This window comes from Rhinoderma darwinii, chromosome 6 (genome assembly GCF_050947455.1).
Source record: "Rhinoderma darwinii isolate aRhiDar2 chromosome 6, aRhiDar2.hap1, whole genome shotgun sequence".
Taxonomy (NCBI): domain Eukaryota; kingdom Metazoa; phylum Chordata; class Amphibia; order Anura; family Rhinodermatidae; genus Rhinoderma; species Rhinoderma darwinii.
Window position 1 is genome coordinate 59,965,888 of NC_134692.1, and position 121,896 is coordinate 60,087,783.

General features: G+C 42.8%; 3 protein-coding genes, 2 long non-coding RNA genes and 2 other non-coding genes across 8 annotated transcripts; 4 read left to right on the forward strand and 3 right to left on the reverse strand.

Annotated features, from left to right (window-relative positions):
- Positions 1-9,464: 9,464 nt before the first annotated feature.
- On the reverse strand, positions 9,465-47,992 carry INO80D (INO80 complex subunit D). The gene is made up of 11 exons (XM_075829843.1): positions 47,451-47,992; positions 36,923-37,010; positions 36,550-36,796; positions 29,983-30,725; positions 26,377-26,485; positions 24,247-24,471; positions 22,370-22,479; positions 16,600-16,733; positions 14,314-14,531; positions 12,175-12,332; positions 9,465-11,474 (listed from the first exon to the last, which is right to left on the reverse strand). The coding sequence occupies exons 3-11, from the start codon at positions 36,765-36,767 to the stop codon at positions 10,309-10,311; spliced, it is 3,081 nt and encodes a 1,026-aa protein (XP_075685958.1). The 5' UTR covers positions 36,768-36,796; positions 36,923-37,010; positions 47,451-47,992; the 3' UTR covers positions 9,465-10,308.
- LOC142655546 (uncharacterized) lies at positions 47,667-64,844 on the forward strand. Its single transcript, XR_012849512.1, has 3 exons — positions 47,667-47,968; positions 48,471-48,602; positions 64,620-64,844. It is a non-coding gene; the product is annotated as an uncharacterized LOC142655546 (long non-coding RNA).
- NDUFS1 (NADH:ubiquinone oxidoreductase core subunit S1) lies at positions 60,785-92,058 on the reverse strand. 2 transcript variants are annotated; one of them, XM_075829845.1, is made up of 19 exons: positions 91,938-92,058; positions 88,763-88,821; positions 87,297-87,388; positions 84,658-84,765; positions 81,935-82,011; positions 81,309-81,390; positions 79,617-79,747; positions 78,864-79,049; positions 78,541-78,675; positions 78,313-78,427; positions 77,565-77,710; positions 75,680-75,808; positions 74,865-74,994; positions 73,100-73,260; positions 72,591-72,745; positions 64,573-64,748; positions 63,702-63,836; positions 63,546-63,618; positions 60,785-61,092 (listed from the first exon to the last, which is right to left on the reverse strand). In XM_075829845.1, exons 2-19 carry the CDS (start codon positions 88,815-88,817, stop codon positions 61,001-61,003), a joined length of 2,178 nt encoding a protein of 725 aa, XP_075685960.1. In that variant the 5' UTR covers positions 88,818-88,821; positions 91,938-92,058; the 3' UTR covers positions 60,785-61,000. The 2 variants fall into 2 exon arrangements, with proteins under 2 accessions (XP_075685960.1, XP_075685959.1); XM_075829844.1 differs by having other exon boundaries at positions 91,925-92,057.
- Positions 92,059-92,324: 266 nt separating this feature from the next.
- On the forward strand, positions 92,325-107,495 carry EEF1B2 (eukaryotic translation elongation factor 1 beta 2). The gene is made up of 6 exons (XM_075829846.1): positions 92,325-92,461; positions 95,102-95,224; positions 102,951-103,086; positions 106,418-106,484; positions 106,972-107,097; positions 107,292-107,495. The coding sequence occupies exons 1-6, from the start codon at positions 92,382-92,384 to the stop codon at positions 107,444-107,446; spliced, it is 687 nt and encodes a 228-aa protein (XP_075685961.1). The 5' UTR covers positions 92,325-92,381; the 3' UTR covers positions 107,447-107,495.
- On the forward strand, positions 95,358-95,432 carry LOC142656755 (small nucleolar RNA SNORD51). Its single transcript, XR_012849736.1, has one exon. It is a non-coding gene; the product is annotated as a small nucleolar RNA SNORD51 (small nucleolar RNA).
- On the forward strand, positions 106,272-106,348 carry LOC142656756 (small nucleolar RNA SNORD51). The gene has a single exon (XR_012849737.1). It is a non-coding gene; the product is annotated as a small nucleolar RNA SNORD51 (small nucleolar RNA).
- A 4,446-nt stretch (positions 107,496-111,941) lies between the features above and the next one.
- On the reverse strand, positions 111,942-121,687 carry LOC142656322 (uncharacterized). Its single transcript, XR_012849655.1, has 3 exons — positions 121,580-121,687; positions 112,464-112,686; positions 111,942-112,079 (listed from the first exon to the last, which is right to left on the reverse strand). It is a non-coding gene; the product is annotated as an uncharacterized LOC142656322 (long non-coding RNA).
- Between the last annotated feature and the right edge of the window lie 209 nt (positions 121,688-121,896).

A 121,896-nucleotide genomic window follows, 5' to 3' on the forward strand; every position in this document is an offset into this window, starting at 1 on the left:
GATAGGCCACTTATGTGGTGACAGAGTCTCTTTAAACCAAATGTATGTTAAATAAAAAACAACTCAAAAGAGGAATTAACTTCACAGCAAGATTTATTAATACATCCAAAAAGAAAGAAAAGAATCATTTGTCACACTATATACAGATAATACACATATTACATTGGGGATTGTATCTTTTTACCCATTTTCCTTTTTTTCTTACACAAGAAAATATACATAAAAATGTAAACTTCTGTATACAAAAATCCTCAAACAACTAAACAAAGACCATATAACAAAAGATTTTTTTCAGCTATTTTTTGGATTTACATGGCGAGATGGTACATTCACTGCCAGAATAGTCGTGAAATGATCAGTAACTTGCATTACAAAGCGCATTATAGGAAGAAGATTTTACACTTCCTTTATAAACAGCGTTGTGCGGGCAGCTGCGGAAATGAAACAGGACACATTTTACATTAACCCCATTCATTGTTGGCATGGAAACAAGCCATTCTACCGTAAAAAAGTGGTAAAAACAAAAGCAGCTTTATTATTTCAATTGTTTAACTTTTTACTTAATGCAGTTTATTTAAAAAGGTGCTTAAAAAGGAGGAGACTCCAACATAGGCCTCGTATGTTTCAGGACACAGAGTGCAGCAATTTTGTATGGCACAAGCAGGTCAATACAGGAGTTGCGCGGCATGGAGGGGTGCTGGTTTACACAAGCACGTCAATAAAAGGGAGTCTATGTATGCAGTGGGTCCACAGCCCTATGTTATGGTCTTGGGGCACCCCTATAACTTTACTTTTTGTCCCACATATTTATCTTCACAACATTGAATCGCCATGACAGAATAAAGTACAAAAATATGCTGGACACTAGTAGTGAATGGGTTAAGTTTAACCATCTGTATAAATGAGTTTTGTTAGGGAAAGAAAAAAGGTTTCAGCATACAAGCCTAAAATACACCAACCGGGGTGCAGAATGGTGTGGAATTGGCTACATCTGGAAATTGAATGGTTAACACATTAACTGTAGCAGACAAGTATGACGTAAAACAAATTCATTGTTGTGTCCTCGCTACCGTGCAGTTATTTCACAGAATAATGAAGTCATAGAAACCCATCAGTGCCACAAGTAGGTGCGTGTCGATTTCAGTGGGTTGCAATAAATAGAAATTTTCCTTTTTTATTTGCATAATATAGAAAAAAAAAATTTCATTTTTTTTTTTTTTTTTTAAAAACGGCGTTATTCACCTTAAGTCAACTCCATCCAGGAACTGAAAATACCATTTTGGATGAAGTGTTGGACAATCCTCATACGTCCCAAATAACAGGGATATAGGGGCAGAGAATGGCACGTTGCTTGCTGCCTTCACATGAACTCTCCAACAGGGATGATGTCGAGGATATTCTTGGGGGGCAGGGGATTAGCCGACACGCCAACCAATATGGTTTTGGATACATATTGACTTAAACGGCTTGAGAGAGAAGCGCTTAACTCTGTTAAATTAAATTAGTTGTTGCTCCTCAACATGGGTCATTTAGAAGAAGCAGCTTTAGGCATCGTGCACATGGCAGGGAGCCCGTACAGTCACATGGAGCCCGAAGAGCTTCGTAATAAAAAGCTGTGGGCACTCCTCGCAGTGCTGTATGGCAGACGGTTACGGGGTTATCCTAGAAGTAATCTGATGGAGAACGTCACAATTTTTTTCTGTTGAATGTGGAATCGGACTGGAAAACGCCATAAGGAGTAGTAATACGACCATGTGCATGACACCTAAATTCAACTGTGCAAAAATGGCGCTGTAACCTATAGCAACCATTCCGTTCTATATTTTCAGTTAAGGATAAAGGCGGTTTAAAATGTAAGCCGCTACAGATTAAAGGCACTTTTTTCTGCAGTCACCTATGCACCAGTTTTAATAAAATGTCCCCTCTCTTTAGATTAGGAACTGCTAAAGAGAACCTGTTCACAGAATACTGCCGTGACAATGTGGGGTATTTCAGGATTTGGCACATCTATTTAAACGGTGCTCTGGAAACCGCCTTTAAAAAGTACTGGTCTGAAGTCACGCATACATTAACACATTCACTATTAAACAGACGCACGAAAACATTAAATCTACAGTCTCCAATACTTGTCCGATCAAAACATTTCACATACACAAATTTTAAAGAATCTGATTTTATAACGAAGTTTGGGTAAGAAAACTTTTCATTTATAGGTTAATTTTTTTTTGTTCTAATATTACTTTTCATAGATCTCAATTTCCCCTGGAATACAACACATTCGCACACACGTTTATAAATTGCATCCTTCTTTATATAAGCCGAGCAAAACCCCTACAGATGTGCTAAAAACGGATACAAGCCACATAATTAGCCATTTCATCCGACTGTATAGCCATACGTGGTGATCGGTACCGATTTCCAAAGCAGATCTGCAAGGTAGCAAGGAACGCATTTACACCTTCGACACGGTATACCGCCATTCCAGTGTAAAATTCTCTCATCTCTGAAATGTAAAATAAAAAGCTTGTATATAGATATTTTTAATATAGCTATCAAATACACATATGCAACATAATTCAGTACACTCAATACAGCTTTAGTATAAAATGTATAATTTACGAGGCAATGTTAGCATAAATTAATATAACTTTTTTCTCTTAAAATCTAATTTAGGTCATCAGAAAGCTCAAGACAGGGGACATACGGGGATATCCTTAAATTAAACATTAAAGCGGAGAGGGGAAAAAATATATATAGGAAGCTTTGTTTACATATAGGTTAACCTGAAAAAGAGCATGGGTAAAAAACACAGGCACGCCATAGACACTCATACGTTTCTGAATAAAAAAGGACTTTGAAAGATTTTGTGAACATTGTAACTGCCCTTTTTTCCACCAAGGGAATCCCTGAGACATACTAAATTCTACGGCAGCTACTGGGGCACAACAGTTGGACCTTTAACACACGGGGAAGATGCAGACCATCAGAAAATGGAGAACTCAACATCTTGGCCATAGACAGACAATAGGTTGCTAAAAATCAGAAAGAGGAAAAAATGACCCAGTGGTTCCCAAATGACCTTGGAAACAAAAAGAAGTCCTTGCAGAAGACTGTAAATGAGCTCCATGGTTAGACAAAGTAAAGTAGTGCTCCAGTCTAATGCCATATTAGTGCTGCAATCCTACCATCTAAATACTTTATGGACTACTTTACCTAACGTTGCCTCCGCAAATAGAGCCAAGATCACTGATCACTGCCAATTCTACCAACGGAGCCTTGTAGCTTAGACTAAATTTCATAAAAGATGAACAGGTCTGAATGGTCTCCTATAGCCGGCTTCAATCCTGGATATTTATTGAAATAAATAAGCATTGTTTTCCATAAGTGCATCAAATTTGATCGTTGTATTGTTTTCTTTACCAGAGTAAATAGGTCTAAAAAAAATAATTAAAATTAGATATTAAAATCAAGACTATGGTGTGTCTTTACTGACTCCAATATAAAAACAAAGTTGTTACACTGACGGCAACTCTTTTCATTTGATGTATGTCTGTCTATATGGAACATCGTATCACAGAAAAGAATTAAATATGTGCACGTGAAAGGAATAAAGGGGTAAAAAAAACAAAGAAAACAAAGGCCGCGTTGATTGATAAGGCAGTGTTTTTAGGTTTTGCATCAGTATTAGTAAGCCAAAACCAGGAGTGGGTCCAGAACATGGAAGACGTTCAAATCTTTCCATTAAACTTTTCCATTGAGGTTCCACTTCTGGTTTTGGCTTTACAAATACTGATGCAAAATCCTGCTGTCTAAATAAGGCCTAACAGGTGTTCCATATGTAGCAATAGTACAATTACGGTACCCAGTCTTACGTTGTAGTTACAACTAGGACTAATTTCCAAATACAACTATACTAACATTAAAGGGGTTGTCCATGACCGGACAACTGATTACCTATCCACAGGATAAATCAGTATATGATTGGTGGGGGTCAGACACCCGGACCCCGCACCGATTAGCTACTCCGGCTGCCTCTGGGCATCGGACGTCCATGCTGGAAGCAGGTGGCTCCGGTCACGGAATAGCAGCGGAGCTGCAGCTCTGCTCCAATTCAAGTAAATAGGAGCAGCGCTACAGTTCTGTAGAACGGCCGCTATGCAGTGATCCGAGCCATCTGCTTCCGTCTCCAACCACTGCATACTCTTCAAGACATCCGTAGTCCGGAGGCAGCCGATCGGTGCAGGGACGTGAGTTGGACCCCCACCGAACATCTACGGATTACCTATCTTGTGGACAGGTCATCAGTTGTCCAGTTTTGGACAACTCCTTTAAAGTAAAAGTTTCTTCTCTTTTGCCTTCGAGTGCTCCATCGTTGAACATCTGAATATTTTTCTAAAGTCTTACATTTAGGAAAGACTATAGTAAATTGTGAGCTTTTATAGTACAGGGTATTCTGAACGCGATCACCAAATTATTGAACAGCACCTTGACTACTCCAGAGATAATTGGTTCACAGAAGGAAGAAGGTTATGCCACTGCCGAAGATTTTTTTTTTTATAACTCAGCAATTGCCTTATGTTAATGTTTGGGGCCCTTCACGTTAAGGTTTCTCGAATACTCCTTATAACCTACATAATGGATTACGCTTTATAGGGTAAGTACACCTTTGCAACCAATTTTGTTGCTTCAAAGCATCTAGCATGAAAATTAAGAAAAAAATAAAAATATGGTAACTATGCAGACCTTTGTCTCCATGGTTACAGACTACATACAAACCTTGTGTAGTCATGTGTTACTCAACTCCCTGTGCTGCCTCTCCTGCTGACTGTAGGTTAACAAGAAGCAAAATTCAGATAGTTAGCAGGATTAGACCACACAAGGTTTGTGGTTTCATTTATTGTAAAAATAGTTTAAAAGATGGATATACCCGTTAAACTGGCAGCGAAGCCATCACTATATACTTTAGAGTAGCTCTGGTCTTAAAGGGGTGGTCAGGTTTTTGTTTACACTTAATAGAATAGGAAATCATACAGTTTTCTAATAAACAGCACATGTATTAGAAATTTGACTCACATACCTTCTATTAGCGCAGCGGTCTCAGTCTAAAAATATATATTTAAAAAATTATATACACACACACACGGTATAGCCCACAGAAATGCATTTATTGGACTAAACATGGCATCAGTCATGTAACATCACCCACACATCATGTGATACCCGGCATTCAGTTAAAAAACTGTCCAGGTATCGAACATGTGAAGTGTTTACGGGCGAGTATAAAGTATTTCTTCCTACAGCAGCATCTCGTCATGTCTATCAGTGTCTGTGTAGGAGCAGCACTTATATTCTTTTCCCTTTCTCTTATGCTTTTTTTTTTATTTTTAGTTAACTTTATTTAACATTACCTAGAGACAGGCAGCCATTTTATACAAGTAAAGACGCGCAGAGTGAAGTACTTGTTCATCATTATTATACCATTAGTCCTAATCAATTAGCTCACGGATGTGTCCTCTATATTGCCCCAACACATGTAGGTCACTCAACCATGTATGTATGTATGTATGACATGACTGACTCGTGTTTAGTCTTAGGGTATGTTCACACGCTTAGCAAAAACCGCCTGAAAATACAGAGCGGTTTTGAAGGCAAAACATCACCTCATTTTCAGAAGTTTTTTTAAGCAACTGGCATTTTTTTAGCTGCGTTTTTTACGGCCGTATTTGGAGCTGTTTTTCTATAGAGTCAATGAAAAACGGCTCCAAAAATGTCTGAAGTGTCTGAACGCCTTTTTTCCCCATTAAGGCTATGTTCACACGGAGTATTTTGCAGAGTTTTTTGACGCGGAAACCGCGTCGCAAAGCTTGGCAAAAACGGCCCGAAAATGCCTCCCATTGATTTCAATGGGAGGTGTCAGCGTCTTTTTCCCGCGTGCAGTAAAACTGCCTCGCGAGAAAAAGAAGCGACATGCCCCATCTTCGGGCGCTTCCGCCTCTGACCTCCCATTGCCTTCAATGGGAGGCAGAGAAAGCGTATTTCGCGGGCAAAAAACTCTGCGAAAATCAGCGTGCAGGGAGAGGAAAATCTGACTCAAACTTCCAAACGGAATTTTGAGGCAGATATTCCTCCTGCAAAATACTCCGTGTAAACATAGCCTAACAATCACTGGGAAGATGTTCGGAGGCGTTCTGCTTCCGAATTTTGGGCCTGAAAAACGGCCGAAAATAAGCAGGGTGAACATACCCTTAGGGTCCTTTTCACCGGCCAATATGGGCCGTAACAAAGAGCGCCGATCAACTAGACAGCTTGTTGAACGGCAATCGTTTGCTCCTTTCACAAGAAGCAATGATCAGTGATATATGGGGACGAGTGATCGTTACTCCGATCACTCGTCCCCCATACATTTGTATTAGGTCAGCTGCACATCCCCGTTTACACACGGGGGGGGGGGGGATGTTCTGCGGACAACGATAATACTTTCTGTTGCATAAACTATATGATCAGTCGAAGAAGCGTTTGCTCGTTCATGGGCCGATCGTTGGGCAATGATCGGGAACGAGCGTTTATATGAACGCTTATTTGCCCGTGTAAAAGGGATGAATTACACAGGACTGTGGGCTATACTATTCTACTATAAAAGAGGGGGGCCTACTACACGGTTACAAGAAAGGTTTGTGAGCAGAATTTCTAATACATGTATTCAAAAAGCTGTGTGATTTCCTATTCTATAAATACATTTTCAAAAAAGTGGACAAAAAAAAAAAAACACTTTAAAAAAAAAGGACAAGTGAACATTTTGGAGGATATTTGGCCTGAAATATTCAGTCTATATAAATTAACTATGCAACAGTTAATAAATTCATTCCTATATGTTCTGCTTAGGAAATACACAAGTCATCTCGGACAGGAACAGTAAAAGATGAAGCCAACTGAATGTATTGAACTTTTTTTTTTTTATTAAATGAAGTAAATCTTAGCATTTCTACCCCACTCTTCTTCATTGATAGTGGCTTAGTTCTAGGTACATAGGGGGGGGGGGGCTTATTAAATGCTCTGCGACAGTTTACTGCATTAGGCCTTATTCACACGGACGTGTCAGATTTGCGCGCGCAAAAAACGCTGCGTTTTGCGCGCGCAAAAGTTCCGTGTGGCATCAGCATTTTGTGTGTGACTGCGTGATTTTCGCGCAGCCGGCATCATGATGACACTCTGTTTTTATGTTTACAAACAGAAAAGCACGAGGTGCTTTTCTATTTTCATTCATTCTTTTTACTACTGTTGCGCTTATCACACGCGGTACCCGGAAGTGCTTCCGTGTATCGAGCGCGATTTGCACGGGCAAGTATAGGACATGTCGTGAGTTTTACGCAGCGCACATACGCTGCCTGAAAATCACTGACGGTCTGAACAGCCCCATTCACTTACATAGGTCAGTGCGACACGCGTGAAAATCACGCACGTAGCACGGACGTATAACACGTTCATGTGAATAAGGCCTAAAAGTCACAATTTGCACACAAAAAAAAAGTCACTGCAGTTTTAAAAAAATATATAGATAAATAAAATCAATCAATCAGTGGGTGGGGCTTAGTGGGGGGGGGGTGAAGCATAGATTTGACTGTCTAGCGCACATATGGCACCCAGCGTGTTTTAGATTAAGACTGGCGTATGAAATGTATAATTGCAGCTTAACTAAACAATAAAAGGAGACACCCAATAGAGCGCCTACTTATTGGGTTAGAGTTATTCCTAACAGCCCTGGTATTCAGTGTTCACATGTGCATTGGAGGCTCAGTTTAGAGGCCTTTGTCGCAGATTCCATAAAAAATCCCAGACAAAATAGTGCGGCATGCAGCGCTGTTTTGTCCGACAAAATGCCGGAAACCCAATGGAGTCCTCTAAAGTCAATGGATTCTGTCGGGCACCGTTGGTGTCAGTCACATGACTTCGGCCATATTTGTTCTGTTCACATGACGGAACAAAACAATGGAAATGACCAACACGGATGTGAACAGAGCCCAAGGATTCTCAATCAATAAAACGGACTCCCTCAAGCATCAATTTCTTGCAAGAGGCACAAGACTTACTTCATCAAATCATTGTAAGCAGTGCCAAGTGGTACATCAACAAGGAGAGGCTGCACTAGGACTCCAACAAAAAATGGATACGGATGTCGGATGTGTACTTCTAACAATAAATGCAGAAATCCATTTTTGTTGTGTAGTCATTACAAGTAACTAAGACACTTTGAAAGAAATTGCACATAATCCCATAAGCCATAGTATACAACACCCCAAAGTTGCTGATGGATATAGTCTAGTATACGTGGGGTCCCTAAAAATTATTTAACCAAAAATGGACAGAATACTGTGAATTCAGTTTTGTCCCTCCAGGAGCAAATTTAACTTCCAATAAAACAATCCAAAAAGTTGGGAGCAAGTTGCACATTTCAGGTACCTATTTCACCCAGAAAGCAGGAATTTCTCCAACCCTAGCGTGAAATTAGAGTTCACCCTCAGAGGTTTATTTTTTTTAATCAGAGAATAGTTTTGTCATAGGGACATTGGGGAGATCAAAACTACGAAGTGATACTTTCGTCACAAGTCATTTGGAATCAAGGCTATAAGCAAATCAGCACTGCAATCCACTTAACACAACTGCGGGACACTGGTAGGGCCATGTTCACACGTGGCAGATATCGTCCAGAAATGCACGCCATACACCTGAACAAGGCTGTTTCTGTAGCACGTTCATGGATTTCTGCAAAACCCCTTCAGATAAATGGAACAGGACAAAGGTCTACAACGATTCGGTCACATGTGAAGTCACAGTTTCTACCAAATGGAAGGGCAACAGTGCTAACCGGACTATCACACACTGACAACCAGAGCAGCTACTGGAGACCGGGCTACACTGAATCCTACACTACAGTCTACAAGTAATAGATACTTGTAGTTCTCCCCATCATTTTGTGCAGGATTTCACATCGGGTCACTCATTCCGCTATGCACACAAATATTTTACTACTCTAATTTTATGGACTCCATCTAAACGGAAATACGATAGCTGGCGCTATTATTTTACTGAGCGATAGTTGGAGGACTCTGTAAAATGTGATTAGCAAAAAAAAAAAAAAAGGCGTTGCAGTGTAAACTATGTTTTGTTAAAGGATTCCTGCAAGCAAAATAAATTTTACCCCCCAAAAAATGGAAAATCTTGATTGGTCCAGAAATGACATATTTTTAAGATTGAAAGGGAACACTGGCTCTTAAATAAGAAATCGATTTAAAAGGTATCCAATATACAGACACAAAGCAACCACCAACGTCTGCAACCTACGGGAGAATAGGCTTAATCACATCTACCATTGGACAATCAATACATTCAACCATAGACACTATTAATCTGCGATTGTACCACCCTCCTCCCCCCCCCCCCCCCCCATGCAGGAATTCCACCTAAAAAAGCAGAATTCAAAAGCCAAGTTTAATCATTTTAGTTAGTTTTCCCATCAACGGAATCCGTAGCATCCTCATCTCATTTACTACAAAATTATACGAGGGCTGATGTGCAAAATTCTTAAAGCAGCACACGCGCCAAATATCATCACGTGGTGGAACGAAAACTAAAATCTTTCCAGGTTTCAGTTTATACCAAACAGTTCATAACGGAACCAAACAGTACATAATATGCAGCTCTTGTCAACCAGATCGATCGTTCATACAATATACTTTTATTCCACATCACGGTCCACACAACGTGTAAGGCCAACAGAGAACATGGAATGGAGCTACCGGAAGCAAATTTCATGCGGATGCAACCCAGGTCTGCAAGACGTCTCCAGACTTTAATAAAAACGTACAAATACACACACTCAAAACACAAAGGAACCAAGATCAGAATAGCTTAATTTGTCATGAAAAGAGCATTGGGTTCATACTGCATTAAATAAGAGTGTCATACCGATTCTTCTTAGTGGCTTAGCCAAGTGGCCTACAACCCTCCCCATCTGCCCATTACTTCAAAAGGGACTAGGAGTATCAGGTAGTAAAAGAATAAGGAATTTAACCTGGTATCAGAACTTAATGTAGGAACCCAATATCACTCCTCAGGGAATAAAAACAGTAAAGCAGACAAACAAGAATAGGAGCACCGGTGCTATTAAAGCACAAAGAGGACTTTGTGGCGAGCGAGCAAAATCCTTCTTCAAAATGAGAAAGGAACATCCCAGGGAAAATGTGGTAAGAGCAAGAAGCAGAAAGCGGCAGTCACTTCCCATCCAGCCGGTCCATGAAACACGAAAAGATCTCAATTCGGATTCGTAAAAGAGGTGGAGTTGTTGGTATTAGTAGCCGTGGCTCCTGTTACAGTAAATCCTGCAGGGGGAGCAATTGAGCTATGGCTGGGTTGCAGGTCTTTGGGGATGCCACTATGAGAAGATAACTGATGACCAAACGCTGCTATGAACTGAGGGAGCTGCTGTTTGGGTGATGTGGAATCCATGAGTTCCGTGGGAGGGGGGCTTAGGCCGCTGAAACTTGTCTGCGGTAACCCCGGAAGCATGTTGGAGCTATTAGGGGTCACAGTGGAGAAAGTAGGTTGTGTAACCTCTGAATGAGAGGCAGCTTGAGGGGTGGACAAAGACGTCGAGAGTAGGTGCCCATCAGAACTGATGAAGGTGCTAAATGTTGATGGATCACTAAGGTTCACAGGAAGGTTTCCCCAGTGTGTTCGGGGATTGACCACCCCACTTAGAGGTACATCCAGCTGGGTGGTGAGCAAGTGCTGAGTAATAATGGGCACGTCTGAGGAAAAAGTTACTGTTAAACCATCACCAGAGAAGGAGGTGGCATGTGGGGATGTCATTTGGTCGCTATACGGTGATGGCACATGCTCACTATCATAATGGCTTCCATGGGGGGATGAATGTGAATGGTCACTGCTATATTGCTGTTGTGAGGCGATTAGATCTTCTCCTTTGCTCAATATCTCTCCTGGGAGAGGCCTCTGGGATGCATGGCTGCTTTCTTGTAGTCCATGGTATGAACCCGTGAAATGCCTCTCTTCAAGAGAGCTGTGGCTTATTAGAGTGGTAGAAGTAAGGCCAACATTGGCAGAGGATGAATACTGCCTCTGAACATGCCTACTCAGAGGTGCAGAAGAGCTAGATAAGGTAGCACGACCCAGGAGATTGTCATCCAATTCCAGACTGGTAAAGTTTTCATGGACCATTCGCCCATTCAGTAGCTCTCCAAGATCGGTGTGATCTTCTCTGCCCAACTGCTGGATTTCCGAACTTCCAACACCTGAAGAGAACGACGTTAAGCCGCGTTCTGAGAGGTCATGACTATTAACACTATCAGCTTGGGCCAGCACCGCAATGGAACTTAAACATTCCAGAGATGTAACAGCTTGGAGAGCCCTCTCCAGTTCCTCTGCCTCTTCAGTAGTAGGTAGAAGTTCTCCATTCTTACCTTTAAAAAGAAAAAAATTTAAATAAATAAATAATAATGCCACATCATGCAAAGGTTACCTTTAAAACGATTTCTGCTTCCCCCTTTAAATGTATAGTGTACTTTAACACAATTACTATGCGAATGACAAAATGTTAGACCACCATAAACTTCCAAAAAATATCAAGATCTCGCATGTCTACATAAATAGGAGTGCAAGCACTATTATTATGATGTGAGATCCCTATATTTTTTAAAACGATGGCACTTAATAGAAAAGCATAACAAAAAGGAATAAATAAAAAAAATAAAACTATTGAAAACTTGTAAAAAAGACAAATTCCATCCGGCTGGGATTGGTCTCTTTTTTTTTTCCCCCTCATAATTCTGCAAGTTAAGGGGGAGTTAACATGGAGTTTGACGCAGAAACCACGCAGCAAAAATGGGAGGCGGAGGAGTTTTTTTTTCCCGCGAGCGGAAACACCGGCTCACGGGAAAAACGGACATGCCCTATATTCGGGCGTTTATGCCTCTGACCTCCCATTGACATCAATGGGAGGCAGAGAAAGCGTATTTGGCGAAAAACACAGCGAAAATCGGCGTGCAGGCAGAGGAAAATATGCCTCAAAATCCCAAACTGAATTTTGAGGCAGATTTTCCGCCTTAAAAAAAAACAAAAACTGTGTGAACCCAGCCTAAGAGTGACAAAACGTCACAATACCTTCAAAAAAATCAAAGTCTTGCAGGTCATCAGGCAAACGTGGGAGAACATCCGAGAAGTCTTCCTGATTCAGCTCCAAATCATGGGGAATGTCTGTAATCTCACTAGTGATGTCATCAGGCAGCTCTTCTGTGCTCAGGTCTGGTGTGGATGGACTCCTGTATACAAGCAAAAGTACAGATGGTTTACAACAGATGGTTTCAAATGTAGTATTGAAAATGTAAAAGAACACTGCTTTTTAACCAAACTTCATATTTTAAAATCTACTTTTGAGTGACAACACGAAATTAACAATTCTGCTGGTTGCTTCCAGAAATCTCTATGCCGTTTATGTCCAATTTCATAGACAGAAGCGCAACAATTAATCATGGGACCTCAAAGAAATTTTTTTAAATAGGGCCCGACACCACTATAACCACTTTCAGAATAGATGGCGTTCAGAGCATGAAAACCTTACTTTGCTCCCCAATATGTAATGTCTCTTCCTAATTCTTAGGCAAAATGCACACAGTAATGTCATAATGCACATAGTGACATAGTCAAACAGGAATAATTCACTCAGTAAAACTGCAGCTCATATCATGCAATTACGTCACAGTACAGGCATAATGCCCAAAGTGATTTCACAGAAGACAGAAAAGGCAAATAATTACATCACAGCATAGAAATAATGCAAGAGATGATCTAGAAAGGTCTAGATTAGCATTGCCTAAAATTAACTGGCGGTAGTTTATCCACTTCTATTATGGCAGTAAATATGTATGGCTTATCAGCGGTCAGCAAACAGATCTTCGGTCTATGGCCAGCTTGACTAGAACAGCCAACTGCACTATCTGGTAAGGCCCTATTCACATGGAGTTTTTTGCAGGCCGAAAACTCTGCCTGGAAAAATCAGCTCCGGTTTTTTTGAAGTGGTATTCCACCACACGTTTTTTGCCGCGTTTTGAGATTATTTTTTTGTAGCCATCTCTTCAACAGAAAGATGGAATAACCGCAAGCGTTTTTTGACAAAAAACGCGTCTCCCATTGATTTCAATGGGGTTTTCGAGGCGGAAAACGCCTCAAGATAGGGCGTGTCGCTTTTTTCCCACAAGCGTTTTACCGCGAGCAAAAAAACAAATGCCTCCACCTCCCATTGAAATCAATTTCATCCATTTTTAGCCGCGGTTTCCGAGGCAAAAAACTCTGCCTCAAAATTCTGTTTGGAATTTTTAGTCAGATTTTGATTTGCCTGCACGCCGTTTGCCGCGTTTTTCGCTCACAGCCATTGAGCGCCACGGGCAAAAAAGCAGCGAAATACGCTTTCTCTGCCTCCCATTGATGTCAACGGGAGGTCAGAGACGTAAACGCCCGAATATAGGGCATGTCGCTTTTTTCCCACGAGCGTTTTTTCCCCCCACTCGTGGGGAAAAAAAAAAAAACGCCTCCGCCTCCCATTGAAATAAATGGGAGGAATATTCTGATGTTTTTTGGCGCATTTTCCGATGCGGTTTCCGTGTAAAAAAAAACAACTCGTGTGAACTGGGCCTAAGAGAGGTAAAACAAAAGTATTTGCCAGTAGATTCAACAGGTTATGTAAATTTAAACCATGAAATGTAAATACATTGTGCAAAAGTGAGGTTTACATTAAGGCCTCATGCACACTTCCATCGGCCGTTATACGGCCGCTAATGACTGTTCCGTGAAACACGGACGGCTTCCGTGTGCAGCCCGTTGTTTCACAGACCAAATCAATGAAAAGGCCGACTGCTCCGTCAAAAATGGATAGGAGTAGGACCGGTCCTATTTTTGACTGAACGGTCTGGTCTCTAGGGGAGAGGCTATACTCAACCACTTCCTGGAAACTGTACCTAGGACATTTCTCTGTCACTTTTGCAGCAGCCATAAAGCACGCACCCTGATGTACTGTCTATACATAGAATACAGGAAGGGAGTGTGTATCGCCAATATAACCACCCACAGGGCCAGTTTATAACCATACAAAAAAGCAGCCGGATAATCGAATGCTGTATGCTAAAACAAGGTAGTCAGAATTTAACATGTGTTGTCACTTCCAGTTGGCTCAGGTTACTGCCAATGGAGACATTAGAAGGAAAAGGAGTATATGTAAAGCTTTGCTTCTAAAATCCAAACACGGACCTTATACTAGTGACCTCCACTGGCAGTGAGAGGCTGCTGGGCATACAGAGATTGCCTTGGGGCACTGCAGGTGGAATGGGTTTTTGAGGCCTTCTGGGGCCCCGTCTTCTCTTTTTCTTATGTTTTTTGGTAAGAGCAGGAGGCTTGGTCTTTTTCCTGGGCTTCCTCTGTTGCTGGTGCTGAACTTTGCGTGAATTGTCCCCTCGCAGAAAATTATCCTGATAATGCCACAGAAAAAATAAATAAAAAAATGTTCAGAACGTCAGAATGTTACAAAGAAATGCTCTATATTACCTAATCCATTCTTCATACCTACATAGACATTAGGTGAAATTAAATAGATCTTACCTAAACTTTACTAGGAGGTGTAACACTAAGGCTCTGTTCACACAGTTTTTTGCAGGCAGAAAAAAAATCTGCCTCCGAATTCATTCAGGAATTTGGAGGCAGATTTTAACCTGCCTGCGCTTTTTTGCCACGGTTTTCACCCGCGGCCACTGAAGAGAACGCAAGGACCGCGGGCAAAAAATGCAGTGAAAAACGCTCTGAAACTAGCGCCACAGGTTTTTTCTACCTCCTATTGATTTCAATAGGTCAGTGGCAGAACCGTGGCAAGACAGGACATGCCGCTTTTTTTCCTGTAAGCGGCTAAGACTCCGTGTGAACCGGACCTAAGCGTAAAGAAGTGCTGACTCATCCGTTTCTGCAGGTTCCATGCACTGTGATACATAGTAGCTGCAGAAGTGAAAGTTAATTTTTTTGTAATTTTTTTTTTTTTTAATAAAAGTCGATTACAAAACAAATGACAATCTAGCGCTGCCTTTACTTGGCATACAGTTCGTTCAAGAACCCTAAAATTGCTGCCCTTTGCTAGAAGGCATCAAGTTAAAAGGCACACTAAACCTAGAAATGAATGATAAAACGTAAAACAGAGCTAAAACATGCCCACACACTGTTGGTCCGTCTGTGGGATTTTCTGCATATTCCTGAAACAGTAGAAATCCTGCAGAGACAGGTCAATTTTCCGCTAATTGGTTCCATTTCTGACTGGAAGGGGGCAGGGGTTCGAAAATAGAGGTGTGGCTTACTGCAGACAGGGGAAAGGAGGAAGGCTCCTGCTGCAGCCAGTTCTCTTAGGGTATGTGCACACGATGAGAGGCTTTTACGTCTGAAAAGACAGACAGTTTTCAGGAGAAAGCAGCTGCGTCGTTTCAGACGTAAATGCTGCTCCTCGTATTATGCGAGGCGTCTTTGACGTTTGTAATCTTGAGCTGCTCTTCATTGACTTCAATGAAGAACGGCTCAAATTACGTTGCAAAGAAGTGTCCTGCACTTCTTTGCCGAGGCAGTCACTTTACACGTCGTCGTTTGACAGCTGTCAAACGACGACGCGTAAATGACCGGTGGTTGGCACAGTACGTCAGCAAACCCATTCAAATGAATGGGCAGATGTTTGCCGACGTATTGTAGCCCTATTTTCAGACGTAAAACGAGGCATAATACGCCTCGTTTACGTCTGAAAATAGGTCGTGTGAACCCAGCCTTACAGCCAGAGGATTGTAAACGAGCAAGGGGTGTTGACTGATCTCTTGTAACCCATATAAAAGAATATATATATATATATATATATATATATATATATATATATATATTAGTACGAATTGCAATATGAGGCAAGAGAGAATCAAAAGGAAAACAAGAAATCATATACAATAGACCACAAGTGAATCTCATGGAGAGGATTGGGAGCCACAGCCAAATATATAATGTATCTTTAAGGCTGGATTCACACGAGCATGTTACGTCCGTAATGGACGGAACGTATTTCGGCCGCAAGTCCCAGACCGACACACTGCAGGGAGCCGGGCTCCTAGCATCATAGTTATGTACGACGCTAGGAGTCCTTGCCTCTCCGTGGAACTACTGTCCCATACTGAAAACATGATTACAGTACGGGACAGTTGTCCCGCAGCGAGGCAGGGACTCCTAGCGTCGTACATAACTATGATGCTAGGAGCCCGGCTCCCTGCAGTGTGTCGGTCCGGGACTTGCGGCCGAAATATGTTCCGTCCATTACGGACGTAATGTGCTCGTGTGAATCCAGCCTAAGAAGTGCCATATATTCCTCAAAACATCTTTATAGCAACTGACAGCTGTAAAAAGGCACATTGATGAATCCAGAAGCCTGACAGACTAATCTTAAGAGATTTCTTTACTACCCCTCTTCCAAGAAATGTAAAAATGGCTCGGTTGGTACTAATAGAGGGGCACCTTGTCTCTACTTACCATTTTCTTGGCATGTTCTTCGCATAGAGGCGTTTGATGAGTAACGTCAAAAACCGGTATAGAGCACTGTTGCCCATCTGCAAATTTTGCTGTGCAGCTGGTGAAAAGCTGCTGAGAAGTGTTTGACAAAACATCTATCCTTTCATTAAGGAAAAGTTGTCAATTAAACAGTAATCAAAGCATAAAGATTATCAGAAAATATTAAATACATGTGATAAACATTCCACTTGGAAGCCAGATTTAAAATGGGAAGTATCGGGGTGGTAGTAGTATGTCTAGGCAGGACTAGGACCCAAACAGGGAATGCACTAAAATAAAAAGCCTAGTCTAGCCACAATGCCAGTTAGGAATACAAATGCATTGATATAAAGGGAAACTCAAGATAAAAACAGGACTTCTCCATTTTGATAGATTATTCGTACATCTTTAACCCCTTCCCAATATCCGCCGTATATATACACGGCGCTGTCGGGCAGGGCTTCCCGCGAAGCGCAGTACCATTACATTGCGGTGATCGCTCCTGAGTCCACACCATCACCGCCGGGTGCCAGCTGTATGTTACAGCTGGCACCCTGATGTAACGGCCAGGACCAGAGCTAGCCTCCGATCCGGCCGATTAACCCCCTCAGATGCTGCGTTCAATAAAGATTGCAGCATGTGAGGGTTTTTTAGCCACCGGCACCCCAGCAACGTGGTCTGCTAGCAACGGAAGCCTCTCATGCCCCGCTCGGAGGCGGGGCCTAAAATGCTTCCGATACCATCGAAAAGATGACGCCGGCTCAGAAGCTGAGCCGGCGTCATTAGCAGTAGGTGTCCATTGTATGTTACAGCGGACACCCCGCTGTAACAGCAGGAACCGGAGCTAGCTCTGATTCCTGCCATTAACCCCTTAGATACAGCGATCGAAAACGATCGCTGCATCTTAGTGGTTTGTAGCAAAATCGGCAGCCCTGCCATGCGATGGCAAGGCTGCCGACTTCTACTATGGCAACAGGAGGCCTAGCAATGGCCTCCTGTCTGCCATTACAGAAGCAGGATTAGGCCCAGCACAGAGGTTGAGCCTGATCGGCTTGCTCTCAGTGAACAACTGACAGTTCTAATACATCGCACTACATAGGTAGTGGAACGTATTAGAACAGCAAACAGTTGGACATTCAAGTCCCCTAGTGGGACTAAAAAAATTAAAAATAAAAAATAAAAAGTTTAAATAAAAGTTGGAAAAAATAAAATAAAACCACAATCGCCCTTTTTCCCTTATCAAGTCATTTGATTAAAAACAATTCATAAAATTAAAACCATACATATTTGGTAATTGCCACGTTCGTAATAACCTGAACTATAAAAATATTATGTTATTTGTCCCGCGCAGTGAACGCCGTAAAAAACTAAAATACTGCCAGAATTGTTGTTTTTTTGGTCACTTTGTCTTCCAAAAATGTAAATAAAAAGTAATCAAAAAGCCGCATGTATCCAAAAATGGTACCTATAAAAACCATAGCTTGTCTCGCAAAAAACAAGCCCTAATACAGCTCAGTCGACAAAAAAAATGAAAACAGTTATGGCTCTTACAACATGGCGACAGAAAAAAATACATTCTATTTTACAAAAGTAATTTTATTGTGCAAGTTGTAAAACATTAAAAAAAAAGTGCTATAAATTAGGTATCGCCAGAATCGTACTGACCCGCTGAATAAAGTTAACATGTCATTTATAACACATGGTGAAGGCTATGTAAAAAAACAAAACTATCAGAAATGCTGTTTTTTTGTCACCTTGTCTCCCAAAAAAAAACACAAAACATAAAAAGTTATAAAAAATTCACATGTACCTCAAAATGGTACCAATAATAACTACAGCATATCCCGCAAAAAAAACAGCCCTCATACCAGTCAGGAAAGAAAATATGCAGTTGTGCAGGTCCGAGGGGAGCATTTCTTCTGTTTCGAGTGACAACACTTCCCAACAAAATTCCCCAAACTGCAAAAGGTGCGGATTGTGGACCAAAAGGAGGATAAGAAAGGACAATCATCAGTGCGACACTTGCCTGTGGAGAAAGGATTGCTTCAGTGTAACACACATCTATAGATTTTACCCGATTATTATACCACCTGCCTATGCCCCTGATGTACTCTGCCCAGCTTACATATGCCCCACATTATAAACTAAAATACCAGTAAAACTCCAAACAAAACTACTAACAAGCAAAATCCATGCTTCAAAAGCCAAATGGCGTTCCCTCCCATCTGAACCCTAGTGTGGCCAAACAGCAATTTACTTCCAGATATATGGCATTGCCATACCCAGGAGAACACTTAATTTTTGGGGTGTGTGTCTTCAGTGGCACAAGCTGGGCACGACATATTTGCCACTGAAATGGCATATCTAAGGAAAAATTGCGGTTTTTACTTGGACCATCCGCAGTGCAATCATTTATTGAAAAGACCTGTGGGGTGAAAATGATCACTACACCCCTTAATAAATGCCTTGAGGGGTGTAGTTTCCAAAATGGTGTCAATTCTCAGGGGTTTCTTTTATTATTTCACATCAGGGCCCTGCAATTGTGAACTAATACTTTGTAAGTCGCCAAATTAGGCCTCAATTTCGCATGCCACTCTTTCACTCCTGAGCCCTGTTGATCGTCCAGGCACAAGATTAGGGCCACAAGTAGGGTGTTTCTAAAACCGGGAAACACATAATAATTAAAGAGTGGTCTTCTCATGGTGGCACAAGCTGGAAACCACATATTGGCATATCTATGGAAAAATTCCCATTTTCACTCGGCAACATCCAGTGCACACTAATTTCTGGAAAACACCTACGGGGTTAACATGCTCACTACACCCCCTAGATGAATTCCTCAAGGTGTGCAGTTTCCAAAATAGAGCCACTTCTGGAGTTTCCACTGTTTTGGTCCCGCAGGAGCTTTGCAAAAGCGACATGGTGCCAAGAAACCAATACATCAAAATCTGCGCTCCAAAAGCCAAATAGCGCGCCTTCCCTTCTAAGCTCCGCTGTCTGCTTAAACAGCAGTTTATGACAATATATGAGGTATTTCCGTACTCTGGAGAAGTTGCTTTACAAATGTTGGGGTTCTTTTTTTCCTTTATTTATTGAGAAAATGAAAAAATTGAGCTAAAGATACATTTTATTGAATAAAATGTATTTTTTTTTATATTTTCACTGCCCAATTCTAATAAAAACCATGAAACACCTGTGGGGTCAAAATGCTCACTAGACCCCTAGATTAATTCCTCAGGGGGTGTAGTTTCCTAAATAGAGTCACTTTTGGGTAGTTTCCATTGTACTGGTACCTCAGGGGCTTTGCAAATGCGACAAGGTGCAGAGAAACCAACCCAGCAAGATCTGCGCTCCAAAAGCCAAATTGCGCTCCTTCCCTTCTAAGCCTTGCCGTGTGCCCCAACAGCACATTATGACCACATTTGGGGTATATACACATGCTCTGGAGAAGTTGCTTTACAAATGTTGGGGGGCTTTTTCTTCTTTATTCCTTGTGGAAATTCTTTTTATTTTTTTTTAGCTAAAAACGACATCTTAATGGAAAAAAATGTCATAAAAAAAAAAAAAATTTTTTTAAAATGTTCACATCCAAATTATAAGAAAATCTATGAAACACCTGTGGGTTCAAAATGTTCACTACATCCCTAGATTAAATCCTTGTGGGGTATAGTTTCCAAAATAGGATCTTTTTTGGAGAGTTTCTTTTGTTTTGACATCACAAGACCTCTTCAAACCGGACATGGTGCCGAAGATATAATCTAATAAAAAGAAGGCTTCAAAATCCACTGCTTCTGAGGCCTATGATTCAGTCCATTAGCACACTAGGCCAACATGTGGGATATTTCTAAAAACTGCAGAACCTGGGAAATATTAAGTTGTGTTTCTATTGTAAAACCTCGTGGGTTACAGAGGAAAAATAAATAAATAAAATAAAAATATATATGAGATTTGTAAATTTCACTTCTACTTGCTTCAATTCTTGTGAAACGCCTAAAAGGTTAAGAAACTTTCTAAATGCTGTTTTGAATACTTTGAGGGGGTGTCGTTTTTAAAATGGGATGATTTATGGGTGATTTCGAATATATAAGGCCCTCAAAACCCCTTCAGAACTGAACTGGTCCATGAAAATATAGCCTTTTGAAATTTTCCTGAAAATGTGAGAAATTGCTGCTAAAGTTTTAAGACTTGTAACGTCCTAGAAAAACAAAAAGGACATTCAAAAACTATGCAAACAAAGTAGACCTGTGTCAAATGTTAAAGGAACAGTGTCACCAAAATTTTTTTTTTAATATCAGTTTTATGTTAGGGTTTTATTAAAAACGTTTGTATTTATTTGTGTGTTTGTGTGTTACTTTTTTCTATTTTTACACTTTTTCTTCCCTATGGGGGCTGCCATTTTTTTTTCCATTTCTGTATGTGTCGATTAACGACACATACAGACATGGAATACGGCAGCTCCAGTCCCATAGGGACTGCGAACGGGGCCCGTTCCATCCACTTTGGTGTACGCCGTGTGTGTGGGAACGGTGCATGCGCCGCTCCCACACAGTCCGATTTGAAATGCGCGCCGTCCGGCGCCATTTTCCTGTGGACCGGAAGTCGCGGCCGGGCAGTAAGATTACTACTTCCAGTCGCAGCTTCCGGACTTGTGCACATGGAGCAGCGGCAGCAGACGGAGCGGACGGACCAGAGGGAGCGGCGGCGACTGGAGCAGGTAAGTGATTTCTATGTATGTGCGTGTTTCAGTGTGTTTTACTAGTGTATGTAAACCTTCTACACTGTGTGTTAGCTCAAAAAATGGCGACACACAGTGTAGGAGGTTAGACCGTTCAAACCCCTCGTTTCTCCCGGCACTAGCCAGGATAAAGGAGGGGGGGATTCTGAGAGCTCACTAGAGCGAGGGATTTTTACCCAATTTTGCAGCATAAAGCAATGTGGTTGCTTTACCACATGCAATGCTGCAATTTTGGGAGAAGAAGGAGAAGAAGAAGAAGGAGAAGAAGAAGGAGAAGAAGGAGAAGAAGAAGGAGAAGAAGGAGAAGGAGAAGAAGGAGGAGAAGAAGAAGGAGAAGAAGGAGAAGAAGGAGAAGAAGAAATAATTATTTGACCTTAGTTTGCGCTGTTCATTTGTGAAATGGGGCCACAGCACGAGATCTCGAAAAAAAATAAAAAATTTCCATTGACCCTTGTTTTAGTTACTTCTTGCCATAGGCAGTCTGCTTGACTATGGCTACAGATCAGTCACAACCAGAGCAGCTACTCCCAGTCTAGGACAGGTATTGATTGGTCAGTGTTTCTTATGTATATTATTTAGGTTTGCTCCATCTTAAATAACTGTGGGTACTGCTATTCTTGTCCGAAGAAACAGCACCTGATTTTCAGATGTTTTTTGAGCAACTCACGTTTTTCGCGGCGTTTTTCGGGCCGTTTTCAGAGCTGTTTTCAATAGAGTCTATGAGAAAACGGCTCCAAAAACGTCCCAAGAAGTGTCCTGCACTTCTTTTGACGAGGCTGTAATTTTACGCGTCGTCTTTTGACAGCCGTCAAACGACGACGCGTAAATTACAGGTCGTCGGCACAGTACGTCGGCAAACCCATTCAAATGAATGGGCAGATGTTTGCCGACGTATTGGAGCCGTATTTTCAGGCGTAAATCGAGGCATAATACGCCTCGTTTACGCCTGAAAATAGGTCGTGTGAACCCAGCCTAAGCCCGAAGAGCCAATGTAACATCTGCTGTGGCAAAGGATACGCTGAAAACAATGTCTTGTGTACGGGAGGGATCGGTTTGTGCAAGACACACTCCTCACGGTCGCACTGCAAAGCGCAGCTTCCGTTCCTCTGAGCTCTGGTTGAATAGTTCTGCAAGCAAAAAAAAAATATGTTCATTTCACATCTAGAAGCACTTGCAAAAAAACAAAAAGCAATTAAAATAAAACCTCACCAGTAAATAGAGGTGAACTCCCATCAAATTGTTAATTATACTCAGCGGTTTTCGTAGCTTTATCTGCCTCTGGGAAAGCTGAGTGACAACTAATAAGACTAGATTACAACTTCAACAGGACTTGTCACACATCCAGAGTTGTGAATAGCCAACCTGTTTGGCACTCTTAGGGCCTGTTCACATCAGCGCTGCTTTCCGTTGAGGGGTTCTGGCTGAGCTTTCCCTCAATGGAAAGGCAAACGGAAACCTGAGCTTCCGTTTGCATCATCATTGATCTCAATGGTGACAGATACTTTGCTAATGGTTTCCGTTTGTAACCGTTGTGAAAGGGTTCCGTTTTTATTTTACGGAAATCAATAGCGCAGTCGACGGAAAGACAACACTGATGTAAAGAGGCCCTTAAATACAAATAAAAAGTTTTATTTCTTCTATATGGCTTATTTATTTATTTTTTATTAATTATTTTTTTAACCTGTTAACGACTCATGACGAAAATGAACGTCATGGACCGGGGGTGATGTTTGGCGCAGGCTCACACGCTGAGCCCGCTCCATACACCGCAGCTGTCAACTGTGTATTACAGCTGACACGCTGCTCTAACGGCCCGTGAATAGCGATCACGGTGTTCCTAGCCGTTTAACTAGTTAAAATGCCGCGGCCAATAGCGACCGCGGCATTTAAACCGTTAGGAGGGGCGGCCCCCTCAGATAGCCCAACGGCGCCAAAAGCGTGATGGGGGGGGGGCACCGATGGTGGTTATGGCAGCCCGGAGGCCTAATAAAGGCCCCAGGTCTGCCTTCTGTCTACCTCTGCTAAGCCATGCCTCCGGCACGGCTTAGCAGAGCCATGTGAAAATGACAATATACTGCCATACATTAGGGCTGCAGTGTACTGTACCAGCGATCTAACGATCGCTGGTTCAAGTCCCCTATGGGGACTAATAAAATGTGAAAAAATAATAATAATATTTAAATTCGAAAAAAACTCCCCCCAAGTGCAATGTAAACAATAGAAATAAAAACAAACAAAATTGGTATTGCTGGGTCCGTAAAAGTCCGAACTATTACAATATACCATTACTTGTGGCACGGTGAATGGCGTAAAAAAATAATCAATTAATTTTTTATATATATATATAATAAATATAAATAATAAATATATAAAATCTGATGTACTAAAAGAAATGCTACCGTTAAAAACTACAGCTCGTCCCGCACAAAAAATAAGCCCCCACACCGGTCAATAGACGGAAAAAAAAAAAAAAAGTTATGGCTCTCAGAATGTGGTGAAACAGAACAATTTAAAAAAATAAAATTGGTATCACCATAATCGTATTGAGACGCAGAATAAATTTAAGTTGTCGTTTTTACCGCACGGTGAAAGTCGTAAAAACAAAACCCAAAAAGCCATGGAGGAATTATTTTTTTTCCAATTATACCCAAAGAATTTTTTTTCCGTTTCCCAGTACATCATATGTCACTTTAAATAGTGCCGATATAAACTACAGCCCCTCCCACAAAAAAACAAAACAAAAACAAACACCTCGCACCCCTCTATTGACGAAAAAATACAAGCATTATGGCTCTTGTAAGGCGGGGAGTGAAAAACCTAAAACATAAAAACGAAAAATGGCTGGGTCGTTAAAGGGTTAAAAGGACACTACCTTGTACTTTGTGACTCCTTACCTGGACCTCATGCGTGTAGCTTTGCGCCATTCTTGAATTAGTTTCCCTGCTGACTCCGGTTCTCTGAGGGCTGCTTTCTGCAAAGCTTTTCGGAATGTGTGGCGGTATTTCCGTTGACAGGATTCTGCTCGCTCCAGGCGGCAGAGGTGCTTGTATTTTTGTTGAAAATAAGTGCAAAGTTGTGCAACCCTGGAGCTCCTGCTGTGCGCGACCTCAGCGTCATACCTGAAATGGGAAGGCAAATATTATGCAGTGCTCTACATTCACAGTAGCGGAGATTTTAACACAATCACACCGTAGGTCTAGCACCTAACTAAATGTCAGCAAACTACCTTGTTTCTTTTTTTATTTTATTTTTTTTGGGGGGGGGGGGGGGGGGGGGGTTCTTTGTGTTTTTTATAACCGAAAAGTAAAGCAAATAAAACACGCAATTTAAAAAAAACAAAAAAAAAAAACCCACAAGAATAGACTGCAATGGGACAAGTTGATCGCCAGCGGTTTCTGAAGCCAGATCTGTGGCAATCAGCTGGTATCGGCTATTAAAATGATTGGCCAATAATGTAATACTTGGATGAGCTGGGGGCCCCAGAATGAGAGAAGCTTTTCATGAATGACACTCTCCACTTTGGATAATAGAAGTGAATCCCTAGTGGGGAATATACAGTAGAAAAGGTTTGCTTGATTTTTTTTGAAGGAAGTTTGTTTTTTCTTCTGCAGTGCTAGTAGTCCCCGATATTCATGAGCTGAACCTTCCACTGATGATTGACAACTTTCTCCTACGCACAGTATACTGTAAGAGGAGAAAGTTGTCAATCAGTGGCGGGAGAAGGGTACTGCAGCCCATGAATACAAGTCACACATCACTCGGTTCACTCTGAAGGAGTTAGGGCATGCCCCCACGTGGCGGATTTCCTCCGCAACTGTCCGCATCAATGCTGCACCTAATCCGGGTTGCGGATTACGGCTGCGGATCTGCCCAAAATGTGCAGTAAATTGATGCGGACTAGCTGCTGCGGACTGCGGTAAAAGTGCTTCCCTTCTCTCGATCAGTGCAGGATAGAGAGAAGGGACAGCACTTTCCCTAGTGAAAGTAAACGAATTTCATACCTACCGGCCGTTGTCTTGGTGACGCGTCCCTCTTTCGGCATCCAGCCCGACCTCCCTGGATGAAGCGGCAGTCCATGTGACCGCTGCAGCCTGTGATTGGCTGCAGCCGTCACTTAGACTGAAACGTCATCCTGGGAAGCCGGACTGGAGACAGAAGCAGGGAGTTCTCGGTAAGTATGAACTTATATTTTTTTTACAGGTTGCTGTATATTGGGATCGGTAGTCACTGTCCCGGGTGCAGAAACAGTTACTGCCGATCGCTTAACTCTTTCAGCACCCTGGACAGTGACTATTTACAGACGTCTCCTAGCAACGCTCCCGTAATTCCGGGAGCCCCATTGACTTCCTCAGTCTGGCTGTAGACCTAGAAATACATAGGTCCAGCCAGAATGAAGAAATGTCATGTCAAAAAAGCAAGACGCATCCGCAGCACACATAACATGTGAATGACAGCTGCGGACTTCATTGCGGAATTTAGAATCTCCATTGAAGTCAATGGAGAAATTCCGCCATGAGGCCGCAACCAGTCCGCCACTGCTCCGCAACAGACAGAGCATGCTGCGGACACCAAATTCCGCTCCGCAGCCTATGCTCCGCAGCGGAATTTTATGCATCGTCTAAACTAACACTTCTAAATTTAAGTGGAAGTCAATGGAGAAACGGCTCCGCTGCGGATTAACGCTGCGGAGTGTCCGCAGCGGAATTCAAGTGAAATTCCGCCACGTGTGAACCCAGCCTTACTGTGATTTTATAGAAACTACCAATTATTGCAGAGTGACCCAACGCAGGAATTAGGGTCTCTGTCACTTAATGCTGCTCTCAGATAGTGCAGTATAAAGCTGGTGAGATTGCCTTTAAATACACAACAATTGCTCTTCAACCCGAACCTAGCCCGACAAGGTCATTGCTGGTTTTGTGGCTGGTAACAAGGCCTGGCTAAGATTTGCCCCTGTCTGATCTATGTGAAGATGCTTTCAACCCTATAAACCTTCAGAATGTAACACATACAAAGACAATACTTACTTTTTGCAGTCATGTTGGACACTCTCGTGAAATGACCATGCAACTTGGTAAGGAGATGCTCGATCAGAGTCATCTTGTTCCTCTCCACTGTCTTCTGACCAGTCAAGACCTTTGGAGAAAAAGAATCAGAACCCATAGGAAATTGGCTGCAGAAACTCACAGGATCGCTCAAATTGACCACCAACATAGAAACCGTTCGAAGAAAAAAACGTCACTGGCTCATATCAATCAGATCACGGCTTTCATCTTCAAACCTTCTCTGGAAAAATAAAAGCTGAAATCTGGTTACTATGAGCAACTTCTAGGAGATTCAACGTGTCTATTTCTTTATTGTTTGACGGCCGCCAGCCCAATAGATAAAAGTCATACTGGTTCCGCTAGTGGTCCACAGCAGGATGGGTTGTGGAATAGAAAGCTCCCACAATGTGCAGCCCAATTACATCCTCCAGCATTTTTATTTTTGTAGGTAAATATACTCAAGTTATAACTGAAATCATGTAGACTCGCATACAAACAATAGTTATCACTCTGAGCTTATAATTATAGACTACCACACTGTCCTGACAATAAAGCCCAGTTCACACAGTTGTTTTTACGCCGATTTTGATGCAAAACCACATTGGAATGAGCAGCAAAAAGCGTCCAAATCCACTTCCCATTTATTTCAAATGGGAGGCCGCAGGAGTTCTCTTTCCATGGCGGTTTCTAGCCGCCGGCAGTAGAAAAAAAAAAAAAAAAACCCGATAAAATAAAAAAGCGGCATGCTCGTTCGAGCATGCCGCAGTTCCGCCTCTGACCTTCCATCGAAATCAATGGAAGGCAGAGAAAGTTTTTTTTTTGCAGCAAAAATATGCAGGCAGGTCAAAATTTGACTGCCTGCCAAAAAAAACTGTGTAATCGAGGCCTAACAGTTTAGTGTTTAAACCTGACAGGACACAAAGCAGCAGTGTAATTATGAAAGCAGCCACAAGATGTCACTAGCTTCTGGCAAAGTAAAAAAAAAAAAAAAACTAACTAGCACATTTATCTAATAAAGTTTCAACTAGTTAAAGGGGTTTTCCAGTCAAAATAAATTGATGTGATGTTCTATGTTTAGGATCCAATCGGTGGGGGTACGACACCTGGCAACTGCGCCCATCAGCTATTTTGAAGGGGCTGCGGCACTCCGAGCACGGCTTCCACTGCATTACGGTCACAGTATTACAGCCTTCTCTTATTCACTTGAATGGCAGAAGGCTGTAATACGGTGAACCACCGCTAAAAGTGTGTCAGCGATACAGTACGAGCAGATAAGGAATGAAGGGGAAGCAGTGCTCATGCCAACAACGTGGCCCCTTAAAAAATAGCTGATCTGTTGGGGTGCCGGGAGTGGGACCCCCACCGATCAGATATTGATGGCCTACCCTGAAGATAAGCCATCAACTGTATCAGAGCCGCATGAATATATAGAAAAATTGCCAGAGAAAATAGAAACCCGTTTTTTCCAAACTATATGCCCCAGAACCCCTGAGGACCCTGCATCTGCAGCGAAACATGTCGGGGGGGCTATACTAATCCTATTTTAGAGCAATGTTAACAGCTGACCATTAACTATTGACCATAGTTCATAGCTTTACGTAGTGATATCTGATCTATACTATTGACTACGGCTAGCATTTTTACTCAGTGCTTATGATTTGCATTGGGTTATGCTTATCTCTTGTATTTCATAGGAACTTTGACACTATTACTGGTCGGCACACATGGTAGTTTTAAATTCTATGTTGTTTGTCCCTACTCTTTTACAATTTAACTATTCTACTAGGTAGAAAGTAGTTGGTTTCTATTGCTTCTGCCAATTTTTCTATATATTCAAACTTTTTTAACCGCCAACTACTAGGGCCTTTTTCTAGTTTTTTCGTAGAGCCGCATGAATGACACAGGGATTACAGATTTTATAGTTTAGGGCGGTGAACAAAAAATAAATTGTAATACACTGCTAAGTGTTTTGTTTCCGTTCCCTGCCGTCGATATCCATTAGTGCCATGGGTTGAGTAGGCTGAAGAGATGTTGCTCCCATAATCACCTATCATGTGACCGGTGTGGTCCAATCATTGTAGGATAGAGGGACATTGTCTATAGTGGTCTTAGATGATGCTATGTTATACCACTATGGATGCAATGTCTCACAGCAGCCTGGTTACGGTGTTCATATAGGTCACTAGTTGTGCCACCCTTACAGTCCTTTTAAAAAAAGCCCAAGAAAAAAAAAAAAAAGCCATACCTAGAGCATGCTGTGCGATTCCACAAACCAAAACATTGTGTATATAGGCCCTCTCGCATTTTACTATAGACTTCAGAGTAACACTGGGCTGCAGCATTTTTGGTAGAGAAAAAAAAAAAAAGGGGCCAAAGAAAAAAAGGCTGCCAAAAAGTCAACAAAAATGCTAGTAAATGCTGTGTGTAAATTCAGGCTTACCTCGGTTTGATAATGGGTTACGTTTAGCGCACCTCCTCTAGTTGCATCCTATACCAGTTGGGAAAGGTAATCTTGATCTACTAACAAATACCGGTTTGCTTTCTTGGCCCAAAGCGTGAAGACTTAGGGTATGTTCACACAGCTTATTTACTGACGTAATTCGGGCGTTTTCCGCCTCGATTTCCGTCCGAAAATTCGGCTCGATAGCGTCGGCAAACATCTGCCCATTCATTTGAATGGATCTTACGATGTTCTGTTCCGACGTTCATTTTTTTTACGCCCCGCTGTCAAAAGGCGGAGCATAAATAGACGCCCGCGTCAAAGTGCCTGACACTTCTTCAGACGTTAAATGGAGCAGTTTTCCATTGACTATGGAAAAACAGCTCCATTTACGTCCGTAATTGACGCAGCGAAAAAGCGCCTCAACATGCCATGACGGCTGAAATTACGGAGCGGTTTTCTCCTGAAAACAGCCCCGTAATTTCAGCCGTAACGGACGCTGACGTGTGAACATACCCTTAGAACCGAACGAACAGTAAAGGAATGCCAGGAACAATGGAGCAACCATCATAATTTTTACAAACTAATATCTGGACCAGGATGGCAGTCCGAGGTCTTTTATTTTGAATGATGGTTGTTGTGTACCACTCTGGTCCACAAGTCATTTGCCACATTCGCAGCATTCTGATAATTGCTCCTTAGTTCCTGAGTGTGTAACAATTTGTGCAGTTGTCTTTGCTCCTCCGATGGTTAGCAATAGGATACCCCAAAACCCCACTGTAAAGACCGTGGTCGTTTGGCACGCGAGACAAACTGTTTGCGATGGATACGTGCCAACATCAGATAAGGGCAAAGCAGCTTGGCAGCAGTCATGCCATTTCACACCTGGGGCTGCATTAATTGGATTTCTTGGAAAATAATTTTAGAAATAAACTAAAACAGTCTCCTCCTTCTACCTTTCTGACCTGCACCATCTTGCCTACCATTTTCAAAGTGTCAAGTCTCTCTCGCATTCACTGTAATATCTGCATTCAATTTTATTCTTATTGTTTATCATTTACAGATAAACCCATTTTATTCAAGTCTACGGATATTCTTTAATAGCAATTTACATAGCGATTAACTATGTATCGGTTTTATGGACTTACCCAAATGTGGAAATAAATCCGAATCTAGTTGGCGTTTTTGTGTGCACAGTTTCATTAGTCTCTGCAGCTGGCTAACACAAGAGGAGTAAGTTGGTAAGGCGGAGGCTGTCACCTGAATCCTGTCTGAACGTGGTGGATCTGCAGAGGATGATGGGGCAGGAAGAGGTCTCTTATTAGACAGACTCTTTATTTGTGCTAGTGTGTGAGCTATGGGCGACGCTCCCTGTACTGGTAAGCTGGTATTCTGAGGTTGAGGCGACGTACAAGCCAGGCTCTGTGCCAGCCCAATGGATTTCAGTGATGTCGGTGTTGGTGGCACCAGCATCTGCTGCTTCTGAAGAGACAGAGGTTGCAGCTGAGAAGGTGCAGGTTGAGGGCTAAAGTGCTCTTGATGAATTTTTAAAATCTCGGTCTCTTTTTGTCGCTGTCGATTCTGGGCCAACTTGCTCTGTAGTTTCTTCTTTATGGATGCGCCTTTCCTTAGCTCCTCTTCCTCCTCTTCAAGCATAAAGGAGTCATCCAAATCGGTTTCCAGGTAGTGGAGAGGAAGCCTGGCACCAGGAGGGGAAAGCGTCATACCATCTAGTCCATTGGGCATCTTCAAGGCCAAGGTGGGCACTGTTAAACTAAAGGCCACGGTTTCCATTTGATGTCTAGCCTTTACTTCCTCCAGTGCATCATTCTTTTTCTTCCTTTCCTTTTTGGGGATAAAGCCCAGTACCTGCAGATGACTGTTGCAGTACCTTGTAAAAAGGAAAAAAACATTGATCACTAACAGAGTCAGCATCCTGAGACTTCAAACTAAAGCTTAAAGGCTATAGACACCTTTAAATAACTTTTTTTTACATTGCATTTATTTGAAATGGGTTACAAAACACTTTTGGCATTTGCTTTTATAAAAATGTTTGCAGCTTGCATGTATTCCCATACATTGCAAGCTGCTTGATGCCGTTGACAGCTTATTCCGTCACACGAGCTCGCTATAGGCTCACTCCCAAGCCCCTCCTCCTGAACACTCATCTAATTTGAATTCTGATCAAATCAAGATAACCAACTATAAATTGATCAGAATGGAGTACATGGAAAACTATTCTTTAAAAAACTAAAATAAAATAAAGTGCCCGTAGCCTTAGATTAAGTTAATAAGTTATATTTTAGATTAATTCAACATTATCTATTTGGTAGCTGGGAACTAGGGTGTTTAACGTGCATCGGCACAATAGTTCTTCCATAGCCTTAGATAGCACAATTGTGTGGGCCAACCTGACAATCAGACCTTACACAGAACATCTTGATTGCTTCTGCCACATGAAAGTGATCAACATTGCAGACAACCTGCTGCCATTTTGGGAAATAGAAGCTCATGGCACAAAAAAAAAATAAGGGAAAATTTTCACTCCCCCTTCAGGGATCCCTAATATTTTATTTCAGTTGCTTAGTACCAGGATGAGAAAATCTGACCTAACCTGAATGAAGTTACCTAAACCCCTTGGCGACACGTCACGTACTATTACATTGCTGTCGCCAAAATCTTAAGGCAAAGCAACGTAATAGTACGCGATGATGGTGCGGGCTCAGAAGCGGAGCCCGCACCATCGCCAGTGGGCGTCGGCTATATATTGCAGCTGACACCCTGCTGCATGACCAGGACTGGAGCTAGTCTCCGATCCGGCCGATTAACCCCTAAAATGCAGCGCTCAAAAGCGAGCGCTGCATCTATAGGGTTTTACCAGCAGATCGGAACCCAGCGATGTAAATCGCGAGGTTCCGACAACTGCTCCGGCAGCCCGGAGGCCTAACAATAGCCTCTTGTCTGCCAAGTACGGAAGCCTGTTAGGTCCCGCTCGGAGGCGGGGTCTAAACGGTTTCCGTCTCCATAAACAAGAAGGCGTAGGCTCAGAAGCTGAGCCTGCGACATCAGCCGTCGGTGTCAGCTGAATGTTACAGCTGACACCGTGCTGTAATGGAACGAGCTCCGATCCCTGCCATTAACCCAATAGATGCCGCGATCAAACGCAATCGCGACATTTTAGCGTTTTTTAACCGATCAGCATTGCTGCGATCCGCAGCATTGCTGATCTTTGCTAGGGCACCCGGAGGCCTAAGACCTTAGTCACACGACAGGGTTTCCCGGCCGTGTGACGGCCGTTCATAAAACGCCCAGCACACGGCCGCAGTAGGAACAATAGACCCCTAATGGAGCTATTCACGCGACCGATTTTTTGACGGCCCGGGAAACCTGGCCGTCAAAAAATGGGACATGCCATATTTTCGGTCGTTCTCCCGGCCCCCATAGAAGTCGATGGGGCCGGGTAATACACGGCCATCACTGGAATGTGTTCCGAGTGACGGCCGTGTCTTCCGTCGCTCGCTCACTCTCCTTCTCACAGTGCAAAGTGCATGTGAGGAGGGTATTTGTTTGCTCCCTGTAGGAGCGGAATGCCCGGCCACAGCTTCGGCAATGCTGTGGTCGGGGATTGGGGATTCCGCTTCAGAAAAACAGCAACACGGCACGGAACGGATGCAAAAACAGGCGGGAAAAACGGGTCAAAAATAGCAGTCCGACACTCGGACCCTGTCGTGTGAATAAGGCCTAACAATGGCCTCCTGGTCTGCCACGTATGGAAGCCAGTTAGGCCCTGCCCAGAGGCGGGGCCTAATAGGTTCACGGTCAGTGAATAACTGACAGCTGTAATGCATTGCACTACATGGGTAGTGCAATGTATTAGAGTAAAGATCACAAGTGTAGGCCTTCAAGTCCCCTAGTGGAAAGGAAAAAAAAAAAAAGTTTATAAAAATGTTGAATAAAAGTGTAAAAATAAAAATAAAAAAAGTTAAAAAAAACCAAACGCTGCCTTTTTTCCTATAAGAAGTCTATTATAGGAAAAAAATTAAAACGTTAAAAACAAAAGTACACATATTTGGTATCACCGCGTCTGTAACGACCCAAACTGTAAAACTATGTTATTTTTCCCACACGGAATCGCTATTTTTTAGTCACCACCCCTCACAAAACACAGAATAAAAAGTGATCAAAAAGTCGCATTTACCCCAAAACAGTACCAATAAAAACTACAACCCTTCCCGCAAAAAACAAGCCCTTACACAGCTTTTTTTATAAAAATAAAAAGTTATGGCTTTCAGAATATGGCGAGACAAAAATTTATATTTAAAAAAAGTGATTTTATTGTGCACTCTGAAGAACATAACCTATATACATATGGTATCGCCGTAATCTTATCAACCTGCAGAATAAAGCAAAATGTAATTTATAGCCCACGGAGAACACTGTAAATAAAAAAGAATTTTAAAAAACATTGTGAGAATGGCTTGTTTTTGGTCACCTTGCTTGCAAAAAAAAAATAAAATGTTTTTAAAAAAAATAAACTCAAAATGGTAACAATGAAAACTACAGATTGTCCCGCAACAAATAAGCCCTCACACAGCTCCGAAAGAGAAAAAAATAAAAAAGTTCTGGCTCTGCATATGGCGATGCAAAACGTGCAGTGTTCCAAAAGCGGATAAGATTGGGCACCATTTATCAGTGCGGCACTGGCCATATGCCTACGAATTATTATTTATTTACCCGATTATTGTACCCTCTTATTATGCCCTGAAGTACTCTGCAGCTTACATATGCCCCCACATTATAAACTGAAATACCAGCAAAACTCAAACAGAAAAATTACCAAGCAAAATCTGCGCTCTAAAAGCCAAATGGCGCTCCCTTTCTTCTGAACCCTGCAGCGTGCCCAAACAGCAGTTTACGTCCACATATACGGCATCACCATACTTAGGAGAACCCGCTTAACATTTTATGAGGTATTTGTCTTCAGTGGCACAAACTGGGCACAACATATTGTGCACTAAAATGGCATATCAGGGGAAAATTTTAATTTTTACTTTGCAACAAGATAGGGGTCACTACTTGGGGGGTATGTTTTACTATTTGACTTTAGAACCCTGAAAGTGTGAGCCAATACTGTGAAAATCAGCAAAATAGGCCTCAAATGCATATGGTGCTCTTCACTTCTGAGCCGTCATACGTCCAGGCAAATGATAAATGCATCGAGGGGGTGTAGTTTTGAAAATGGGGTTACTTCTTGGGGGCTTCCACTATATCCTGGTACCTCAGGGTTTTGCAAATGCGACATGGCACCCAAATATCAGATCAGCAAAATCTGCATGCCAAATAGCGCTCCTGTCTTGCTGACCACTGCAGTGTGTCCAAACAGCAGTTTATGACCACACGTGGGGTATTGCCGTACTCGGGAGAAATTGCTTTACAAGTGTTGGGGTGCTTTTTCTCCTTTATCCCTTGCGGAAATGAAAAAATGCAACATTTCAATGTAAAAAAAAATTTTTTAATATGCATTTTCACGGCCTAATTCCACTAAGTTCAGCAAAAAACCAGTGGGGTCAAAAATGCTCACTATACCCCTCGATAAATTCCTTGCGGGCTTTAGTTTCCAAAGTGGTAATTTTTGGGGGGTTTCCACGGTTTTGGTCCTTCAGGGGCTTTGCAAATGCGACAGGACACCCAAAAAGTATTCCAGCAAAACTTGAGCTTCAAAAGCCAAATTGCGCTTCTTCCCTTCTGAGTCCTGCTGTGGGTCCAAAAAGCGGTTTATTACCACATATGGGGTATTGCCTTTATCAGGAGAAATTAGTTTTCAAATGTAGGGGTGCATTTTCTCCTTTATTCCTTGCAAAAATTAAACATTTCCAAGTTTAATCCCAAAAAACAGAATTTAGTGTAAGGCTGGGTTCACACACCCTATTTACGGACGTAATTCGGGCGTTTTAACCTCGAATTACGTCCGAAAATACGGCACCAAAGCGTCGGCAAACATCTGCCCATTCATTTCCACTGATTTGCTCCCACAGAGGCTTTGCAAATGTGACATGGCGCCGCAAACCATTCCAGCAAAATTTGAGCTCCAAAAGCCAAATAATGCTCCTTCCCTTCTGAGCCCTGCCGTGGGTACGAACAGCAATTTATGTCCACAAATGGGGTATTGCCGTGTTCAGGAGAAATTGCTTTACAAATATTGGGGTGCTTTTTCTACTTTATCCCTTGTAAACATGAAAAAAAAAATAATCGAAGCCAACACTACATGTTTCAAACCGGACATGGCGCCTAAAATATTTTCTAGTAGAAAGGGGGCGGAAAATTCACTAGGTCTTTTGTTTCGGAAGCCTGTGTTTCAGTCCAGTAGCACACTAGGGCCACATGTGGGATATTTCTAAAAACTGCAGAATCCGGAAAATAAATATTGAGTTGCGTTTCTCTGGTAAAACCATATTACAAATTAATTTCGGCAAAAATATGAAATTTGTAAATTTCACCTCCGCATTGTCTTAAGGCGTTTCACAGCAATTAAAGCACTTTCTTAAGGGTGCAGTTTTTAAAATGTGGTGATTTGAGGACTTTCTAATATATATGGCCCTCAAAGCCACTTCAGAACTGAACTGGACCCTGAAAAATCTCCTTTTGAAATTTTCTTGAAGACATGAGAAATTGCTGCTAAAGTTCTAAGCCTTGTAACGTCCTAGAAAAATAAAAGAACGTTGAAAAAATTATGTAAACATAAAGTAGACATATGAGAAATGTTCGCTAGTAACTATTTTGTGTGGTATTACTACCGGTCTTACAAGCAGACAAATTTAAATTTAGAAAATGCAAATTTTCCCTAAATTTTGGTGTTCATAAGGTATTATAACCAAACGTCTTAGGCTGGGTTCACACGACCTATTTTCAGGTGTAAACGAGGCGTATTATGCCTCGATTTACGCCTGAAAATACAGCTCCAATACGTCGGCAAACATCTGCCCATTCATTTGAATGGGTTTGCCGACGTACTGTGCCGTCGACCTGTCATTTACGCGTCGTCGTTTGACAGCTGTCAAACGACGACGCGTAAAATGACTGCCTCGTCAAAGAAGTGCAGGACACTTCATGGACGTAATTTGAGCCGTTTTTCGTTGAAGTCAATGAAGAACAGCTCTAAATTACGGCCGTTAATGACGCCTCGCAAAATGCGAGGAGGAGCAATTACGTCTGAAATTACAGAGCGGTTTTCTCCTGAAAACAGCTCCGTAATTTCAGACGTAAATGCAGTTTACGTGTGCACATACCCTTATACTGGTTACTTATATTTTGGAGAATACAGAAACCCAAAGTCTTACAACAACTAAAGGAATGTTTAATTTTAGTACCCATGTGTTCAGAGTGAAAGGGGTGATCTGGGAAAATGTATCAAACCCTGCCGATGAGCACAATGAATCCACCTGGATAGAACTCCGCTGAATCTGTGTAAACAATGAGTTGCATGGCCCCTTCTTATCAAATATTTATGGCCTTTCCGGAGGATAGGCTATCAATGTACAGTCGCTTCTAATCTACACTTCAATTAGTATCCATAATAAATCCATCTTTACTCTAACATTATAAAATTGTGACGTTACTATCAATTATTGAAGTTTACACAACTTCGCAGATATAAAGCATAGTGGACCGTTACAGACAAGCCACATTGTAGTGGCAACGGAGGTTGACCCACTTACCTACGGTCCTCGGATTTCGGGATGGGATTAGTGCAGCGTTGGCTGTTGTACTTGGCCACATATTCACATTGCTTGAAGGGGGCTGTCTTGTCCTCTAAAACGTGTCGAATACAGAAGGCGTAGCCGTTGAGTCTCCTCTGCTTGCAGAGTTTGGGACTGTAGGAGCATAGGGGCTTATTATCAACCTCAGAGAAGTGTATGTGTTTGCCTTCATACATCACGTGACTCTGTTCCTTGTGAACATCAGCTGGAAAAACAACGAGAACAACGATTGGAGTCAACAGTTGCTTCATTGTGCGAAGTGGGATGTCCTGAGGGGGTTATCCTCATGCACCATGTGATACTGTAGCCCTTAACAAAAATGACATCTTACCTGATCTTAAGCTTTATGCATTTTATCTGCTTATTAGGTGATGTGCTCCGCAAGGAGACTTCTACAACAGCGAGCGTCAAAAGGCCCCCTAGAACGACAAAGAGGAAAAAGGATATAAATCGCATAGATCACACTTCTTTATATTACAACAAAAGTAGTTTTACAATATTCTCATGAATTCTTATCCCACAACAACCATAAAGCAAAGAAATACAGGTTATTAAACCAAATTACTGAATGACAATGTCGTCAAATATTAAACAACCTAGAAAACGAGACGCTTATCAGGATTTCGGGTGTCTTTATCTTCTACTACTATGAGGCTCTATGTGTGAACATTTTGGTAAAAAAAACAAAAAAAAAAAAAAAAAAACAGGTTATGCAACTTATTGCATTCAGAAAACGTTGGTGTAAACAGGACCTGAAACAGGCCTTTCTAAGCTCAGTTTCTGTTCATCCCACAGGCTTCCTCACACGGACATGCTGGCTGTGGAAATTAAGCTATAAGTGGATACAATATGACTGACAGAGGTCAATTTGTTAAATAGCCAATAAATACCAGTGTCGGGCATAGCCGCCTGCAGGTAAAGGCATACCCAGGACAGCAGGCATGGATCAGCTGTTGAGGGCTCATGGTTGAACGTGTATGAGCAGTCCCTCACCACGCATGAATAAGGGATTGTCCCCATGTAACGGAATTGCTGCAGAATATTTCTGCAGCAATCCCGTTGAAAGTATCAGACATTCCACTGCGGAAAAAAACGCACCATTTCCTGTGTTTTTTACTGCAGAAAATGGTGCGTATTTTGCGGCGTTTTTCACAATGCTGGGAGATGGTGACATCTCCTATGAAAAATGCAGCAATTCAGTCCCCTTTCCGCAGCAGGACTTAATGCTGCGGTACGAAAAATACGCACCGCAGGTCAATTTCTGGTCGGAAGTTTTACACAGCGTGGATGAGATTTATTAAATCTCACCCACTTTGCCGCTACTCTATTCTGCTGCGTATTTTCTGTCCGCAATCCAATAAAATACGGAAAATACGCAGCAATTACGCTACGTGTGGACAAGCCCTTACACATGGAAAGATTCAAGAACAAGTTACCGTACTACAGTAACAATCAATAGTTCATTTTCCATCCTACGAACGAGGTTGTCAGAGGTAGGTCTTTTTCTCTTATAAAAAGGTGCCAAGAAACAAAAAAAAAATTTTTATTTTGATAACTTACCTTAAAACACGCTCAAAATGAATAAATCAAAACTAGATTAGAGAATGGTCCTCTGAACTAGTGTTAAAACTGTTCCAAGGAGTTGAAATAAGAAGGCTACTTTCGAATGTAAAATGTCAAAAAGTCCAAATCGCGTAAAACTAAACAAAAACACTATACTCACCTTCACTAGCGCTCCCTAGGCAATTCTCTATTGGTCCACGCTGGTCTCTATACACCTGGTCTCCAACGATAGAGTGCCATGTCGACACTAGACCGCTGCAGCCAATCACAGGTGACACGTCATAGCAAGAGGCCGGGTGTACAGAGAGCGGCGAAGATTAAGTGTTGTTGTGGAAGCCCAAAGGAAAAGGAGCATAGTATTTTGGGTTGTTTTGTTTTTTTAGACACTCGCCACAATGAAATCTTTATGATTTGGTGTGGATTTTGCCTTTATTATTTTAAAGAGGCTCTGTCACCAGATTTTGCAACCCCTATCTGCTATTGCAGCAGATCGGCGCTGCAATGTAGATTACAGTAATGTTTTTATTTTTAAAAAACGAGCATTTTTGGCCAAGTTATGACCATTTTTGTAGTTATGCAAATGAGGCTTGCAAAAGTCCAAGTGGGTGTGTTTAAAAGTAAAAGTCCAAGTGGGCGTGTATTAGGTGCGTACATCGGGGCGTTTTTAATACTTTCACTAGCTGGGCGCTCTGAAGAGAAGTAACATCCTCTTCTCTTCAGAACGCCCAGCTTCTGACAGTGCAGATCTGTGACGTCACTCACAGGTCCTGCATCGTGACGGCCACATCGGCACCAGAGGCTACAGTTGATTCCGCAGCAGCATCAGCGTTTGCAGGTAAGTCGATCTTACCTGCAAACGCTGATGCTGCTGCAGAATCAACTGTAGCCTCTGGTGCCGACACGATGCAGGACCTGTGAGTGACGTCACAGATCTGCACTGTCAGAAGCTGGGCGTTCTGAAGAGAAGTGGATGATACTTCTCTTCAGAGCGCCCAGCTAGTGAAAGTATTAAAAACGCCCCGATGTACGCACCTAATACACGCCCACTTGGACTTTTACTTTTAAACACACCCACTTGGACTTTTGCAAGCCTCATTTGCATAACTACAAAAATGGTCATAACTTGGCCAAAAATGCTCGTTTTTTAAAAATAAAAACGTTACTGTAATCTACATTGCAGCGCCGATCTGCTGCAATAGCAGATAGGGGTTGCAAAATCTGGTGACAGAGCCTCTTTAATACAAAACCAGGAATAGAAACTAAACAGAAGATAAAGAAGATAAAGAAAGGACTTCTAGGTCTGCCCTGCTGGACCCAATTCTGGTTTTCGGCTTAAAAAATAAAATGAAAAAATGCAATCTGATCACTGAGGGAACAAAGAACAAGGGTGCGTGACACGCAGAAGATTTTGATGCTGCGACTGAAAATCAGTCCCATTCATCTGAACGTGGTGATTTCTGTAGAAGGTGCCTGGATTTCTGCAAGTTCCCTTCAGATGAATAGAACCGATTTTAAGTTGTAATATTTCTGCAACAATATCTGCCGCTTGCGACTGCACCCTCTTAGGAAACCATGATACCACAAGCATAAACCGTGATTGAAGTCACTAAAGAAAAGCCGTGGCAAAAGGTGACGGAGATTTTTATTCATGTAACACCTGAGCACTGGAGTTTTGGACTATTCTTTCCACAGCAAAGATAAGACATAAAACGCTGATCATAAAAGTCCAGCTAATCGAAAGACCAAAAAAAATCATAATAAACAATAATATGAAAAATGTATCATACTTCATCACTATAAGGGTATGTTCACATGCAGTGGTTTCAGACGTAATTCGGGCTCCATTACGCCTACACACATTTGCCCATTGGTTGCAATGGGTTTTACGGTGTTCTGTTCCCAGGAGGTGTAGTTTTACGCGTCGCTGTGAAAATACGGCACGTAAAAAGACGCCTGCGAAGAAGAAGTGCAGGACACTTCTTGGAACTTTTTGGAGCAGTTTTCCATTGACTCCATTGAAAAACAGCTCCAATAACGGCCGTAAAATACGCGAGTTACAAAAACGTCTGAAAATCAGGAGCTGTTTTCGCTTGACGTTTTTAGTCTAGCGTGTGAACATACCCTTACACAAAAAAAAGGAATTAATGGGGACTTTCAGCGTGTATACACCACGTCACAAGTGACGTGTCGTATACCCGGCAAAGAATTCAAGATCAACAAAGCGGCAGAGCCAGTGCAGAGAGTGGCGTCACCAGTCAAGTACCCACGGCAGCATCTGGAAACGGGGCCACTTTGGAAAATGTAAGTATATTACAAATGTATTTACATTTATAAATTACATTAATTAAAGGGGTTTTTGAAAATATGATGGTAACGCGGACAACACCTTTAAACCCGCAACAAAGCAGTGTGTGTTGCGATATTTGCGGCAGAATCACAGCGATGCGCCGCAAATATCGCAAGTACGAAAAAAATAAAATAAAGATATCATAGTTTCCTCCAGTCCGGCCTCCCTGGATGATGTTGCAGGCCATGTGACCGCTGCAGGCAATTACAGGCTGCAGTGTCAAATGGCCTGCAACGTCATCCCAGGAGGCCGGACTGTGAGCAGAGAAGAGGGAGGGGGCAAGTATGTAAGTTTCTTTTTTGGGGGGGGGGGGGGGTTTCGGCACCTCTTTGCAGCGGAAATTCCATTTTCCAGACGCCATTCCCTGCGGTGTTCAGGGCTGATACACTGCGTTAAGCTGCGCAGTGTATCAGCACTGAATACTTTGTGTGTGGTCCTACCCTTTAGGGCTTGTTTACACGAGCGTGTTATTCGTCCGTGCGACGCGCGTGATTTTCACGCGTGTCATATGGACCTATAATAGTCTATGGGGCCGTGCAGACAGTCCGTGAATTTTGTGCAACGTGAGTCTGCTGCAAAAAACTCACGACAGGTCCTATATTTGTGCGCTGTTTGCGCATCACGCACCCATTGAAGTCAATGGGTGCGTGAAAACTACGCATGTCACACGGAAGCACTTCCGTGCGAACAGCGTGATTCGCGCAACAGCAGTGAAAAGGATGAATGAAAACAAACACCACGTGCTTTTCTGTTTACAAAACATCCAAACGGATTGTTATAATGATGGCGGCTGCGAGAAAAGCATGCAGCCGCGCATCATATGGTGATGACACACAGAGCTGCTAAGTGCCTTTTGCACACGCAAAACGGCACGTTTTTTGCGTGCGCAAAAAACGCACACGCTCGTGTAAATAAGGCCTTAAACTGATTTTCAGACGCAAAAATTTCTGCAACAAAACCTGTTGCACATGATTTCACCCTTAGGCCAAACGCACACGATGCGTATTACGTACAGAGTTGCCGCACATTCTTCTGGGGCAAATCCGCAGCATAATACAGGACCAGCAAAGTAAATGAGATTTCAAGAAAACTCATTACACATTGCAGAATTGTCCTGCGGTGCGTAATTTAGAAACCGCAGTATGTTCATTTATCTTGCGTTTCAGCCTCAGAATAAATGCTAATAGATGACAAGTTTATGAAAAACGCACCAAAATCCGCACCTATTTCCGCATCAAAACGTAAAAACCACATCTAAAAACACATTTAGGCTACATGCACACGTTGCGTATTTTGTTGAGGAAAATACGCCGCAAAAACCGCAAGAAATTTGCAGCAAAAAAATGCACCCGAAGGTGCGCTTTTCGGACCGGTTTTTACGTTTTGCTGCATAAATCGCTGCATTTTTATTCTGTGGGTTTTGCTGCGTATTCCTGCATAACTAGGGAGATAGAATTCGCAAGCGGAATTGTGGGATAAATTGACATGCCGTGCTTTCGAAAATACGCACCGCGGGTCAATTTACATCCCGAAAAATACCATAGCGTGGACGTGAGATTCCCTCATCGCAAATACGTGCGGGAGAACCACACGTAAAAAGCATTGTGTGCATTGACCCTAAGTGTTGCTTTTTCCCCAGTTTTCATGCAGATTTTCTGAACCAAATTACGCACCGTGTGCATTTAGCGTACTCTGCATTGGGTGAAATCTGTCAATTAGCAGCAGGTGGGCAAAGGGACTGGCAGCTCATGAATAAGTGTGACTTCTCCGGCAGCGCTGGCCACATACTGCCAAGGCGTAAAGTGAAAGTTCTCCAAAACTACTTTCCATTAGCACATAAGTGACAGACCACTGAGATTAGAATATCTGTCAGTGAGTGTAGAATAACCTAGACGACAGGATAGGGGATAAATGTATGATTGCTGGGGGCCCACATCTGGGACCCCCAACGATCACTAGAATGGGGGCCCCGACCTATGTTCCTCCTCACTGCACGATTGCAGGCAGGAGAATTTGAATGGAACGGTGGTCGTACACATGCGCTGCCGCTCAATTCAATGTCTATAGGGCCTACTGAGACAACCGCATACAGCGCTCAGCGGTTTCCATCATAGACAGACAATGGTGGGTCCCCCAGCGATCATATATTGATCACCTATCCTTTGGACAGCTGATAAATGTGCTTAGTGGGGAAAACTCTTTAATAGGCTGATCAAAAAACGTCCCCCTACTGTGACCCCTAACATTGTGCTCAATATGCTTTTATGTATTTTGCAACAGATCCTTAGGCTACATGCACACGTTGCATATTTTACTGCGGAAAATACGCACCAAAACCAGCAACACGCAGGAAATTTGCAGGTAAAAAACGCACATAATCGTGCGTTTTCCTGCGATTTTGCACAGCACTAGGCAGATACAATTCGCAAGTGGAAACGCAAGATAAATAGATATGCTGCGGATTCTAAAACACGCTCCGCGGGTCAATTTCCGTCCCGCAAAATACTGCAGCATGTATATGAGATTTCCTGGAATCTGATTGACTATGCTGGTACTGTATTACGGTGCGGATTTGCCACACACAAACGTGTGCATTGAGCCTTAGGGTAAGGTCCCACGTAGCGGCGTCCACAACCCCACTCACTGGCGGGGGCCAATAACCACACAACCTTGTCGGATATTACCGGCAAAATCGTGTGGCCATTCGCCATCACATGTGAGTTCAGACACCGCTACATAGGACTGTACCCGAATCGATATTGACCTTATGCCATTTACTCACAGACTACACAATTTTGTCCATCAGGGTCAGCAAAAACCTGATTGAACCATGACACGAGTGTGTACAGAACCTTGAAGACATTACCATTTACTTGTATACAGGCAACGTAGATCTCATTGCAGCCTACTCTTTTAGTAATGCAGGTTTACACTGTAGCAAACCTATACGACTAGAATAAGACAAACGCTGGCCAAACCTGCTGATTTGTAACGTGTATGGGGGACTTCATACTATGTCACGATACCAAAATTGATTTTGATACGGATACTTCGTGTAGTATTGCGATACTCTATACCCAAACGATACTTTGCCAACAATAATGAAAAACGTTCTTCCATGTCTGAGGCACACCGTGTTATGAATTTTGAACCTCCATGTGCCTCACATTAATAGTAATTAACCCCATCATGTTCCACATAGTCATATTGGACAACATTGGGTTAATGTGTAAGGTACATGATGGGGTTAATTACTATTAATGTGAGGCACATGGAGGTTCAAAATTCATAACACCTCGTGCCTCAAAATTAATACGTGAAAGAAAGCAGTTTTTATTTTTTAACAGCGTAAACATCATAAATGACGCTTTCAATTTGTCATTACGGTCGCAACGATACCGAATGTGTATATTTTATGTATTGAGACTTATTTTAACGTATTTATTGTAAAAAATGTGTGTATTCTTTTTAATTAACATTACTTTAATGTACTGGCATATATCTATATACTGATAGGTATGTCCTAACAGCTGCCTGTGTACTAAGTATTCCCTAACAGGAAATCCGGTCAGACAGCCCTGTGGTCCTTGAGCGTACCCTCGGCTGTCTGCCCATATAGGGTATGTCCATTGATCGCGTCACAGGTATTGCCTGTGATGCATCCAAAGGGCATCCCCTCTTCTCATTTTCCCCTTGAATGCTGCAGTCAGCTTTGATCGCAGCATTCAAGGGAATAGCGGCGGAGATGAGAGGTTTCTCTTATGTCCGCCATTAGAATGGTGCTGCGGCTGTGTAATACAGCCATTGCCCGCTCCTAAGAAGTATGCGCGGTCAGCATAAGGTGATGGGGCCGGAAGCTGCACTAATGAGCAGCGGCACAGGCACTGAAGACAGAACATGGGGGTGGTTTGTAGTGCGCCCGCCATGTTCTGTCTTCAGTGCTGGCAATTAGTGCAGCGCCGGCCGCATCACATCATGCTGACCGCGCGCACACTTGTCAGGAATCACACAGCCGCAGCCACGCTGTAACTACATTCATGTGTTACTATACTGAGCTGTGCGGCCGCACAGCTTAGTATCGAAATACATGAAATAACGGTATTGAACCGTTTGAGGGTGCACGGTATCGAAACAGTATTGAAGTTTCGATGCATCATGAATCCCTAATCAGAATACAAGAGCGGTTAATAGCAGCATCAATGCAGCATCAATGCAGGGTAACCATTTATACAATGATGGGAAGCAAAATAAAAAACAACCACCAACAAATGGCTATGATCACATCAGCAATCATGGCTTCCATTTATAAAGGAAACCATGACGCTGTGACAGACCTGCTTTCCAAATTATCCAAGTCGACCCTGTTGACTCATAATGGGGTCCGTCATCGTTACAGTATTTTTTGACAGCAAGAAAAGCGCTGCAGACAGGTTCTGTCACAGACACCGGATAATTAAAAGAAACCTCTGAGCGCAGGTGTGAACAGTGCCTTAGTTCTCGAGTCATCCTCTTCTGTCAAGCCATTACAAATTCTACTTGGCCAAATCTTAGGCCCCATGCACATGACCGTAGTTTTCATCCGTAATTACAGACCCATTCATTTCTATAGGCCACGGACACCTTTCCATATATTTACAGATGTGTGTCCGGGCAGTAGAAATGAGACACAAAATATAGAACAGGTCCTATACTTATCCGCAATTGCAGAACAAACTCACCCATAGAAGTCTATGGGCTCTTCCGAAAACGCTACAGATGTGCATCCGTTTTTGCGAATCTATAAAAACAGACAATAAAAACCCTTACGGTCGTATGCATAAGGCCTTATTCAGGTTTCTGTAAAACTCAAATGACGAGCAGTGTAGCCATCATTATAGCCTATTCAGGGGTTATCACCCAGCTTTCCCAGACGGTCACTGCATAAAGAGGCATCAAACAATGCTCTGAAAAGGCTACATGATCATGCAGCTTGTCACCCAGCTTTCCCGAACAGCTTCATGGCATGAGTTTTCATGGCTGAACAGCTGCATGCCAGCCTTACATCACCAAGAACAATGCCAAGCGTCAGATGGAGTGGTGTAAAGCCGCTGCCACTGAACTCTGGAGCGATGGAAACGTGTTCTGTGGAGTGACTAATCACTTCTCTATCTGGCGGTCTGATGGATGGGTCTGGGTTTGGTGAATGCCAGGAGACCGTTACCCGCCTGACTGCATTGTGCCAACTGTAATGTTTGGTGGAGGAGGGAAAATAATATGGGTTGTTTTTCAGAGATTGGTCTAGTCCACTTAGTTCCAGCGAAGGGAGGTCTTAAAGAGGTTTTCCCATCTTGGACCCAATAGGTGGTCGGGAGCTACGGAAACAGTGTGGTTCGCCGCGGTTTCCAAAACCCCCATTCACTTCAATGGGAGTTATAGAAACAGCGTAGCTCAGCTGTTTTCGCAACTGCCAACCACCTAAATCAGGACGTGGCCGGGAAGCAGCAGGAGATGGGCAAGGTGGGATGGGGTTTAGGGGGCCCAGTTCGAGGGATAGGTGGGACCCACATCTATCAGACATATATGGCCTATCCTTTCGATAGGTAATAAACGTTCAAGATGGGAAAACCCCTTTAATGTTTGAGCATACCAAGACATTTTGGGCAATTATATTTTTCCAACTTTGTGGGAACAGTTTGGCTCTTTTATGTTCCAGCATGACTGTGCCCCAGTGCACAAAGCAAGGTCCATAAAGACATGGTTGGGGGAGTTTGGTGTGGAAGAACTTGACTGGCCCGCACAGACCCTCGACCTCATCAAACACCTTTGGGATGAATTATAACAGATTGTGAGCCAGACCCTCTCGTCCAGCATCAGTGTCTGACCTCACAAATGCATCTACTAGATGAATAGGCAAAAAAAATCCCACAGACACTCCAAAACCTTGTAGAAATCCTTCCCAGAAGAGTGGAAGCGGGTTAGCTGCAAAGGGGAGACCAACTCTATATTACAGGCTATATAAACCTTTGAAAGTGATTTTTTTTTTTTTTATATATAGTTTATTTTGTTTGGTCTAACGTTATAATTAGTCCTTATTATAAATTCAGTTTACTTTTTTTAGATACAGCTGCTCTGTATTCTCTACAGAGCAGCTATACATAGCGCTAAATCCTGGATCCGTCAGGTCCGCAGGACTGACGGGTTCAGGTAATAGCGAACGATACAGCTGCTCTGTATAGAAAATACAGAGCAGCTGTAAAATGTCCAAAGGTGTGCATAGACTTTAACGCCTATGGATTTAGAATGGGATGTCACAAAAGCTCCTGTAGGAGTAATACATAGGTGTCCTAATGTCTGTGTCCATACTAATACATATACATATATATCACACACACAACACTCACCTGTGCTAATAAACTCTGTACAGCAGGGAACAAGAGGTACTAGTGAGTGACCCGTGTATATTATATAGCACATTACATGTATACCGGACCGTCACACACACCTCATATTATAACACAGCTCGAACCTGCCGAGTGCCGACACCTGAGGCCCGGGGCTCAGTTCTCACGGATCCCGCGCTGCCCGACAGTGCAGTGTGGCCATTAGAACCGACAGCAGGGACCGCAGATTATATATGAGCTAGAGTACAGGCTGCTGCCGGGGACCGGAGACGATGTGTCCCGTCCTCCCGGGGAGGCCTCGTCCGCTGGGCCCGGAACCGGCTATTCTATCATATATAATATACCGGCAATTATCGGACCGCTGCCCGCTACAAGATCACTAACTCCTAGCAAAAACTAAGCGGAGCAATGTGGAAAAACTAGGTAAAATTCCGTATCCACGGCCTAGTGAGGCCTTCAGGATCCCCGGCCTCTCGTACAATCTGTGCCCGCCACTAGTGCGCAGCCAGCCGGCACAATGGCCTCACTGCAGGCCGAGGATCGGATGTGGCCCTGAGTTCTCCACTTACCTTTTCAGGCTGCTTTTTTTTTTCTCTCCTCCTTGCTCCCCCCTTTTCTGTTTGGCTGTCAGATCCCAGGACCTCCCCAGACGGCTGCGATCAGGACCGGGGGCGCTGTGTCTCTTTCTGGATTTCCTCCTTCCAGCCAGGACCCCCTGTAATAACTGTACGATCCGAATTAATTTCTACGGGGGGAAGGAAGGAGGGGGGGGGGGGTGGAGGTCATACAAAAAAATCTAGTAGTAACAGAGCAGGGGGGTCGGTGCCTGGGAAGGGAATCCCTGAATATATTCTCCAGCAGGGAAGGCTGGGCTGCTCCTACTGCAGCTGCTTCATGAGCCTCCTACAGCACTACTACCGGCGCACAGAGGACATGACACCGGGGCTGCTGCTCCCTGCCCTCCAACGACAACTGCTCAACCATCTTGGAGATCTTGTACTTCTAACCCTATATATAATGATGAGGACGATGAAAGGGGCACTGAGGACATCTGTCACCACATGTCACCCCTGCTCTGCCACAACAGGTAACTTCAAACACACATCTGCAGCTCACCCCCTGGATTATGTACCAGTCACCCCCTTCTATCATCACCATCATCATCATCATCATCACCACAGGACTCCGGACACCTGTAAATATTCCCACAAGTATCTCCCTCTTCTGGAGGTCCTTCCCTTTCATGAATAAATTCCCTATATCTCTTGTCTGTCTGCTCCACGTATATTCTACGTTCCTCACTTACTGTGAATGTTATTTATATGTTTGGATGATTTTTGTGGTAAATTTGATGTGAAGACTGTAAACCAGTACAGACATATATGAATTACTGGATTTTTGTTGTTGTTTTTGCAATGAACCTCAAGTTATAACTAAAAATAATGTCATATGTGAGCGACGAGACATTCTGAACAGTCAGTGGTCGTCCTATTCCAGGACCATATATCTCAATGAAGGCTTCAGCAGATCATCGCAGACAAGGCGCTTCTCCGTCTTCTAATCCAGATTCCTTTGTCACTTTCACACAGATGACCGTAAACAGACAAAAAGTATAATGGAAACATCAGCGCCTCTTCCATCTTCTGGACCCACTCCTGGTTTTTGGCTTACAAATACTGATGCAAAATACTGACACGTGAAAGAGGCCTCTGCAAAGAGAGGTGAAGTAGAAGTCCGTCCTTTATACGTTTCCCTTTTTTTTTTTCTCAGACTTTGGCTAAAATAATTCAACTGCATGTGTAAATTCAGCCTTAATCCAGTGTATTTTTGTTAGAAAAGAAAAACATCCTTGAGGTGTCCTTGTTTGTCGCTTCTATTTATCCATTTCCGCTTAGGAAGACTGAGTGACCACTAATATGGTCACCGTTCCAGCTCCCACCAGAGTTGTCACCCAGTTTTTCTGGAGCTACAAATGATAAATCTGCTTAATTCTGCAGTCCTATGTCCCTTGCCACCACGTCACTTCATAAGTGCAGATTTGTGGTTAGGGGTCTGAGATAAGTTTGGTGACAACCCTTCCGGAGCCGGAACGGTTGACATTAGTTGTTGGAATCCAGAGACAGAAGAAACGGATATTGTAATAAAACATGCCTGCATAGAATTTGTAATAACTTTATAAGCTACTCCGATTCACATGAACGTTCACATTTGAGGCTCAGTTAGGGGCCTCCGTCGCAGATCTGGCAGGGTTTGCCAGTTTACCAGAGACAATAGCGCAGCATGCTGTACTATTGTGTCCAGTAGAATCACGGACACAATAGTGTCGTCCCCAACGGAACCCTTTAAAGTCAATGGGTTCCGTTGGCAACCGGCGGTATCTGTCGGACGGAGCAGAACAACGGAACACGCCAACGTTGGTGTCAACCCAGCCTTATATGTGTTTCTAGATTTTAACCCTTTCAGGACCGAGCTCATTTTGGCCTTCAGGACCAGCCCCATTTTTTCAAATTTGACATGTGTCAATTTATGTGGTAATAACTCTGGAATGCTTTTGCCTATCCAAGCGATTCTGAGATTGTTTTCTCGTGACATATTGTACTTTATGTTAGTGGAAAAATTTGGTCAATAAATTCATCGCTTCTTTGTGAAAAACACCAAAATGTAGAGAGACTTTGCAAAAATTATGTTTTTTCTCATTTTAAATGTATCACTACTACACAAAATAGTTACTATTTCACATATTCCATATGTCTACTTTATATTTGCATCGTTTTTTGAACATTATTTTATTTTTCTAGGACGTTACAAGGCTTAGAACTTTAGCAGCAATTTCTCACATTTTCAAGAAAATTTCAAAAGCATATATTTTACAGGGACCAGTTCAGTTCTGAAGCGGCTTTGAGGGCCTTATGTACTAGAAAGTCCCCATAAATCACCCCATATTAAAAACTGCACCCCTCAAAGTATTCAAAACAGCATTCAGAAAGTTTCTTAACCCTTTAGGCGCTTCACAGGAATTAAAGCAATGTAGAGGGGAAATTGACAACTTTTTTATTTTTTTGCTGAAATTCATTTGTAATACATTTTCTTCTGTAACACAGAAGCTTTTACTAGAGAAATGCAACTCAATAATTATTGCCCAGATTCTGCAGTTTTTAGGAATATCCCACATGTGGCCCTAGTGTGGTAATGGACCGAAACACCGGCCTCAGAAGCAAAGGAGCACCTAGTGGATTTTGGGGCCTCCTTTTTTTAGAACATATTTTAGGCACCATGTCGGGTTTGAAGAGGTCTTGTAGTGCCAAAACAGTGGAAATCCCCCAAAAGTGACACGGTTTTGGAAACTACACACCTCAAGGAATTTATCTAGGGGCATAGTTTGCATCTTGACCCCACAGGTCTTTTGCTATATTTAATGGAGTTTGTCTGTGAAAGTGAAAATCGACTTTTTTTCTGAAAAAATATAAAAATAAATATTTGCAAGGAATAAAGAATAAAAAGCACCCCAAAACGTGTAAAGCTACTTCTCCCAATTACGCCAATACCCCATATGAGGTACTAAACTGCTGTTTGGATCCACAGCAGAGCTCAGAAGGGAAGGAGCGCCATTTGGATTTTGAAGCGCAGATTTTGCTTGATTGGTTTTCAGTGCCATGTCGCGTTTGCAACGCCCTGGAGGGAGCAAAACAGTGGAAACCCCCCAAAAGTGACCCCATTTTGAAGACTACACCCCGCAAGGAATTTTTGGAGGGGTATAGTTAGCATTTTGACCCCACAGTTTTTTTGCTGAATTTAGTGGAATTAGAAAATCGACTTTTTTCAGAAAAAAAATAGAAATCTTTAATTTTTACAATGAATAAAGGAGAAAAATCACCCCAAAATTTGTAAAGCAATCTGTCCTGATTACAGCAATACGCCATATGTGGTAATAAACTGCTGTTTGGACCCACGGCAAGACTCAGAAGTAAGAACAATATTTCGATTTTGGAGCTCAAATTTAGCTGGAATGGTTTTCGGGTGTCATGTCGCATTTGCAAAGCCCCTGAGGTATCAAAACAGTGGAAACCTCCCAAAAGTCCCTTTAGGGGACTGGAACGAGCGATCATTAGGTCGCTGGTACAATACACTGCAATATTAATGTATTGCAGTATAATATCATTTTTACAGTCCCCTGTAACAGCGCGATCGCCGTTCCTGTCCGTTAGTCCCGGGTGTCAGCTGTAATACACAGCTGACACCTGCAGAATATGGAGAGGGCGCAGCACATGAGCCTGCTCCATATATAACCTCACGCACCACCACATGCTATTAAGTCGTGGTGTGCGAAGGCGTTAATGCGCAGCGGATGGTGCAAATTGAAAATTCAATTTTTCCACTGATATGCCATTATAATGCACAATATATTGTGCCCAGTTTGTGCCACTGAAGACAAATACCTCATACAATGTTGAGCGGGTTCTCCCGGATATAAAATATCATATATGTGGACGCAAGCTGGTGTTTGGGCACACTGTGGGGCTCAGAAGGGAGGGAGAGCCATTTGGCTTTTGGAGCGCAGACTTTGCTTGGTAACTGTTCTGTTTGGGGTTTTGCTGGTATTTCAGTTTATGATGTGGGGGTATGTGTAAACTGGGCAGAGTACATCAGGGCATAATAAGAGGGTATAATAATGGGGTAAATAAATAATAATCCACAGATATGTGGCCGATGTCGCACTGATAAATGGTGCCCGATCTTATCCGCTTTTGGACACTGCACAATTTCTGTCGTTATATTCTGGGAGCCAGACGTTTTTGGTTTTTTTCTCCACCGGAGCTGTGTGATGGCTTATTTGTTGCGGAACAATCTGTAGTTTTCATTGGTACCATTTTAGGGTACATGTGATTTTTTTTTTTTATCACTCTTTATTAGATTTTTTTGGCAAGCAAAGTAACAAAGAAACAAATTCTGACAATGTTTTTTTTTTTTTTAGTGTTCACCGTGCGCTATAAATGACATTTTACTTTATTCTGCGGGTCGATACGATTACGGCGATACCATATGTATATAGTTTTTTTTATGTTTTGTGGCGTTTGCGCAATAAAATCCCTTTTCAATAAAAATATTTATTTTTTGTGTCAACATATTCTGTGAGCCATAACTTAACATAACATAAGCTGTGTAAGGCCTCATGCACACGACCGTAAAAACTCCCGTTATTACGGGTCGTAATTACGACCCGTAATAACGGGCTCATAGACTTCTATTGGCCACGGGTACCTTCCCGTTTTCTTACGGGAAGGTGCCCGTGCCGTTGAAAAAGATAGAACATGTCCTATTTCAGGCTGTAATAACGGCACGGGCAGCCCATAGAAGTCTATGGAGCTCCCGTAATGACTGGAGGCTACATGTGTGCACCCGTCATTACGGCAGCGTTGCTAGGCGACGTCAGTAAATAGTCACTGTCCAGGGTGCTGAAAGAGTTAACTGATCGGCAGTAACTGTTTCAGCACCCTGGACAGTGAATTCCGATCAGAATATAGAGCAACCTGTAAAAAAAAGACGTTCATACTTACCGAGAACTTCCTGCTTCCTCCAGTCCGGTCTCCCAGCCGTTGCCTTGGTGACGCGTCCTTCTCGACATCCCTGGATGACGTTTCAGCCCATTTGACTGCTGCAGCCAATCACAGGCGAATCACATTCTGCAGCGGTCACATGGACTGCCGCGTCATCCAGGGATGTCGGGCTGGATGTCAAGAGAGGGACACGTCACCAAGGCAACGGTCGGGTAAGTATGAATTTCTTTTACTTTTACCTCGGAAAGGGCTGCCCCTTCTCTCCTGCACTGAGAGAGAAGGGGCTGCCGATTAGTGCAGTGCAATTTTGCATCGAAAACGTGCCCGTAAATACGGGTGGAATACTGGTGATTCCGGAACAGTGTCCGTAAATACTGGTGCAAAACGGGTCGAATACGTGTGACACCGGACCCGTATTTACGCCAGTATTTACGGGTGGGAAAAAAATACGGTCGTGTGCATGAGGCCTAAGGGCTTGTTTTTTCCGGGACGGGTTGTAGTTTTTATTGGTAATATTATGGGGTACATGCGACTTTTTGATCACCTTTTTATTCTATATTTTGGGAGGGTTGATGACCAAAAAATAGTGATTCTGACATTGTTTTTTAATAATTTTTTTTGCGGTGTTCACCGTGCGGGAAAAATAATATTATAGTTTTATAGTTTGGGTCGTTATGACCGCGGTGATACCAAATAAAAGACTTATAGAAAAAAGGATTTTTTGTAACTTATAAAACACTTATATACACTTTTATAAAACATTTTTATAACTTTTTTTTTTTTTTTAACTTTTTACTTGAAGACCTGCAGCACTGATAGCTGCTATAATACATTACACTACCTAGGTAGTGTAACGTATTATAAACGGTCAGTGTGACGCTGGGAGTCACACTGACAGGAAGCTTATGAGGATCGGCCTCCGGCTGGTTCTCATAGGCTGCCGTGTATGGCAGACCCGGGGGCTGTTGTATGGCCTCCGGTTTTGCCTTATAACCGACTGCAGCACCCGCAATCGGTCCCCGGGAAAGTTTGTTGTAGCAACAAACTTTCCAGTTCGTTGCTACAACAAACTTTCCCTGCGATCACATGACAGTGACCTGAACCAATTAGGTCCCGATCATGTCTCCGGGACCAGAGGCAGGGGATAACAGCGCGATCCAGGTGTCAGCGCTACCCTGAGACACCCGGATCGCGCTTTTAACACCTACCGTGAATTCACGTTGGCGCTGCACAGAGCCCAGCAAGCACCGACGTGAATTTACTGTGGGCGGTCGGGAAGCGGTTAAGTAAGGGTATATTCACTCGTGGCAAATTTGTTTCAGAAACATCTTTGTCTCATTCATTTGAATGGGGGTGGCAGAAATCCATGCACATTTAGGGTATGTTCACATGGCTTATTTTCGGCCGAAAAATCGTCAGCAGTATGCCTCCAAACATCTGCCCATTGATTGTAATGGGAAAACGGCGTTCTGTTGGGCCGTTTTGAAAAACGGCTGAGAAAAATAAGTGCATGTCACTTCTTGAGCCATTTTCATTGACTATTGAAAAACAGGTCCAAAAACGCAACTTTGATTAAAAAACTTCTGAAGATCAGGAGCGGTTTTCCCTTGAAAACTGCTCCGTATTTTGAGACATTTTTTTATTTTGTGCACATGCCCTGTTCACACGGAGTATTTTGACAAGCTTTTTGGCGCGGAAACTGCTCCGCAAAACTCGTCAACAACCGGCCGAAAATGCCTCCCATTGATTTCAATGGGAGGCGGGGGCGGTTTTCTCCCGCGAGCGGGAAAACCGCCTCGCAGGAGAAAAAAGGGACATGCCCTATCTTCGTGCGGTTATGCCTCTGACCTCCCATTGACATCAATGGGAGGCAGAGAAAGCGTATTTCGCAGTTTTTTGTCCATAGCACTCAAAGGGCGCAAGCGAAAAACGCAGTGAAAATCGCAGCAAACGCCGTGCAGGAAGGTCGAAATCTGCCTCAAAATCCCAAACGAAATTTTGAGGCAGAATTTTCCTCTTGCAAAAAAACTCAGTGTGAACACAGCCTATGGCCGGATTCACACGAGCGTGTGCATTTTGCATGCGCAAAAACTGCAGCGTTTTGCGCACGCAAAAGGTCCATAACAGCTCCGTGTGTCATCCCCGTATGATGCGTGGCTGCCTGATTTTCGCGCAGCCGCCATCATTATGACACTGTATGTTTGTAAACAGAAAAGCACGTCAGCATAATACAGTAGCAGCAGAGTGGATGAGATTTGTACAAATCCCATCCACGCTGCATGGAAAAAGTTCAGAAATTCACCTGCAGTGCAGTTTTTTTATCTGCATGTCAATTTCTGTTGGTGGAATCGTTGGTTTTCCCCATTGGTAAAGCCTGCAACAAATATCAGATGTTGCGTTTTTTGCAGTGAAAAGCTGCGACTCCATCACAAAGATCGCAACTTAGAAAAAAGAAAATCTCATACTTTGGCCTTATTCACACGAACGTGTGCATATTGTGCACGCAAAAAAAGTGCCTGTTTGCGCGCGTAGCAGTTCCGTGTGGCATCAGTGAATGGTGCGTGCCTGTGTAATTTTCACGCATATGCCATGCTTATGACACTCTGTTTTTATGTCTACAAACATAAAAGCAGGAGGTGCTTTTATTTTTTCATTCATTTATTTTACAACTGTAGCGCGAATCATGCGCAGCACACGGAAGTGCTTCCGTGTGCGATTTTCGCACACCCATTGACTTCAATGGATGCGTGCTGCATGAAAAACGGCCAAGTATAGGACACACGCTGCGTGAAAATCACGGACAGTCTGAACGTCCCCATTGCCTAACATAGGTCCGTGTGACGCGCGTATCACAGACGTAAAATACGTTCGTGTGAATAAGGCCTTACCTTGATCTCTCTGCTCGTGTCCAGGCCAGCCTCCAGGGATGACGTTTCATCCCATGTGACTGCTGCAGCCATTTACCAGAGCTGCAGTATGTCAAAGGAATGCGTCGCCATGGCTGCGGGCACGGGCTTTTTTTTTTTTTTTACCTGACATTCCGGACAGAAAACTGCACCACAATTTGGTGTGGTTTACGGCCGCAATTCTTTGCGGCGTCCAGGGCGGGTATGCGGTGTGCATTTACGTAGCGTATCTGCCCTGTGTGAACATAGTCTAATAGTTGAACAATCCTCCAAACTCCTGATCTGAGGGCAAGATAGAAGCAGGATGCAAAACCGTGTCCCCTCCTGGCCAAAAGGCATCGCCAGACCACTGAGACTGCTTGACATGAGAGGTGTGGGGACGCTGCAATGGTGATACAGCTCATGCTTCCGGTCACAATTAAAGCGTACCTTCAATTACATTAAAAAATAAACTATTATAGTGCAGGATTTTGCAAAATAATTTTTCTTATCTAAGGATACGTTCACACGGCCTATGGTCAAGCTGAAAAACAAGAAAAAACATTCCCTATATCCAAGCGTTTTGAGGTGTTTTTTTTAAGTCAATGGGAAATATCAGTTTGTAAAATGCTTCAAGAAGTGACATCACTTTTTTTATTTTTATTTTTTACACAGAGCGTTTTTTAAATTCAGCAATGTAAAAATACGTCTCATATGAACTACTGTGTATTTCCCATTGAAATCACTGGGAAGCGGTTTGCAGGCATATATAAAGTATTTTGGCGCGCAATAGGAGCGTTTTGAGCTCCGAGATACGCCTGAAAATAAGCAGTGTGAACATGGCCTAACTTGTTAAGCAGATTCTGCTTTTAATTAGAAGCATGGAACAGCCGCGGTCCGTGCTACTAATAAGGGCTTATTCAGACGAACGGGCTATACGTCCGTGCAATGCGTGTGATTTTCACGCGCGTCGCACGGACCTATATTAGTCTATGGGGCCGTGCAGACAGTTGCGTGAATTTTATGCAGCGTGAGTCCGCTGCGAAAAAGTCAAGACATGTCCGTTCTTTGGGCTTATCGCGCATCACGCACCCATTGAAGTTAATGGGTGCGTGAAAATCATGCGCACCACACGGAAGCACTTCCGTGGGACGAGCGTGATTCGCGCAATAGCTGTCAAACTATGAATGTAAACAGAAAAGCACCACGTGCTTTCTGTTTACAAACATCCAAACGGAGTGTCAATGATGGAGTCTCAATGACGCATCATACGCGGCTGACACACAGAGCTGTTAAGTGCCTTTTGCGTGCGCAAAACGCACACGCTCGTGTAAACCCGGCCTAACTTGCTGTCTCCTAGACTCCCGTCTCCAGTACGAGGGCCAGGACTGTTACATTACATCCTACGGTGCTGGCTCCTTTTACTGGAGATAGGAGCCAAAGCAAGACGCTCTGTCTCCTACTGCACAGTTATGTGCCACGCTCCGAGCTGCAATTTAGAAGCCGAATCTGCTTAACACGTTAAGATTATAAAAGTGCCGTATCTCCTACATAATGTGATCGGTGCTGTAATTGAGAGAACAGCAGTGGTTTTTATTTTGAAAAACGATCATTTTTTAGCAAATTATGAGCAATTTTAGATTCATGCTAATTAGTTTCTTAATAGACAACTGGACGTTTTTTACCTTTTGACCAAGAGGGGGTTGTAAAGAGAAGTGTATGACGCTGACCAATCAGCTTCATACACTTCTCTTCATTCCAGCCCAGCTCGTTTCACTGCACAGCGTGATCTCGCGAGATCACGCTGTGATGGGACTTCCTCCCACAGGCCTTTCATCGGAGCGATGGAAGAGTCAACAGACATTGCCTCCAGCCGTGCCAGGACATTTATCCGAATCTGCAGCGGCTGGAGGCGATGTCTATTCAGTCTTCCATGGCTCCGATGAAGAACCTGTGGGAGGAAGTCCCGTCACAGTGTGATACACTTCTCTTTACAACACCAACTTCGTAAAAAGTTAAAAAACGCCCAGTTGGTCATTAAGAACTAATTAGCATAAATCTAAAATTGTTCATAACTTGCTCAAAAATGATAATTTTTCAAAATAAAAACCACTGTTATCTACATTACAGCGCCGATCAGATCATGTAGGATTTAGGGCACTTATAATGTGGTGACAGAGCCTCTTTAAAGAGACTCTGTCACCACATTATATATTTTACAGGATGTGATCGGCGCTGTAATGTAGATTACAGCAGTGTTTTTTATTTCTAAATATGACCTATATTTGCTTTATGCTAATGAGTTTCTCAATGGACAACTGGGTGTGTTTTACTATATGGCCAAGTGGGCGTTCTGGAGGGAAGTGTATGACGCTGACCAATCAGCGTCATACACTTCTCTCCATTCATTTACACAGCACATAGCGATATAGCTATATCGCTATGTGCAGCCACAAACACACTAAGGGCCTGTTCACATCACCGTTCGCTTTCCGTTCCAGGGTTCCGTTGGAGGTTTCCGTCGGGTGAACCCCGCAACGGAAAGTGAAACCACAGCTTCCATTTCAGTCACCATTGATATCAATGGTGACAGAAACATCGCTAATGGTTTCCGTTCGTCATCGTTCCGGCAGGTTTCCGTTTTAACGACGGAATCAATAACGGAGTCGACTGTGCTATTGATTCCGTCGGAAAACCGGAAACCTGCCGGAACGGTGACGAACGGAAACCATTAGCGATGTTTCCGTCACCATTGAGATCAATGGTGACTGAAATGGAAGCTGTGCTTTCACTTTCCGTTGCGGGGTTCACCCGACGGTAACCTCCGACGGAACCCCGGAACGGAAAGCGAACGGTGATGTGAATAGGCCCTAACACGTTACTGCAGTGTCAGGACAATGATTATACATTCCCTCCAGCCAGGACGTGATGTGTATTCAGAATCCTGACACTTCTGTAGCGTCTGTGTGAGACTACAGCCCAGTACAGCGAGATCTCGCTGTAAATGACAGTTTACAGCGTAATCTCGCGAGACTACGCCTGCTATGCTGTAAATCACAGAGAAGTGCAGAGAAGTGGTCCGGATTCTGAATACACATCACGTCCTGGCTGGAGGTAATGTATATTCATTATCAGGACACTGTAGTAATGTTAGTGTTTGTGTATGTGGCTGCACATAGCGATATAGCTAGATCGCTATGTGCAGAGTAAATGAATGGAGAGAAGAAATGTATGACGCCGATTGGTCACTGATTGGTCAGCGTCATACACTCCTCTGTACAACGCACACTTGGTCATATAGTAAAACACGCCCAGATGTCCATTGAGAAACTCATTAGCATAAATCTAATATAGGTCATAACTCCGTCAAAAATTATCGTTTTTCTAAATAAAAAACACTGCTGTAATCTACATTACAGCGCCGATCACATCATGCACAAGATAGGCCACTTATACTGTGGTGACAGAGCCTCTTTAAGAAAACATCCGTCTTCTTGCGATTATCCCATCCTTACCTTTTCTCAGAGAAAGTGCAAAGTTTAAATCCCAATTCCACTAATAGACAAATCAAGGGTAGGAGCAGCACTGTGATTCCTTGCCTGTTAAGGCTGGTGCTCAGCTTTCAAACAGGGAGTGACCTCTCCCTGCACAAACATGTATCCAAAAAGAGAGATAGAAGCAGCACTCAAAAAAACTCTGGTTTATTCATCCAGCATCCACTGCAACGTTTCACCTTCTCTATGAAGGTGAAACGTTGCAGTGGATGCTGGATGAATAAACCAGAGTTTTTTTTGAGTGCTGCTTCTATCTCTCTTTTTTGGATCCCAATTCCACTAATGGTGTAGTGCAAGAAAAAGATATCTTGCCAACCATAAATGAAGAAAAGAGCTTCATAAAAGTATTAACCATCGTCATGCTAATTATAGACAAAGCAGTTGTGTACTGAACAGTCTTCTTCTGACTTCTCCAAACATGCAGATCAGGTGAATGGAAACACGGTTTTGATTTATTTATTTATTTGGCAAGCAGCTGCCAAACATACAGTGCCGCTTATCTTCCAGCAAGACAAAAGACTGGCGGGGTGAAAGTCCAACATTGGGGAACAGTCAGGGCTGTCCTTCTACATATTCAATGCATTTTACTAGGTGCACGCGAACATCGTGTATAATTAGGATTTAGCCTTGCACAACCCCAAATACTAATCTACAGCATGGAAAAAAAGAGGATAGTAGGGTTGTAGTCAAACGCGGCAGATTTGTTGCCCAAATTTCTGTGACGGAAAGTCAGTTCCATTCATCTGAATGGAACTTGCAGAAATCCATGCGCTTGTTGCAGAAACAATGGAACTGATTTTCAGTCTCTGCAACAAAATCTGCCGCGTGGAACTGCACCCCAAGGCCCTTGTTCACACCGTGCAGACTTGCTGCAGATTTAACATGTATTTTCTTAAGCTAAAACCAGAATTGGATCCAGAATTGGATCCTTTATGGACTTCCTTTATAGATTTCTTCTGTTTAAGTTCCGTTCCTGGTTTTGGCTTAAAAACATAAATGCAAAATGTGCATCTAATCTGCACGGTGAGAACAAGGCCTAAGGCCGGGTTCCCACGTAGTGTAAACGCTGTGTAATTTCCGCAACAGAATTCTGTGCAGAAATTCCACAGCATCTACAGTAGCAGCAAAGTGGATGAGATTAGATCTCACGCCCTCGGTGCGGAAAAGAAACGCAGCGTCAACTTTAATAAATTGACCTGGGGTGCAGAATTTAATTCCGCAGCATGTCAATTAATGCTGCGTTTTCTGTTGCAGGTTTTCTCCATTGCATTCAATGGGGATGCAAAACCCGCAACGGAAAGTCATGTGTTGCGACTTTTGCGGCATAATCGCAAAAATCGCATATCAGGAGAAAAAAAAAAAAAAGCACTTACCCAGAACTCTCTCCTACTTCCTGCAGTCTGGCCTCCTGGGATGACATTTCATCCCATGTGACCGCTGCAGCGACACATGGCCTGCAATGTCATCTTAGGAGGGCGGTCTACGCGCAGAAGAGAATTTTTTTTTTTTTTTTAATGAACTTTTTTCCGCAGATATACTGCGGGTTCCAGGTCGGATACACTGCATGATTTTTTTATACAGCGTGTCTGACCCGGCCTAAGGATAAGTTTACACACAGCGTAAACACTGCAGAATTTCCGTCCAGATTTCCTGTGAGCAGTTTCGTAAGATAGATTGACATGCTGCGGATTGTAAATCCATACAGTAAGTCAATTTCTGCATGTCTTTTGTGGCTGCTTTTCTGCAGCGTGTGAATGAGATTTGTTTGAATCTCTTCCACTTGGCTGCTACTGTAAAGGCTGCGAAATTTCCATACAGAAAATCCAGAGGGAAATTCACGCTACATGGAAACTTACCCAACATCAGCAATGCTGATGGCTGGAGAACAGAAGTTAAACACACCAGCAAACCTAATAAACCATTTAATAAGATTACAAGTAGTTTGTACACACGATTTTAGATGGCGTGCCGTAATATAGACGTTGCTTCAAAACAAGCACAGATGCAAAGCCAAAATCCTAAATTGCTCGGACATTGGTCCTACAAAGAGCAAGTAGATGGCTTCATTTCCTGATAAATCAGTAGTGAGCGGAACGCAGGTCTTAGTGTTTTGCTGGAAAACCGTTTAGCAGATAGATGGTTCTTCTATCGCTTGTGCTCCTTCAGTCACAGCTTTTACACACTTGGCCATAGTCTGTGATGCACGGGTTATTGGATCTGCAGAACGAGAAGAATAGCAAACAATGAAGATTAAACAAAAGCTGAACAGGACTGCAAAGAACGGACATCCCTCCCAAATAACTAGAATCAGCAGCTCTTCAGGGCCAGGCACCGTTTACCTCCATTTAGCATATATTCACTTATTGCCTTTTTTTTTTCTTATTCAATGTAATTTTTGCTGCTTTTTCAATGATCAAAAAAATAATTTTCAGTATTGTAAGGGATTTGGTTTGTAAAGATTGTATAATAATTTATACTTCTTTGCGTAATCATGTAGTGCAACTCCAAAATACTTTATATTTGTGTTCACCATCATCTGCCATTGGATCAAGGTTAGAACTACAGAAATAGTTAGTTAATGGGGGCATTTTAAGGGGGGGCGGCGTTTACCATGTTCTTGTTTTTAATTATATGGGGTTTTTATTATTATAATAATAAAGTGCCCTTTAAAAGAACAGAAAATACCTTTTTTAAGGGGTTTTCCCATGAGAAACATTTATGACATATCCACAGGATATGTCATAAATGTCAGATAGATGCGGGTCCCACCTCTGGGACCCGCACCTACCTCCAGAACGGGGCCCCCTAAACCCCGTTCTGCCGCTGTGTTGCGGCTGAACCAGGTGTATTCCAACCATGAAAAAGGTTATAGGGTTGGGAGTTCCGAAAACAGCGTAGCTTTGCTGAACTACGCTGTTTCTGTAAGTCCCCTAAAACTAAATGGTAGTTAAGGAAAAAGCATAGCTCGCATGTTGCGCTGCTTCCGTAACTGCCATTCACTACTATGGAGTTCCAGAAACAGTGCAGCTCAGCGAGCTATGCTGTTTTTGGAACTCCCGACCATATAACCAGGAAGTAGCCGGTGGGCGGGGGCAGAAAAAGGCAGAACAGCGTTTAGGGGGAGACGTTCTAGAGATAGGTGCGTATCCCAGAGGTGGGACCCCCATCTCTCATCGGAATACCCCTTTTACTGCATAGTGTTCCACTAGGACTGCCATAGTAACCCCAGTTACAAAGAATATCTGCCCTGGCATAGGGACAATTCTCACGGTTTAGCTTGCGCTGGGTCTAGTAATCAAACATAAAAGGTATTGTTCAGGTTTTTTTATGCATTTTATTTAAGCCAAGACCAGGCGTGAATTAAAAGAGTAGAATTAAAAATTGTCCTTTATATTTTCTCTCCCTTTGTGATCCACATCTGGGTTTGGCTTAGAATTATTTATTTTTTTATCAAAACCTGTGTGAATACACCCTAAGAGAACAGAGAAAGCAGCACTTCCACTTAGGGTTGTCACGATACCAGAATTTGGACTTCGATACGGATACTTTGTCTAGTATTGCGATCCTCTATACCAAAACAATACTTTGCTAACAATATAAAAAAAAAAAAAAAAAGTTCTTCCATTTTTTTGATGTGAGGCACATTGTATTATGAATTTTGAACCTCCATGTGCCTCACATTAATAGCAATTGACCCCATCATGATAGTCATAATGGACAACATTGAGTTAATGTGTGAGGTACATGATGGGGTTAATTACTATTAGCGTGTGCCTCACATTAATAAGTGAAAGAAAGCGGATTTTTTTTTTACAGCGTACACACCATAAATGACGCTATAAACTTGTTGTGCAGGTTATTACAGTAGGAACGATACATAAAATATACACATATTCGGTGAGTATTCTATTTTTAACCTTTAATGTACTGCCATATATTTATATGCCAGTACATTAGCCTGTGTACTGATCATACACAGTTGTTAGGACATACCAAAGTATGCCCTAACAGAAAATATGGGCAGACAGATCTAGGGTTCCTTGAATGGATCTTGGGCTGCCTGTCCATATATGGTATGTCCCTTGATCGCACCACAGGAATTCCCTGTGACGTGATCAAAGGGGCATCCCCCCTTCTCATTTTCCCCTTGAATGTTGCGGTCAGCTCTGATCGTGGCATTCAAGGGAATAGCAGCGGCGATCATGGTTTTCTCTGATCTCCACCGTTCGTGCGGGGCTGCGGCTGTGTATTACAGCCATTGCCCTGCTCCTGATAGCGCATGCGCGCACACACTAGTTGTGCCCACGTGGTCAGCATGATGTGATACTGCACGAATGAGCGCCCGCCATGAGCTCTGTCTTCAGCGCCGATGCCACCGCTCATTAGTGCAGAACCCGGCCAAATCATATCATGCTACTGACTAAATTCATGCGTTACAATACTAAGCTGTGCGGCCGCACAGCTTAGTATCAAAATACATGAATTAATGATATTGAACCGTTTGAGGGTGCACAGCATCGAAACAGTATCGGTATTTCAATGCATCGTGCAACCCTAGTATAACTATGTGTTTACTTACCGGTTACACTAGCTTATTTAGTTAGAACTAGATTTGCACCCCACAGGACAGTCAAGTTTTAACCATACAAACCTCTTAATGTATTTCTTACCGGTCATATAGAAATCTTTAATTGACAGCTGAGGAGCAACCAATGGTTCAGAAAGGAGCGGATGGTTAGCAAGCTGAAAGAGCAAAAATCACATTACTAGAGCGATCGGGAGCATTCCTAGAAATCTTTACAGCTAGTGGTTTATTCTGCAAGTACCTGTGAGAGCTCCGCTGCCTGTTTGAAATAATTTGCTTCTTCCACATCATCATATCGCACCAAGTTTGGAGACACTTCATGTAGCCTATTCCTTACAGCATCGTGGTTGTCATATGGGAGTGTTACACCTGCTAACTGTTAGAAGGGGAAATAAGGGACACTTGGTTTCTAGGTTTTTTCATATAAGAAAATGTAAAAAATGCATGTACAAAACGACGCATGAAAAAGTGCCATAATAAACAAAAACAAAAAAACACGTGCTAGTTGCAGAAAAAGAAAGTGTGTGTAAAGGAGGCTTTAATAATCCTTAGCAAGATAAAGCAGTACAATTAGAAAGCTAAACATTTGACCAATAAAAAAACACACAAATATTAAAGGCTACACGGCAAGTTTGGCCACAACACAGGTGCACGACCAAAGATCCGCGTGTCGCGCTGCCTTCACTGCAGGTAATGAAAGTCAATGTGGTCACTTTGCAACCCTCAAGTTGCCGCAACCCCACAGTTGCAAGAAATCCAAACCCACTAAATTTCTTGCGACGGTTGTGGCAACTCGCTGGTCACAAAATGACAATTTGCACTTAAGATTACTGCGATGTACGCAGTGCGACACAAATCTTTGGACATGCAACGTGTGTCATGGCCAAAGTCGTCGTGTAGCCCTAGCCTAAATGGAGTCAAAGAAAACAACAATGTATGTCCAAGACAAAACAGAACGTTGAATAGTTTATAATAATGTGGGCACGGGCACAATGCAGGATTCTCCCTATATTTGGCCTGCGTTCAGGAATTGTCTGATAAAACATTGGAAAGGCATTTTTACACTGAATACGCGCTTGTCTGAAAGTGAAACCTTGATATAATTAGAATACCTCTGACAAGGCACGAATGATTTTCCAGTCTTCTCTTGCCATTCCAGGTGGACTCACTGCAAGAAACGTGCTCTGTGCTCGGCCTTCTGTGTTGACGTAGGTTGCAGACTTCTCTGTATAAGCAGCACCTGGAAATATCACATCAGCCATACAAGCTCCTACATCTCCATGATGACCTGAATAAAACACAATATAATGTAAAATTACTAAAACCAACCAGTGCAAAACAGGTCATATGTAAGAGTGGAATATTAAAGGCTATGTACACCTTGGCATTACTTTTTTTTTTTCCATTGCATTTTAAGTATTTTGCTAAATAAAATACATTTGTAATTGGTTTTAATTAAAAATTCCCTACCATTCTTCTGTGCTAGTGGTCTAATACTGCATATGGCAAGGTCCTCTTTTTTTTCTTGCTCTAGATCAGTCAGTCGGCTTCTTGACGGCTCCCTTAGAAACCCCTCCTCTTCTCGTGTGAACGAGCATTCTCTCTTCAATCCGCACATGCAGAAGTCCCTCTAGCGGTTGGGACCACTGCGCATGCCCATGAGTTTACGTCAATATTTATACGTACTAAGCACAACTTTCTTCTGCTTCCTGAAGACTAATGTGCATGCCCAACGTTCCTTCCCTGTTGCAGATAGCTGGGCATGCGTAGTAGAACCCGTCCCTAATTTCAACCTCTCTTGATCTGCTGCGCCCGGCAAGTGCTCTTTACTTCTAGCACTGGCCAGACACAGTGCAAGTCTTCCCTGCCCCATCCACTGTCTTTTTCTGTAGGCAGTCCTCTTTCCCTCCTCACCCTGGCCCGTATTTGCCAATAGGCTCGGGGAACCCAGCTTGCTCCTGACGTCACTGTCCATATATGGACAGTGATGTCAGAACTTTCCCTGGACCGGAGTCCCGTGGCAGAGCCTCTATTAGCGCACTGCCCCGGGATTCCTACTCTAGGGTATGCCCCTGACATCACTGTCCTTATATGAACAGTGACATTAGGGGCTACTCCCGGAGAGGAATCCCCGGCCAGAGCGTCGACGGCGCTCTGGCTGGAGATTCCACTCCTACATAGGGATGTTACGATACCAGAATTTGGACTTCGATAGCGATACTTTGTGTAGTATTGCGATTTCGATATTAAAACGATACTTTGCCAACAGTAATAAACATTTTTAAAAACAGTTCTTCCATTTTCTGATGTGAGGCACGTGGTGTGATGATGAATTTAACCTCCATGTGCCTCACATTAATAGTAATTAACCCCATTATGTTTCTCAGTCATAATGGGTTAATGTGTAAGGTACATGATGGGGTTAATTACTATTAATGTGAAGCACATGGAGGTTAAATTCATCGCACCTCGTGCCTCACATTAAGTGAAATGTTTTTTTGATTTTTTTTACAGTGTACACACCATAAATGACGCAAAAAAATTGTTGTGCAGGTTATTACGGCCGCGCAAATACAGAAAATATGTATATTTTATGTATTGAGACTTATTTTAATGTTTCGCTGGTTAGTGTCATTAGGGATATATACTTGGAAGTAACGATGCCTCTATATTTTATTGTAAGATGCACCCTGCCTCTGTTAGATACACAGTGCAGGCTGCCGTAATGTCATTGCTTAATTCAAGTGCAGATGCAGTAACATTGCCACTATAAACTCTGTGACTAGCTGGAAACACAAGGCTTATGTATAACTAAGCTCATTGTTTGCTTCAACCGGTTATTACTGCTGATTTGTTGATGCTTGGTGTTTTCGATTTTTCTTTTTTTAGATTTATAAATATTTATTTTGATATTTTATAGTTTTTGTTCCTCCAAATAATGCAGCAGTAATCCGGATGTGAGCTTAAATACCCCCTGGGGTTATCAGCGGTTTAGCCCGAGTACAATAATACTGAGATGTAGCAGACAGAGAACTTGTTCTAACGGCATCTACCAGGCTAAATTATCATACCAACGGGGTGATAACCCCAGGGGGTATTTAAACTCACATCCGGATTACTGCTGCATTATTTGGAGGAACAAAAACTATAAAATATCAAAATAAATATTTATAAATATAAAAAAAGAAAAATCAGCAGTAATAACCGGTTGAAGCAAACAATGAGCTTAGTTATACATAAGCCTTGTGTTTCCAGCTAGTCACAGAGTTTATAGTGGCAATGTTACTGCATCTGCACTTGAATTAAGCAATGACATTACGGCAGCCTGCACTGTGTATCTAACAGAGGCAGGGTGCATCTTACAATAAAATATAGAGGCATCGTTACTTCCAAGTATATATCCCTAATGACACAAACCAGCGAAATCTAATACTAGGGAAAACAAATTAGATATCTCAATACTCAGTGAACAATTATTTTAATGTTTATTGTAAAAATAAAAAAAAACGTGTATGTGTTTTTTTTAAATTTAATATTACTTTAAAAGTTAAAAAATAAAGTAAAAACATAATGTACTGGCATATATCAGATATATGCCAGTACATTAGCCTTTGTACGTATAGTACACAGGCAGTTGTTAGGACATACCCAAGTATGCCCTCACAGGAAATATGGGCAGACAGCCCTGGAGTCCTTCAAAGGACTCTGGGCTGTCTGGCCATATATGGCATGGCCCTCGATCGCGTCACAGGAATTCCCTGTGACGCGATCCAGGGGCATCCCCCCTCCTCACTTTCCCCTGAATGCTGCAGTCAGATGTGATCGCAGCATTCAGGGGAATAGCGGTGGATATGAGAGGTTTCTCTGATCTCCGCCGTTATAGAGCGGGACTGCGGCTGTGTAATACAGTCATTGCCCCGCTCCTGACATTAAGTGCACGCGGGGTCAGCATGAGGTGATGCGGCCGGCGCTGCACTAATGAGCGCAGGCACTGGAGACAGAACATAGGGGTGTTTTGCAGTGCGCCCGCCATGTTCTGTCTTCAGTGCCGCTGCTCATTAATGCAGCGCTGGCCACGTCGCATCATCCTGACGTCGCGCACTTGTCAGGACTCAGGATCAGGGCAATGGCTGTATTACACAGCCGTAGGCCCGCTCTCATACATTCATGTGTTACTATACTTAGCTGTGAGGGCGCACAGCTTAGTATCGAAATACATGAAATAACGGTATTGAACCATTTGAGGGTGAACAGTATCAAAACAGTATCGAAGTTTCGATGCATCCCTACTTCTACAGAGAGTCTCAATGGCGCTATCTACAGGGGGCAGTGCGTGGGTCTGGTTATTCAAAACAACCTCAGAGGGGGAGCTGCGCTCGTGCATGAATAATCCAAACAGGCAGAGAAGAGAACATGTGACCAGTGCTAGGGAACACCCCCTAAAGAAGAAGTTCGAATGGAGGAAAGCTTGCAAACCACTTATGAGGGTTGCTGAAAGCATAAGAAGGAGAGATCGATGCAAACAAACAGATAAGTGCATCATTTTTTACTACAGGGGCTTAGTTAAGTGAATATAGTTTTTCCAGACACGAAGGTTTCCATAGCCTTTAACCCCTTCCCGCCGGATCACGTATATATACGTCATTAAAATCGGTGGCTTACCGCATTTTCACGTAAATATACGTCATGGAGATGAAGCTGGCTCAGGAGCTGAGCCAGCGACATCACCACCGGGTGACAGCTGTATGTTACAGCTGGCACCCTAAGGTATCGGCCAGGACCGGAGCTAGCCTCCGATCGGACCGATTAACCCCTCACATGCTGCGTTCAATAGAGATCGCAGCATGTGAGGAGTTTATAGCCACCGGCACCCCAGCAACGTGATCGCTGGGTTGCCGGTGGCTGCAAAGGCGATCGGAGGGCTAATGCTTACCTCCCGATCAGCCTGTAACGGAATCCTCTTATGCCCCGTCGTCGGCGGGGCCCAGGAGGCTTCCGGTAACATCGGCAAGATGGCGCCGGCTCAGCTTCCGGCTCAGAAGCTGAGCCGGCGTCATCAGCAGTGGGTGTCCGCTGTATGTTACAGCGGACACCCCGATCTATCGCCAGGAACCGGAGCTAGCTCCGATTCCTGGCATTAACCCCTTCGATGCAGCGATCCATTGTGATCGCTGCATCCTAGAGGTTTGTAGAAAATCGGCAGCCTTGCCATGCGATGGCAAGGCTGGCGACTGCTACCATGGCAACAGGAGCCCTAACAATGGACTCCTGTCTGCCATTACGTAAGCTGATTAGGCCCCGCCCAGAGGCGGAGCCTGATCGGCTTGCTGTCAGTGAACAACTGACAGTTCCAATACATTGCACTACATAGGTAGTGCAATGTATTAGAACATCAAACAAATAGTTGGACATTCAAGTCCCCTAGTGGGACTAAAGAAAAGTGTAAAAAAAAGTGTAAAAAAAGTAAAAATAAAAGTTGGAAAACATACAATAAAAGTTTCAAATAATAACACAAAACACAATCGCCCTTTTTCCCTTATAAGTCATTTATTATTGAAAAAAATAATAAAGCCATACATATTTGGTATCGCAGCGACCGTAACGACCTGAACTATAAAATTATTATGTTATTTATCCAGCGCAGTGAACGCCGTAAAAAAAAAACTCAAAAACACTGCCATAATTACTGTTTTTTTGGTCACTGTCTTCCAAAAATTGAAATAAAAAGTGATCAAAAAGTCGCATGTATCCAAAAATGGTACCGATAAAATCTATACCTCGTCTCGCAAAAAAAAACAAGCCCTCACACAGCTCCATCGATGAGAAAATGTAAAAGTTATGGCTCTCACAACTTGGCGACAGAAAAAATACATTCTCTTTCCAAAAGTAATTTTATTGTGCAAAAAGTTATAAAAAAGTTCTATAAATTTGGTATCGCCGGAATCGTACTGACCCGCAGAATAAAGGTAACATGTAGTTTATAACGTACGGTGAACGGTGTATATAAAAAAAAAAGTGGCACAAGCTGGGCATGACATTTGACACTGAATTGGCATATCTAGGGAAACTATTTAATTTGTACCTTCCGCAGCGCAATCATTTATGGAAAAGATACGTGGGGTGAAAATGCTCACTACACCTCTTAATAAATGCCTTGAGGGGTGCAGTTTCCAAAATGGGGTCACTTCTCAGGGGTTTCTTTTATTATTTCACATCAAAGCCTCTGCAATTGTGAACCAATACTTTATAAGTCGCCAAATTAGGCCTCAATTTTACATGGTACTCTTTCACTCCTGAGCCCTGTCGAATGTCCAGGCAAAAGATTAGGGCCACATGTAGGGTGATTCTAAAACAGGGAAACACCGCATAATAATTGAGAGCTGTCTTGTTATGGTGGCACAAGCTGGGCACCACATATTGGCGTATCTAAGGAAAAATTCCCATTTTCATTCTCCCACATCGTGTGCACACGAATTTCTGCAAAACACCTGTGGGGTTAACATGCTCACTACACCCCTAGGTGAATACCTTGAGGGTGTTGTTTCCAAAATGGGGTCACTTCTGGGGGGGATCCACTGTTTTGGTCCCACATGGACTTTGCAAATGCAACATAGCGACCAGAAACCAAATGCAGCAAAATCTGTACACCAAAAGCAAATGGCGCTCCTTCCCTTCTGAGCCCTGCCGTGTGCCCAAACAGCATTTTACGACCACGTGTGGGGTATTGCCGTACTCCAGAGAAGTTGCTTTACAAGCGTTGGGGTTCTTTTTTTCCTTTATTTGTTGAGAAAATTAAAAATTTGGAGCTAAAGCTACGTCTTATTGAAGAAAAAGGATTTTTTTTATTTTCACTGCCCAATTCTAATAAAATCTATGAAACACCTGTGGGGGCAAAATGCTCACTACACCCCTAGATGGATTCCTCAAGGGGTGTAGTTTTCTCAATGGAGTCACTTTTTTGGTGTTTTCACTGTTTTGGTCCCTCAGGGGCTTTGCAAATGCGACATGGCCGCCGCAAACCATTCCTGCTAAATTTGAGCTCCAAAAGCCAAATGGCGCTCTTTCCCTTCTAAGCTCCGCCGTGTGTCCAAACATCCGTTTATTACCACATGTGAGGTATTGTTTTACTCGGGAGAAATTGCTTTACAAATGTTGTGGTGCTTTTTCTCCTTTAGTCCTCGTGGAAATTAGAAAAAATTAGCTAAACCTACATAATCTTTGAAAGAATGACGATTTTTATTTTCACGGCCTACTTCCAATAATTTCTGCAAAAAACCTGCGGGGTCAAAATGCTCACTATACCCCTAGATAATTTCCTCAAGGGGTGTAGTTTCCAAAATGGGGTCACTTTTGGTGGATTTCCACTGTTTTGGCACCGAAAGAGCCCTTGAAACCTGACATGGAGCCTAAAATATTTTCTAATAAAAAGGAGGCCCAAAATCCATTGGGTGCTCCTTTGCTTCTGAGGCCGGTGCTTCAGTCCATTACCACACTAGGGCCACATGTGGGATATTTCTAAAAACTGCAGAATCTGGGCAATAAATATTGAGTTGCGTTTCTCTGGTAAAAACTTCTGTGTTACAAAAAAAATAGAATAAAAATGAATTTCTGCAAAAAAAAATGAAATTTGAAAATTTCACCTCTACGTTGCTTTAATTCCTGTGAAACGTTTAAAGGGTTAAGAAACTTTCTAAATGCTGTTTTGAATACTTTGAGGGGTGAAGATTTTAAAATGGGGTGACTTTTTGGCGGTTTCTAATATATAAGGCCCTAAAAGCCGCTTCACAACTGAACTGGCCCCTGTAAAAATAGCCTTTTGAAATTTTCTTGAAAATGTGAGAAATTGCTGCTAAAGTTCTAAGCCTTGTGATGTCATAGAACAATAAAAGGATGTTCAAAAAACGATGCCAATCTAAAGTAGACATATGGGGGATGTTAATTAGCAACAATTTTGTGTGGTATAACTGCCTGTCTTACAAGCAGATACATTTACATTTAGAAAAATGCAAATTTTTGCAATTTTTCACCAAATTTTGGTGTTTTTCACTGGTAAATATTGAATTTATCGACCACATTTTTCCACTATCATAAAGTCCAATGTGTCACGAGAAAACAATCTCAGAATCACTTTGATAGGTAAAAGCGTTCCGGAGTTATTACCACATAAAGTGAAATATGTCAGATTTGAAAAAATGGGTCTGGTCCTGAAGGCCAAAATGAGCTTGGTCCTGAAGGGGTTAACCATATCAAGGAAAGGAAAAGAACATCACCTTTCATTTAAATCCTTCATATCTTTTTTTTGCATAAGTCAGTGGTACATGTGAATTTATGAAACCTCGTAATACCTATTAGCATTAGGCTGAAGTCACGCATGCAGGTTATTTTTTAGCCAAAACACAAGAGTGGATACAAAAGAGAGGATAGCCGTGGGCTCTCCTATGCGCACCCCCAAATCTGGTGTTCAGTAGCAGCAGCAGTCTCTCCTATGTGCACCCCCCCCCCCCCCAATGCTGGTGTTCAGTAGCAGCAGTCTCTCCTATGTGCACCGCCAATGCTGGTGTTCAGTAGTTGCTTTCTCTCCTGTGTGCAGTGTCCCCGAGCTGGTATTTAGAACCCGTGGTGTCTCCAGTGTGCAGTTCCCTCTAGCTGGTATTCAGTAGCCTCGTATGTACCCCAGATGGATCATCTTTGCAAACAATGTCAGGGCCAAGGGTCACACTGAAATGTATGTTTAATTAACTGATTAATTGGTTTAGGTCACGTACGTGGTATCAGTGTTTTGCCTGGCACACATCTATTTTTTTTTTAAATCAGCACAACATACAAAAATGGTTGCCTACCCCTGATCATCCGAGGAAAACAGTAAATACTAGACAGGGACGAGGAGGATGCAGTTGCAATCTCTCTGACCGTGTGTGAAAATGATTGGTCAGAGGAGATGGCACAGCGGTTACATCCCGCCAGAAAGAACCTGCTTACGAAGGATGCATGGAAAGAAACAAAATATGCATTTAAACATTGAAGAGGAAAGGGAAAGAAAAAATAAAGCTGCCAAAGGAGGGATAGTGAATTGTAGCAATAGCACTGCCACTTCTTAACGGCTTCCCTATTACGAGGCTAAGTGACTTACCCTGGTAGATAATAAAGCTGTCTTTCAGCAAGTCCTGACGAGTGATGCATCCAGCATCTGCGCCTAGAAGGAAGAGAACTTTTGGAGGGTTTTTACGTATGGCATCCACCCCTGGTTTATACCCCAGATCTAGGGCAGCAACTTGACTGGCAACTCTGTTAAGACATTGAAAGAATAATAGAATAGTACACAGATGATGCATTGAAAATTATTCAACACCAACAAATTCTGCAGAGCTGGACAGACAAGCGTTCAGGTCCCCCTAGATTAGACCCCAATAAATTAAAAGTATTATCTTCTCTTCACCTCTCAAGTACCAAGACACAGATATTGTCCCTGGCCAGATCAAAACCAAACTTTTCTTTTGTGCTATTTTTATTTTATTTTTTTACAAGATCGCTTGCAACTTTCCCATAGGGAAACAAACAACTGGTATTTCTGCAAACCGAACGCCACATTCACATTAGTAGCTCTTAATTGAAACTGCATCTGATATTCTGAAAGTTTACCTGTGCAGAATATTCAGCACTTTCCAATTCTCAGGGACCCCACTGCTGCTCCTGGCATTTTGTGCAAGAATAGATACAGCAGCATGGATGGCTGCCCCGTCTTTGCGTTGCAAGGCACTGCTGCCTACCACAATCATGGGCTTTTTGGCCTGTTTAAGAACCTACAAATAAACAGAACATAAAATTATCCCTTTGCAGAGGTGTCTTGTGATTCAGAGTAATTGATGAGGCACAAGTGTTATTTTATGTGAAAACCTTACGAAGTCACAACAGCTGCACACCATATGAATTATTATTTCATTTTTTTTTTTAAATCATCCTAACACAAAAACACAAAAAAAACTCAATAGACAAAACACAGATCTAAACTGCAGGAAAAAATAAAAAGTCAGAGATAGCCAAGGACGATGGGGCACATCAATCAATGCAATTACACTGCTGCTGGCATAACTTCATTGCGTAGAACGATTGATACTGAATCAGCGCCACTTCTTCAGCCGTGAGCCATCTTGGGAACAAGTTACACTGTAATTATATACTGCCGGAATTGTGCTTTAATATATTCAGAACAATGGTATGTACTAAAGAAATACGGCTACAATGCCACTTTAGGAAATCACTGGCCCCCAGATCTTATTGCTGTAATGTAAAATTATGAATTATAAATGTTCTACGATCTAAAGTGGGAAGTATAATAGTGGTTATATTTTAGTAAGTTTGTCAGGACAACAACTGAAAATGCATAACAAAGACAAAAACATACTTAACACCTCCCCGACCGCCCACTGTCTGTTGACGTCAGGCGGTGCGGGTGCTTAATCTACAGAGACGTCTTTTGGCGTCGCTGTAGATTAGGCTGATGAGCGCTCGTCTAAGCAGGAGCTGTTACTAACAACTGATTTTAGAGCAGCCTCCTGAACACAGCTGGGGTCGGCAAACATTCGAACCCCAGCTGTTTAACCCTTTGATTACCGTGGTCCGTGACCGCGGCAAGATCAAAGGGAATTCCCCTCTTTGATCGCATCACTGGGATTCCAGTGATGCGATCAAACAATGGGGAATCCCTCTGCAGTCAGCCCTCGGGACCTACAAAGGACCCCAGGGCTGTCTGTTCCATGTGCCTGCTGTTCGGGCACACTATGTGCTGCCCGATCAGCAGCCTGTGTCATAGTGACACAGTGTAATGTATTAGCGTACAGGAGTATGCTAATATATTACAAGTAAAAAATGAAGTTACAAATAAAGTTATCCCTTGATGGGATTTAAAAAAAAAAACAAAGTAACAAAACAAATAAATAAATAAAAAAAGTCCCAAAAAGAGTCTTTATTTTGCATTAAATACATTTTATTGCCCCTACACGAAATAAAAACAAAAAACCTACGCATATTCGGTATCTACACGACCGTAATAACCTGAAGAATTAATCTAATGGGTTATTTAGCGTGAAACGTGAACGGGATAAAAAAAAGAAACAAAAAAAACTATTCCGAGAATCGCTTTTTCCTATATTCACACCGTAAAAAAATAGTTTTTCCCAAACTGTGGGAAAAAAATATATACTATTTCTCTCGCATAAAACAAGGCCTCATACAGCCATGTCAGTGAAAAAATAAAAAAAGTTATGGCTGCTGAAACGCAGAGGCAAAAACAGAAAAATTGAGCTGGTCATTAAGGTCTTTTCAGGCCCGGTCATTAAGGGGTTAAAACACTTTCCTTACCCATTTCCCATTGCAGGACATACAACGTGGATTAGTTAATACATACCTTACTAAATGGATGTTTTCCTGTGGCAATATCCTTGATTATCTGAGGGGAATCACCCAAATGATCATAAGTGTAGGTCAGATCCACAGGACTTCCTACTACGGCTACTTGGAGGTCATTCTGAAGCCAGCTTAAAAAGAGACACACAAGAACGGTTCATTTTTGAGAATTTCTGCAATTCAAATAATATATTTTTGACTTTGAGGGGTTATTTGGGCGCTGACATATCGGATGCCATTGACCTGGATCTACCTCAATAGGCAGCTCAGTGGAGTGGCAGCTGATAGGGTCAGAGAAGGGCTTGGAGCTCATGCACACTGCCGTATTACGCCTACATAACCTCCAATGTGTACAGAGTTCTAATAGGATGTCCATCTAAAAGTGCGTGGGCTCTTCCTGCACTCTCGTATGCCTCAGCTGTGTGCATGAAGACTTGACATAACATTTAATAATCAGGTTTCAACTGTTAGGCCTCATGCACACGACCGTAGCCCGACCGTAGCCGTGTGCACGGCCGTGATTTTCGGGTCGGCCGGCTGCGGACTGTCAGCGGACTGTCAGCCGCAAGCCGCCCGCACATGCACATGGCCGCGGCCATTGTTTTCAATGAGCCCGGACCGCAACTCCGGACCGTAATAAGACATGGCCGTACTTTCTGCGGTCCGGGCTCCCGGGCCGTGCACGGACCGCAAAAACTACGGTCGTGTGCACGGCCCCATAGAAAAGAATGGGGCCGCAATTCTCCCGTGGATTTTCGGGGGAATTGCGGACGCAAAAACACGGTCGTGTGCATGAGGCCTTAGAAAGAAACAAACCTCTTGCGAATTCTTGCGTTAAATAGTGGCGCTTCATATCGTGGATTGGTACCAACAAGCAGTAAAACGTCAGCCTCTTCTACACCAGCAATCCTTGAATTCAGCAGGTAATTTGATCGCAGATCAGAGCTAAACAATAGGGGAAAAAAACAATTTACACTGTGATAACGAACCAACACCAACTCAGACATCAGATCCTGCAGCAAGTATATGTGATGTTAATAAGACATGTAGCTTGAGGTCTACCAACGTGATCTACAATGGTCCTGGAAAGTACTCCTGTGGGTAAATGGTCTCCTATCAAAAATACTATTTTGTGGAATTTAAAAAAGTGGACCTTTTGCGGACCTTTTTTTTTTTTTTTTTTTTTATATGTCACAGATTTCACTCATTGCACTGTATTGTGTGATTTCTATAGCAAAATCTGGATTTAAATAGTAAATTCGTCTGCATATATTTTCTGAACACACACTTAGGCTCTGTTCACATATTGTTTTTGCACTATGTTTGTTGTATGCACCAGAAAACTCCTGGCACATACGCCAAATTTGTCCATATGCTACCATTTACCCAATGGATGCCAAAAGAGGGTCCTCTTGGCATCCGCCGGGCTTGTACGTGTTAGCATACCTATTTTTCACTGTATAGGAATGTGTAGTCTGCAGTGCTTTCCTATAAAAAATGTAAGAAAAAAAACACCACAAAAAACAATAACAAAACTATTCATATTATAATACTGACCCAGTACAAGCTGGAAGTCCAAAGGTCCTTTTACACGGGTCAATATGGCCCGTGAAAACGAGCACCGATCGACGAGACAGCTTGTTGATCGGCGCTCGTTTGCTTCTTTCACAGTGATCAGTTATTCCCCATACATTTCCATCATGGTGACAGCATTTCTCCCTGTTCACACAAGGAGATGTGCTGCGGACTAGCACCCATTTTATTAGCCGCATAAACTAGCAGATCAGCCAATGAAGGAGCGTTTGCTCGTTCATCGGCTGATTGTTGCCCAGTTTACACAGGGCGACGATTGGGAACGAGTTTTTATATGAACGCTTGTTTGCCCGATCATCGGCCTGTGTAAAAGGGCTTTGAGCCTATTGTGTGAGCTCCAGTGGCCATGGTCAGAAAATGACACTTCAGGTCAGCAAGAAGTTAGCACTACTGTGGCCTCTGCAGAATTTCTACATCCTGTTTGTTTATCTTTATCTCCTGCTTACGTTCCGGTTTTCAGTCATTTCTAAGTTTAGTATACGTCCACATGGGTCTAAATTCTGCAGGAAATCCGACCCAGAAGCTGCAGGAATTCTGCACCAAATCGTGCTTATTTTGGTGTGGATTTTTTGCTGCGGAAAAAGGCCGAAGAAGAAAAAAAAAAAATCCTATACTTCCCCTGGATTTGAACAAATCTGATCCACATGCTGCAGAAAAATTGTGAAGAAATTGACTGGCAGTGCAGATTTTAAATCCGCAGCATGTCAATTTCTACTGTGGAATGGTCAAAATCAGCAACAAATGCCAATTGCCGATTACCTGCCGACCCGCCGAAAAATCTGCAAGTCAAAAAAACACCACACTATTTTCATAGAATAAAATAGATAAGACTATACTTTCTCGCTCCCCTGCTTTCCCGTGACAACGCGTCCCTAGTATTCCGTCCGGTCTCTGTACAGCTTGCTTCCTGTGATGAGCAATCACAAGCTGCGGCAGTCACATCTGACGAAACACCATCACAGTAGGCCAGCTGTACAGAGACCGGGGGGGGGGGAGGGGGGGAGCAAGGACGTGTTCTTGCAACCGGATAACTCATTTAAAAAGGGTGGACCTTCAAAAAAACAAACAAAAATACATTTTTATTTAGACAAGAAATGTGGTATCTTACCCAGCTCCAGAATTAGGGAAAACTTCTTCAGTACACAGGGTATCTGCATTCAGGTGGTTCAGCAAATCTTTTAGGGCAACTAGAGCCTCCGCATCCACCAACCCTCCAGCAATAGCGGCTAGATCTTTACCCTGGACACTTTGCAACTACAACACAAGATATTTCATTGTTAGATTGTAAAAGGATTTCTTCCAGAATACATAGAAAATGTCCTGTGCTTCAGAAGTTAGAAATATAACATCTTGTTAGAGGAGGTTGTCCCATCTGGAGAGCTCCTTCACCGTGTCAGGACGTGGGGGTCAGAAGCCGATTGCAGCTGAGACCCTAACGCTGCAGGGGAAAGGAGGTAAACTATTAACGACGCAACCAATTCCAGTACCTAGCGTGTTTTCTTATTTTTGTGTTTTGTTTTTTTTAAGGATTATTTTAATAAGGTTTTTTTAAAAATGTTTTTGTCCCAAATGTTCATCTGCCAGCCCCATACATTTACATGGCACCCAGTCAGACAAACGGGAAATTACATAAGGCATTGTAACGCTGAGTATTCCGAGGCTGCTCTTTGCAATAGCACTCTGCTCTCTATAATAAAGGGGGGGGGTGATCACAAGCAGGGGACCACCCTCCCCTTATGTCAATATGCTCTAAATGGGGATTTTTCTAATGGGACAACCCCTTCAAAAAATCTATTACTTCGGTTTTTTTACACTATACTAATGAATGTATTATTTTAGAGATCCATAATCCTTACCGCTCCCGCCGCCCTAGTCAGTACATCTTCCCATGAAGCCTGAACCAAATAACCTTTGTCATCCTTGATCATTGGTTGAGTCAGTCTTTGACGCTTCAGACCATCATAAGCAAATCTGTGTATAGAAAAATTATTCATGACGTCATCGGTTTAAAATAATTGGGAAAATTATTGAATTCAGTATATGCATAGCAGCGAGTACTAAACTGTAAGTGGAAAATCACATACCTGGTTTTATCAGAAATCCATTCTTCATTGATATCTTCATGCATTTTAGGCAAAATCCTCATCACCTCTCCACCTCTTGTGCTGACCACAATGTTACTACCCAGAGCATCCAGGACATCAATCGATTCAGTTTTCCTGTGTGCAAAGCCAGATAAATAATGAAGTCCCTTACATGGACAAAGGGGTTTTTCCACTAGATATCTATGCCATAAATGTCTGATTGGTGGACACAAACAGGCCCGTGGTCTAACATGAGTTTAACATTGATAACCGCGGAGAATCGCAGCCAACAAGCCATAAACAAATTTCAGGTCTCTACGTACCTAGTTTCCCAGGGTCGAGCAGTGAATGCATAAGGTTTGGAGGTCAATGCTCCGACAGGGCACAAATCTATGACGTTGCCTGACAGCTCTGACATAAACATTTTCTCTATGTAAGTGCCAACTTGCATTTCATTTCCTCTGCCTGTAGTTCCAAGGTCATCAACACCAGCAACTTCACTGGCAAATCTGAGAAGAAAAAAAAATACTATTCATATGAAGAACTCAAACAGCAATATAAAAACTACTTGTGTTCTGCTTTAGAGATCGATGTAAACGATTAGACCCCCAAACACACCCAAGATTGTGACTAAAACAGACATCCCAGTGTTACAAAAACAGGAAATTCCATTTTTTGGGTTTAGAACGTTGTCTGTATAACATGTAAAACATAAAACAGTGTTTTTATAGAAAAATAACTATCAAAACACACCCATAATACATTTAATTGAATTGCTTTGATAAGCATTGGGAGAATTCCAATTCCCTAACCTCTGGCGGTCAGCTGCTTCTGGTTAAGTAGAACATTGCCCGGTGGCTGTTCAAATAAATGGCTGTACATTATATGCATGGAAAGGCTGGGGGCCCTTGAGAAGCTCATGGAGTGATGCCCTGCACAATGAGCCCCCTCTGTGATGCATGTAGAAAGGGGTAGTCTTTATGAGACAACCCCTTTAATATGAAGAAATTGGCTACGTGAGGAATAAAACTAATTGATTGTAGAGCAGCAGTAAATGTGTAATAATTGAAGGTTACCGAATGCAGCGGGTACATTGAATGCAGCGCGTCATGATAGTCTTAACTAAGGGTCCAAGGTTTTTGTCCTCCACGGCACGTTTTCCTTCTGTAAACCTGCTCCTATCACTACCAAACATCATTGACTGATCCTGCAAGAGAGAAAAAATTGTTGAAATGCATCATCTTCTGTGAGCTTAAAGGGGTTGGCCAGGAATCATTTTTTGTTTTTTTGCATTAACCAGCCCCTTACAAGTAATCTTGTAATATACTTGCTGTAATGCGGTCACGTGACTGCACCGTCTGTGAATTTTTAACTTCCTGTGGCGTTCCCAGCACTCCCAGCTGAGCCAAGGCACGGCGAGTCATCTATTACTTATGCAGGCAGTGTGCCGGGCGGATGTTCCCGTAACTTCTCAGAGCTCCGCCTCTGGTCCTACTGCCTAACCACCTCCTCTCACTGCATCCACGCCCCCTCCTCCACTCGCGGTGTACCCGCCTCACCTTCTCTCGCTTAGGCCCCATGCACACGACAGTATTTTTCATCAGTAATTACTGACAGTAATTACGGACCCATTCATTTCTATTGGCCACGGACAACTTTCAGTATTTTTACAGATGGGTGTTCAGTGCTGAAAAAATTATAGAACCTGTCCTATTCTTGTCAGTAATTACGACAAGGACTCTCCCATAGAAGTCTATGGGCGCTTCCGTAAATACGAATGGCTATGGATGTGCATCCGTAAAGCGGCCATATATACGGAAGCATTGCTAGGCAACATGTTGATGCCATCAGTTGCAACCTCCCTCTTTTTGTACGGATCCGTATATATACACGGATGGAATACGGATGCAATACGGACCGTATATACGGACAGTATTTCGGGATAGATGGAAATACTGTCGTGTTTATGAGGCCTTAGGAAAGCCCTTGACATCACTGTCCATATATGGACCCTGTGAACATAGAGGGGCGTGGCAGTATGCAAAGAGCTACCCATGCTGTGGAGGGAGTAAGGGGGGGGGGGCGAGACTGTAAGCTGCCTTCTCATCTACAGCAAAGGATCATGGGTATAGTGGGTTACAAGGAAGGAAACAGCCAGTACCAAAAGCAAGGGATGTAAACAAACAAACAAAGAGCAGCAGTGACAATTGAGATCAAACAGAAACTTGTTAGAAGATATTTAGGGGGTTTTAGGGAAGGCAAACCAAGGCTGGGGGATACAATTTTTTCCTGGCCAACCCCTTTAAGTTTTTATTTGCAATAGCACAAACAGATAAGGGCAATGCAGCACTCAATAGTGAAGCCTTTCAGGCTTTGCATACCTTTAAAAAGGGATGATTTTTTTTAAATAAAATAATGTGTGTTTTTAAACAACTTTTATTCAAATATCGATAAAGCTTCGTTATTAGCTGGATCCCGTGTATCAGAGACACACAGGACCCGATCTCAGCCGAGCCGTCAGCTAGAAGATGTATCGTAAAAAGGAAAACAAGTTTAATAAAAAAGTCAATTTAAAAGTGGTTTAAAAAAAAAAAACATACAAAACATTGATATAAAAAATAAATCCTTACAAGAGGTGTACATCTTTATAGACAATGAGCATGCCCTATTTCTGCAGTGTCTACCCAGGATGTAGCACAGGTCATAGGACGTCCAATGCTAATGAAATTATAATTTACTGTAAGTTTTAACGATGTACAGAACATTACCTGCAAATCACATTCTCCTCCTTGATCACAAATAGGACAATCCAATGGGTGGTTTGCCAACAAGAACTCCATTACTCCCTCCCTAATTGAAGTAAAAGTGAATAGGTCATGAAATAGGTACAAAAATAAGCTTGCATTTCATAGTTTTTCTTTTACATTTTTTTTTTAACACAGACCTCTACATAATAACATCAACAACTTTAAGCCAGGGGTTTTCCCACAAGACACATGTATCCCCTATCCACAGGATAGGGGATACACGTGTCATCGCTGGGGGTCCAACCGCTTGGACTCCCAGCGATGAGGCTAACGGGGGACCGAAAGTCCCCCAAAGTGCTCCATGAGAATGGAGCGCATGCTTGCCCAGCGCTCCATTAGTTTCTATGAGACTTCCGGGACCGTTGTCTCCGGCAACTCGATAGAAAAGAATGGAGCGCTGGTCGAGCATGCGCACCTGTCCTCCATTCTCATGGAGCACTTTGGGGGACTTTCGGTCCTCCGTTCTCCTCATCGTTGGGGGGTCCCAGCTGTCAGACCCCCCAGCGATCACATATATACAACCTGTCTATGGGGGATATATGTGTTTTGCGGGAAAACCCCTTTAATAGTCTCGCTGTTTTACAAACCTGGCTTTCCTGCTTTTTTCGGAATTTGTCAGTATATTCCAGCCTTTCATGACGGGCATAGCACATGCAGCTACAGGCTGAGAAAAAGGGGAAAGTTCTACCATCAGATAAGAGATTCCTTCAAAACCAGATTATCTTCTCTGTTTTACATATTCTAGAAAAATAGCAAATAGGTTCTCTATATACCCAATAAGTTAATATTAAAATGGAAAATTAAAGCATGCATGCCTAATAAATAATCACGGTATTTTTCTAATTAAAAGGTCACAGTGCAGTTTTGGAAATGGTTTTAGACCACAAGCACACACTTTGTGTGTGGCGTATTTTTGGCCAAAAAACGTATCTAACAAAACTCAAGTTTTTTTTTTTACTTAGAAGCTATGTAAACCTTTCAATGGCATTATTTTATTAAAAAATATTTTTACTCTTTGAGATACAGCTGCTCTGTATTCTCTATACAGAGCAGCTGTATCGTTCGCTATGACCTGAACCCGTCAGTCCCGTGGACCGGACGCGAGCAGGATTTAGTGAACAATACAGCTGCTCTGTGTAGGGAATACAGAGCAGCTGTATCTCAAAGAGTAAAAATTATTTTTAATCAAAACGATTTATAAAAGTTGCACCAATTACACGGACTGACCTTTTTATTATAAAAAAAATAAAAATAAAAATATGCCATTGAGAAAGTTACATAGCTTTTAAATGGTACATATATTTTTTAATGCTGTTTTTTTACTACCTGCATGTTTAAAGAGGCTCTGTCACCAGATTTTGCAACCCCTATCTGCTATTGCAGCAGATAGGCGCTGCAATGTAGATTACAGTAACGTTTTTATTTTTAAAAAACGAGCATTTTTGGCCAAGTTATGACCATTTTTGTATTTATGCAAATGAGGCTTGCAAAAGTCCAAGTGGGCGTGTTTAAAAGTAAAAGTCCAACTGGGCGTGTATTATGTGCGTACATCGGGGCGTGTTTACTACTTTTACTAGCTGGGCTTTCTGATGAGAAGTATCATCCACTTCTCTTCACAACGCCCAGCTTCTGACAGTGCAGACACAGCCGTGTTCTCAAGAGATCACGCTGTGTTGTCACTCACAGGTCCTGCATCGTGTCGGCACCAGAGGCTACAGTTGATTCTGCAGCAGCATCAGCATTTGCAGGTAAGTAGCTACATCGACTTACCTGCAAACGCCGATGCTGCTGCAGAATCAACTGAAGCCTCTGGTGCCGATGTGTCCTCGCTCGTCTGACACGATGCAGGACCTGTGAGTGATCTCTGGAGAACACGCTGTGTCTGCACTGCCAGAAGCTGGGCGTTCTGAAGAGAAGTGGATGATACTTCTATACACAACGCCCAGCTAGTAAAAGTAGTAAACACGCCCCGATGTACGCACATAATACACGCCCAGTTGTACTTTTACTTTAAACACACCCAGTTGTACTTTTCCAGAGCGTTAGAAACGTAAAATTGTGTAGGAAAGGCAACGAATTTTAGGACCAAGTCGGTACCTTGATCAGGCTGAAAATTTTTTATAGCGCTACCTCCAATACGGAACGCAGTCCAGGATAATGGCAGCAGCTCGGAGATACGACTGCAGGTTGTTGTACCCACAAGCACGACACACCCAAGTAAAAGCAAATGTACAAATACAGAATTGCACAGGACAGAGATCTTTCGAATGATCTTTTTACACCTTGGCCTGTAACAAGGAGAAGGGGGCGTCCTCTACGTCTACAGGAAAAAAGGTTTCTCCATCATCACAGACGGGGATTCTTTAGGGTATGTTCACACGCTTAGCAAAAAACATCTGAAAATACGGAGCTGTTTTCAAGGGAAAACGGTTCCTGATTTTCAGACTTTTTTTTTTTACCAACACGCGTCTTTCACGGCCGTTTTTGGAGCGTTTTTTTTATAGAGTCAATGAAAAACAGCTCAAGAAGTGACATGTACGTTTTTTTTCGCGGGCGTTTTTATTTTTTTTCCACGGCTATTTATCAAAATTTCTCTGATCACCACTGTTAGAGCTGAACTGCGGCTGTGTAATACAGCCATTTCCCTGCCCCTGACATCATGTGTGCGCGCGCGGTTAGCATGAGGCGATGCGGCCGGCACTGCACCAATGAGTGGCGGTGCAGGCACTGAAGACAGAACATGGGGGTGTTTCGCAGTGCGCCCATGTTCTGTCTTCAGTGCCGGCGGTCATTAGTGCAGCGCTGGTCGCATCACATCATGCTGACCAGCGGACCCAGGAGCGAGGCAACGGCTGTATTACACAGTCCCACTCTGACTACATTCATGTGTTACTATACTTAGCTGTGCGGCCGCACAGATTAGTATCGAAATACATGAAATAACGGTATTGAACAGTTGGCGGGTGCACAGTATCGATGTTTCGATGCATCGTGCCACCCTTATTACAGGTTAGGAGTACTAGATTCTGGCGATGGGACGTTGATCCAGAGATTTATTCAGTCAGGGAGGTATTTTTCCCCTAATGAGGCAATTGTCATCCACCTTTTTTGCCCTCCCCTGGAGTAACGCGGTAGGATTATAGGATGGACTTGATGGACCGGTGTCTTTTTTCAACCTTATCAACTATGTAACTAATCACATTGTTCATTCAGCATTTGGTCTTTATCAATAACTCCCTATTAAATGCCTCTCACGTTTTTGTTTCTTTACATTATTGAAAAGCAGTTTAGCAAACATCGCTTCACAAACCTTAGGGGCTTTCTCGATTTCCACAAGACACATGCGACAATTTCCAGCCACTGACAATCGTTCATGATAACAGAAACGGGGTATCTGTATGCCCACCTTCTCACATGCCTGCGACGGAAGGAACAACAAGATAGATCTTTAGATTACAGACACCAATACATATAATAATATCTTAAGGAAAATATTGAATCAGAGGGACTTAAGACTTAAATGGTCTTTATTGCAGTCATAGTTAGGGCTTATTCAGACGAACGTAAAATACGTCCGTGCAACGCACGTGATTTTCACGCGTCTCGCACGGACCTATGTTAGTCTATGGGGCCGTGCAGACAGTCCGTGATTTTTGTGCAACATGAGTCCGCTGCGTAAAACTCACGACATGTCCTATATTTGTGCGTTTTTCGCGCATCACGCACTCATTGAAGTCAATGGGTGCGAGAAAGTCACCCATTGACTTCAACCATTCCCTGTGACGCGCGTGATTCTTGCAACAGCAGTACAAATTATGATTGAAAACAGAAAAGCACCACGTGCTTTTCTGTTTACAAACATACAGTGTCATAATGATGGCGGCTGCGCGAAACTCACGCAGCCACGCATCATACGGGGATGACACACGGAGCTGTTAAGTGCCTTTTGCGCGCGCAAAACGCAGCATTTTTTGCGCGCGCAAAACGCACACGCTCGTGTAAATCCGGCCTTAGGGGTGGGTTAATGTTCCTTTAACTTAAATAGCGGAGGTGAGAATCGACTAGAACCTGAATTCCTCTTAGTTGTATGACAGTTTAACACAAACTATAATAATACAACCGCCCAGGACTTGGGGACCTTGGTGGTTGGCTACCAATTATGCCATCAGTTTGTGATCGGTCGGGGTCCGACTCCCGGCATCCCCACTAATCAGCTGTTTTGAAGAGGTCACAGCGCTTGTACGAGTGCTGCTTCTCTTTCATTTCCACTGCTCAATACACAGCGGTTCAGAGTATTACAGCCCTCTTTCATTCACTTCAATTCTGCGGCCCCTTCAAAACAGCTGATCGACGGGGATGCCGGGAGTCAGACCCCAACCGATCATCGTTTTATGGGACTGGAAAACCCCTTTTAATGAGAACGGGTTTAAAGGGAATGTGTCGCTAGAAATTTTTTTTTTTCTTTTAGTTAAACAGTTAGTAAATACATGATTAGACATTGTTCTAATTTTTTTAATTTTTTCACAAGTCAGGAAATATTATTAGATTCTAATTTATAACATTTCCATGTGCTGGTCACTAGAGGGAGCAATTCCCAAAATTGCAGCACTGGAATGTGGTAAAGCAACCCCATTGCTTTATGCTGCAAAATTGGAGAAAACACACTCACTCTAGTGTGCTCAATTAATCCCCCTCCTTTATCCTGGCTAGTGCCAGGAGAAAGGAGGGGGTTGAATGTTCAAACCTCCTACACTGTGTGCCGCCATTTTTTGAGCGAATGCACAGTGTAGTAGGCTTACATACAGTGGTAATCACACAGTAAAACACGAACATACACAAACACAACTTACCTGCTCCTGCCGCCGCCGTTGCTCCCTCCGCTCTGTCCGCTCCCTCCGCTCCTAGTGCTTGCTTCTGAACACATGACCGGAAGCCGCAACCGGAAGTAGTAATCTTACTGTCCGGCCGCGGCTTCCGGTCCACATGAAAATGGCGCCGGATGTCGCTCGGCCGAAGACCTTCCTTTTGGTCTGTGTGGGAGCGGCGCATGCGCCGTTCCCACACAGACGGCGTACACCATAGTGAATGGAACGGCTCCCGTTTGCATTCTCTATGGGGTTGTATGTGCCGTATTCCATCTCTGTATGTGTCGTTAATCGACACATACAGGGTTGAAAAAAAAAAATGGCAGCCCCCATAGTGAAGTAAGTTAGAAAAAAGAAAAAAGTAAAACAGAAACACACAAATAAATAAAATGTATTTTAATAAAACACTAAAAGCAAATTCATATATATAAAAAAAAAAATCCGCGACACCTGTCCTTTAACACGTGAAACTAATCCTATGTGCTGCTTGCCCACTGAGGACAATGGGGTTCTGGCACACATGTTGCATTTATTAACTGTCTTAGACACTTTTTGTGCCTCGCTTGACAAGGTAGTGTGGCCTAGGTGAAACAGACGTGGCTTAAAATGCGCCAAGACGTGGCATAAAGTTAGACAACAGGGTCTAAAGATGCGCCAAATTTATCATATAGCATGAGCCACTGTGATACTTGGGTGAATGTAGTCTAGTTCTAAGCAGTCTAAATTTAAGATCGTATTAGTAAATCTGCTCTAATGTGTGTAGATTGTGACGGGGAATGACAGATCTCTGGAGTTACACACAAAAGGTAACTAAGGTCTCTTGCACACGACCGTTGTTTCACTCGGGCTGTTTTTGACTTAGCGGGTGAATCAGTTCCGTGAAAAATGGTCCGAGTCTCCGATCCGAGGAAAGATAGAACATGTCCTATATTTCCTTTGATCGCTGACGGGACGGCGCACTTGGTCGTGTGCATGAGCTCTCAGGAAAAACGATTATTATAGTAATTATGTAATGTGAATAATATACCGTAATGTAATCCTAAACATCCCAATGAAATTGAAAAACTAAATGACTACACTGTACCTGGAGCACTGTGGTGCCAGGCTCAACCATCACCGGCTTGCCATCCACAAAGACCTCCAGCAGATTGCTTGCAGCCGTGCTCGTTGTTCTGACTAATAGCACAAAAAAATAAATTAGTGTCCAAAATGCAAAACAAAATATATTATAAAATATGCAAGTAGCAAAAATTTAGATTTAAAGGATAATTGCAAAACATCTAATTGAGAATATTGTATAAATAGAGAAAATAAAATAAACACAGACACATATATATGAGATAATGATAAGGCGAGGCAACTAAGGGTATGTTCACACACACTAATTACGGACGTAATTCTGGCGTTTTTGCCCCGAATTACGTCCGAAAAATGCGCCTCGATAGCGTTGACAAACATCTGCCCATTGAAAGCAATGGGCAGACGTTTGTCTGTTCACACGAAGCGTATATTTACGCGCCGCTGTCAAATGACGGCACGTAAATAGACGCCCGCGTCAAAGAAGTGACCTGTCACTTCTTGGAGCGTAATTGGAGCCATTATTCATTGACTCCAATGAAAAGCAGCGCCAATTACGTCCATAATGGACGCGGCGTTCAAGCGCCTGCACATGCCGTTACGGCTGAAATTACGGGGATGTTTTCTCCTGAAAACATCCCCGTAATTTCAGCCGTTACGGACGCTGTCGTGTGAACATACCCTTAGGCTTTCTTCACATCTGTGTCGGGGTTGCGTTTGCAGGTTCCTTCAGACCTTTCCCTCAGGGGAACGCACGAGCAGAAACCAAATGGAGACCATAGCTTTCCGTGTGCATTACCATTGATTTCAAAGGTAATGCTTCCGTTGCTAATGGTTTCCGTTTGTCTCCGTTCCGTAAGGTTTCCGTTTCTTTGACTGAATCAATAGCGTAGTTGACTGCGCTATAGATTCAGTGAAAAAAAAAGCCTGAAACCTTACGGAACGGAGACAAACGGAAACCATTAGCAACGGAAGCATTACCTTTGAAATCAATGGTAATGCACACGGAAAGCTATGGTCTCCATTTGGTTTCTGCTCGTGCGTTCCCCTGAGGGAAAGGTCTGAAGGAACCTGCGAAAGGAACCCCGACGCAGACGTGAACGAAGCCGAATACTAAACACCATCACACAAAATGCCAAGAAACCAGGCAAGTGTGTCATTTACGAAACACGGTTGAAGGTAATAAAAAGGAGACCTGATTGCAAAAAGATACATAAGAAGGAGAGATATATATAAACCAAGATAGTCATATATAAAATAGTGCTGAGGACTGCGGAAGATTTATCAAAGTCAGCAACAGAAAGAGTGGAGCAGTTGCCCATAGCAACCAATCAAGTCACTACTTTCATTTCCAAAAGTTTGCTGGAATCTGATTACTTTAGAGCAAACTAAAATGTAGGGGTTTCCAGTTTCGATCAATCTCCTCCACTGTATAAGCGCAACATCCATCTAAACCACGTACAGAGAACTTACCATTGTTTTTAGTGGCACTTGTCAGAGCCCTGCGGACAGCAGGGAAAAGCAGCATGATGCTGAAAATAAAACAAAAAAAAATTATATAATAACAGGGTCAATCATAATGAAGATTGTGTATTTTATGCCAATAAGGCTCCAGTCGCACGGCCATATTTTCGGTGTGCGCGGTTTCTGTATATTCATCGCCAAAGCAAAGAATTGACACCATCAGCAAAAGTAGAAAAACCTAGGGTTTCCTATTTTCCACTTCTGGGGATACACCCTTGTTTTTGGCTATACAATTAGGCCTCATGCACACGACTGCTTTGGGTTTTGCGGTCCGCAACGTCACGGGTCCGTTGCGATATGTTGGACCGCAAAAAAAACACCTTGTTATGCATCCGTGTGTCATCCGGACTCCCAGATCAACAACAATTCACCAGTATTGGTGAATCTGCAAATCCGGAGCGTAAAATTACTTGTCCTGAGTTGTTGCGGTCTGGATTTGCGGCACCTGCGCGGATCTGTGAAATCGCGGTCGAGTGCATGGGGACATAGAAAAGAACGGGTCTGCAATTTATCCGCAAAATGCGGGTAAATCGCAGACGGAAGAATATGGTCGTGTGCATGAGAACTATGCAACAAGGACCAAAGTCTTCCTATCTTCCTCTGATGGGATCCGCTAAATAAAAATATACTTACGGTAAAGTAAAGCCAACTTTAAAGCAAATAAAATGTTATTACACTTATTAATTTGTACATGATATCTCCCCCCCCCCATGTGTCAGAGCTGTGGAAGTCTATTGGCCTGGACATTTAGGAGCTCCATCATGTGACGGTCCAGACCTCCTCCACTGCAAAAGAGCTTTCCTTGCACTGGGCAGCCTAAAGTTGTTTTTTTTTAGAATCACACTGTCCTAGTGCGAAGTCTTAATTCTTGATTCTGGGAATATCCCTTTAAGGCCATTTTACATGGGCCAATGATTGGGTATTCATAGAACGCTCGTTCCCAATCATTGCCCTGTGTAAACATGCCAGCGATCAGCCGACAAACGAGCAAACGCTCATACATCGGATGACCTCATCTCCACGCGTAAACAGGGGATGTGCTGCCGACAAGAAGCAAATAGATGGGCATGAATGATTGTATATCCCTATATATTACCATCCAAAGAAATAAAAACGTCACCTAACTGCTCTGTATAAATCCACCCACTTTTACACGGGAGTATTTTGGTCAGTATTTTGCTTCAGTATTTGTAATCCAAAACTAAATCATAAACTGAGAAGTAAAGAAAGACTTGCACCTCTTCCATATTTTGGATCCACTCTGTTATGGTTTACAAATACTCATGTAGAATAATCCAGCGTAAAAGTAGACTTACAATGAATGGAGAGCCCGGGCGGGAGTCATTTTGGCACAGCAACGTCAAAGGGGCAGATGTGGAAGGGTAAGCTCTTTACAAGATGATCGATTTCATGATAAAATACAAAAAACCTACAACGCCCAAGAAACGCCTGGACAAAACTGCGGTTATACAGACTAGATCACAAACATACTGCTAAGCTTTGCTGGGACAGAGCCCGAATACGATTGTTGCCTAGCAACCAGCGCTGCAGGATGCGGGTGACAACACTGGAGTAGTTCATTATGTTTTAGTCACTAATAAATGAAGGCAATTTAGCAGTGAACACAAGTGACGTGGTTTAGACACCGATAGGTGAGATTAATTCAAATATATGCGAGGGAAAAGTGAAGCAGTTGTCCATAGCAACCGATTAGACTGCAGATTTTAATGTTCTGATTGGCAGCTATAGGCATCACTTCTACTTTTGACAAGTCTCCGCATTGTCTCACTGACCAAGTTTTTCATTAAAATTATGTTAAAATGCCTTTGAATACATTTTGCATTTAATCGCAGAGAAACACAGAAGCCATTCGTGGTCACACAGGGGGCACATATCTGTGTATCACACCCCATAGAAGGGTGTGCGGAGCTTTATCGCACAGCAAATGGTCCCAGGGTGACGAAGTAGCTGCACATACACGGCCTGGCTCTATTATTATGGAAGATATGGAAACAGCAGAGTGATCACATACACGGGCCAGGCTCTATTAGGGTATGTGCACACACACTAATTACGTCCGTAATTGACGGACGTATTTCGGCCGCAAGTACCGGACCGAACACACTGCAGGGAGCCGGGCTCCTAGCATCATACTTATGTACGATGCTAGGAGTCCCTGCCTCGCTGCAGGACAACTGTCCCGTACTGAAAACATGATTACAGTACGGGGCAGTTGTCCTGCAGCGAGGCAGGGACTCCTAGCATCGTACATAAGTATGATGCTAGGAGCCCGGCTCCCTGCAGTGTGTTCGGTCCGGTACTTGCGGCCGAAATACGTCCGTCAATTACGGACGTAATTAGTGTGTGTGCACATACCCTTATTATGGAAGATATGGAAACAGCAGAGTGATCACAGACACGGCCAGGCTCTGTTATTATGGAAGGTATGGAAACAGCAGAGTGATCACAGACACGGCCAGGCTGTATTATTATGGAAGATATGGAAACAGCAGAGTGATCACATACACGGCCTGGCTCTATTATTATGGAAGGTATGGAAACAGCAGAGTGATCACATACACGGCCACTTCTCCAATGGGAACAGTGATAAGCCCCTTGTTCTTCGGGCTGCAGGGGTCCTGGCGGTCGGAGTTCACAAATCAAACACGTTATAAAGGAATAATAATCACACTTATTACGAGGATGTTAATCCATGATACACCACCTGCATCATGCAGCATTGTGTACGGAGGAATACGCCAACAACCACCGTATATGCCACCTGTGCCAGCCTGGCAGGTAGGGGAGCTTATTTTGAACAATGTCCAGCCTTTGTTATTGGTGTGCAGTACAGCACAACATCATGACTGGTACCATATTGTCTAATAATATAATCCTTCTACATACTACACACAGTCTAAGGACAAAGATATGGGCAGAGTGTACATTCTCTCCATGCCCGTGTGATGTGATTACTAGCTGCGCAGTCATAGCTGTCAAGGGCATGAGAGTCACCCAGCGTGTGATAATGTGCCCCAGCCGGAGGTTCCACACCTTACCCCGGTACACCCTGCCCACAGCCGAGAGCCCAACAACCCCCTCCTCACTCACCCCGCTCACACACCTTCGGGGTTCTGCAGCTATTTGGCCTTACAGACCACAGCAGCGTCAACTTGCCCCAGGTCAATATGGCCGACTCGGCAATTTTCGGAGCCGCTCGGAAATTGTAGCCAACGTTCGGCGGTTTCCGGCAAGTGTTTCAACAACTTCCGGAAAAGCAGCTCGTCACAAATCACAAGTGAGGGCTGGAAATATACATTCTGCCAACTGCTGACAGGGTTTTTATTACTTTATTAAAATCGCGCTAGGTTTTCCATTACATTGGAACACTCCCTTATTAAAAATGGCGGATTTGGTCTCTGTTGTCTGCTGTCAGACCCGGCAGCGCTCCCCCTCCCCACGATGACGTGTACGCTGCGGACGTCGTGACTATAAAGGGCACGGCGCCGGGCCTGGCGTTCTCTTTCCCACGCCTCCCTCCTCTCTGTACCACCACGAAGCAGCAGCAATGGGTTTCGGAGATCTCAAGTCCGCCTCCGGCCTGAAGGTCCTCAACGAGTTTCTGGCTGATAAAAGCTACATCGAGGGGTCAGTGACTGAAGTAAATATCTCCCTATATCGCGGTATGCGAGCTCCACTTTGTGTGACCCTCCCCCATTGTTCCCCTGCATGCCTCTAGACTGACACGTGTAGTGTGACCGGCGTCCAGGCCCTGCGTGGTTGTGAAGCACCGGTCATACACGACTGTTCATCAGACCGTTTCCTGTTAGCAATCGCTGCGACAACGTATGGTTTTCTATTCGGGTGTATTCAGACGGAATGGGTCTTCGCGTTTTTTTTTTACTGAGAACGTACCTTATTGCAGTAAAAACGAATGCGTTTTGGATGCGGTTCAACTGCATTTCGTTTGTAATGTCTGAATATACCGATATGAAAGTATATAATGCTGGTATTAAGTGGTTTGTTTGTTTTTGGGATTTTTTTCCTCAATGCGTTATAGCAGAGTTTACAGCATTGTTAATGTGAGCATGTGTATGATTAGCGTCGCCCTGGATTCCCCCATAAACCAGCATAGCTGGATCAGCTGAGTGGGGATGTCTAATTTAAAGGGAATGTGTTGCCAGCAAAACATGATGTTTCTTTGTTTTTTTTTTTAAGTTAAACAATTAGTGTGTAGGTGATTAAACATTGTTCTAACTTTTTTTTTTTTTTTCACGAGTCAGGAAATATTAATTGGATTCAATTTATAATATTTCCCAGCACTGGTCACTAGATGGAGCCATTCCCGAAATTGCAGCATTGCATGTAGTAAAGCAACCAAATTGGTTTATGCTGCAAAATTGGGTAAAAATCCCTCGCTCTAGTGAGCTCTCAGAATCCCCCCCCTCCTTTATCCTGGCTAGTGCAGGGAGAAACGAGGGGTTTAAACGGTCTAACCTCCTACACTGTGTCGCCATTTTTTGCGCTAACAGTGTATTAGGTTTACATACACTAGTAAACACACACTGAAACATGAACATACATAGAAATAACTTACCTGCTCCGGTCCATCCTTTCCGTCTGCTGCCGCTGCTCCATGTGCTCAAGTCCGGAAGCCGCGACCGGAAGTAGTAATTTTACTGTCCAGCCGCGACTTCCGGTCCACAGGAAAATGGCACCGGACGGCGCGCATTTCAAATTGAACTGTGTGGGAGCGGCGCATGCGCGATAGTGGATGGAATGGGCCCCGTTCGCAGTCCCTATGGGACTGGAGCTGCCGTATTCCATGTCTGTATGTGTCGTTAATCGACACATACAGAAATGGAAAAAAAATGGCAGCCCCCATAGGGAAGAAAAAGTAAAAATAAAAAATAGTAACACACAAATTAATCCATACGTTTTTAATAAAGCACTAACATCTTTAACATAATAAAAAAAAAAATCGGTGACCGTTCCTTTAATAACATAAGGGTGTATGCATCTCATGGACTAGAGGATTAGAGCGCAATCCAGCATGTCTGGTCCTTAGTGGAAGATGTTGGTTTGCTCCTGACGTTTTTGTTATACATTATCCCCTATAGAAGGTATACGATTCTAGGACTGGTATATACTGGTGTTTTAAAGGGAAAGTGTTGCTAGAAGTCTTTTTTTTTTTTTGTTTTTTTTTTTAAATTCAGTTAAACAATAAGTGATTACTGTTAATTTTTTCACAAGTCAGGAAATATTATAAATTAGATTCTAATTTATAACCTTTCCATGTGCTGGCCACCAGAGGGAGCAGTTCCCAAAATTGCAGCATGGTCAATGTGGTAAAGCAACCTCATTGCTTTATGCTGCAAATTTGGGGTAGACACTCTCTCTCCTCTAGTGTCTTCACACAATCCCTTCCTTCTGGCCAGTGCCAGGAAGGAGGGGGTTGAATCTTCAAACCTTCTGTGCTGCCATTTTCTGAGTGACTGCAGTGTAGGAGGATTAGATACAGGGCTCAGCAGACAGTATAATACACACATCACATACACTAACATAACTTACCTTCTGCCTCCACTCCTATTCCTTGCGCCTTCGCTTCGTTGAACATATGGCAGGAAGTCGTCCTCTTACTGTCCGGCAGCGGCTTCCGGTCCACATGAAAATGGCGCCGGATTTTGCTCTGCGAACGAGCTTCGTTTTGGTCTGTGTGGGATGGGCGTATACACCGAGAATGGAACGGCTCCCGTTTGCATTCTCTATGGGGCTGTATGTGCCGTATTCCATCTCTGTAGGTGTCGTTAAAGTCAGCCCCCATAGAGAAGTAAAAAGTAGAACATGAGAACAAAAAATAAATACAAATTTATGTTAATATCATATTAAAAGCAATATGATAAAAAAAATAAATTTCACCACACCTTCCTTTTAAGGGGATGATCTCATGAAGACCTCAGGGGTCTCCAGACTCTTACCCCAGTGATCAGCTGTTCTGGCCGGGAGGCTGCAGAATAAACACATGGAAAAGTTACTGTAGATTTTCTTTGATGGCCCTAGAGCAGCAGCTTGCAGTGAGAACCTCCGTGGATATGGAGCTGCTCTAGTGGCAAGGGGCACGAGGCCAGAAGTGGAGGGTCTGAGGAATGAGAATCCTGGCTCTTCCTAAGCTTCTGTGGTTGACCCTTGTGTTGGGTCTCCTAGGCCAGGTTCAGCCTGGTGATGTGTCTGATAACTTGCAGTCTGTTGTATAATATAACACATTCCCCTCCCCCCTTTCTCTTTTAGGTATGTTCCCTCCCAGGCTGACGTTGCCGTCTTCGATGCTCTGTCCGGTGCTCCCTCTGCTGATTTATTCCATGCACTTCGTTGGTACAACCACATCAAGTCTTATGAAAAGAAAAAAGCCAGGTGAGAATCCCTGATGTGGTGGTTTGGAGTAGAACTAGAAGCCATGTATGAAATGTAATCTATATAATCTAGCTGGAGCTCGGAAACGCCTATCGCTATTGAGCGTGGTCCTATAAGTATTTGTAACTTGCGGCTGGTAACATGATGATTGAACTAAATCACCATCTTTCGGCTGATATGTGATGATCTGTTCTTTCTGATTTGATCGGCCTTGGGAGTTAAGGGGGTGAGCACCTTGTAAAAGTTATGAAAGCTGCTACATTTGCTTTATTCTTGTTGTATCCTTTACGGCAAGTAAAATACTATGTTTCATATCTATATCAGGGAAATGTTCTGGTGTAGTAGTAAATAAGTGGCCTATATTGTACATGATGTGATCGGCGCTGTAATGTAGCTTTATGCTAATGAGTTTCTCAATGGACAACTGGGCGTGTTTTACTCTATGGCTAAGTGTCATGACAATGAATATACGTTACCTCCAGTCGTGATGTGTAGTCAGAATCCTGACCACTTCTGTAGCGTCTGTGATTTACAGCACAGCGAGATCTCGCTGTGAATGACAGCTTACAGTGTAATCTCACGAGACTACGCCTCCTATGCTGTAACTCGGACGCTACAGAAGTGGTCAGGATTGTGAATACACATGACGTCCTGGCTGGAGGTAATGTATATTCATTGTCATGACACATGAGTAACGTTATAGTGTGTTTATGTGGCTGCACATAGCGATATAGCTATATCGCTATCTGCAGTGTTAATGAATGGAGAGAAGTGTATGACTCTGATTGGTCAGCGTCGTACACTCCTCTGTACAACGCCCACTTGGTCATATAGTAAAACACGCCCAGTTGTCCATTGAGAAACTAATTAGCATAAAGCTAATATAGGTCAAAACTCTGTCAAAAATGATCGTTTTTGTAAATAAAAAACACTACTGTAATCTACATTACAGCGCCGATCATATGTACAATATATAATGTGGTGACAGAGCCTCTTTAAGGCCAGGTTCACATCTGATTTGGAGGCTGTTGGATCCTGTGAAAAATGGCATTAAAAAAAATATTGCCGCCTTCAGGACTAGACTAGTTAGTCTAAAACTACTTTTTTTCATGGCCATTTTGCATCCGTCTCCAAATTTTCAATCAGTCCGTCAGTTTTTTTTTTTTTAAACTCGTTTTATTGAAGGAGATACATAAACACCATGATACAAGACATTTCTGGGCCCCCGCACAGCGGACATGCCCTACATTAAATACAAAAGTGCGTGTTACAATATCATATCAGCAATGCATGGCATTACAATCTCTTTCAAATTTAAACAGGTAATAAACTAAAACATAGTATACAAAAAACCTTTTCACAATCGTTCATAGTGCATGGTGCTCCATATTTTAGAAGCAATAATATATCACCATATGCAGAAGACAGAGATCCCACAAATCTCGATTCCATCTAAGCGATCTAGGGTACCTATAATATCGCATCTCATCTTAAAGCTTATACATTACCCAAACAGATAGGAGAGGCAACCTCCTCCCTTCCCTTTACAACACACATTAAGTGGGGGCTGCTTCAAGAGCCCTAGATAAAGCATTGTTGGAGTAGGATGTGAGTTCAGAATTACACCACTGATCCCACACCCTATGAAATTTATCCGGACATCTTCTATTAACATACACAATTCGTTCATAAGGTATCATGGAATTAATCATTTCTATCCACATAGATTTAGTGGGAGTACGAGGATTCATCCACCTAATAGCAATAGCCTTCCTAGCTATAAATAACGTCTCTCGAAGGCACGTACGTGTTGTATGATCATACATCCCATCCTCCACCAATCCAAATAGACAAACTCCTGGTTCCAGTCTAACTGGAACTTCCAATACCCGGGATAACAGGTCAGTAACTTCAGTCCAGAAAACCTGAAGCAGAGGACATTCCCATATCATGTGATGAAAATCCGCAGGTTCATAAGGACACCTATGACAACTGGGGTTAGGCCGTCTACCCATTTTAAAAAGACTGACCGGGGTAAGATAGCTCTGGTGTATGATGTAGAGCTGTATAAGCTTGTTGTTAATAGCAGGAGAGACGAATCTATGTGACTCTAGTAGATCCAATCTAGAATCCTCATCTAGGGATGGGATCAAGGTCTGCCACCTGCCCATTGCTGGGAGATCCGCTTTATTTGCCTTCGCATGTATAAGGTAAGAATAGATAGATGAGATTAATCCTCCAGGTCCCTGTGATCTAATAACCCCAATCAAGGGATAGGTGGAAATAGGTGTTTCTCTTCCCCTATACTGGGTCAGTAGTGAATGGCGCAATTGTAAATACTTATAGAAAGCTCTTCTCGGAGCTTGATAGGTTTCCTCAACTTGAGTAAAGGACAGCATCACATTATTCACAAATAGATCTCCCACCGTATTTACCCCTAGTGTCGACCAAAATGTATCATCCTGTGAGGAGAGTAACTGATCTAGTGCCTCATTCTGCCATAGGGGTGTTTCCGCTATTATTTGGTCTTCTCCTGAGATCTTAAGTGCCGCCGACCAGACATTACGAGCCACCCTATGTATCGGTAAAGATTTCCTACTAAGGGGAAGTGAGGGTTCTAATACAGGCCAGAGTTTAGGAATATCTAAGTATTTTGCCAGACATAGTTCCAATCCTTCCGGTACTTCAGGTGACACCCAGGCAGCCATATACTTGAGCTGACCCGCCAGGTAGTATAAATATAAATCAGAGAGGGCCATTCCCCCTAGATCTCTGGGTCGTTGCAATTTTGCTAGCTGTAGCTTAGATCTAGAAGATCCCCATATGAATTTAATTAGTTGCGAGTCTATTTCTTGGAAAAATGCCCTTGGGATATATACAAATATGTGTTGCAGAATATAAAGACATTTAGGCTGAACCACCATTTTGATAAGATTGATACGTCCTGCTACGGAAAGAGGTAATCCTGACCAAATCTTAAATTTGTCTCGAAACATCGGTATTAGGGGAGCAACATTTGCCTGTATCATGTCAGCATCCAATCTCGTGATTTGAATTCCCAAATACTTAAAACTAGGAACCACCCTCAAACCCCCTACCAATGATCCCACCATACCATTTCTGCGCGGGGAAAAGTACATCAGACACGACTTGCCCCAGTTAATGGACAGTCCAGAAAAATCTCCAAACCTATCAATTATGGTCATTGCTTCATCTAGGGACTCATCAGGAGATGACATAAATAGCAACAGGTCGTCAGCATATAATGCCACTCGGTGTTCCGCAGAGTCTAGGGGTATACCCCGGTAAACCACATCCGATCTAAGTCGAATAGCTAAGGGTTCTACAGCGATTGCAAATAATAAAGGTGAAAGCGGACACCCCTGTCTGGTACCACGAGCCAAATCAAAGTATGGGGAGAGCTGTCCGTTTAAGAACACCGCTGCTCTGGGATGAAGATACAATAAGGAGACCCAATGACAAAACACAGGGCCAAATCCAAACCTCCGCAGAACTTGAAGTAGATATGGCCATTCAATAGAGTCAAAGGCCTTTGCTGCATCCAAAGATGCCAAGGCCCAGTCCGCACCCTGCCGCGATGCAATCTGAGAAACAATTTGGACTCTGCGTAGGTTGTCCGGCGTACTTCTCCCCTGTATAAACCCGGCCTGATCAGGATGGATAATAGAGGGCATAATACCATTAAGTCTATTTGCCAATACCTTAGTTAAAATTTTATAATCTACGTTAAGTAATGCTATAGGCCGATAGGAAGAACAGTCCAAGGGATCTTTATCTGGTTTAAGTATCACCACTACTGTGGCTTCATAGAAGGAGTCGGGCAGGGACCCCGCTAACAAGGATTTATGGTAGGTCTGAAGGAGTTCTGGGAGTAACTGCTCTTGGTATTTCAAATAAACTTCTAAAGGTATTCCATCCGGTCCCGAGGCTTTCCCCTTAGACATATCAGTCACTGCCTCATTCAGCTCTTCTATCGTGATCATACTATCAAGTAGGAGACTCTGTTCATTAGTTATAGAGGGGCAGGGGACAGATTCACAATATGCCTGCAACTCTTCTGCCGTTTCCGTAGTTCTAGAGACATATAAGTCTTTGTAAAAATCAGAAAATGCAGAAAGTATATCTGACGTAGCAGTGAGAATAACCCCATTAGGGCTTCTAATTTTCAAGATAGCTGGGGAGGAAGTATTCTGATGGATGAGGTGTGCTAACAGGCTGCTGGATTGGTTTCCCTGTTCAAAATACTTCTGGTTTGCAAAGAACATTTTACGCTTGCTTTTTTCCGTCAAATACAGCAAATATTGTCTTCCCGCTTTTAACCAGCTGACCCTATTGTTCTCCGATGGGTCCGAGACATAAGTGGCCTCTAGTACCTTGCAGAAGTTGGCTAGTTCCTGTTCCCTTTTAACCGATTCCTTTTTAATATAAGAAATGGAGGACTGGAGACAGCCCCTCAAATAGGCTTTTAATGCATCCCAGTAAGCTGAGTGATTTGTACCATTTCCGTTGCCCTGTGTGTAAATATGAATTTGATCGGGAATGCGATCCTGCTGGGTAAATTGAGTTAACCAAAATGGATGTATTTTCCTACAGATATGGCTCCTTCTCTGGGACGTGACCAATTTAACCATCATAGGGGAGTGGTCAGAAAACACCCGGGGTAAATGTTCTACAGATGAGAGCATCGAACATGCTCGTACATTACCGCAAATGTAGTCTATCCGGGACAATGCATTTCTCCCCGGGGTATAACAAGTATATTCTAGAACATCCGGCCACATATACCTCCATAGATCATGCCATCCCACCTCTTCCAGAAATAGCAATAAAGAAGGGGGTCTAGCTATACCGGGGGGATCTGTCCCCACATCCGGACGAAATCTGTCCAATGTAGGATTTGCTACAGTATTATAGTCTCCCATGCAGAGGACCGTAGCTTGGGGATACTCTGATGCAAATTTGGCTGCCTCATATAGTACCGCTAGGGATTGTGTCGGGGGAATATAAATACCCAGTATGACAAAAGGATGACTCTCTATCCAGGCATGTACAAAAATATATCTCCCATCTGGGTCTTTTTGCATAACTCCTGGCTCCCACCTTAGGGACTTGTGAATTAACAAGGAGACCCCCCTGGAATATGAGGAGTGCGTGGAGTGAGCTGACCATTGTATCCATGGCTTCCTCATAAATTTAATAGTGTCTGACATTAAGTGCGTTTCTTGCAAACATATTATTTGCGGGCCTCTTGCCCTGATCTGTGAGAAGATTTGATTGCGTTTACGTGGCTCTCCCAGTCCCCGCACATTCCAAGACATAACACTTAGAAACATCATGCACCGCTAAATGAACGATCCTTAAAATACAAAAGTAGAAGATTTAACAAAACAACAATAGTAGGAGGGTGAACTCAGTCGCCCTATCAAGAAAATCTTCCGAACTAGGGGAATATATCCCTTCTGAATCACGGGGGTAGCCTGTGTGAGACTGGAAACTCCACACAGACTATTACTCCAACTTCCCTCCTCCAGCGTCTCCAACCCACATAAGACAGGCATACAACCCGTCACATTAGAACCCGCAATAATATGGAGTATCTAGTCGCCTCAGATCGGTCTAGCAACCCATTCATGGACAATCCCAATCCAATATCAACAATATAAGCAAAAGTAAAATACAGTGGTTAGAGAGAGCATACATTCAATGAAAACGTATCAGATATGCATATATTATACCACAACGCAGCAACCTGGATCAACGTCAAGAGAAGAGGATAATAAAAGTTCCCGGAGCAGTCCTCAGCTCCACAAAAGTCCCAGAGTCTCCGTGTCCACGATTCTAGGTGTCGGATAGTAAAACCACAATCATGGTCTGGGGCCTAGGTTATTTCGGCTGTTCAGCCATTCGTCAGCCTCTCCCGGAGTATTGAAAAAGATAGATTTATCATGATGTACAACTCTGAGCCGTGCTGGGAAGACCATGGAGTATTGAATCTGAAGATCTCTCAACCGTCGTTTAATGCCGACAAATGTAGCTCGAGCTTTCTGGAGTGCTGCAGAGAAATCTGGAAAAATCGTGACCGTAGCGGCGTTGTGTGTGATCTGGCCTTTTTGGCGCGCAGCTCTCAAAATGGCGTCTCTATCTTTGCTGCTGAGTAAGCGAACCAACATAGGCCTAGGCATGGCCCCTGGCGGTGGTGGTCTGGCGGGAACGCGATGTGCTCGTTCAACCGCATAGGCCGCAGACAGTGTAGCATCAGGCAGCGTATCTTTGAGCCATTGCTCCATAAATGTCCCTGGATCTCTGCCTTCAGCACGCTCTGGCAGGCCCAGGATACGAACATTATTCCTGCGCATCCTATTCTCAAGATCATCCGATCTTTGCGCCCATGCTTCTGCAGCCCTTTCCAAGGCCCCGATTTGCCGCGCCACAGGAGCAGAATCATCCTCTATTTGCGAGATCCGAGTTTCGGTATCACGAACCCGGTCTCTTAGCTTCTGGAGATCCTGACGCATCAATCCAAGGTCCACCTTAACCTCATCTATTTTCCCAGTAAGAGAAGTAGTAGACTCACGTATAGCAGTCAGGAGCTGTGCTGTGACTTGTTTCAGTGATGGTTCCGGATCCTCATCTCCCTGAGGGTCCGCCTCGTCATGCTGCTGTCCAGGAGTAACGGCGCCATGATGGCTACTTGCTCTGGCGAACTCTTTAAGGCGGTCAGCGGCCGCCGAATTGCGTGTCTTGCTCATTTTGAGCTCTCCTCTACTGTGCCTGCGATTGCCCCACGTTCAAGAAGTTTTTGCGGGAAGTTTTACAGCAGGATTAATGCAGAAACACCGGAGCCGGGACGGAGCTCTCACAGCATGCGACTGCTCGCGGCGGAAGTCAGCCACGCCCCCCCAGTCCGTCAGTTTTTATTGGCAGTTTGTAATCAGTTCTTTATTTTTTTTCATGGCCACTAAAAAAATATTTCATTTGTCAGGGTTTATTGTCCCAACCCCCCTGAAAACACCACAGTACCCATTTAGATAGTGTCCTCTATAGATAATGCCAACATTTCGCCACAGTGCCCATGTAGATAACACCGCTGTAACTCCCTGTAGGGGCAGAAGCCCCCTGGCCTTATATGGACAGTGACGTCCGGGGCTTCCATCAATGTCTGCACAGCTTTGGCCAGGGTTTCCGCTCCAGGAGTAACCCCTTAACGTCACTGTCCATATATTGATTGTGATGCTGGGGGCTTCTGCTGCTACAGCGGTGCTTTTTACAGGCAGGGTGTGTATCTGCATGTGGGGGTGCTATCTAGAGGGAGCCTTTGACACCACTGTCCATACATGGACAATGATAAGTTCTTTCCCAGGCTCAGGGCTCAAAGTAGCGCTGTGTGTGGAGAGTCCTCGGTCAGGATCAGTTTTTAATGGTTGTTACAAGGATTGATTCCTGAAACGGCCGGTAAAAACTGATCCATTGACTTCTATGGGAGGTGTCAAAATGGCCAATAATGGCACATGTCCTATTTTTTTCTTTTTGGATGGCTGGTGTTTATGGGCCGTTCATATAAAAAAAAAAAAAAGCTGTGAGTACACCCATAGAACGTCATTGTTCTGGAAACAACCGTTTTTTACTGTCGTGTGACTGTAGCCTGATACAGCAAGTTTATTTTCTGAATTTGTTTAAAGTCAAAAGTTGAATCCTTTAATTGTAGCCTACCTGGAGTAAAGAAACCCTTGGGAAAATATGGCCCAGTGAACATTGAAGACACAACAGACAGTGCCCTGAAGGAAGCTAAAGAGGATGATGATGATGACGACATTGATTTATTTGGCTCAGATGATGAGGAGGTAAGTTCTGGTCTCTCCCAGCAGTTATCTGTTGCATTTGTGGGTACTGTGGATTGATGTCACTTGCCTACAGTAGTCTGTATGTATGTTTATTTATTACAAGCTTTGCATTTGATGTCCCAAAACTGTCTGACAGCTTTACAGTCACACAACATGTGTTAAATGGGGTGTTTAAATAGAGTTGCGTTTTATACCTCTTGATGCAGCGTTGACATGTTATCAGTGGGTTCTAGGCCTCGGTCAGACCACTTCCTGTTCACCTTGTGGCTGTCAATGCTGCAGGATGAATCGCTTTATGTAGGCACAATCATTACATTGGCTTGAAACTATCTATAAACCAATAAAATGGATTGGAGTGCTGCAGAACTGATTCTAGTGAAAAGATCGCGTCCTGTTCCCAGTTACATCTCCCACACATGCTGTTTTCTGAATTTTCACAAATGTAATTTTTTAGCTTAAAGGGAATGTGTTGCCAGCAAAACATGTTTTTTTTTTTTAGTTAAACAATTAGTGTATAGGTGATTAAACATTGTTCTAATTTTTTTTTATTTTTTTCACGAGTCAGGAAATATTATAAATTGGATTCTAATTTATAATTCCCATTGCTGGTCACTAGATGGAGCCATTCCCAAAATTGCAGCATTGCATGTGGTAAAGCAACCACATTGCTTTATGCTGCAAAATTGGGTAAAAAGCCCTCGCTCTAGTGAGCTCTCAGCATCCCCCCCTCCTTTATCCTGGCTAGTGCCGGGAGAAAAGAGGGGTTTGAACGGTCTAACCTCCTACACTGTGTCGCCATTTTTTGAGCTAACACAGTGTAGAAGGTTTACATACAGTAGTAAACACACACTGAAACACAAACATACATAGAAATCCCTTACCTGCTCCAGTCGCCGCCGGTCCATCTGCTCCGTCTGCTGCCGCTGCTCCATGTGCACAAGTCCGGAAGCCGCGACCGGAAGTAGTAATCTTACTGTTCTGCCGCGACTTCCGGTCCACAGGAAAATGGCGCCGGACGGCGCGCATTTCAAATTTAACTGTGTGGGAGCGGCGTACATGTTAGTGGATGGAACGGGCCCCGTTCGCAGTCCCTATGGGACTGGAGCTGCCGTATTCCATGTCTGTATGTGTCGTTAATCGACACATCCAGAAATGGAAAAATAAATGGCAGCCCCCATATGGAAGAAAAAGTGTAAAAATAAGAAAAAGTAACACACAAACACACAAATTCATCCAAACGTTTTTAATAAAGCACTAATATCTTTTAACATATTAAAAAATTTTTGGTGGTAACACTGTTCCTTTAAGGCCCTGTTCACACCGCGGCAAAAAAAAATGGCAGAAATTGTTTAAGTGGAGGTGGTTTTTCCCGCGAGCAGAAAGTGACATGCCCTATCTTTAGGCTTTTTCCGCCTCAAACTCCATTGAAATCAATGGGAGGCGGAAAAAACACAACGGCCAACGCGTTGTCAAACCACTCGCAGGTTTTCCCTTTGCCAGTTGACGAAATGGGTAAAAAAAAAAAACACAAAGCCGCTGTTTCCAGCAAGGGAAACGAAATCTCGTTTACCTCGTAATCTCGCGAGATTACGAGTGGCTTGCTGAAATCTCAGAAGTGTCAGGATTCTGAGTAGACATGATGTCCAGGCTGGATGTCATGTGTATTCATTATCAGGACACTTGTGTATGTGGCTGCACATCGTTCTAGTAAGAACGCTATGTAAATGAATGGAGAGGAGTGTTGACGCTGACTGGTCACTGATTCGTCAGCATCATACTCTTCTCTCCACAACGCCCAGTTAAAAACACAATACACACCCAGTTGGACATAACGGAAAAAAAAGCCCAGTTGTCCATTTCAAAGCTCATTTGCATATATATAAAATAGCTCATAACTTGGCCAAAAATTAACGTTTAAAAAAAAAAAAACAACGTTACTGTTATCTACATTGCAGCGCCGCTCACATGCAATAGGAGATAGGGATTTGAGAATCTGGTGACAGAGCCTCTTTAACAAAAAATGTTTTCTCTTTTTCCAGTCAGAATTCTGTCTGCAAAAAAAAACTGTGAACATAGCCGAAGACTTCCCATGTTTGACATTCTTAAAGAGGCTCTGTCACCAGATTTTGCAACCCCTATCTGCTATTGCAGCAGATAGGCGCTGCAATGTAGATTACAGTAACGTTTTTATTTTTAAAAAGAAGCATTTTTGGCCAAGTTATGACCATTTTTGTATTTATGCAAATGAGGCTTGCAAAAGTCCAAGTGGGCGTGTATTATGTGCGTACATCGGGGCGTGTTTACTACTTTTACTAGCTGGGCGTTCTGATAAGTATCATCCACTTCTCTTCAGAACGCCCAGCTTCTGGCAGTGCAGACACACAGCATGTTCTCGAGAGATTACGCTCTGACGTCACTCACAGGTCCTGCATCGTGTCGGCCACATCGGCACCAGAGGCTACAGTTGATTCTGCAGCAGCATCAGCGTTTGCAGGTAAGTAGCTACATCGACTTACCTGCAAACGCCGATGCTGCTGCAGAATCATCTGTAGCCTCTAGTGCCGATGTGTCCTCGCTCGTCTGACACGATGCAGGACCTGGGGAAGTGACGTCACAGCGTGATCTCTCGAACACGGCTGTGTCTGCACTGCCAGAAGCTGGGCGTTGTGAAGAGAAGTGGATGATACTTCTATACACAACGCCCAGCTAGTAAAAGTAGTAAAAACGCCCCGATGTACGCACATAATACACGCCCAGTTGGACTTTTACTTTAAACACGCCCAGTTGTACTTTTGCAAGCCTCATTTGCATACATACAAAAATGGTCATAACTTGGCCAAAAATGCTCGTTTTTAAAAAAATAAAAACGTTACTGTAATCTACATTGCAGCGCCGATCTGCTGCAATAGCAGATAGGGGTTACAAAATCTGGTGACAGAGCCTCTTTAAAATGGCTTGTCAGCAGCTGACTACAACATGTCAGCAGAAGCAGCAATAAAATAGAATTTCGTTTATTAACCCCTTGCAGTCACAACCATTTTGTTTTCTGCTCCCTGCCTCCAAGAGGATATATTTTTTTTACCCCCATAGGGAATTTGATCTGGTGGTTAGATCACTGGCTCAATATTCTGCAATCCTAATGTATTGTAATCTTAATAGTATTTTGTATTCATCTTTGGGACTAACTGGTAGCATGATGATTGAACCTTATCACCATCTTTCGGCTGATATGTGATGTAAATGTTCTTTCTGACTTTACCAGTCTGCATTTGTTGCCTCTGAACTGATGGAGCCGGATTCTACTTGTGACTGGTGTATGTTTTTATTATAGGAAAGTGAAGACTCTAAGAAAATTAGAGAGGAGCGGTTGGCACAGTACGAGTCAAAGAAATCCAAAAGTAAGTAGCCTGTACTCAGCTAATCTAAGGTAAAAATGATGCTGTGGGGAAGAGGCTTGGATCTATAGTTCAGGATAGGGTTGTTTACCTTTAACCAGAATACTACCCCAGTCGTGTGCTTATCCCTGCTACTTGTGTTAACCAGAAGTGATTTGTCTGCATGTAGTGAACACTAGAGAATGGTGGCTTTATCCACAGATACTGGTCTGGAGCTGCGTGGCCATGTGGCAGCTCCAGCATTCCTCCTGTGGCACAGTAATGCGTCTTACAGACCTTTCCTTTCAGTTGCTCTGAAGGGAGTAATCTGTAGCACAAACATCTAAGTAAATGTGGGGATTATCTGGCGCTTTAGTGTAAGGCCACTGAAATGAACTGTTTAAAGAAATGTCTAACGTTTGAGACTCCAATCTAATGAGCCGAGGCTTAACCTGTTTGCTTCAATTAGCGGTAAGTTCAGATAACGTTTTAAGTTTCTTCTTCCCTACAGAACCCGCACTTATTGCTAAATCTTCCATCCTGCTTGATGTAAAGCCATGGGATGATGAAACGGATATGTCCAAGCTAGAAGAATGCGTCCGAACGATCCAGATGGAAGGCTTGCTGTGGGGATCATGTAAGTACTCGTCACTAGACATCTGAAATGCTAAGACTGTTGCGGCATACATGATGATAGAAATTAAACACCATCTTTCGGCTGATAGTAATGATGGAGCCTTTATTTTCTGATGTGCCACTTAGCGTAGTGTCTTTGTAGCAGATGACAGTAGGTTGGTAGTCTGTAGCTCATCATTGCATTCTTCTCCACAGCTAAGCTTGTTCCAGTTGGGTATGGCATTAAGAAGCTGCAGATCCAGTGTGTTGTTGAAGATGACAAGGTTGGCACAGATGTCCTGGAGGAGAAGATCACAGCGTTTGAGGACTTTGTACAGTCAATGGATGTTGCTGCTTTCAACAAAATCTAAATCCACATCTCTTTACTACTTTAGGCACTTAATAAATGACTTGCTGTAAGTTCAGTTGCACGGTTCTTTGTAGCTCTTGCCATAGGACGAGGTTATCACTTTGGATTGGGTACACAGGTTGTGTAAGCAGTGCAATAAGCAATACATATATATATATTTCTGAGTCTTAAAATGTAAAAACCATGTCAAGAATTGTTAATGACATGAGTCTTCTAAGGTAAAATAGTGTTGAGAAGATGCCACCTGTCTCCAACCGCAGGTCACTGACTGATCTTAATGAACACTTGCCATTCGGACTTGCTCAGAACGTGTTCATGACATCTCTATAGAGTCTGTATTAGACAAAGGCTCTGGAGTTGTATTGGTCCCAGAAAGTATGCTTCAATGTGACAAGTTACATGTGAAAGCCTTAATATATCAAATCAAAGGTACCTGGAGGTGTGGACTAGTGTGATATGTACTAGTCGGCCCTACTACACAAATGCACAGAATCCATAGTGTGACCCTTTCTTACAATGTGCCCAACAAGGGACAAGGCTTAAAATGCACCAACATTTGGATGTGAAACAGTGGTAAATAAGTTTCCAAAGATCAACTTAACTTATGCAGCATGAGCTGCTGATAAATTTGGTGCATCTAGTCAAATTCTAAGCTGTCTAAATTTAACCCCTTCCCCCTGCTTGCATTCTGGGCCCTAATGTCCAAGCCATTTGTTACATTTTTCCATTGTCACATTCGAAGAGCTGTAACTTTTTTTTATTTTTGCGTCGGCATAGCTGTATAAGGTCTTGTTTTTTGTGGGACGACTTGCAGTTTTTATTGGTACCATTTGAGAGTAGATGCGACTTTTTGATCACTTTTTATCACATTTTTTTAAGTCAGGATTAACCGAAAACAGCAATTTTTCCATTTTTTTTATTTTTTACGGCGTTCACAGTGCGGGTTAAATAATGTAACAGCTTTATAGTCGGGGTCGTTACGGACGCGGCGATACCAAATATGTGTAACTTTTTGCTTTATTGTAGTTTTTTTTAATAGTAAAGCATTTTGTAAGGGGAAAGTGGGTTTTTCATTTTTTTTGTTTCACTTTTTTTTTTTTATTAACTTAAACTTTTTTACTAGTCCCACTAGGGGACTTCCCTATCCTCCGATCGCTATTATAATACACTGCAATACTTTTGTATTGCAGTGTATTACTGCCTGTCCGTTTAAAACGGACAGGCATCTGCTAGGTCATGCCTGCGGCATGATCTAGCAGGCATTCGCTCCAGGCAGACCTGGGGGTCTTTATTAGACCCCCGGCTGCCATAGAAGACAGACACTCAGCGATTTTATCGCCGGGTGTCGGTGAGATGAGAGGGAGCTCCCTCCCTCTCTCCTAAACCATTCAGATGCGGTGCTCGCTATTGTGCCCCACATCTGAAGGGTTAAACGGGTGAGATCGATACTAATATCGATCTCACCCGGCAGAGCAGGGACGCCCTCAGCTGCCTCTGGCAGCTGAGAGAAGGGAGATTTCACTGCTCCCTGCTCACTTTATTCTACAGCAGCGACGTAGAATAGCGGCGCTCTAGAATAAAGCCCACTAATGACCGCCGTAAAAAGGCGTATCGGCGGTCATTAAGGGGTTAAGACTGTACTTGTAAATCTGCCCCAATGTGTACAGATTCTCATGGGAGACGACTTTCATACGTATGGAGGCTGTGGCAACTTTGCTGAAGGAGTTGTATAGGTGGTTCTGCTGTGTGTAAATGATGGCATGACTTCCCAAAAAAGATTCTTTACACCAGGGTCTTGCAACCATGTGTGGATGTTGCATATGAAAAGGGGGGTACTATATTTTTTTTTTGTGGTGAATCCAGCTATATTTTAGTTACAAAGGAGAAAAAGCAATACTATTGACCACTATCCAAGTGCATGGCAGGATGTAAACTACCTCAAAGGGGTAGTCACATATCAGACATCTTATGGCATGTTCACAGGATATGATGGACGTGGTGTGACGCCTATCAAACGTATATCTCCAGTGCAGGGGTTTCCTTACCGTCTATTTCCCCCCTCCTTTTGTCCCAGCTGGGGAGCTGCCAGCTTACATAAAGTTGCTGCTTAAACCACTTCACATCTGCGCTCTGGCTCCGCTACGACGTTCCATCGCAACTGAGCCCTGACAGACACAAACGGAAACCATAGGTTTCCATCACCATTGATTTTCAATAGTGATGGATCCGGTGACAATGGTCCATTTTGTCTCCGTTGTCCAAGGGCTCTGTAGTTTTTGCCAGTCTATAGCATAGTCAACTATGCTATTGATTTAGGCAAAACGATGGAAACCTTGCACAGCTGAGAAATGGAAACCTATGGTTTGTCTTGTCAGGTCTCAGTTCCGATGGAACAGAGCCAGAGGGCAGATGTAAACAAAGCCTTATTCTGGTGTTAACAACAAGGATCTTAAATTGTTTCCTAAAATACTAGAAGGATTTTTATACCAACCATTGAGGGCTCTCGCTGGGTGGGTTTTAATTTTTTTCCGCTCTAACACTTAAAGTGCTTGCCGTGGCTGGACGCAGCGAGGAGAGAATGTGCTTTTCAGTGCTCCAGGCAACTTCATCCAGCCGAATCCTCCCTCCGCAGTAACCTGCATGACTACATGACATCCAGTGTCATGAGAAACATTTTAAAAGTCCTTCCGGACATTTTTGTGATTGTGGCCCAGCACTGCATGTGAAGCCACTGCCTCCATTTTAAAGCCTTACCGCCTGTGGATCCACTCTGCTCTGGGACCTCTGGCAGGGCTTCAAACAGGTGGGCACCTGAGATACAGTTGCTTTTGCCTGGGTAAACTGGGGCTTCGGGAGTGACTTATAGAGGGGCATAGCAGGCCTATCCATACTTGGCACTGGCACAGAGGATAAAGCTGGCTGAGAGCCATTATAGGGCTCCAAATTTACCCTCATGGGGGTTATTTTACGATCCCTACAACTGGGAATATTTCTTGGATTTTGATAGTCCTAATTTCTTAAAGGGCCGTGCACCAAAAAAGTTGCTTGTGGCCTTTGTGCCATCTCCAGGCCTCTGTCCCGACTTGAGTCTCCTGATGAGACACCTGAAGGGTTACACAGCCTGAATTGCAGGTCCTTACATCCTCTTTAGACCGCTTCTCCAGCTGGCTTAAACAAATGTAGAGGCATTACACGCCAGTCGTCTGCCCATGATGCATTAACCTTGTCAATGATCTGACACACCACATACTAGTCTACCACAGGCCTATAGTACTATTCTAAATATTTACTGATTACAAGGTACCCTGACTATGACCTTATGCCGAGATGGAGCAAGGCAACTAAACCACCCTCTACCCCAGGGGTCTCAAGCATGCGGCTCACAGGCCTGGGGCTTTCATCTGGCCCGTGTGACACAGCGCCGCTAGTACAGACTGATCCAGAACTCTGGAATTCCCTGACATCACTGTCCACATATGGACAGCAATGTCTGGGGCTTCCCCAGAGCTGGAGTCCCGGGCAGAGCGCTAGTATAGGCTCTGCTCTGGGGAAGCCTCTGACATCCTTGTCCATATATGGACAGTGCCTGGGATTCCAGCTCTGCTCCTGACATCAGAGTGCTAGAAGCGGCTCTGCTCCGGGCAAGCCCCTGACATCAGTGTCCATATATGGACACTTATAATGGCTTCCCCGGAGTTCTGGCACAAAGCCTATACTAGTTCTCTGCTCCGGGATTGCCCCTGATATCACATTCCGGTCCAGGAGGATCCCCTAATGTCACTGTGTATGGACAGTGACGCCAGGGGCTCCAACAGTAGAGGAATCCCCAGCCAAAGTGTCGGCAATGCTCTGGCTGGGGATTCCACTCCTTGAGGGAGCCCCAATGGAGCGATCTACTTGGGGTGTGTGTGGCAGCATCCCCGGAGGGCCTGCCCAAACTTGACGTGTGTCTGCCAAACACTGCTAACTGAGCCGCCGGACTACATTTAGCAACACTTAAACTGGAAAACTGGATTGTTGAAATAAGCACATGGAGAAATATCTCAAATTTTAAACCTAGCGGTATTATTATAGTCTTATATTGTTATAGTAGATCAAATAACTAATTGATTAACAATAATTTAGTATTGTATCAAATTTGAAAGTAATGCGGCCCGTCAACTTCCCATTTTTTCTATATGTGGCCCACTTACCTGGCTGTGTTTGGGACCCCTGCTCTACCCAATCCTCTATTCCAGCTATATTTTGCAGAAATTCTCTTCCTACTCTACTTCCGGATACAGATTCTGAAATGTCTACATCTCAGACCTCGCTTCTAGACTAACCAGAACCTTTGCCTCAAAGAACGCCCAGGAGGAATTTAATCTCAGTGGCACCAGACATGACTATCTTACTAAAGCGGACTTGTATGGATTCTCTGTATATGAGGCTGAACGCATCTTTCCACAAAGAACTGCAAAGGGCAACACATGACCTTACGATGGAAATTACAGTGATAGGCACTCGCACAGACTTTCTGGAAACCAAAGATGATGATTTGCTGACAGCCCATGGAGATCTTCGGATGGAAATAGAACTCCTACAGTCATTCCAAGAATCTGTACAACTGCATCTAGAAGACCTAGAAAATAGGTCTAGGAGAAATAACCTTCGATTACGTGGAGTTGCAGAAACGGGGGAAAATTTAACGGACTATGCAGTAAAACTACTTATTTGCTACCAAATATCCCAATGACACAATTCCTGATGGACTGTATTCATAGAGCCCTGAGGCCCAGACCAGCCAATGGAGAAAGGCCAAGAGACGTCATACTTCGTCTTCATTACTTTACGGTTAAAGAAGAAATCCTCAAAGCTGCACGTGACAAATCACTCCTCTCCTTCAAACAAGAACAGCTACTGATTTTTGCGGACGTAGCACCAGTCACTTTGGAGAAACGAAGGCATCTGAAACCACTCATGGACAACCTCAGAGCCAAAAGCATCAGGTACAGATGAGGATTTCCATTTAAGCTCACCTTCATCTGCAAAGGTGCTTTGCATAACAACGGATCAAGATATGGGACAGCGACTCATTGTTCGTTTGGGACTCCGAGAAGGGACAACCACTCCATCCTCAGATTATCAACCTCGTCAACGCCCTCCACTAGAGCCTATCTGGACTTCGGCACGACGAAGACAACTTCAAATGACTCCACAAGCAGATGCTTCAGCTACTAGACCACGTTCACCTATCGCATCCTGAAGTGAATTAAGAGACTGCATTGACGTAATGTATATTTACACTCTTATCGTATTTCTTTAGGGCTTATGGCCCCCATTGCATCACTCCATTGTTCCACCTGTGGAAAAGAGGATTTGGACTGCAAATGTTGCACCGTTTTGCCTTCTCTGGTAAATTTACTTTTGTACTTTTTTTTATTTTTTATTCTACCTTGTCTTTCAACATATCCGAAATTTATTTATGTATCTAGTAATGTGGTGGGTCAGCCAAGGTCACGGTGGCCACCCCCTTATTTGTTTTGCTGATTTGCTTATTTAACAGGCACTGGGTTCTCTCGGCAGGGAAAGTTAGAGATTTAGAAACTCTTCTGGTGTTATGCGAATTGCACTCAGCCAACCTCCGCCATTATTACTTTGTTACGACATTTACTTACGCAATTTTTGTTCTTACGAAGTGCAGCTACGTATTTCTCACAACTGTAATTGAGAGAGTTTATCTATCTACCTCGGACACGAAAACAAAAAGGTGTGGCGATTCTTTTCAGAAATACTTTACCATATACAGTAACAGACTATCATAGACCCAGATGGTTGATACATTATCCTCACGGGCCAGTTAGCAGGACAGCATATCACTTTTGCGCCGGTCTATGCACCCAATACATCCGCAGCTACCTTCTTTAATAGTTTCTATCGACAACTAGAAAAATTATCCGATTCTTATATAATCCTTGGGGGCAACTTTAACATAGTAATGAATGCACAATGGGATAGAAGCAATTCTAACACCTCTTCACCTTCAGCCCCGAAATCCTTTCTATACAATATGAAACAATTATCTCTGGTAGATCTATGGAGACAAGATCATCCCCTCGACAGAGAGTATTCCTTTTACTCTACAGTTCACGATAGTTACTCTAGGATAGACTACATTTTAACATCATAATAAAAATCTAAAAATAGAGTCAAAACCATGCTTATACCGATAAAATATATAATTTTATTGGTACAAAATATAAAAAACGCACACATTAAAATCAAAATATGATTACCAGAGTGTGAAGCAAATCCTACCTGCTATGGAATGTTGACCTTTAACCCTCTTTCCTCCTTTAGCACAGCCTTAATGGGCATATTAAAGGAAGCCTTGCATGATGGCATCATTTCTGCTGAACTAAGAGTGTCTGACTATACAAGAACCCACAATAGCGAGTCTTTACTTACTGCCAAAGATCCACAAGAACCCTAAAATACCACCTAGTCGCCCCATCATCTCAGGGAGAGGAAATATGTGTGACAATACCAGTAAGTATGTAGACACTATTCTATAACTTTTGGTGGAAACTCTTCCCTCTTATTTGAGGGATTCTGCTGACCTCATTCAGAAATTGGAAGGCATCCATCTTGAACCTGACATGTTGTTAGCCACCTGTGACGTTGAGTCACTGTACACTAATATTAGACATCAGGATGGCTTGAGGGAAACTGCGTATTTTTTTTACAAATGACCGACGTGGATTCTGCCAAGATCCAGTTCATTCTGACCATTTTAGAATTTGTACTAACGCACAATTTCTTTACCCTTGGTGACTCCTTTAGCCTACAGCTCCAGGGTACGGCAATGGGGGCGTTGTGCGCACCCTCCTATGCAATCTATTCATGGGGTTGTGGCAGAGGGATCTATTTTTGTCCGATCGGATGTCATCAGTGAACAGGGTCGTTCTTTGAACCAGGTTCATTGATGACATCTTTCTGATATGGCACGGCACGGCACCAAGGAGGAATTTAATTCCTTCATGGCGGAACTCAATTGTAATGAGTATAACATCAAATTAACATGGAGGGTAGAGTGTCAGGCGGTGGATTTTCTGGATGTGCTAATTAAACGTGACAGTAATGGGTACATACAGACAGATGTACACAGAAAGGAGACCTCTGTAAACTCGTATTTACATGCATCTTCATCTCACCCTAGACTCATGATACGTGCCATACCTACGGGACAATTTCTTCGAATGAAGAGATTTTGCTCTACTGAAGAAGATTTAAAAAAACAAGCAACTATTTTGAGGCAGCGGTTTTTGGACATAGGATATAATGAAAAGAACATATGGAAAGCGTACCATCGGGCTCGTAAGACTACCCGATCCAAATTACTCCAACCTACGATCAAGAAGTTTCTACCTGTACAAACTAGGTATGTAACGACCTACCATGATAGATGGGAGGGAAATGGTACAATGTTTATCGAAATATTGGCCTATACTGAGAACGGACTCTGTATTATCAGAACTGTTACCTTTTAGACCCGCTCTTGCCTCGAGACGGACGAGGAACCTCCGCGACACTTTGGTTCACAGCCATCACAATCCACCCAAACTTAAACCTATTTTTGTTGCAGGCAAACCACGCTGGGGCTGTCGTCCATGTTTACGGTGTATAGCTTGTCTGAATATTACTGAAAGTGAAGAATTCTGGGACTCAACAAGGAAGATCAAATACAGAATCACATGGCTGATCACATGCAACACCAAAGGTGTGATCTATTATGCACAGTCAGGGGCGTAGCTAGGGGGGGGGGGCAGGCGGGGCATGTGTCCCAGGTGAAACTAGGTGGTAGGGAAGGGGGGCGCCGAAGAGCAGCTGATCGCTGCTGATAGGCGCCCCGTATGTCAGACACCTGCTGCAGCTTTAGGAAGAGCCAGGAAATTACGGCATTCTGACTGGGGTCTGTGACGGCCAGGGAGTGGACCAGTCCAGTCACCTTACCTGTCACCTTACCTGTCACCTTACCTCACGTCAGTGACATGAGGTCAGATGGCTCAGGTCAGGGGACTGGTCCACTCCCGTGCTGCACCCTTCCAACTCTGCCTCTACTCTGTGCTCTGCTGTTACACACAGCCGAAAAGCAGAGGAAGCTCCGTCCACAGCCCGTCCTGACCTGTCAGCAAGGAGACATGGTGAGTGTTTGTGTATATGTGTGTGTATACAGTGTGTGTCTCTGTCTTTGTATGTGTATATGTTACAGTGTGTGTGTGTGTGTGTGTGTGTGTGTGTGTGCGCGTGCGTGCGTGCGTGCGTGCGTGCGTCCGTGCGTCTCTTACATCTACTACATTATCTGTAATCAGAGAGTTATCACTGTGTGTTATCTGTGGTGTTACATAGGACTGCAGGTAACACTACTATCTGTATTTAGAGAGTTATTACTGTGTTATCTGTGGTGTTACATAGGACTGCAGGCAACATCTACCACATTATCGGTAATCAGAGAGTTATCACTATGTGTTATCTGTGGTGTTACATAGGACTGCAGGTAACAGCTACTACATTATCTGTAATCAGAGAGTTATCACTGTGTGTTATCTGTGGTGTTACATAGGACTGCAGGTAACACTACTATCTGTATTTAGAGAGTTATTACTGTGTTATCTGTGGTGTTACATAGGACTGCAGGCAACATCTACCACATTATCGGTAATCAGAGAGTTATCACTATGTGTTATCTGTGGTGTTACATAGGACTGCAGGTGACATAACTACATTATCTGTACTCAGAGAGTTATCACTGTTATCTGTGTTGTTATATAGGACTGCAGGTAACATCTACTACATTATCTGTGCTTTGTACATATGTGCCTGTGTGCGTATATATGGGTCTGTTTGTGAATGTGTCTTTGTGCTTGTATATATATGTGCCTTTTATGTATTTGTATATGTTCCTGACTGTGTATTTATCTGCCGGTGTGCGTATATGTGTCTGTACGTCTATATATTTACCTGTATGTATGTATTCCAGAATGTGTGTATGTATATATGCCTGTATGTCTAAATATCTGTCTTTATGTATGTACAGTATATATGTTCCAGCGTGTCCATATATGTGGTTAATTTTTGGTTTGTGTAGGGGGCGGCAATAGAGAGTCCTGCACAGGGCGCCATCCAAGCTAAGGCCGGCCCTGGCTGTCACCAACCCTAGTCAGAAGGAACTCCGCCTGTGCCGCATGACCTCCACAGCTCCTCCGGTAAGTCACACCAGGCAGAGTGGTAGCGGTAGGCTACCGCTCACTGCTCTGTTCACAGTGTGGGGCTAAGTACAAGGAGGGGGGAAGAGTGTGGCGCTATTTAAAAGGGGGGGGAATGTGGCACTATTTACAAGGGGGGGGGAGTGTGGCGCTATTTACAAAGGGGCAGCGGGCTGTGTGTGGCACTATCTGCAAGGGGGAGAGTGTGCCGCTATCTACTAGGGGGGAAGCGAGCTGTGTGTGGCACTATCTACAAGGGGGGCTGTGTGGTGCTAATTATAAGGGGGGCTGTGTTTGCGCTATCTACAAGAGAGGGACTGTGTGTAGCACGATCTACAAGGGGGGCTGTGTGTGGCACTATCTACAGGGGGCTGTGTTGCCTCTTTAATTTATTTTCTTTTAATTTATTTTTATGTTAATGACATCATAGAACTGTATCACTTGTAAAATGTAGAAATGCTTTTATACTAGAGTTACATTAAAAAAAATAGTGGAAAAAAAAATTACACCTCATTGATTGGTAGAGAAAGCAAACATGGCGAGGGGGTAGGAGATATCGGGAAATTAGTTGGGGGGGGGGGCGCCAATCTGAATCTTTGCCCCGGGTGCAGGAGACCCTAGCTACGCCTCTGTGCACAGTGCCCGTGCTCTAGGATTTACATTGGATTGACCACAAGGGAACTCAAGGTGAGAACAAGAGAACACGTAAACCGTATTGAGGCTGCTAGAGGAACCAGACCTGAAATGGTAGAGCTACTTAAAACTTTACCCAGACACTTTTTCCTACACCATGGATGTGATTCAAAGGGTCTACACATTTTGGGTATTGATAATGTAGAAATGGGCCTAAGTAGTGGATCTGTGTTGAAAAGATTGTTATGGTTAGAGGCCCGCTGGATTTGGAAACTAAAAAGTATACATCCAATGGGACTTAATGAGAATATGGGTTTTGCTGCATTTCTATAACTGGTGTCCGGATCTCCCTTGTGGTGTTTTTAGGTGTCCTATGATGACATGATGGTTTTAATTATATAGATTATTTTTCTTCTTTTTACACAGTATTTGTAGGTCCATCTGATGATCCATGAGTCTGTCTAGAGGTTTTCGTGTGTCCAGTATGAATATTTGCTCCAGTACTTTATTTCAGATGGATAGATGAACGTCGTACTTGGCGGCTACCACAACCCTTTTCCTCCTTTGTAATCAATCATTTTTCATTTTATATTTATATTCATTTATTCATTGAATATTTATAAATTCACATACATTTCTATATCTTTTGTTTATTTATCACTTCGTGTACTTCACATTTTTATTCTCTATTTTTATTTTTTCGTCTATTTACATGTTTAGATACGTATATATTTTTCACACACATATTTATATATACACATATATATTTGTTGTATATTTTTCATATTTATCTGGTAGTATTTATTCATTATTTATCGTTTTATTTACACAATATTTTCAATCATTCATGTGTTTAAATTGGTATATATGTGTATGGCATATTAATTATATGAGGTATATTGCACTTTTTTTAAAAAGTTTTGTTGTATATATTAATATTGCCGGTATTATCTGGATTTAAAAATAAAATATTATGCTGAATTTTTATCTAACCCAAGAGTGCCTAGTTATATTTCTGGATCATTTTTCTTTTTTTCTTTTTTCAATATTGCACTTACACTTTATTGTTATGTGTCACGTTAGATTATTATTATTTTATTGATTTTATGTACCATTTGTGTGGATACATTATTTATATTTTTTCACATTTATATTTGCAGTTGTTTGCATACACTTTTTCACTATTTTTGTCACATTTGGTTCACATTATTATTATTATTCTTATTATTATTCTTATTATTATTATTATTGTTACACGCTCTTATATGCAAACATAATCATGAAAGAAGGGCAAGGACATTATATGTTCTCCTCTCTTTCTTTTATAGAGCCTTATGGTTCTCTCATATATATTTGATTTATTATTGTGTTTTACATATATCTGTTTACTATCTAACACAATGAAAAAAAATATATATATATATATATATATATATATATATATATATATTGTATATTTTTTATACTTGTTATATTCTCATTTTTTGGTTTATATATATGTATTTATACTTACCTTCATTATATATTATTTATTTCTATTATGTATTATTATAATAATTTTTTAGATAATTTTTTTTATTAAAAAAAAGTTTTATTAGTTTTATGTGCATTTTATGTGCGTTTTTCATGTAAAAAAAATTTTTGAATTTTTTTTCCATATTGTATGTCTAATACATGTTCTATGCAATTTATTTAACAATATATTGTAATTGAATAGGAAAAGGATAGGGAAAGATTACTCTTATCATTTGATATTATTGTACTGATGCATATATATTCCATGATGTGTTACGATACTTGTCTCTATTTGTATATTTTTGAATCAACTATTGGTGTGATATAATATATTGTAACACTCCCACGAATCAACTATTACAGCCTCTTACTTTTTCTTTTGCTCCGGATGTGTTACATCCCTTTCATCAGCTGTGACTGATGAAATTGGTTAGCTGATCACACTTGTGATTGGTGGCTGGTCACATAAATACCTCCCTCAGACTCTCTGGCACCACCCCCAGACGAAGGCTCTCAGCCGAAACGTACGTCGGGTGTGATGCCAGACAGCACAAATCTATGGGTAAGTTGCTTATACTATATATCCACATATACTTGTTATGTAACCATTTGTTTTGGTCTGGTGCTGACTGCATCTTTGCCTTCAAATGATTACTCAGACCTTGGACTCTGCGTATTATCTAGAACAGATTACATGTCTCCTGGCTTTATATATTTTATACACTATGTACACTGAATGTGCTTTCATGGTTGCAGTTACTCCAAGCCTTACTCATGATACTTCCAAAACACATACAGTGAAGGAAATAAGTATTTGATCCCTTGCTGATTTTGGAAGTTTGCCCACTGTCAAAGACATGAACAGTCTAGAATTTTTAGGCTAGGTTAATTTTACCAGTGAGAGATAGATTATATTAAAAAAAAAACGAAAATCACATTGTCAAAATTATATATATTTATTTGCATTGTGCACAGAGAAATAAGTATTTGATCCCTTTGGCAAACAAGACTTAATACTTGGTGGCAAAACCCTTGTTGGCAAGCACAGCAGTCAGACGTTTTTTGTAGTTGATGATGAGGTTTGCACACATGTTAGATGGAATTTTGGCCCACTCCTCTTTGCAGATCATCTGTAAATCATTAAGATTTCGAGGCTGTCGCTTGGCAACTCGGATCTTCAGCTCCCTCCATAAGTTTTCGATGGGATTAAGATCTGGAGACTGGCTAGGCCACTCCATGACCTTAATGTGCTTCTTTTTGAGCCACTCCTTTGTTGCCTTGGCTGTATGTTTCGGGTCATTGTCGTGCTGCAAGACCCAGCCACGAGCCATTTTTAATGTCCTGGTGGAGGGAAGGAGGTTGTCACTCAGGATTTGACGGTACATGGCTCCATCCATTCTCCCATTGATGCGGTGAAGTAGTCCTGTGCCCTTAGCAGAGAAACACCCCCGATGGTGTTCTTTGGGTCATAGGCAGAATTTCTCTTCCTCCAAACACGGCGAGTTGAGTTAATGCCAAAGAGCTCAATTTTAGTCTCATCTGACCACAGCACCTTCTCCCAATCACTCTCAGAATCATCCAGATGTTCATTTGCAAACTTCAGACGGGCCTGTACATGTGACTTCTTGAGCAGGGGGACCTTGCGGGCACTGCAGGATTTTAATCCATTACGGCGTAATGTGTTACCAATGGTTTTCAATGGTGACCGTGGTCCCAGCTGCCTTGAGATCATTAACAAGTTCCCCCTGTGTAGTTTTCCGCTGAGCTCTCACCTTCCTCAGGATCAAGGATACCCCACGAGGTGAGATTTTGCATGGAGCCCCAGATCGATGTCGATTGACAGTCATTTTGTATGTCTTCCATTTTCTTACTATTGCACCAACAGTTGTCTCCTTCTCACCCAGCGTCTTACTTATGGTTTTGTAGCCCATTCCAGCCTTGTGCAGGTCTATGATCTTGTCCCTGACATCCTTAGAAAGCTCTTTGGTCTTGCCCATGTTGTAGAGGTTAGAGTCAGACTGATTCATTGAGTCTGTGGACAGGAGTCTTTTATACAGGTGACCATGTAAGAGCTGTCTTTAATGCAGGCACCAAGTTGATTTGGAGCGTGTAACTGGTCTGGAGGAGGCTGAACTCTTAATGGTTGGTAGGGGATCAAATACTTATTTCTCTGTGCACAATGCAAATAAATATATATAATTTTGACAATGTGATTTTCAGTTTTTTTTTTTTAAATATAATCTATCTCTCACTGGTAAAATTAACCTAGCCTAAAAATTCTAGACTGTTCACGACTTTGACAGTGGGCAAACTTACAAAATCAGCAAGGGATCAAATACTTATTTCCTTCACTGTATATGTTTATTTATTATCCAACTGTTGACAACTGTCTGGCCTCATCTGCTTGATTTTAATGTGTGCGTTTTTTATATTTTGTACCAATAAAATTATATATTTTATCAGTATAAGCATGGTTTGACTCTATTTTTAGGTTTTTATTCTGATTATGTTATGAGTCACCGCTGACGTCACCCGTAGTCATGGGCGCTTTCTAATATATGCCCTCCCCCCATATAATATATTAGATATGACCAACTGATATCTATTTAGTTTCTTTATAGAGGGGTATTTAAGTTGTCCTCTATATTGATTAAGTACATTTTAACATCTTCCCATCTTATGACTAGACATCATACTACGGCTTATACGCAATGTGCTTGGTCTGATCATAATATTTATACCTTACATGTATGTATCGGTCACTCCACACGTATACCGTCCTGGAGTTTGAATGATACTCTTGTAACGCACCCTGAAGTTGTCACTATACTTACTAACTCCCTTCAGGACTATTTCACCGTGAATACACAACTGGACTCATCTCCCACTCATATATAGTTGGCACATAAAGCTGTAATACGTGGAATTCTAATGTCTCAAGGTTCTAAACTTAAGAAGGAGACAATGCAACTTCTTAATACACTTTTACTAACCCTTACCAGACTGGAACGTAAATATATTAATAATCCTACCACGTTACTACGATCTCAAATTCAAG

What these genes read in the sequence shown, in the direction of transcription:
- INO80D (XM_075829843.1), bottom strand. Translation starts at nt 36,767, where the DNA reads ATGTATGAAGGCAAACACATACACTTCTCTGAGGTTGATAATAAGCCC. An exon ending in GGATTTATTTCCACATTTGG is followed by an intron (nt 26,486 to 29,982) that starts GTAAGTCCATAA and finishes TTTTCTCCAAAG; the next exon opens with GTCTTGACTGGTCAGAAGAC. An exon ending in GTGGAGGTCACTAGTATAAG is followed by an intron (nt 12,333 to 14,313) that starts GTCCGTGTTTGG and finishes GCTTGTATACAG; the next exon opens with GAGTCCATCCACACCAGACC.
- NDUFS1 (XM_075829845.1), bottom strand. Translation starts at nt 88,817, where the DNA reads ATGCTGCTTTTCCCTGCTGTCCGCAGGGCTCTGACAAGTGCCACTAAA. An exon ending in GAGGAGAATGTGATTTGCAG is followed by an intron (nt 79,748 to 81,308) that starts GTAATGTTCTGT and finishes TCTCTCTTGCAG; the next exon opens with GATCAGTCAATGATGTTTGG. An exon ending in CAGCTTTATTATCTACCAGG is followed by an intron (nt 64,749 to 72,590) that starts GTAAGTCACTTA and finishes TGTTTTATTCAG; the next exon opens with GTCATCATGGAGATGTAGGA.
- EEF1B2 (XM_075829846.1), top strand. Translation starts at nt 92,382, where the DNA reads ATGGGTTTCGGAGATCTCAAGTCCGCCTCCGGCCTGAAGGTCCTCAAC. An exon ending in TATGAAAAGAAAAAAGCCAG is followed by an intron (nt 95,225 to 102,950) that starts GTGAGAATCCCT and finishes CTTTAATTGTAG; the next exon opens with CCTACCTGGAGTAAAGAAAC. An exon ending in CGAGTCAAAGAAATCCAAAA is followed by an intron (nt 106,485 to 106,971) that starts GTAAGTAGCCTG and finishes TCTTCCCTACAG; the next exon opens with AACCCGCACTTATTGCTAAA.